Below are 130787 nucleotides of genomic sequence, written 5' to 3'. Positions count from 1 at the left end.
AATCATGAGAAACACTGGGCTGGAAGAAGCACAAGCTGGAATCAAGATTGCTGGGAGAAATATCAATCACCTCAGATATGCATATGACACCACCCTTATGGCAGAAAGTGACGAGGAACTAAAAAGCCTCTTGATCAAAGTGAAAGAGGAGAGTGAAAAAGTTGGCTTAAAGCTCAACATTCAGACAACTAAGATCATAGCATCTGGTCCCATCACTTCATGGGAAATAGATGGGGAAACAGTTGTAACAGTGTCAGACTTTATTTTTTGTGGCTCCAAAATCACTGCAGATGGTAACTGCAGCCATGAAATTAAAAGAGGCTTACTCCTTGGAAGAAAAGTTATGACCAACCTAGATATCATATTCAAAAGCAGAGACATTACTTTGCCAACAAAGGTCCATCTAGTCAAGGCTATGGTTTTTCCAGTGGTCATATATGGATGTGAGAGTTGGACTGTGAAGAAAGCTGAGCACCGAAGAATTGATGCTTTTGAACTGTGGTGTTGGAGAAGATTTTAAAGGAGATCAGTTCTGGGTGTTCATTGGAAGGACTGATGCTAAAGCTGAAACTTCAGTACTTTGGCCACCTGATGCGAAGAGCTGACTCGTTGGGAAAGACCTTGATGCTGGGAGGGATTAGGGGCAGGAGGAAAAGGGGACGACAGAGGATGAGATGGCTGGATGGCATCACTGACTCAATGGACATGAGTTTGAGTGAACTCCGGGAGTTGGTGATGGACAGGGAGGCCTAGTGTGCTGCGATTCATGGGGTCACAAAGGGTTGGACACAACTGAGCAACTGAACTGAACTGAAATTGCTCACAGAATTTTGCTGTTTTCTGTCAAACCTCAACATGAATCAGCCATAGGTATACATAAATCCCCTCCCTTTTGAAGCTCCCTCCCACGCCTACCTGATTTTTTAAAAGTTAATTTCTTTGGCCACCTCCAGTCTTGGTTTCAGCATGAGGACTCTAATAGTGGTGTGAGGACTTAGTTGCTCTGCAGCATGTGGGCTCTTAATTCCCTGACTGGGGACTGAACCCACATCCCTTGCATTGGAAAGGCAGGTTCTTAACCACTGAACCAGAAGGGAAGTTCCTGGAATTACCTGATTGTTTTAATTTGCTTTCTCCTGACTGCTAGTGAAGTTGAGCAATTTTCGTACAGGTTTATTGGCCATTTTCATGTATTCTCTGAATTTCCTATTCATATCCTTTAGTTATTTTTCTTTCAAGATATTTATCTTATGATTTTTTTAAGTTCTTTATACATTCTGGATAGTAAACACTTTGCCAATTAAATATGCCATAGGTATTTTCAGTGATTCTGTTACTTCTTTTTCTAAAACTTACCTTTCATTGTACGGAAGCCTTTAATTCTTATGAAATTTTTTATTGCTCTTGTCCTCAGGCTTTTAAGTTTTGTGTCATTTTTTGGAATGCCTTTGTTTCCCACTTTAAAATGAGAAAATGTTCTTTTCTGTTTTCTTTTAATACTTAGGTTTTTGTTTTGTTTTATTTACAAAAGCTCTTTAATACATCTGGATTTTATAGTGTCAGGTAACAGTCTAACTTTTTTTCCAAATGGAAATTGTCCCAGGGCCATTGACTGAGTAGGCCATTCTTTTTCCACTAATTTGAAATGAGATGTGAACTTTTTCATGGATTTGAGTACCTAGTAGAAGACAGTTTTCTTCAGAAAAATGGACTAGTTTAGACACATTGATAGCAGCAGTGTGTATCTATCTCAGTTTTACTGCAGCCTTCTGAGAACTGGTATGACCGTTTTATTGACTGTGAGCTAACTTAAATTTTGTTTATATTGGTATGCAGTTATTTTCATTTCTCAGTGACATAAATGATGGTATTAAAGGACTTACTTGAATACAATCAATACCAAAATACCTGGTACTGTAGGAAGCCTACAGAAATGAATAGATGTCTAAAGATGGATACCTCCCAGAATTTTCTTAACATCTCCTCCCCTGTGCCTCTCATAGGATCTTCTGCAGGAGAGCTGGTCCTCATAACGGCCAGGGTGACCACAGAAAGGACCCCAGGAACCTGCCTGTATTTTAGTGCTACTCCAGAAATCCTGCCCTCCAGCCAGCCACCGATACCCTGCTCAGAGGAGGGAGCAGGAAATGCCACCCTGAGCCCTAGAATGGCTGAGGAGTGTGTCAGTGTCTGGAGCCACGAAGGTCTTGTGCTCACCAAGTTACTCACCTCGGTAAGAGCCTCAGTAAACTGTTGGGCTTTCATAAACTGTCATGCTGACTGCTGTGTCGTGAAGGCCCCTGGAGGTAGCTTTACCAAGGAGGAAAAGCACAGGCTTTATAATCTTGCCACAGAGGCTGTGTGACCTTGAACAAGCATGTGGACCTTTGAGAACCTCAGCTTCTTCATCTATAAAATAGAAAGCATGATACTATCTCCTAGTACTAACAAATAAGGATAAATGAGAATGAATGTAAAGTGCCTAGTACAATGTCTGGTACATAATAGATTGGATAAATGTTAGCTATTACTATTAACAATTGTCTTTAGATACAATAAAACATGATCTTCACCTCAAAGGAGTTCAGAAGCTATAATAAAAGGCAGAATGGACTAACTGCTATGGGAGAGATGTGAGCAAAGTGTTATTCCAACAGGATGAGGACCAATTAACTCTTAACTTGCACATTTATGGGGAGTGCTTCACCAAGAAGCTGGCATTTAAAAAAGGGGATTGTTTACAGTAGTTTATAATGTACAGAGTGTTTTCAGGTTCATTATCTTATTTGATCTTAAAATAGCTTTTTGAGGTAGCTGTTATTATCCCATTTTACAGATGAGGAAACAGAGAGGGAGTGAATTGCCCCAGGCCATACAACTGGTTAAGTTGGCAGAGCCAGGATTGCAACCTGCAGTGTCTGACTTCCAAGTCTTCTGCCCTGTCAGGGTGATCCTTGGAGAATGAGGAAGACTTGGGCCAGGAATGCCATAGAGGGGGCTCGGGAGAGGGGAGACACATTCCAGGCAAAGGGATTAGCGTGAGCAGAGGCCTAGGGATTGAAAGGTGTTCAGTGTTCAGTGTTCGGGGGCACTCCATGATGAGGGCTTAGGAATGACTTAGAGGAAGAGGCAAAGAGATGGAGGGGCCAGGTCATGACGCACCGTGATGCCTGGCTAAGATGCTATGATTTGATAACTGCAGGTCACAGGGTTCCTTGGTGCTGGGTGGACAAGACTGGCTAAGTGGAGGAGAGAGACAGTTAGGAGGCTGCTGCATACACTTCCCTCAGATTTGTAAAGACCCTGGTGAGGAACATAACCTGGGAGCTTGGAATCCAGAGATCCTGGTTTCCAGACCTGGCCCTGCTTGCACATTTCAAAACATAGACAGTAGTAAACTTCCCTGTCTCTTGGCATCATTACAGTGTTCAATTTAACGTTTGAGCAAGAAAGTAGACAAGTGTTAAATTGTACAAAAATAGAGGGCTTTCCTGGTGGCTCATTGGTGAAGAATCCACCTGCCAATGCAGGAGACACGGGTTTGATCCCTGGTCCGGGAGGACTGCACATGCCATGGAGCAGCTCACCGCCTGTGCCACAACTACTGAGCCCACGTGCTGCAACTGTTGAAGCCCTCAAGCCCAAGAGCCCATGCTCTACAGCAGGAGAAGCCACCTCAATGAAAAGCCCTCACACTGCAACTAGAGTAGCCCCCACTCTATGCAACTAGAGAAAAGCCCATGCAGTCACAAAGACCTAGCACAGCCAAAAGTAAATAAAAATAACATTTTCCCTTTAGTTGTTCCCTGGATATGGAGAGCCTTTTCCCCCATGAAGGCTCTCTCTGTAGCCCTTGGGCTGGGGGTGTCTAAGATGTCTTCTTCCCCAGGGAAGATCCTCCACAGACCCTCTCCATCATTCCTCCTCCCCTCCCCATCCCCACCCCTAGGAGGAGCTGACTCTGTGTGGCTCTCGGCTGCTGGTTTTGGGCTTCTTCCTGATTCTGTTCTGTGGCCTCTGCTGTCTCACTGCTGCGTGCTTCCATCCACGCCGGGAGTCCCACTGGTCTAGAACCCGGCTCTGAGGGCCCTGGCCTAGTTCCTGTCTTGTTCTCAGGTAAGGTTCTTTACTTAGTCCTGTAGGAATAGGGGATGAGGTGGGGGTGGCAGTTCTGAGACAGAGCCATTCCTGAACAATACGGTTTGGTTTTACTTATTTCTGTACTCTATACAGATGGAATGATGCACGTCCTTCGGTGACTGACTTCTTTCAGTTAATACTCTGACTTTACGATTCATAGCTGTAGTTCATGTCCAAGCTTTTTGGCAACAGTGGTGAATTAAGAGGGTTGAAATTTGATGATATGCCCTGGATATAAATCCTATTTGTCTTGCTTTTTTTGTGAAATTCTGATGCCTGTTTTATGATATAAATTTTGTGAAATTCATCTTGAGCTGCTCAAAAGGATTGATGATGCCCGTTTACTAGACACATACTGTGTGCCAGTGTTCTTCACATGCACCTTCTCTTTTACATTAGTCATCATTGCATTTAGAAAAAGTTCTGCTAACAGGATCTTTGGAGGGACACAGCCTCCAAAGTGAAGGTGGGACATATTAGCTGGCTAGTTAGTGTGCTCGCTCATTAAGGTAAAAAATTCTGTAAAAACTCATCTTTTCAGGTGAGTCTCGTATATAATTTGAGAGTCATTTTATTGTGTACTCAGCTCTTAAACTATTTTCAGCTTTGGCTGGCTGCTGTGCCCTAGGAAGTCCCCATGGGAGAAGAGGAAACAGCCTAGGCCCAGGGAAGAGCACTAACCAGAGGATCTGGACCTTTATGATCAACTTTGCTTATCTTGCTTAGGGCTAGGCCTGACTACTGCAACCACCTACTTGGGTTGGGAAAAGGTGAAACCCTCTCAGCCTTTCTTAGATCTGAGAAGACTGGAAAAGGAAGGCTTTCTGGCTCCTGGCAGGTTCTGGGGTCCTGAGGCCACCTCACTTGGAATAAGTGCCTGTGCTTATCCCTAGTTGTCACTTCCTCTGCTCCTTCCTCAATTTCTGCAACCATCCCAGAGCTTCCTCCAAGGGCCCTCTGACCTGCCCTGTGTTTTTTCTTTCTTTCCAGGTGTGGATCAACTTCTTGGGCCTTGATTCTGAGTTGGAAGAGATGTTACAAAAAGTGGAGAGCTGGAATGTGGGAGGAAATAAAAGGCTTTTTTGCTCAGTGTTTTCCGGGGTGTTGACTGGGGGTTGGATTGAGGTGGGAATTTTAGGGTAAGAAAGCTAGGGAGGTTTGGGGGATTTTTCCTTGTTGACTCTTTAGGTTAGGGAACAGGTTTAAGGCATAGATGACTGCAGTTCTTGAGTTGTGGTCGTGGAAATGGATTGACATAAATGCAGTGTGACCTTGTGCAGGTCATGGTGCTGTGAAGGGCCTCAGTCTTCTGATGGGATTTGACAGACTTGAGTTTTCCGAGCAAAGATTCCTCGAACTTGGGAGCCCACGCCCAGGCTGGACAGTTACTAACCAGGACAGTCCGTTTTCCCGCCTTTCCCGCGCCCAGCGGCAGTCTTCCCTTACCCCTCCCAACCTCTACCCTGCACGCAGGCGCAGATCACGGCTTCTCATTTCCTTCCACCCGTGCCCCCTCAAAGCTTCCCCTAGCAACAAGCTCGGGTTCCGCGCAAAGGCGGGGCGAACGCATGCGCCGCATCCCTTTCCACCACCAGTTGTCGGACAGCGCTTTGGGCTCCTCCCTCTAAGACTAACCCTTCTCCCCGCCTCCTCCCACCCAGGGTCCGCGTGGCGGGGCGCGCGCGCACTCTGGCTGGGCTGCTGCCCAGCTCTCTGGCAGCAGCAGCGAGGGGAGAGGGGCGGGGCTGTTTCCTTTGGGGCCCCGCCCCCTTGGCCCGGCGTCCTTACCGCGCTTGCGCGCTCCCGCCCGGTCTCCATCTTGGAATTGGGAGGAAGAGGGAGAGGGAGACCGGGACGAGACCAGGGCTGTGGTGCGGAGAGAGGCTGAGACTGAGAAGAAGAGAGGGAGAGAGGGCACGAGGACCGCCCTTCGCTACAATCTTTCAGCTATCCTCGGGAGAGAGAAGGGGAAAGGGAGGGGGCTGGGGCGGGAGTGGGGGCTGTCACCCTCGGACCCCGGCGTGAGAGGGGCCGTGCGGTCGGACGTCCTCGGGTAGGCCCCCTGTCGGTGGCCGAAGACCTGGGGCTCAGTCCCCTGGTCCCGAATTTCCGGGCTTGACCCCACGCTTCTCAGATATCCGGGTATCAGCCCCTGAGATTCCAGATATCTGGGACTCGGGTCCCAACCTCTCTAAACCTGGGGCTCTGTTTCATAGGATTTCAAAAATCTGGGGTTCAGCACCCCGTGCACACCAGTGTCCGGGGTTCATTCCCCAAGAATTCAAATATCAGATTCAGCCTCCCCCCGTTCACATATCTGGGGTTCAGACCCCACAATCAGAAATCCGGGATTCAGCAACTGTCGCCCTCGAGGAGGAGGAGGACTGGACCGCGAGGTCAGCCCAGGTTGTCACCCCCTCCCCTCCAGGGGAGGCTTCCCGGGCCCGCCCCTCAGGAAGAGCGAAAGCCGAGGAAGAGGTGGCGAGGGGAAAGGTCTCCTTGCCCCTCTCCCTGCTTGGCAGAGCCGCTGGAGGACCCCAGGAGGAAGCGGAAGCGCTGGGGCATCACAGTGACCCCTACCAGGTGAGACACGGGGTGCAGGGGCGCGGGTCCCTGTGTCTAGCTTGAGAAGAAAGGTTGCTTTCTGGAAAGCTGGGCCTGGGTAGACTTTCTGCTCAGGATGGGGAAGCCAGCTGAGCCAGTGGTCAGCCTCTGGCTAGTCTTGCCTTCTGCTGCCACCTTCTTCCCCTTCCTCTTCCCCTCCTTATATCTAGTTGATGGAGGACCTCAGATGACGGGGTCTGTCATGTCACCTGGGGTCACGCCCTACAGTCCTTGAGCTAATCAGAAGGATTTGCACCCTTCTGGTCATCTCCCCGTTCACTTTGCCCCTCACAGTTACTCCTTCGTGATTGTAACTCTCTTTCCTTTGAGGTGTTAATTCCCAGACCTCCGCTCCCCGTGGTCGGCCTGCTTATCTGTTCTTCAGGCTTGGTCTGGTTGGGTTTCTTGTCCTTTCGAGGAAGTGTATGTGTACATTTGTGTTTGGGGGTTCTTGGCAGTATTTCCCCTCACCTATTGTTACCTTCCAACCCCTTGCTATGATGGTGTAAGTAATCTCATTTGTCAGAAGATTTATCGTTTACAAAGTGCTTTAGGTCCATGCTGTCATGTGATCTCTCCTCCCATTCATGTGGTGGGGGGCTGTTTTATTGCTGTCTTCCCATTTTACAGTTGAGCATACTGAGGCCCAGAGAGGTTGCCCAAGGTCACACAGTGGCAGAATCAGAATTTGAACTCAGGTCCTTGATCAAGTCTTGCCCCTGTTCCATACCTGTCTCTTGTCATCTCTTTTCTTCTATTCCTAGGTTTAGCCAGGGGTCCAGAGTAGAATGGGTTGGGGTGAGATTGAAGAATGGGAGGGAGGAGAGCTTCCTTTTTAGGAGGGATGTTCTCAGAACCTTTCCTGATGGGAGGCTCTGGCTCCTGCCTTCTGCCTCATGGATTTCTGTCTCTACTGTGACCTTCATCTTTACCCTGATCCCCGTCTTTGGCCTGGGTTCCTAAGAGGGCTGTGTCTTCCGACAAATGATAGTGATGTCTCTTAACAGTTAAAGCCAAGCTGCCAGGGGGCAGAATGATCCCCAAAGTATTTAAGCCTTGTGGTGATGACTCTGGAGGCAGGGAAGGAAAAATCCATATGCTGAGTGTCTGCATAATGTTCCTAAGTATGAGATCTCATTTAAAATTTCACAACAGCTCTACACTAATCCATTTTACTGAAGAGAAGACCAAGTGTTAAGGAACTTACTCAAAGCCCTGTTGCTGTCCACTGTGGATGAAATGCATTGGTAGTGTAGCTTAGGGTGGACAGGCTTGGGTTTCCTTGTCTATAGCGTGGAGGTAACATTGTCCATTTTAGAAGGTAGTTATGATTTAGCACAGACCTTGGTAATCACTCAGATGTTTGTAATTTGAGGAAGAGGCCCCTTGTGGTGTTTGTTGGCATTTCTTATATGTGACCTGGGGTCCTCGGTTGGCATTCTTGGCTGGGTGCTGGTAAAGAGGTCAGGAACATTCCTTTGGCAAGTTGTGAGCACCTGCCTTTGTGTGTGGGTGTGTGGTGGGGGTGAGGGGTGCTTGGCAGGGTTGCTGGCAGGAGAATGGAGAACAGGGCCTGGGAGCTGCTTGGGGCTGGGCTGAGGGCAGTCAATCAATCTCCCAGGCTATTCTGAGCCCTCTGCACCCTGGGGGCCCACCAGAGAGGCGCGCTTACTTCTTGCCCTCCAGCTTCCAGTTGGGCTGAGGAGACAAAATGAACAACACAACAGGAAACAATGCTCAACAGGATATAATTGCATGTTCGATTGTTAGGAGCTTTCAAGGAGCTAGGACTCTGCCCTGGGAGCCCAGTGCCACTGAAAACTCCTTTGTCCCTAAATTCCAACAAGTGCTTATCCAGGCACCTGGCCTGGAATCCCCTGGGGGGTGGGGGGTCTTGACTGATGTGTATTGCTGGAGTTTTCAATATTTTTCTGACTGTGGGCTCTAGAAGCTCTCCCCAAGAGCTGAGGTAGTCAGGGGAGGCTTCCTGCAGGAGGGAGCTGAGCTTGGGGTGAGTTTTTGACTGGAGAGGAGAAGAGCCTGTTGGCTGGCCTTGGAGAAGTCCTTCCTTTCTGTGCCTCAGCAATCTCATCTGTGAAATGGTGATAACGATCCTTCCCTTCTTGTTGTATAGGGCTGTTAAAGTAGATAGGGGTAATAGTAACACCTCATAAGGTTGTGGTGAGGATTGAATGACATAATGCACAGAAGGTGCTTACTACACATGCTCAGTACATGTTCTTTGTGCCACCAGTGTCCTGTACATGTGTGATGGGTATGCCATTGGACTGGACAAGTAAGGCAATCTAGATTGCAAGCCCACAGAGCCAGATGCCATTTCTCTCTGTCCTCCCATTCTGGATCTCCTGCCTGCCACAGCATCCCTGGCCCTTTTTGAGAGCAAGCCTCCTGGCCCCTCTGGGCCAGTACCCACTTGTAACAATGGCCGGATTTCCACTGCCTCCGGCCTGGCTGTTTCCTGCTCTCTTCCAGAGTGTGAGAGGTTGAGGGAGGAGGGGGCCTCCACGCCAAGGGGAATGGGAAGGTGCCTGGAAATATTTGGGGCATGGGACTTGTGGGACAGGACGCTTTGGGGACATGGGGCTCTAGCTGGGAGGCAGAATCTTTATTCTTGAGGGGAGATTTAGGAGTTATGGGGAAATGAAACTTGTTGAGGGCTGAGGGTGTTGGTGAGGATGCTGAACTCCCAGTCTTCCTTCAGTTTTAGGGACTCCAGGGACCCAGCCCCCCGTACTCTGGTTGCCAGGGCAACTTCATTATTTTATTTTATTTTTTTTTGGAGCTTTGATGTTGTTCCTAATCTCCCCCTCCCTTCCTTAGTAGTGCCTCCCCCTTGTCGGAACTAGGGGAGAAAACAGAAACTTGAAGGGCTGGCTCCTTTCTCTCTCTGAGGGCCCGGTCTTTGTTCTAAGGGTCCCTTCTCTTCACCAGGTCAAGCCCCACTCTCAGGGCCCCCAGGGGCCACCATGCCAGCTGGGGGCCGGGCCGGAAGCCTGAAGGACCCCGATGTGGCTGAGCTTTTCTTCAAGGATGACCCAGAAAAGCTCTTTTCTGACCTCCGCGAGATTGGCCATGGCAGTTTTGGAGCTGTGTACTTTGTGAGTTAAAGCTTGGGAGGGTGGGGTAGGGACTGTCTCCCCACTGTGGACCTCCAGACAGCCCTGTATGCTCCTCTCCTCCACCACACCAGCCTTTCCTGCCCTCTCCTACTGGGCCAGCAAGTCTTCTTGCTGCCCAGTGCTTTCTGGGGACCTTCACTACCTTCTGGTCTGGTCCTCAGGCCCGGGATGTCCGGAATAGTGAGGTGGTGGCCATCAAGAAGATGTCCTACAGTGGAAAGCAGTCAAATGAGGTAGGTTGAGCTTGACAGACTGGGTAGGATGCCGAGGACCCCAGTCTTAAGATACAGACTAAGTAAACCCCTCCTCCCCTTTCTTACCTTCTCTCAGAAATGGCAGGACATCATCAAGGAGGTGCGGTTCCTACAGAAGCTTCGGCATCCCAATACCATTCAGTACCGGGGCTGTTACCTGAGGGAGCACACAGCTTGGGTGAGCTAGCCCCCAACTCTGCCCTCATCATCTTTGCCAGTACTCAGCCCCCGACTCTGCCCTCATCATCTTTGCCAGTACTCAGGCCTGTCCTTATTCTGGTCTAGTCTCCGAGGTGGACCCTGTTCAGGGTGTTGTCATGCAGATCTTGGGAGGGAGGAAATTTCTCCCAACCTTTTTAGTCCTCAAACAAACTCATAAGTCATATTGTGCATCCAGAAAGAGAGGCTGAAGAGTGACGTAGCCTGTTAGCAGTTGAAGTGGGGCACACGGGCTGGAGGAGCAGGAGATTGAATGCTGGGATTCAGCTGCTGCTGGTAGTGACCTCTTGGGCTCTTTCTAAAGGAGGTCCTAACTCCAGGGACTTCCCCCACCTTTTTGTTTTCTCAGTTGTCCTTTCTCCCTGTTATTACCCCGGGGGGGCATTGCTTGAGTAGTGGCTAGGCAAGGAACCCCTCTGTTTTGGATCTCTCCCCGAGCGAGCTAGGCCAGGGGTGGCCAGGTCTGCTGATTTCTGACCCTTGACCCTTCCATAGCTGGTGATGGAGTATTGCCTGGGTTCAGCTTCTGACCTTCTGGAAGGTAAGTGATTCTTTGGCCAACAAGTGGGAAAAGGGAGAAGAGCAGAGAAGCTGTAGGGGATGGGTAAAGGGGAAGTAGTTTCAGCCCCACCCTGGACTCCCTCCTTTGATGGTTTTCCCTTACTCCCCAGTGCACAAGAAGCCCCTTCAGGAGGTGGAGATTGCAGCTGTGACCCACGGGGCCCTTCAGGGCCTGGCTTATCTGCACTCCCACAACATGATTCATAGGTACAAGCAGCACTGGTGATGGCTGGGAGGGAGCTAGTGTTCTGCGTACCACCCCTCCTTGTGCTGGGCTGTAGTCTTCTTGGCCAAAGCCCCTGCCCAGCCTTCCTGAGATGCATGTCTTACCCCTTTGCTTTCCCTTTGGCAGGGATGTGAAGGCTGGAAACATCCTGCTGTCAGAGCCAGGCTTGGTGAAACTGGGGGACTTCGGCTCTGCATCCATCATGGCACCTGCCAACTCCTTCGTGGGCACCCCGTACTGGTGAGTGGGAGTGGTGGTGAATGGAGAGAGCTCCCGGGATGTTGGGAGCAAGAGTTGGCAGGGTCTGGGCGGGTGATTAGCCTCTCTCTCCTGACCATTCTCCCAGGATGGCTCCAGAAGTGATCCTGGCGATGGATGAGGGACAATACGATGGCAAGGTGGATGTCTGGTCCTTAGGCATAACCTGCATCGAGCTGGGTAAGGACATTCGTCTCTCTGCTCCTTTATCCTCTTTTCTCTCCACTCCTTTCTCTTTTTCTTACTTTATCCCTATACTGTCCCATCCTCTGAGGCTTTCAGGCACCTGTCCATTTTGAGGACCCTTGATTCCCAGTACAAGCAGCTGTCAAACCCTGCCATTTCTTAGGCCAAAAGATTTCATAGCATTCATCTTTTCCTGTCCACTACTCTAGTTCTAAATCTTTTTTTTTTGAGTGCTCACTAAGTACCATGCACTGTGCTAGTAGGTTCTGAGGGTATAGCAGTGAATGAGGTTCCTGCTTTCTTGGAACTTACATTCAAGTGGGGTAAGTAGGCATTTTTTCTCTATGTGAAAAAAGCTGAATGGAAATGATATAGGAACAGTACAACCAGAAAACAAGGGACTTGACCTAGTTAGAGGCTGAGGAAGGTCTTCTTGTAGCAGAGATGTCTAAACAGAACCATACAACAAATAATAGGTAACTGTTGGAAGGCTTGTAGAGAAAAGCATTATAGACAGAGAATGAGGAGCAGGCCTGTGGAGCTGAGACTAGCTTTAGTTGGTAGCAAAGAGCAGTGAGTGATAAGGCCAAAGAGTTCGGTTCAGTGAGTTCATGAGGTCTTGAAGCCATGTTGAGGTTCTCTTTTCTGCCAGCCAGTGCTGTTGGAACAACTGTACCAGGCACAAAATAGGTGCCCAAGAAAGAGATGCTTTTAGTTACTCTTACCAAGAACTTCCTGTCGTGATCTTTCCCACTGCCAGTCTCTTCTTCCTTCCATTCTCTTTTACATCAGAGATGTGCTGTTGTTTTCTCTCCTCAGAGCCTCCCTGTTGCCTTCCAAGACTGAAGCCATCCCCGTTCTTACTTACACCAAGCTTAAGGCTCTTGCTCCCTAAAGGCTGGGTTTCCCCTTTATAAGCTCCACCCCTAAGTGTGCTGTGAATATTTCCTGTTAATTACCTTTGTACCCTGTCCTTGGCCTGAGGTTGGAGATTTGGGCTTGCCTTTCCCTCTGTCTACACACTTACCATTTAAGGCTGTGAACAGATAGGCGATGGAAGTATGTGAAGCAAGCCAGTATAAGAAAAATCCAGAGCTATCCATTTTATTGCTAGTTTTTGGTACAGAAATGTGCACAGAAAACTGTTTCTCTATTATAGAAAAAAAACATCAATCTTGATTGTAAGTGGCAACTGATACTCAGTTGGTGTCAGAGAAGCAGTATGGAGGAGACTAATGCAAACTGGAGGTTGCTGTTCCCAGGAGAACAGGCAGCTATTGTTTAGCTCCAGCCCATTGTTATGCAGGAATGTAGGCTTCATTTCACCAGATCTAATTTTTTAAAAAAGAAACTGGAAATTTAGGTTATTTCGTTGCTAGTGTCAGAATTTAAAGATCATTGTCAAGGCCCAAACCAAAACAACACAAAACATTTGTCTGGGCCGCAAGGGGCTTCTGGCTTGCAACTTCTGAACTAAGGCCTCCCTCCATTATTCCTTTTTCCAAACAAGCTTCCCTGAAACTACTGCAAATGGGCCAACTTAAAGGCCTGGCTTCCCAGCCATTTACTGTTTTGTTCTTAGGCCAGTTACTAGCACTTTGAACTTGATGTTATTTGTTGAGTCTCATTTAACCTTCTCTGTTAGACTGGAGATTCCTTGAAGACAAGGCCTGTCTGTTTATCTTTTCCAGTACCTAAGCAAGTTTTTTGCTCTCATTGGGCACCTGGTAAATATTAGCTGGGCTGGCAAGTGAATGTGCTTCCCTCTGCCTTTGTTGGTGCTTTTGCATGTGTTGTTTTCTCTGATACCTGTTCTACCCATGTGCAGCAGAAAGACTGGATATTGTATCTTAAGAGAGGAAGGAATTGATGGAGGTTATGGGAATTGCTTAGGGTCGGGGAGCGGGGGTGTGGACCAGAGTCTTCTGATTTTAATTTCAGTCTCCTCTGCCCACCTTCCAGCTCTCACCTTCTCCCCCTTGACCTTTCTCTGTAGCGGAACGGAAACCACCGCTGTTTAACATGAATGCGATGAGTGCCTTATACCACATTGCACAGAACGAGTCCCCCGTGCTCCAGTCAGGACACTGGTGAGGACTGGGGTTTCTGGGCCCAGGGCTTAGGCCATAGGGGTCAGGCTGCCTGACTCATGTCCTCTTCACCCCATTCTTACCCTCCTATGACTTCTAGGTCTGAGTACTTCCGGAATTTTGTCGACTCCTGCCTTCAGAAAATCCCTCAAGACAGACCAACCTCAGAGGTTCTTCTGAAGGTGAGGGCTCACTGACCTAGCATTCTCCTAGAACTGAAGTTTGTTGGAATCACAGAAACCCCTCAGTGAAAGTAGTGATTCCTGATTCTTCCTCTACCAAGAACTTCATTTATGAATTCCCACACATATCCCCAGTGCCCAGTGGACTCTGTTTTGCAAGAGCTTGTCTAGGAGACTGCCTTTATTAAGTAATAATTTGTTTTCACATCTTTCATTAATCCAAGACTTATAATTGCAAGTCAGAGCTTCTGGTCAGCGTACGATAACCAGGGTTACCACACTGATCTAATGTAATTCAAGCCAAAAGCCTATGTAACCTTGTTGTGGGTGAATGTAGGATTTCCCTAGGTGTTTTTCAAGTTATCAAAAGTAGAGGGGCCCACATTCCTTCAGAGATCCATGGGGGCCCTAGGACCCCTAGTTGGGAACTGTCTAGTTTGATCCACTTATTTTATAACTGTGGGATGCCTTGTGAGGCCCAAAGAAGCCTCATGACATGTTCAGGGGCACAGAACACTTTGAAAACCTGGACTAGAATCCAGGTCTCTGGCTATTCTTGCCTGTCAGCCATGCCTGGAGGAACAAGAGTGTCTGGGGAGTAGAGATTGGGTGGTAAAAATTAATGTGGGAGGAGGGCTTGGGACAAGGCCAGCATCAGGCTGTGGTGGGCACGGGCCCCAGGGGAGTGCCTCAGGCCGGAGGGAATGCCGGGATCCGTGGGATGGTGGGGTGCGGGGGTGCCGGGCAGCAGGCCTCAGTGTTCTCTTCCCCAGCACCGCTTTGTGCTCCGTGAGCGGCCACCCACAGTCATCATGGACCTTATCCAGAGGACCAAGGATGCTGTTCGGGAGCTGGACAACCTGCAGTACCGCAAGATGAAGAAGATCCTGTTCCAGGAGGCGCCCAATGGCCCTGGCGCGGAGGCCCCAGAGGAGGAGGAGGTGACCCAGGGTGCCCTGCTGCCATCTTCACCACCATGTTGTACTTGCCTCTGAGCAGCTGCTTGGTCCCGCTCCCCGACCCCTCTTCATACCCTCTGTCTCCGTGTGCTACCTCCACGTGCACTTGCCTTGCCCTTCACCTTCCCTGCCCAACAAGCCCATGTCCTGTCCACAGGAGGCAGAGCCCTACATGCACCGGGCCGGGACACTGACCAGTCTAGAGAGTAGCCATTCAGTGCCCAGCATGTCCATCAGCGCCTCCAGCCAGAGCAGCTCAGTCAACAGCCTGGCAGATGCCTCTGATAATGAGGAGGAAGAAGAAGAGGAGGAAGAGGAGGAGGAGGAGGAAGAAGGTCCTGAAGCCCGGGAGATGGCCATGATGCAGGAGGGAGAGCACACAGTCACCTCCCACAGCTCCATCATCCACCGGCTGCCGGTATGCAACTGTGCCTGAGTAGGCTTGACAGCCACAGGGCCCTACTCCAGGTCTGACTGGGTCTTCAGGGAATTCTCTCTGGACCCTCTGACCTCTGAGACTCGGGCATTCCTTCCACCTTCTCTTCCTCTAGGGCTCTGATAACCTCTATGATGACCCCTATCAGCCAGAGATGACCCCAGGGCCTCTCCAGCCACCTGCGGCCCCAGCTCCCTCCTCTACCACCTCTTCGGCCCGCCGACGGGCCTACTGCCGCAACAGGGACCACTTTGCCACCATCCGTACTGCCTCCCTGGTAAGCACAGCCATCCTAGGTCCCCAAGACTATTTAAGTTCAGAAATGGCTTTCTCCCTGTGGGGTGTGATTAAGTCCAGATTCCAGACTCTGTTGCTGTCACTTCCTTCTTACCTCGACTGTCTCACCTAAATGCTCCCCCCTCACCTCCCTTCTCTCAGTAGACTGTTTTGGTCATGTTGCCCAACTCTCACCCTGTCTTTGTGACTTGACTTAAATAGCATCTCCTAGTGTGTCTTCCCAGGCTCCTGGCCAGCCAGGTGCTTTGTGTTCTGTGCTTTGGTGCTCCTGAACAGCATTGTGACAGGTCTGCTGGATTCTGTGCCCCTGGAGAGCAGAGATGGTATATAGGTATCTGCCTGTACCAGTAATTGGCTTGCCGGCCCCCACACCTGCCTGTATTTAATCCTTCCAGCTTTTCTGGGAGGGTGAGGATATGATTCCATTTAAGAGATGACACAGTTGTGACTCAGAAGGGCTCCGTTTAGTAGTTCTCAAATTCTGTAACCAGTACCTTGGTCCTCGCCTAAAATAAAGGCATGGCGTTGGGGGGTTTTTTCCCCTCAGTTGATAGGAAAACTGTTTCCCTAAGATAGAATTTTTTGTCTATAATTTTAGTAGACTTTTAGATTACGTTCTTGTTTAGCTGTGTTGACAGTCCTCTTGGAGGCCATTGGTTGGTCTGTTGTGTTCTTTTAGCCTCTCCTTATGACTGGTTGTTCTGCTAGGATAACTCTAAAGACCCTCTGATGCTTGGTGCTTTGTGATACTGTGAGAGAGGTCTGGGACTTCTAGGGATTTGGCCACCTGAACTCGTTTGGGGCCATTGACATAGCCTTTGAACAATGGGATCTGAGTTCAAACTTCAGATGAGGGCATCCAGATCCAGTGTTCTTGTCATCCAGCATCCTATGGTCTGTATTCTGCCTCCATACCTGGGCTGTAAAGGGTCTTCAGTGTTTGTTGAAGGGGAAGGAACAATCACTTTCTAGTTCAGAGTATTCTGGACACTATTACATAGGTAGCGAACTTAATCTCCACAGCCCACTATGAGGAGGTGTTATTGTCTCTTGTGACAGAACTGAGGCTTAGCAGCATTAACTTTCTTGAAGTCACATGGTTAGGAAGTGGCAGAGCTGGGGATCTGGGCCCAGGTCTGTCTTGATTCTTTTACTCTTTTGGATCAATCTGAATTGTCCCATGTTCAATCCCTTTTCTTGTCTGATGCAGTCACACCAACCCATGAGGGAGATGATGTCTCCATTCTCCAGTGGAGGTGGCAGGCTCAGAAAGGTTAAGTGAGGAAGGTACCAAATGAGAATTAAACCCATGCATTGAAACCTCACGTTCTTGCCCATACAGCACAAAGACGGTGTGTGTGTTAATAACACGGGGCCAGAGGTGCGCCCCACTCCTCATCCTTTCTCCCTCCCCAGGTCAGCCGCCAGATTCAGGAGCATGAGCAGGACTCAGCCCTGCGGGAGCAGCTGAGTGGCTATAAGCGGATGCGACGACAGCACCAGAAACAGCTGCTGGCGTTGGAGTCACGGCTGAGGGGTGAGCGCGAGGAGCACAGTGCGCGGCTGCAGCGGGAGCTCGAGGCACAGCGGGCTGGCTTTGGGGCTGAGGCCGAAAAGCTGTCCCGGAGGCACCAGGCCATCGGGGAGAAGGAGGCGCGAGCCGCTCAGGCTGAGGAGCGGAAGTTCCAGCAGCACATCCTTGGGCAGCAGAAGAAGGAGCTGGCCGCCCTGCTGGAGGCGCAGAAGCGAACCTACAAACTGCGGAAGGAGCAGCTGAAGGAGGTGAGTTTGGACCGGAGCTGTGGGTGGGCTTGGTGGGGGGTGAGGCAGGCCTTGACCCCCTGGCTCTCCTACTGCCCTTTCCTAGGAACTCCAGGAGAACCCCAGCACCCCCAAGCGGGAGAAGGCTGAGTGGCTTTTGCGGCAGAAGGAGCAGCTACAGCAGTGCCAGGCAGAGGAGGAGGCTGGGCTGCTGCGGCGGCAGCGCCAGTACTTTGAGCTGCAATGTCGCCAGTACAAGCGCAAGATGCTGCTGGCGCGCCACAGCTTAGACCAGGACCTGCTGCGAGAGGTAGGCCTCCCCCTCCCCCTGTCGCCTCCCAGGTCCTAGGCTCCTGCCCTGTTTAATCTGCCTCACTTGGGACCATCTTTCCTCTCTGCCCTCATTCATGTTGTGGGCTGTCTTCTCTTTAGCATCTCTCTGACTTCTTGTGCCCACCAGACCACACTTGAGTTCCCAGCCTGCCAGGAGTTTGGCACCCTTTTCCCTTTCACCCATACCCCTCATCTCCCCACCGTCAGTTCCCTTGCCAAGAAGTCCTGGGGCTCTTATTTCCTTGACACTCACAAGGCGTCCTAACCGCTTTCTGGCCCCTGCCTCCCTTTTGCCTCAGGACTTGAACAAGAAACAGACACAGAAGGACTTGGAGTGTGCGTTGCTGCTGCGGCAGCATGAGGCCACGCGGGAGCTGGAGCTCCGGCAGCTACAGGCTGTGCAGCGCACTCGGGCTGAGCTCACCCGCCTGCAGCACCAGACGGAGCTGGGCAACCAGCTGGAGTACAATAAGCGGCGTGAGCAGGAGTTGCGGCAGAAGCACGCGGCCCAGGTTCGCCAGCAGCCCAAGAGCCTCAAAGTACGTGCAGGCCAGCGTCCCCCGGGCCTCCCGCTCCCCGTTCCTGGGGCTGTGGGACCACCTAACACAGGCGCCCCTAGAGAGGAGCAGCCCTGCTCACCTGGCCAGGAGGCAGTCCCGGACCAAAGGATGCTGGGAGAGGAGGAGGAAGCAGTTCCCGAGAGGAGGGTTCTGGGGAAGAGGGGGGCTGCCGTGGAGCCAGAGGAGCAGAGGATACTGGGGGAAGAGTCAGGGACCGCTAGCCCCAGTCCACAAAACCATGAGAGTTTAGTTGATGAGGTTTGGGGGCTACCTGAGGAGGAGACAGAGGAGCTCAGAGTGCCATCCCCAGCACTGCAGGAGAGGAGCATTGTGGGCCAGGAGGCATCGGTGGAATGGAGGTTGTGGGGGAAGGAGGATGGCAGCCTCTTGGGTGAGGAGTTTGAGCTTGACTGGGTCCAGGGTCCTGCACTGACCCCAGTCCCTGAGGAGGAAGAGGAAGAGGAGGAGGGGGCTCCATTTAGGACCCCAAGAGATCCTGGAGATGGCTGCCCCTCACCAGACATCCCCCCGGAACCCCCTCCAACACATTTGAGGCCAGGCACTACTAGCCAGCTCCCTGGACTCCTGTCCCATGGCCTCCTGGCTGGACTCTCCTTTGCAGTGGGGTCCTCCTCAGGCCTCTTGCCCCTACTACTTCTACTGCTGCTCCCATTGCTGGCGGCCCAGGGTGGGGGCGGCCTGCAGGCAGCCCTGCTGGCTCTTGAAGTGGGGCTGGTGGGCCTGGGGGCCTCCTACCTACTTCTTTGTACAGCTCTGCACCTGCCCCCCAGTCTGTTCCTACTCCTGGCTCAGGGTACTGCACTGGGGGCCGTCCTCAGTCTGAGCTGGCGCCGAGGCCTCCTGGGCGTCCCTCTGGGCCTTGGGGCTGCCTGGCTCCTCGCCTGGCCAGGCCTGGCTCTACCTCTGGCAGCTCTGGCGGCAGGGGGCAAATGGGTGCAACAGCAGGGCCCCCGGATGCGCCGGGGCATTTCTCGACTCTGGTTGCGGGCTCTGCTGCGCCTGTCACCCATGGTCTTCCGGGCCCTTCAGGGCTGCGGGGCCGTGGGGGACCGGGGCCTATTTGCACTGTACCCCAAGACCAACAAGGATGGCTTCCGCAGCCGTATTCCTGTCCCTGGGCCCCGACGGAGTAATCCTCGCACTGCCCGACACCCACTAGCCCTTTTGGCCAGGTTTTGGGCCCTGTGCAAGGGCTGGAACTGGCGCCTGGCCCGGGCCAGCCAAAGTTTAGCCACCCACCTGCCCCCCTGGGCTGTCCACACACTGGCCAGTTGGGGCCTGCTTCGGGGTGAGCGGCCCAGCCGTATCCCCCGGCTGCTTCCACGCAGCCAGCGCCGGCTGGGCCCTCCTGCCTCCCACCAGCCACCGCCAGGGATGCTCGCTGGGCGGAGATCCCGAGCCCGCCAGTCCCGGGCCCCACCTCCCTGGAGGTGACCAACTCCAGCTCCTCCCCAGCCCAAATCCAGAGCATTGAGCACTTTATCTCCCACTACTCAGTGAAGTTTCTCCATTCCCTGCCCTCTCCTCCCATTCACCCCACACCTCACCCCTCACCCCCCAGCCCTTCAGCCTCGAGACAGGCAGCCTCCTCTGCCATGGAGTCTGGAGACGATGCTTTGTGTTCTCCTGATGCTCCTCCCCACCCTAAATTATTGCTGTTCTCCCGCTGTGTGTGTGCTCATCCTCACCCTCATCGACTCAGGCCTGGGGCCAGGGGTGGCAATGGGTGGGAAGAGTCATGTTTTTTTTTTTCTCTCTCTTTGATTTTGTTTTTCTGTCTCCCTTCCAACCTGTCCCCTTTCCCCCACCAAAAAAAAAAAGAAAAAGACAAACACAAATAAAATATCTGAGCGGAACTGTACTTTTGGCCCAGGCTGCCTCTGTCTGCTTTGTCCTGCCGCCTAGCCTCCCCGGTATGCCCCCAGTCTGGACCCTTGGCCCCCAGTTCCATGACCTTTTCACCCCATCTACGTTATCTCAACCCCTTTCACTCCTCAGCCTCATCTTTTCTACCTTCATAGCTTCATTGCACCATGACCACTACCAGCTCGGCAGGGCTGGGCCCCTGTTGAGCTGCTTGGTCCCACGGTTCCCCTGTATGTGGATTCCTCCCAGAGAGTGCTCAGGTCCTGGGTCCTTTTCGTCCTCGTTCACTGCCTTTTCTCCCAACCCACTCCCTGTGTGGTTCCCTTCTGTCTGGGAGCTGAGTTTCTCTTCTGGCATCAGGGCTGGGGGATGGGACTGCAAACCATCCCCAGTAGGGGGTGGTGAGTTTGGGGGCCCAAAAGTGTGGGGGCCATGGAAATGGGATTGGTTGTGGGCTTGGAGTGGGAGCTGAGTGCACAAAGTCTGGGCTGGAGTGTGGAGGTCTGGTCAGGGTGGCAGCTGCTGGCCTGTTGAACTTGTCAGGCCCTTTCTGGCCACCGCCTTTGCCCCTTTCCCTTGTGTGACCCGAAATGGGGCCACCCTTTCTTACCCATTTCTTGGCTTGGTGCTTATCATTCTTCCCTCCCTCCCACCCTGAGCTGATGAACCTGGGACTTCCTCTGTCTCCTCAGCTTTGTTGCTGTCTTCCATGGGTCTGTTGAGTGACTTGGTTTTCTCACTCGTGTATATTCTGTATCTGCTCACAGGCATCTGTCCTAGGTCATATTTTCTTCCTCCTCTGCATGGTCAAAACTTCCTTGTGTGCACTCAGTACTTGAAAGATTCTCAGTTCCCTTTCATGAACTCTCCTGCTGTTTCTTGTGAGTTGTCCACCCAACTCTGAGCATGCTCTTGGAAGCTGTCTTGTTCTCTTTGCGCCTCTTGCCCACTGAGCATCTTCTTGATCTCTCCACACAACCCCATCTCTCCATGCCTGTCTGTATACAGCTCCCCCGCCCCCTCTGTCTAACATGTTTTCTGTTTCTCTCCCTCTCCCTGTCTCTGCTGCTGTCTCCTCTCCTCCTCTCTTTCTTCTCCCCCTCTCCCCGGTTGTTCCTCCTCCTTCCCCCTGCTCCCATCTCCCTTTGGTCCGTCCACTGCATAGTCTAAGGAGCTGCAGATCAAGAAGCAGTTCCAGGAGACGTGTAAGATCCAGACTCGGCAGTACAAGGCTCTGCGGGCCCATTTGCTGGAGACCACGCCCAAAGCTCAGCACAAGAGCCTCCTTAAGCGGCTCAAGGAAGAACAGACCCGCAAGCTGGCAATCCTAGCTGAGCAGTACGACCAGTCCATCTCAGAGATGCTCAGCTCACAGGCGGTGAGGCCTGGGGTCCAGGGAGGGAGCGTGGTGGAGGTTGGCCTTGATATTTCCAGCTTAGCTGTGAACGCTGGAAGTGGGAAGTGTAGAGAGAGGGGGCTTTTTGTTCTTGGGAATCTCAGATACTCTTCCCACTGTTGGGATTCTCTGCAACAGTTTTCTTATTTCCCTTTAAATATTTTCTCAAGGTCTTGACAAAGCCAGCCTGCCTACTCCACCGAGAACCACCAAGGAAAGAATGGCTGTACTTTTTTCCTGGGCCTGAGTTAGTTTAATGTGTGAATAGGGAGCAAATCAAAATGAGTGTGGCCTTCAGGCCAGTTGGAGGGTTTTGAAGGTTGATGTTAGTGATCACATGACACAGGAATGGGCCACTTAAAGTAAAACAGTATAAAAAGTGAAAGTGTCCTTATTCATTTGCCATTCCCTCACCTAATCCCACCTCTCAGAGGTAATTGTTAAAAATGAATTGTATTAGATTTTTTTTTCCTATGCATATTTGGAAATTATATTAAAGACTTAAACCAAAATGGAATCACTTTGCAAACTGTCCTCTTAACTTCTTTTTCCACCGAATATTTCCTGGACATCTTTCCATGTCAGTACATGTCTCATTTTTTTAAGAGCATAGAATTTCCCATGGTATGGATGTACCATGATTTATTTAACCCATCCCTTATTGGTGGACGTTTAGGTTGTTTCCAGTATTTTGCTATTACAACGCTTCAGTGAACATCTTCGAGCACATGTGCAAGTATACGTGGGGGATAAATTCCTGGAAGTGTAATTGCTGTGTCACAGGGTATGATGACCTTTCATTCTGATAGATATTGAGACTTGGTGCTTCTTGAAACCTTAGGGCCCAGGCCTACTGGGGCAGGGGAGGATTGTGGGGGTCGGGGAGAAGGCCCTTAAAATTTGTTCTTCCTGATCTCTAGCTGCGGCTTGATGAAACCCAGGAAGCAGAGTTCCAGGCCCTTCGGCAGCAGCTGCAACAAGAGCTGGAGCTGCTCAATGCTTACCAGAGCAAGATCAAGATCCGCACGGAGAGTCAGCATGAACGGGAGTTGCGGGAGCTGGAGCAGAGAGTAGCCCTGAGGCGGGCCCTGCTGGAGCAGCGGGTGAGAGGGCTGGGCTTCCAGGATGGGCTGGGGAGGGCAGCCCCCATCCTGGATCCTCTTAACCTCTCTTCTGGGTACCCCAGGTGGAAGAGGAGCTGCTGGCCCTGCAGACAGGGCGCTCTGAGCGAATCCGGAGTTTGCTTGAGCGGCAGGCCCGTGAGATTGAGGCTTTCGATGCAGAGAGCATGAGGCTGGGCTTCTCCAGTATGGCTCTCGGGGGCATCCCAGCTGAAGCTGCTGCCCAGGGCTATCCTGCTCCACCCCCTGCCCCCGCCTGGCCCTCCCGGCCGGTTCCTCGTTCAGGGGCACACTGGAGCCATGGCCCTCCTCCACCAGGCATGCCACCCCCGGCCTGGCGTCAGCCTGCTCTCTTGGCTCCCCCGGGTCCCCCAAACTGGCTGGGGCCCCCGGCACAGAGTGGCACACCCCGTGGTGGAGCCCTGCTGCTGCTAAGAAACAGCCCCCAGCCCCTGCGGCGAGCAGCCTCAGGGGGCAGTGGCAGTGACAGTGTGGGCCCACCTGCTGCTGCAGTGCCTGGGCCTCTGAGCCGCAGCACCAGTGTCGCTTCCCACATCCTCAATGGTTCCTCCCACTTCTATTCCTGAAGTACAAGGTGGATATGAGCAGATGAATGAGGCAGGGGTGGGTGGAGCCTGGTCCTGGAGGGCTGTAAGCCTGAGGTCCACCCAAGGGTGGGGGATAGGATGTTGGCTCCAGCTCCTCCCCTCAGACCTCATCTCATGAGCTTCTTGGGCTGGCCAGCGGCCCAAGGCCAGCTTGGGCATAGGTGCCTCAAGGCTGGCCGGGAGCCCTTGCCTCCCCACCATGGTGCCAGGGTTTCTCTCCATCACGGCCTCGGGAAAGGAGGGAGATATGTGTGTCAAATATTTATCTAGTCCCCTGGGGGAGGGGGAAGGGTGGGTCTAGATATATTATATAAAGAGAACTATACTACCCCCTGGAATGGGGCCATGGACTGGGGACGCCAGGCCCCCAGACTTTGGATGTGGCAGAGCAGGTCTGGGGCCTGGGAGGGAAGAACGGGAGGAAAAGGCCTTCCTGAAAGGAGATCAGGATGGGGTCTTGGGGTCAGGATGCCTGGGTCTCTCCATTCCCCCGTTGCTGTCTGACGTCCTGTGCCGTCTTGTCCTTTTATCTTTTTTTTTTTTTTTATTGAGATCAGAGCTGGGGCAAGTGAACAAGATAAAAACCTTGGAAGGGGCTGCTCCCAGGCCTGGGGGCAGTCATGAGAGCCCCTCCCAGCTATGGGGCTGGCACAGAGCCCTACAGCAAGCTTTTAATAAACTGTTGGTTATTCTGACAGATCCCAGAACTCTCACCTTTTCTGTCTTAATGTGTGTGAAGGAGTGTTCAGTGGCAGGTGATAGTGTTACTTGAACTCACTGGGCTGTGTAACTAAAAATTTCAGTGACTTCATTGACTTTGGACATGACTGAATCTAGATCTTCAGAGGAAGCCATCAGTCCCTGGACCTCTACTTCCCTTTGCTTTGGCTTCAGATTTTCAGAAAGTTCACCTCACCCACAAGCCCCTGGCAGCTCCAGGCTTACAGCTTACTAACAACCTCAACAGTAAGAATTCCAGCAGTCCTGAAGTGACTCCATTGGTTTGATCTGTAGCCAGAGGCCTTGAGTGCTCCAATTGGTCAGGTTTAGATCTTGTACCCACCCCTTTAAAGACTGGAAGAGTCAGCCCATGAACTAAGTGGCTGTTTCCAGGAGGGAGAAGAAAGACATAAACAACAGCTGTTCCCCAGTCCTTTCATTCTTGTTTCACATTCTTCTTAAGGCCAGTTATTCAGATCCTTCTCCCGGCAAGGCATTAGGTTATCAAGACAGCTAAAAAGCAGGGTGGTCAGAGGGGCCCACTGATCAGGCTGGAGGAAGGAGTCACACTCTCCTCGAGTCAAGATTTGATGGCAGGGTCTGGAGGCTGGGACTTCTTTCGGAAAATCAGAAAAAGGGAATCAGACCAAGGGGACAATGGCTGCTCCTCAGCTCCCTGGACAGGGGTTAAGAGTGGGGACCAGTTTTGACAAGGTGATTCAAACACTCCTTTATTGAGTCTTTTTAAAAATAAATCCCTGTAAACACCTTAAATTGAGAATGTGCAGCTGAGAAGTAGAATCCCAACAGGTTGTGTCCGTGGGGGCTGTGGGTCCTCTAAAGAAAGATGCTTCTGCTCTGTAGGCAGAGTTGGGGGCTGTGGTGAGAAGAATGCTGTATACACTTTCTACCAGAGGAAAGTCCCTCCTGGGGTTGGGGGAGCTCAGTTGCTCTCGCCATCACTGCTGATGATGCCCCGCAGACGTGACCAGTCTGGGGGCGGGGGGCGGGGCCGCTCTTCGTCTGAGTCCAGGGTCCTGCAGTATAGCTCCCCTGGTGGGGCTGCTTCTCCTGAAGGGTTCCAGGCTGTGCGTCTGCGTGGCCTGTCTACAGGGCAGGAGAAAGCAGCAGAGGAGTTGTTGGTCAAAGTCTGCGTCCCACCCGCTGCTGGGGAGTGGAAGGAAGCCCCTTACCTGAATTGCTGATAATGTTGTTAATGTCCAAAGAGGCCACCTCGGCTGCCTCTTCCCGCTGCTCCTTCAGAGCTCGACACTTCTCTAAGGAAGGGTTACCTGGAGCAGAAGCAGCTCATGATCCATCCTCCCCAGCAGCCAAGTCCCTCTCTCTGCAGCCCCCAGGGCACAGCCAGCCTCACCCTTCATGCCCAGGGCTTCCAGCTCCGCCCGGAGAACACTCAGGCGTTCCTTGTGTGAGCGGCAGGAACCCAGCAGCTTCTTGTAGTTTCGATGGGCGCCACAGGCCCGGATGTAGCGCTTGAGCCTCCTCACAGCGGGGTGGTCCTCACCAGAGCGACCAGAGCCAGCCTGGCAATGGAAGACAGCAGCTGAAGGCCAAGCCTTCTGGGCTGGAGTCAGGATCTCCCTCTTCCCTGAGGGTGGCCTCCCACTCCATCTTCAACCCTCACCTTCCTGCCTTTACGTTCTGGACTGCCATCCATGGAAGAGGAGGAGGAACTTCGTGTCCTGCCTTTCTTGGAGCTCTTCTTGGAAGAGCGGTTCTTCCTCTCCTTCTTGGGGCTCCCCTCTGCCTCGCTATTACTCACTTCCTTCTCCGAGTCGCTTGCCTCACCACTGATGCTGCCCTCTTTGGCTGTCTTGCCAGTAGTTCGTTTCACCTTCCTCGGGCTGTCTTCTCCATCCTCCTTGCTGCTTCCACTCTGCCTTTTCCCACCCTTTCCCTGGGTCCTGTCTTTGCGCTTCCTCTGTACTAGGGGCTCTTCATCTTCCTCACTGCTATCACCACTGCTTGCTGCGGCTTTTTCCTTCTGTTCCTCTCTCTCCCCCTGGTCTCCCAGCAGTCGTGCTGCCCTGCTTTTCTGCTTACAGCTCCTCTCCTCCCGAACTGATCTTTTCCCTCCACTGCTCTGGGCTGTGGGTTTCCAGTCCTCTTCTTCCTCTCTGTTCTCTTTCTTCTTGGTTAGGGTCTCCTCCTCACTCTCCTTTGCACTTTCCTGGTGGCTCTTAGCGCCTTTCTTTCCCGGCCCCTGGGCAGGTTCCTCCTCGCTGTCCTCACTCTCCTCCCTAGCCTGCTTCCTACTGCCTGAGGCCTTGCCTGGTGCCTGCTTGGTCTTTGTCCCAGGCTTCTTCCTAGTCCTGCCCTTGGACTCCTTTTCCTCCTCCTCACTGCTCTCTTCTTTCCAGACCTTTCTCTTTCTGGCAGAGCCCTCTTCCTCCTCCTCACTGCTCTCCTTCACCACCTCCTTCTCTAATCTGATCTTTGCATTCAGGTCCCTCTGCTGTTCCTCATCACTGCTCTCAGTTGCTTTCTTTGAGGCCTGATTTGGACTCTCATCCTTGGTTGGAGTGACATCTGCTGCCATCCCATTCTTTGCTGAGGGGCTGAGGCGGTCTGGACTGGGGGCTGCAGAGCTGGGCTCTGAAAAGTGGAGAAAAGAGAAGGTTGGGACGGTTCCTCCTGTCCCTTCCCTCTCCACTTGGGACAAGTTGCCTCGAACCCTGCTTTGACGGATGGACGAAAGGCCAGTAGGAAAAGGCTCTCGGTTTACCGTGTTTCTGGTTCTTGACTCCTGGGCCACGCGCCCTCATCTAAGTTCTTGGGACGAAAAAAAAAAAAAAAAGGCGCCAAGTCGTGTCCCACTCTCGGGACCTATGGACCTATGTAGCCTGCTATGCTCCTCTGTCCATGGGATTTTCCAAGCAAGAATACTGGAGTGGGTTGCCATTTCCTTCTCCAAGGGTTCTTCCCGACCCAGGAACTAAACCCAGGTCTCCAGCATTGCAGGCGGATTTTTTACTGACTGAGCTACGCGGGAAACATAACATGTCCAGTAAATACTTTTTTGAATGAACCAACTATGCAAAAGGCACTAACCTGACTCTGAATTGAAACGGAACCTTTTTCTCTCTGGGTAACGGCAAGGGGCGGAAGACCTCTTCGCCTTTTTGCCAACGCGGAGCCTCTCTTCTTTCGCACTCGCTTCATCCACCTGTGTGTGTGTCAAGAGAGCCAAACCTATACCAAGGAAGGGTTCTGCCGCACCCCTCTTAGGCCCCTCCTCCTTGGCCACCACCCCCGCCCGCGGTGGCCCAGGGTCACTCCCACACCTGCATCTTCAGCAGCTCCTCCTCCACCAGCCGCTTCAGTGCCTGCTTCTCCTCAGGTTCCAGGTGGTCGCGGCCCGCGTGAGCCAAGAATCGCCGCCGCACAATGGAGTGCGTAAGCGTGCTGCGGAAACACGTGTCAAGACGGAGTCCTTGTCCCGCCCCTGCCCTTTCCAACCCCAACTCCAACCTCCGGTGCACCTGAGGTCCGGGTGGCCTTGGAAGAAGCTACGGGTGAACTCCTGCATCTCATTCTCCCGCGCCATTTTGCTCCACCTGATATTGGCGGCTCCCGCCTTTTTTCTTCCCGGCATCCGTCCGTGCGTTTGACAGGAGGTTGCGCACGCGCAGTGCCGTGACGCCGAGAGGCAGGAGACAGTCGCGGGTCGGTGGCGCGCCGCTTGGGCCGAATTTGCCAGACAAAACTTGATTTTGCCGGGCAGTTGTAGGGTCTCGTGGCTCCTCCCTTTTCTTAGAAGGAATCGCTTTTTAAAGTTCTCGTTAGAAACCTATTCGGAGCTGGCTACACCTTTGAGTGTAACGCAATCAAATCGCGACGCTGCCTCCGTTCGTGGTCGCGGGCAACAACTAGGCCTCTGTGACTTTGAAAGGCAGACGGAAAAGGGCGTCCTCGCCTGAAGACTAGGAATCTCAGGGGGGAATGTCTTCTTGTCACTTCAAATCGCTAAGCACATTTCGAATCAGTTAAGGGCGCCCTCCAGCGTCCTCCATCTTTGTGACATCACGCTTCTCTTCGGCGCCATTTTTCGCGTATCCCCTGGAAGCAACGTTCCTTTCCCGGTATTGCTACGGAGAGCAGGTCGTGTGGTTAAGATCCCTGAGCGCGGGGCACGCCGGGAGTTGTAGTGCCAGCGGAGCCAGCCCTGCCGAGGCCCCGGAAGTTGAGGCGGGAGAGGCCGGGCTGAACCGGCTCGGCGTAGCGGGACTTAGGACTACAGCTGAGGCGCTTCTCCCGGAGCGGGTCATGAACGGACCGGCGGACGGTGAAGTGGACTACAAGAAGAAATACCGGAATCTGAAGCGAAAACTCAAATTCCTCATCTACGTGAGTGCCGGGATGGGAAGGTGGTGGGGGATGAGGCCTGGCGCCGGTAGGTCGTCAGTTTACCTGTGTGTAAAGGGAGCAGGGTGAGTTGTGGTCGGCTTCCAGCCCCAATTTACGACGGCCGTTGGCTCAGCGAGCATCTTGCCCGTGGTACAGGAACACGAGTGCTTCCAGGAGGAACTGAGGAAGGCGCAGAGGAAATTGCTGAAGGTGTCCCGGGACAAGAGGTGAGACACGTTGAGGGAAGGAGGGAAGCCAGAGGGTGATGTGGCTCCTGTTGCTCTGCATTCGGACCCCATCCTGGAATGGGCCACAAATGCATGAGGCCGGCTAGATGAGGCGAGGGCCCAGAGGACACTGCAGAGATGGGAATAACCACTCTTGTTCTCCTGGTCTCTTCCCTCAGTTTCCTCCTAGACCGACTTCTGCAGTACGAGAACGTGGATGAAGACTCTTCTGGTGAGCAAGGTCATGAAAAATTGGTGGAGGACATGCTCCTGGCACTCGAGCAAGTTTCCTGGGCCCTCCCTTTAGGCCTTGGAGGCCAGGGCAGCCTAGTTGCTGGCCCTCCTCCTTTGCTCTTCTTTCGCTGAAGTATTACTGAGTATCTACTGTGTTTCAGACACTGAGCTTTGCGCATGGGATGCAGTGATAACCAAGATAGATGAAACCTCTTGGAGTTTGTATTGTAGTTGCCAGGAATAAATAAGCAGAGAAATAAATTAGAATTTTAGATTGGGAGGAAATAAAATCAGGATTAAGTGGTAGTCATTGGAATAGAGTGGGGGTTGATAAGCTTTTTCTGTGAAGGTCCAAGTAATAAGTATTTTAGGCTTTGCAGAACGTACCATTTTTATTGCACCTGCTCAGCTTTGCGGTGGTAGTTCCGAAACAGCTGTAGATGTTGTATAAATAAGTGAACATGGCTATGTTTCAATAAAACTTTATTTATAAGCACTGAAATTTGAATTTCATAAAATTTTCACATCATGAGATATCTTTCTTTGGATTTGTCTTTTTCCCTAACCAACAAGTTAAAAATGTAAAAGCCATGCTTAGTTTATAGAGCATACAAAAGCAGATGGCAGGAAACATTTCAAGAGAGGGTCTTTTCAGGAAGTCATGTTTGCGCTGGGACCTAGATAGGAAGAAACCTATCTTGTGAAGATGAGTGAGAGATTTCCTAGCAGAGAGAGTCACAAATGCAGATTCTCTGAGGTAAGACTGTACCAGATGGTTTGAAGAGCTGAAGTCTTAAAAAGCTGTGTTCTTAAACTTTTTGAGCACTGTTGGCAATTAGTAATATGTTTTACATCATGACGGACCCTCACATACTTCCTTACTTAAAAGACAGAATAAAACAACAGTAAGATTACCATATGCAGTTCTGATACTTTTTAGACTGATTTTTTTTTTTCCCTCAAAAATGTTGTTTGTGATCCAGTATTAGGTATGATACCCGCAGTTTGAGAAAGCCCTAAGATTGGCCTTTGTGGCCCTGTTTTTGTCATTAGCCAAGTCACATGCGGTCACCTTTCCATGGTGTCTAGAGCAGGGATCAGCAAACAGCCAGGTTACTTGTTTTTGTAAATAACATCTTGCTAAAACATGCAGCACTCATTCATTTACATAATTTAGGAGAACAGTAGATGAGGTCAGAGACGTAGACTCGGGCCAGCCCATGTACCTCATGGCAAAACATTTAGCTTTTATTCTAGTTTCTCATTGCCTTCCTGTTCCTTCCTGGAGGTCTTTGAGTTAACATCCTGTCGAGGGAGACTTCAGGATAGGTAGCATGAGGGAACCCAGCATGTTCGTGGTCAGAGTGGGATATATCTGAGAAGCAAGAGCCAGAGATGTAAGCCACCTTTATACCTCAGAGAAGCCCACAGTGTGGTGAGGGAGGCACCCTCACCTGACACTGCCTGGTACAGCAAGAAGAAGCCTGACTGTTGAGAATAGAGTTATGGAAGAATCAGCCATCAGCTGGGCGTGAGGGATTCTGGGAGACTTCTTAGAGAGGTAGCATTTAATCTGCTGCTTAAAGGATATCTGAACAGAGCAAGTGGGAACAGTATATTTCACCTGTAAGTAGTTACTTGTTAAGTGAACCATGGGCCTTCTTGATAGAGACCCAACCTGGGGAATGACTTTTGGCTTTGAGAAAACAAGTTGGTGTGATGTGAATACAGTGTGGTTGGGAGACCAGAAAGGTAGGTTGAAGCCATAAGAAGCATTTCAGATGCTGGCAGAGCTCAGTAAGGATGTGATCAGTTTTACATTTGGGGTCACGCTGGGGTTGGGGAGGACAGACTGGCAGGAGTGGTGAGAGTCCTGAGCAGGCGGCCTTGACATAGTGGCGGCCTGGCCTGGTGCCAGTCGGAATGGGGAGCAGTAGGTGAAGGTAAGATTTAAGGTGCACGTTCCCAGGAGCCTGGGTGTGGGGAGTGGAGTAGAGGTAAGTGCTAGACAGCTCAGAGGCAACTAAGAGCATAAAATGATTAGGAGCTGGAGGCCTGGGTACAAGCTCCAGACCCACACCTTCATTTCCAAGCCTCAGGGACTGCATCTGGAAAGCAGAGGTGCCGCTCCCTTCTTCCTCCTGGAATACTTCTGAAGACAATGAGAGGTAGCAGATGTCAAGCACCTGTCCAGAACCTGGCACATGGGAAATGCTTGACACATGTTTTAGCATGGAGGTGCCCAGCCAGGAATTAGGGTGTAAAGGGCATTTTAAGAAGCTGGGGAAGCTGTGGGCCCCTCCACAATTGCACCTGTGTGCCCTTCAGGTTCACCAGAGCCCTTCTGTAGAGTTGAGATTACACCCCTCTGGGGTAGATAGGGAACCCTCCAACCTCCCTACTGACCAGCCCTTCCCCTCAACAGACTCTGATGCCACTGCATCTTCAGACAACAGCGAGACAGAGGGGACACCCAAGTTGTCAGACACACCTGCCCCTAAGAGGTGAGACAAGTCGTCATTCTTCTCTCGAGGAGGTGGGAGGTGGGGAGGGTACAGGCCACCTCTCTGCCTCTGACCCCCTCCCCTGTCCTTTCTCCAGGAAGAGAAGCCCTCCGCTGGGGGGCGCTCCCTCCCCTTCCAGCCTCTCCCTGCCTCCTTCAACAGGGTTTCCCCTTCAGGCCTCGAGGGCCCCCTCCCCATACCTGAGCTCGGTGAGTTGGGGGTCAAGGGTGGGAAATGGTCCGATGCCTGGGAAAAGGTGGGCATCATTTGGGCAGAGGGGCTGGTCCTCAGGGTGAAGCCAGCCCAGCACCAAGGACATCAGTCTGGGGGTGGCCAGCAGGCGTCCCTCAGAGGGGTGTGAGTCGGGGCTGCCCGCTCCTCTGTGGTGTAGGAATGGGGGACAGGCGTGACTGAGGAGAGCAGACTCCAGGACATAGTCCTGCTGCTGTCCCCTCCCGTCTGTTCTCAGGAGCCACACTCATCACCATCTCTTGTTTTTCCATTCTTCCTCCTGTTTGCATTTCTTCCCTCCACCCCCACCCCATCCACTCCATTTCCCATCTCCATCCCCTCACTCCTGCCTGCAGCTGGCTTCCCCCACCTACCCCCCATTCCCTTCTGACTACCTGGCCCTGCAGCTGCCCGAGCCCAGCCCCCTGAGGCCCAAGCGGGAGAAACGGCCCCGCCTGCCCCGGAAACTCAAGGTACCCTGTTTGGGGGACATTAGGGAGGGGCCAGAACGGCAGGACAGCCATCTGAGGGAGGCTCAAGATGGCTCTAGGCTGGGGGCCTGGCCTAGAACTATGAAGGACTTATGTGGGACTGCTCCCAAGGGCCCAGCCCAGGGCTGGGTGCTGAGGGTTGGGTCCCAAAAGTCCTGGCTCCTGCAACACCAGTCCAGTCAAGCCCAGCCTCGGGGGATGCAGAGTAAAGACTGCTGGGGCCAAGCTCCTTTTCACAGGTGTTCTGTTATCCCAGGGAGCCACCGAGGAGGGATGGAGTTGTGGAATCTAGAATGAAGTCAAGGCTGCACCACTTAAAAACCACGTGACCTTGACCCTCTAGGTGTCAGAATGTGTGTGTATGAAGGGAGTGATCAGACCACATGTAATCAGCAAGAACTGTGGAGGGCCTCCTGTGTACCAAGCACTATTCTAGGTGCTGCAGATACAGTAGTGAACACAACAAAAATCCCTACCTTCTCAGAGCCCACGTTCTTGAAGGGATAGGTGGAAAATAAGCAAGATACTTAGGTCACAGTGTAGAAAACTGGATTCAGCTGAAGAATCCATCTTACAGTTGGGTGGTCAGAAATTTAAAAGGGAATGAGCAGCAGCCCTTTGGCTGTCTGGGAAGTGTTTCATTTAGGAAGGAAGCCAGTGTGGTCAGAGGAAAGTGAGAAAGAGTGACCAGAGTGCCAGTCAGAGCAGTATCTGAGGGGCAAGGACGTGACTCCAGGCGGTTTGGCCTGAGCAGCTGAAGAAGTGGAGTGGCCCTTCTGAGTCAGGGAGGACTGTGGGAGGAGCAGGTTTGGGAGGGAAGGTGAGTTTGACTTTGGACATGTTGAGATGCTGTCTGGAAATGTGGACAGGACAACTGGGTAGTGTGAGCCTGGGCCACATGGGGCACATATTTGGAAGTCATGGGCAGGGAGGTAGATGGAGAGAAGAGGCTGGCACCCTGAGTGCCAGGAGAAATGAGGACACGGAAGGCACAGGGCCCTTCCAGCTCTGAGCCAAAGTGATATAGGGACTGGTCTGATGACTCTCCATTGGGTAGACTGTAAACTCGAGGCTCTGGAGCCAGAAGTGAAATGAGAGCCATGCCTGTGGTAGTCAGGAGTGTGGGTTCTGGAGTTTGAACCCCAGCCCTGCCACTCGCTTCTGTATGACCTTGGCCTTTGAGCCTGGAAAATGAGTGACTGCCCAGCTTCTGTTTCACTCTCCTCAGCAGGGTTTTTGCTTCTGGCATGTGGGGCGTGCTGGTGGAGAGGGCTCAAGCCACCGAAACCTGGAGCAGAGGGTGGAGGCGTGGTGTAGACTTGGCAGGTTGAGGCTCTGAGGTTCTGTGTCCTGAAGCAGACGTGTGTCAGGAAGCTACATTCTAGACATGCAGGGCAGAGGGGCCCAGATGGATCACTGTGCATGGGGGAGAGAGTGTATCAGGGAAGGCCTCAAAGAACAGGTAACATCTGAGTCCAGGGTGAGTGAGATTTGGGTATTCAGGCTGAGGCAATGGTGAAAAGGCGGCAGGGGCCTGGTGAAAGTGTTGTTTGGGCTGAAGCATGAGTGGTGAGAGGGAAGAACATCGGAAAGAAGATGGAGGGGTGGGTCATAGACAGCCAGATATTCTGCAAGGAGAGTGAAGGGTCACTGAAGTTTCTGGGTGGGTGGTGTGAGGAGACAGGAGGGGCAGGTCTGAGGAGGAGAGGGAATGCTGTGAAGACTGAAGCAGGTCAGTCAGGAGCCTGGGCCTCATCCACACATGCGCTGTGTGACTTGGGTAGATTGTTTGACTCTGGGAACCTCTGCTTGCTTCTCTGTCCAGTGGGGCCCCTGTGAGGATAAAATGAGTCAACAGAGAGAAGCCACTTAGCCCAGTGCCTGGCAGGCCACTGATAAACATTTGCTGCTGTGGGCCACGCTGAGGAGGCCATGGAGTGAATCCAAGCAGAGGGGACTTAGGTAGGGACTCGAGAGGCTGTGGCTAGAGGAGGGGCCAGCCATGCTGCTGGCTTTCTCGGTCCCGTGTGCGCACATGGGTGCCTGGTACTGTGTGCGAGGGCACTGTGCAGAGCTGGCCTCCTGCCTGTCATCGGTCCTGGCAGACTCCTGTCCCCTGAGGTACAAACCCTCTCTGGCCCTCCATGCCACCCCAGGAACAGCAGTGAGTAGGGGGGAGATGCCTTGAGAAGCAGAGAGTAGGCCCCTGGGGCCCGAATGAGTTAAAGCAATCAGAAGGGCCACCATGAAGACCACTGCCCCGCCCCCACCCTGGGGCCAGACTGGACACTGCCCGGTGGGAACCTGGGAGGCCCGTGCCTTCAGACCTCCACTCCAAGCCTCCATCTCCTGTGGCCAATGACCTCTCCTCCCTTCCAGGGTGGTCGGAATGGTCAGAGGTCATTAGTGGAAGTCACCTGTCACATAGTAGGTGTTCAGTTTGTGCCCACGGGCAGAGCATGAGGTCCCCAGAGCTCTGGGGAGGATTCAGAAGGTCCTGGGGCAGGGGGGCAGCTGGAGGGTTGAACTGGACAGAGGCTACTTCCCAGCCTCAGCACAAAGCTGGACTTCTGACCCATAGAAAAGGACACTCCAGGTGGAGGGACCAGCCTGTTCTCAGGCGCTGCCTGTCCGCCATGGCCCTCAAGTGGAGGAGTGACACGCTCAGGTCTGTGTTTTAGAGAGCTCACTCTGGCTGCAGTGCGGAGGAGGAGCTGGAGCTGGGAGAGGCTGAAGGCAGGGATTCCAGTTAGGAGGCTGGTCCCATAGCCCAGGTGAGCTGAGAGGAGGGCCTGGCCCAGGGGATCCCAAAGAGGGGCCCGTCCCAGACATAAGAGGTAGAAGCCTCATGTGGCGGGGGGGTGAAGACCTTGGACACCCTGCACCGCACCAGAGAGCCCCTCAAGAGGAGGAGGGAGAGGAGGCAGTGGAGGCCAGCAATAACTCAGGTGCCCAGAGGCGGGCAGGCAGGCTCTTGTCTGGCTCTGACTGCTACTACAGGGGCAGCCACAGTGCCTTACTGGCCAGGGCCAGGCCCAGGCTTTCCTTCCTGGTTTCCTGTGAGACCCCCTCCACCACCACCCTCATCACCACCTCCATCACCACCCCTCACCCCCAGGCACTTGCTGATTTGAGGCTCTGAAGGGGCTGAGGTGGGGCAGGTTCCCTGACTCCAGCCTTGGCTGGCCTGGTTTGTCCATTGCCCCTTGAATGGACTTTTGCCCTCTTCCCTGGCCCTTAGAACTGTCTTAAGGGGCAGTGCCAGCCCCCTGGAGCTTCCAGTGCCTCCCTGATAAGCCCTCCCTGTGTTTCTCCCCCTGCTGCAGATGGCGGTGGGACCCCCCGACTGCCCTGTGGGAGGGGCGCTGACCTTCCCAGGCCGGGGCTCTGGGGCTGGGGTGGGGGCAGCCTTGGCCCCCCTACCCCCACCCAAGATGCCCCCCCCCACGATCCTGAGCGCCGTCCCTCGGCAGATGTTCAGCGACGCGGGCAGCGGGGACGACGCCCTGGACGGGGACGATGACCTGGTGATCGACATCCCGGAGTGAGCCCCTCTGCCCAACCCCCTGCCTAGCCCCCTCGGAGCCAGCACACACGAGCCCCCAGCTTCCTCAGAGAAGTTTATTGACGCCCAGTTGCCATGCTGCGGCCACGGACACAATCAGAAAAGGCGTAAACATGCACGAACGTCCCCCAGAAGGTGGGCCCTCTCCAGGGAGGGCAGGGGTCCTGCCCTCACATCCCAGCCCGATCCAGAGGACAGTTATTTAAAGGAGTGGCCAGGGCCATCTGTCACCTCTCAGAGAGGCAGAGACCCTGCGGTGGCCCCCCGCTTAAAAGGGCAGCTGTACAGGGCTGGGGGTGTGTGTGTGTGTGTGTGTGTGTGTGTGTGTGTGTGTGTGTGTGTGTGTGTGTGTGTGTTGTTTTTTAAATGAAGATTGTGTATTAAAGAAGTGGCTCTTTGTTTTTTGTCCTTTTCTTTTTTTGGAAACGTTCTCCTCCAAACCCCGCCTAATCCGACCTCCTCCTATAGGGGAGGGGAACGGGCAGCCTGGAGAGGCAGGAGAGAGAAGCAGCAGCAGCCGGGGCCCGGGGCTCTGTTGGACCCCCCCGCAGGTGTGCTTAGGATGGGTGGCTTGCATATTTGCAGGTTGTAGCGAGTCAGGCAGAAGGAAGTTTGCATATGTGAATATAGATCTCCACAGTCCCTCACAAGAAGACAGACCCACAGTCACGGAGACTCTCACGAAATAAGACAGGTAGTGCAGGGTGAGGCATCCACCCTGTGTAAACGTGCAACACACTCGTGCGAAGGTTGGGTACTAGACCTGGCCCCAATGGAGCCGCTCAGGCTGAGGGCAGAGCCCCAGCCGCGGGGGGCAGCTGGCTGGTCAAAGTGTGCCAGCGCTCCAGGGCTGTGTCCGGCTGCTGCAGACAGTCGCTCCAGTGCTTCCGGGCCTCTCCCCGGGCGCCTGGCCCCAGGGACACACCACCTGGGGAGCAGCAGAGGCAGGTAAGATCAGGGCCTGGCTGGCTGCTAGGCTGCCCTCCATCGGGCACCACCCGGCAGGCTCCTCCCTCACCGATGAAGTCGTTGGATTTGCCGATGTCATAGTCCCAGACTGTGACTTCCAGAGTCTTGGTGGCCAGAGTGGAGAGCTCCATATCGTAGAAGAACTCCTGGGACAGGGCAGGTCACACCTTCCATGAGGCACTGCCCCCAGCCCCAGCCCCCCACCTCAATTTCCGGTCTCGGTCCCATTCACCTCATTAAATTCTGGGTTGAGAGTCTTCTTCTTCACGCATGTTTTATGCTTGGATTTCTTATCCACATCCGGCCTCAGGTACCTGCCAAGGAGCGGAGAGGGGAATGGGAGTTGGGGGATGGGGGGCAGGTAGGTCAGGGACAGGCCAGACCCCAGAGGAAGATGGGGCTGGGGGCAGTTCCCTGGGGAGGGGAGGACAGGACTCAGAACAGGGCAGGAGCTCACGTCTTGACATAGGGGTCGGAGTAGCCATTGACGTCCATGGCAGCCAGGTGGGCGCAGCGCACGATGCCCACCAGCAGCCCGTGGCGCCGAGAGCTGTAGCTGAGGCTCAGCAGGATGCGCCCACGCTCTTCCAGCAGCCCCGGCCCCTGCTCCACCTGCTCCAGCTGCGGGCAGACACGGGGGTCAGCGGCACCCCTACCACCTCCCACCAGAAGCAGTCCCCACGGGTGGCTCACCTCCTTCAGGTAACAGGAGATGCCCCTCAGCGCCGCAGACATGGAAGAGGGTGAGGCCAGCTGAGGGGGCGGAGAGAAAGTTCTGGAAACCTGGTCTCCCCTGAGCCCCCTTGCTGTAGTACCCCACCGCCCCACACAGACCGGAACCTGGCGCTCCAGGCAGATGTTAAAATGCTTCTTCTGTGAAGGCTTGAGGCGGCGGAGGGGTACTCGGATCTCCCCGATGAACTCATTGTGGCTCAGCTTGTCTTCATCACAGACAGAGATCCTGGTGGGGAACTGCAGGGTCAAGGCCCCCTGGAGTACCTGAGCCCCACTCCAAGGTGGGAGAAAGGTCCCCAACTGAATTCTGAGCACCCGAGACTGGTCCCAGCTCTGCCTCAATACTCTGTTGTTAGTTGCTCAGTTGTGTCCTACTCTTTGCGACCCCATGGACTGTAGCCCTCCAGGCTTCTCTGTCCATGGGATTACCCAGGCAAGGATACTGGAGTGGGTTGCCATTTCCTCTGGGGGATCTTGCCAACCCAAGGGTTGAACCCGGGTCTCCTGCATTACAGGCAGATCCTTTATTGTCTGAGTCACCAAACCCCTCACTTGTAAAACAGCTGTCTCCAGCACCAGGCCTGGAGCTTGAGGAGGATGCTTTGATTTGCCTGTACCTCAGCCCTTCCCTTTCCAGCTGCTCAGCCTGTCCCTGCCCATCAGGACCTGCTCAGCTTGCTGAGAAATCCCTCACAAATCTTGGGAACATTGCCCCCTCCCCTCTACACACACGTAACTGCCTCCATTCAGGGCCTGGAGACCAACTGAAGGCGCACAGGGTGTACACTGGTGAATATGGGTCACGAGACCAGGACGTCAGAGCCAGAAAGGCCTGAAGGAGTCTCGCGCAGTTGACCAGGAGCCCACCCCTCCCCCGCCAGAGCCCTTGTCCTTTACTCTGTGGAGCAGGAGCCAGCCTAGGAGATACTCATGAGCCCAGGAATTAAAAGATACTGCTTTGGGGCTTCTCTGGTAGTCCGGTGGCTAAGACTCCATGCTCCCAATGCAGGGGGCCTGGGTTCCATCCCTGGTCAGGGAACTGGATTCCACATGCTGCAACTAAGGTCACCTGAGACCTGACAGAACCAAATAACTTAAGAAAATACTGCTTTTACTTCCATCCATCCCCCTCCGCACCCCCGCCCTGTCTTCAGCTGTGATGCTTTTGAGCAGCTCTGTCCTGTAGGGATGTTCAGTTCCCAGCTCTGCCACATAGCTACGGCATGACCTTGAGCAAGTCACTTAACCTCCCTGAACCTCATTCCCATTCCTGTCCCTTGAGACCTCATTCCTTAGAGATGTCAGGGAGACATGGGCAACAACGGGCTGCGTAGGTCTGACTTGAGTCAGGGACTCTGAGAAGGCATCCCAGTGTCCAGGGAAAGACTACAAGAGGAGGCAGAGCCTTGGATGACGAGTGGGGTTCAGGCCGGCAGAGAGAGGAGTCAGGAAGAGGCACAGCAGACAAAGGTCAGGAGTGAAGAACCCTTATAAGAGGGCAGTCCTTGGAGGAGCAGTAGGAGCTATTTGGGGGAGAGGGGGTGGCAGGAAAGTCAGGGGAACATTTTGGCCTGCTCCTGAAGAGGGTGGGGAGCCAGTGATGGTTCTGGAATATCTGAGGGCTTAAGGGGAGGTGGGTCAACCAACCAAAGGTTCCAATGACAGCTGTCCCCAAGGAGGTGCTGAGCTGGAATGCTTGGGACCGGGGAGGATGGACTCCTCACCTGAGCACCTTGTGCGTGATGTCATCAACCGTGATCCCGCTATACGTCAGGTCCTCGTTCCACACAGGATTCAGCGTGTTCCTCTGAGTCTTAGTTTTTAGTTTATTGGCCTTAGGTGAGGGGATGAAGGATTCACATTATGTGTCCTCCAGACCCACAGAGGCTGCAGAAGGTTGGGAATCCACAAGCTGGGGGGACTAGGGGAGGGGAGAGACCAGCCAGTACCTTGCAGGCTCCAGGCAGCAGGTGCAGCTTGACATAGGGGTCGGCCAGGCCATTGAAATCCATGGGCTTGAGGCCCTGGGGAGGACCAGAGGGAAGACAGCTGTGAGCTCCAGGCCTGCCAACCCACCTAACCTCTCCCTGTCTGTCTGTCTACAGTGTGGACACTTAGGGGCTGGAGAGAAGGAGAAGAAACTAGGCCTGGGGAAGGGGAGGGAGTGGAGAAGGGAAAGGCTACTCCAGTATTCTGACCTGGAGAATTCCATAGACTTTAGAGTCCATGGGGTGCAAAGAGTCCAGTGGAGAGAAGGGAGAATGGAAACCCACCCCTCTCAGGATAGAAGGCCAGCAGGGGGAGGCAGGGAGCACCCACCTTAGCCCTGAGGATACTACAGTGCAGAGTGCAGGAAGCCTGGTCGTAGAGAAGGTCAAACTCCAGGGAGCCCAGGGCAGCTGGAGGAAGAGAAGGAAGAGCTCACCTGAGTGAGCGCACAAAGACAAGGTGTGTGTGAGGCGGGCGGGCGGCCCCGCTGTGTGCCAGCTGTGAAGTTGTGTGCGTATCTGCGGCTGTCAGCCCGCGAGCCTGTGCACGTCTGGGTCCCTGGCTGGGCTGCAACTGGGGCTGTGTGGGTGGTTGAGTGTCTCAGCAGAAATATTGAATATTGAGCCTCGCTGAAGCTGTAATCTCCACTCCGACTGCAGCTGTGGCAGCAGTGCCCGCCGCCTCCCCACCCTCAGCAGAGCCCAGGCCCTTCCCACCAGCCTGGAGGCCCCCAGGAGTGCCCTGGACCCTTCAAGCCCCCAGACTCACTGGTATCATCCGAGTCGTAGCTGTCCACCTCGGCTCCCTCCTCAGGCGTGGTGGCCCCAAGGAGGGCCGCCGGGGGGGCCAGGGCCAGGGGGGCCAGATGAGCAGGGGCCTCTCCAAAGCCCCCGCCACCCACTTCGAGGCCAGGTCCCCGGCGGGGGAAGTAGTCGGAGATCTGGCGGATGGGCCGGATGGGCCCAGGGCACACGTTGATGGCCATGTGCTCCTGGATGTTGATGGCCATGCGGTCGCCCCTGCGGCCCCTCATGAAGCACCCCTAGCTTGGGGAGGGAGAGAGCGTCAGCCCTGGGCTGGATGAGTCCTCAAACCTCCCGTCTGCTGGCTGAGGGCCAGGCGGCAACCACCGGGGTCTGAGGGCCCTCACTGGCCTCCCTTCCTGGGCACTGAGGGAGAAGGCAGCCTGTGCCAGCCCAGGGGCAGGCAGGAGGCCTGGGCCCTCCAGACCATGAGCTGTGCTCGCCCCGGGGCCAGTCTGGCAGCCACTCCCTGAAGAGAGGTCCTGGCTCCAGCACAGCCTTGCCCACCTACCTCTAGACTGTCCCCTTTCTCGTCCCAGCTCCTGCCCCTCATTCTGGGCTTCTGTCTGCTCTGGGCCCTGCCGACCCCTCAAGCGGCCCTCGTAGGGCCCCTCCTCTCCCTCTCTGAGGCTCTGGCCATCCTTCTGCACCAGGCGCTGGTCTGGTCTGGGTGTCACCCGCCCCTTAGGTTCCCACTTCCCACAGTCCCTTCATTCAACCTCAGGGTCTGCCTGCTGGCTGGTCCTCCACCCCCTGCGGCCCAAGGTGGGGACCCCCACCTCAGATGCTTCCTCCTGAGATCGGATCTCCAGCGGAGCCAGGAATTGCAGCCTCCGGAGAGCCGAACACCCCTCGGAGGCACACACAGGCTGACACACACACGCTCACCCTCACCCTCTCTTCCCCGGGAAACCAGCCCCCAGCACCTATCTGTGCGCCTCCAACAGGTGCCCAAGCACTGGGGGGCCAGCGGGTGCGGGCTGGGCGGTGGCGGCCGGCGATTCCCAGGGCGGCCGGCGAGAAGAGCGCCGAGTCCGGCAGTCTGAGCCGAGCGGGAGGGAGAGCCGGAGAAAGTGCGGGGAGGAGGGGGTGAGCGAGGTGGAGGCTAGGAGGCAGCCGGCGCGGGCGGCGGGCGGCGGGGAGGGGCGGCCGGAGGCTGGGGAGGGGGCGGGACTCTCCCGCCGGGGCCCGCCCCGGCACACTTAAGGAACGCACCCGGGTGCACACACATTCACGGGCAGGCTGGCACACGCATCTTGCACGGACACTCCCGCGCACACGCCTGTGCCCACGTGCGCACGCTCACAGTCGTGCATAAACCCAGACACGCGCTGGCACAATTACCCCGGAGAACTTAGCAGACACACGCTTGCAAACACACGGACAACCTGCGCCACCAGGAACCCTCAGCGAGAATAGCCCGGTGTTCCCCAACTCCTCCCTGGAGACTCGAGCCCCCGCTCCCAGCCCGCGGAGCCTCGCTCCGCCGCTCACTGCTGGCTTCTGTCCTGGGTCTCCAGGGCAGACCACCGGCCTAGTTGCCATGGCGACGCCGGATCGTCCTACCCACCCCCCCACCACCGCACCTCTCCAGTCCTCACGCCCCTCCCCTGCGGAGGAGGAGGGAGGGTGTCTAGCCTCCCCTATCAATATCCGTAGGGGCGGGGCCTGTGGGGCGGGGCTTAGAGAACCGCAATGACCCAGGAGCGGGCTGGGGAAGGGGATCTGATCTGCCTGCGGTCACTGGTTTGCGATCTCGCGTCCCGGCCCCCGGCTGAGAAACCTCAGAGTTTGAGGCCCGAGGCTGTGGCTCCTCACGCTTCCATCCTTTGACTGGTCAGGCTTCTTTCCTTGGACCCAACCCAGCTCCCGAGGATCCATGTCCGCTTCTTAGGGCTGGCGTCTCCTTTGGGAATCCACTTCCTCTCACCTTCCCACTTGCAGTCGGACCCTCAGGTGCAACGGAGCACAGGGCTTCGTTCTAAATGCCCCAGAGCCCTGGGGGCCTTCCTTCTCCTCTCCTCTCGCCTGAGCCCAGCACCCACCTGTCAGTCTAACTCCAGTCTTTGATCTTGGCTCTCTTCTTTCCCAAACTTGCCAGCCCCCAATGACAAAGTCCCCACAGTGACCTTCAAGGCTCTTCAGCCTAAGACTGTGACTTCTCCCATCTCATCCCCCTTACTCATCTTGCTGGCTTTCAGGAACATTACTTGCAGTTCCTAGAACATACCTGGGTCTCTCAGTCAGGCAGAACTTTGTTCACCCAAGTTCCTCAGCCTGGAAGATCTTTCCTTTTTTCAGAGGGCACCTTGGACCCCCTCTTCCTAAGACACATCCCCCACACCCCCAGCTCAGCCCCCAGCTTCCTGAGCTCTTACAGCCTCAGCTGTGGTGATGCTGGCATGTCATGCCTGTTTACATTTCTGTCTCCACCACCACTGAGAAACAGAGGCTGTCCCAAGCTGGGCCTGGCACTAGGTTGTCAACATTAACTATTGTGATTTTAGATTGTGTAGCAATGTGAACATATTTAGTATTGCTGAATCTGGTGCTTGAAAATGGCTAAGATTTTGAATTGGCCATAAAGTTCATCTTTTTTCTGTAACATTTTAAGGAAAAACTTGAATGAACTTTTTGGTTTGGCCAACCCAGCATAACTATTCATATATGGATTTTTACCACCCTCCCTTTTTTTTTTTTTTTTTTTTTGCTGCACTGTGTGGCATGCAGGACCTTAGTTGCCCAACCAAACTCGTGCCCTCTGCAGTGGGACCATGGAGCCTTACCACTGGACTTCCAGGGAAGTCCCTACCCCATTTTTTTTTTTTTTAAGTAAGGAAATGTTAAACCAAACTACACTGAGACACCACTTGTCACTAATCACATGGTAAACATCAAAGCAAATGTTAACACATAATGTTGATGAGGCTGTGGATAAATGGGTACCATCTCTGTAACCACTGTTTGACTCTTTGATCCAGAAATTCCGCTTTTAGGATTTGGCCCATGAGCAAAATAATAGAAGTTCAAGATTATTAACTGCACCATATCTGCCATGGCAAAAGATTGGAAGCAACTTAAATGTCCGTCTGATTCAATCAGTTCTGTCACAGTTTCACACAATGAAGTAGCATGCAGCCACAACAAGGAGGCTTTTTATGTACTTATACAGAATCATCTTCACAATCTCATGGTAACTGAAAAAAGTAAGCTACAGAGGAGCATGAATGGAATACTGCCATTGAGTGAAAAAAGAGAGAGAACTTATATATGTTTGTTTATTTGTGCATACATTTATGGAAGGCTGCACAGGAAAATGGTAGCTATGGTGACCTCTGAGGAGGCTGTCATGAGACAGGTGAGGGCAGGAATAGGAAATGTTTATTTTGTACCATGTGCATATGTTACCTACTCAAAAGAATACACTAAAATAGCATCTTTTCAAAAATAATTTAATTTATTTATTTTGGTTGTGCTGGGTCTTCACAGCTGCCTGGACTTTTCTCTAGTTTCAAAGAGCAGCGGCTACTCTCTAGTTGTGGTGCTCAGGCTTCTCCTTGCGGTGGCTTCTCTTGCTGTGGAACACAGGCTCTAGGGCGCCTGGGTTTTAGTAGTTGAGGTGTGGGCTCAGTAGTTGTGGTTCCTGGGCTCTAGAGCACAGGCTCAGTAGTCGTGGTGCACGGGCATAGTGGCTCCACGGCATATGGGATCTTCCCAGATTGGGGATCAAACCTGTGTCTCCTGCATTGGCAGAAAAATTACTACTGAGCCACCAGGGAAACCCTGAAATAATGTCTTTTTAAAATAAAAGCAGCCATAAGGCTTCCTTTGAGTTTCTCCAGGATAAGAAAGGAGGCAGGACTAAGGGAGATGCTATCCATGATCAGAGCTGGTGAGTTTGAGGAAAGGCAGACCTAGGTCTGCAGTGAGAGGAGGGGCAAGCTGGGCGAGAAGCCCACACCTGCTTCCTCCGCTGCTTTCTTCTCATGGGGCTTAGTGCAGACCCATCATGGGGCATCCAGAAAGCCTTGTTGCAGGAAGGTGAGGATGAGGCTGGAGTTCTGGCTGGTTGCAGGGGGCATGCAGACAGTGCTGAGCCCTGGTATGTCTAGAGGTGGAAAGGCTTTTCATCATCCATTAAGCCAATAAATATTTATTGAATACCTACTCTATATTGTGGTGCTACGGCTATGACCAAGATCAATGATCTCTAGCTTCACAGGCTTGTAGGGGAAATAGACAAATGCACAGACAACTCCAGTGCAGTGAGACTGACGTGGTGATGGGGGGTATTCAGAAAATTCAAGTTCACTTCCCAGGGGAAGTGTTGTCTCAGCTGAGACTTAGGAGATGAGGAAGAATTTCTGGGTCAAGTAGGGGGCAAGAGAGTGGGAGGCAGAGGTGTATCAAAGGCTGGGGTATGCTAAGGAAGGGAAGCTGGGAAAGAACTGAAGTGGGTAGGTAGACAAGAGACTCACAGATCAAGGTAACCGTTCAAGGGAAGCCACTGGAGGGTTTTAAGTAGTGGATCTGTATGTTCTGGTTTGTTCTCAATAGGAGAAGAGCAAATAGAGATCACGCAGTCCACAAAACGTTGCAATAAGCCAGATGAGACATGGGGTTGGCAAATAGAGATCACACAGTCCACAAAACGTTGCAATAAGCCGGATGAGACATGGGGTTGGCTTGAATGAGAAGAGGGAAGTAGATGAACTTGAGATTTAGATTGGAAATTGAGCCAACAGTTCTTTTTAAAATATATATATTTTACTTACTTATTTGGCTGTGCTGGGTCTTAGCTGAGGCATGCTTGATTTTTTTTTTTTTTTTAGTTGCTGCATGGAAACTCTTAGTTCTAGCACACAAGATGTAGTTCCCTGACCAGGGATCAGACCCAGGCTGCCTGCACTGGCAACGCAGAGTCTTAGCCACCAGACCACCAGGGAAGTCCTGAAGCAACAGGCCTTGATTATGGGTTTATCAGGAGAGAAACACGGAGGGGTTTGAGGCAATTCCTAAGTTTTTATGTTGAGCAAAACATCTAGAGCAACAGCGAGCTTGTTTGCTGCAATGGGAAGAAGGTTTGGGATAGGAGAATTGAGAGCTGTACTTGGGATCTACTGAGTTTGAGATGTTTTTGGACAGAGCCATGAAGCAGGAAGTTGGGTAGGGGAGTCTGGAGCTCAGAGGGGAGGGCCGGGCTGGAAATATACATCTGTGAGTCACCAGCATATAGATAGTATTTAAAGCCATGCGACTGGATGAGATCACCTAGAGAGAGAGGGTATAGATAGAAAAGAGAAGGTCCAAGCCTGAGCAGCTTAGAGGGGGAGGAGTCAAGAAAATCGGTGAGTGCCTAGAGGCAGGAGTATGCGCACTCTGCTGAGAGTCAGAACCAACAGAGAAGTAAGGGTTAGATTTGGCAAGTTATGGGGTCCTTGGTGCACCCCACGGAAAGTGACTTCAGCGGAGTGGTGGGGACGAAGCCAGTTGTGAAGAGTTTGAAAGATACGTTAAAGCTGAGTGAGCAATGACAGCAAGTGTAGACAGCCTCTTAGGGTTAGTGTGTTTACACTCAAACAATGTGCATCCCTGAGTTCTCTTTCCTCTGTGGTCCCCCAGGGCATAGACCATGCCCTGGTGATTTCTATCTAAGCCATAAATGGAGTCCAGCACATAACAGGAGCTCGATACATTTATTTAATGGTTGGATGAATAAATGAATGGATAATTCACTGCTTGTGTCCAAAGGGCCTTTTCTGGCAAAGAGGGCAGCTGTGTTCCTTTGAGGCAACTCATGAAACTGTCAAATCCACTCCAAAGACTAAATAAAGAGTCTGGACCCCTTTTCCCAGGACCCCTTCTCCCAGCTAAGCCCTGGAGGGCAACTGCCTACAGGCCTGCAGAGGGAGCCCTGGGCCAGAGCTAGGAATCAGGCTGAGTCCCTGCTGTCCCTCACGTGACACTGGACAAATCACTTCCTTTTTCTGAGAAGAGATACATATAGGGTGCAATCCTTGGGTCAGGAAGGTGCCTTGAGAAGGAAATGGCCACAAATCCCAGTACTTTTGCCTGGAAAATCCCATGGACAGAGAAGCCTGTTAGGCTGCAGTCCATGCGGTCACAAAGAGTGGGACATGACTGAGCACACACACAGAGCCAGTCCCCCAGAAGGCCCCATAGATGTTAGTCTGTCTCCTCCTTTCCCCTCTTTTTTCTCTCTGGGCCTTTTCCTTGTTTAGGAAGTAGAAGCTGACCCTGACAAGTACCTCCCAGGGTTGCTGTGAGGAGAATAGGTGGGTAGTCCCTGAGGGTCGGAAAGATGACAGTGGGGACCCAGTGGAGGAAGGAGCCTCCTTCCACAGGACAGAGGACCTTACTCACCACAGACACGTGTCTGACGTGGGGCATGTCACAGAACTTGTCAGAGAATGTTGAACAGGCAATTGTGTAGCAAAACCAGGAAGACCCTGAAGTCTCCTTGGGCTCGGATGGGGCGGGACAGATGTTTGACAGACAGGCCTACTTGCCAATCGAAGGGGAGCTAACTATTGTCCTCTGAGGGAAGCCTACAAGAGTGAAAGTGACTGTTGGAAAGCGGCAAATAAGGGAAAAGAAGAAACCAGAAAGGGAAAACAGAATGGACCATGGGGGAGCCTACCCAGAGATGGGGAGTCTGTGAAGCCTCTAGGCATGACCAGACACCTGCCCCGAGATGGGTCAGGGGACTTCCTCTGACCACCCCCATTCCTGCCGTTCCCGAGGCCACTTGATGGGATGAGGGAGCCGTGTCTTCCTTAGGTACGGAGAGAGAAACAGGCAGACACTGCTGCCACCTAGTGGAGATGCTTGTTTCTCTAGGTGGCTCACCCCAGCGCTGTCCTCAGCGGAGCACCAAGAGATGGAGTTTGGGTCATGGGGGAGATCCCTGGGCCCCTGCATTTGAGGACACAAGGCAAAGAGGGGGGCCAGGGAAAAATACAGGTGCCCTTTGGAAGTGTGTGTTGCCTACCTCACCTCTGTCTTGGCTCCCTCCTCTGTAAGATGAGGACATAGTACCTACCTTAGAGGATGTTATAATGGTTAAATGAGTCAGTCCATGAAAAGTACTTGGCATCGTGGCAAGTGCTCAATAAATGCTATCTGCGGTCGATCCAAGGGGGTAACTGGAGATGTTTAGCCTTGTCCTCCATCCCCCCAACCAATCCACTGTGCCTGCTATACAAATGCTGCTTTCCTCAGTTCTGGCTTTCAGCAAATTGTCCCACCAAGCTCCTCATTTGTAAATCCTGGGGCTTCCACTCTTACTGTTCTATCAACAGCATCAACCCAAAGGCTCTATGAGCCCCAACCTCTCCCCTCTGAATCCAGGGGCTTGTGGGGGAGGGTCCTGGATCCTAGCACTTCCTCTCTCCCCTCACCCTAGAGTGTGTAATCAGAATGGCTCTGGGCTGTGACATCACAGAACTCTCACCTCATCACAGGAGTGGAGGGGTGATGTGGCCAGGGCAGTGGGTGCGGGTGTGGATGTGGCTGCTCAGGCTGGGGCCCCTAGAATCAGGTGAGAAGCTGGGAAGAGTGGGGAGGAGGAAGGCTGGGGATTGGGGTCAATGCCGCGACCAATCCCGCCCCCGCCCCCGCCCCCAGAGGCTGGGAGGCCACAACTGGGCTCTTCTCTTTGTTCTCCACACTTCTCTCCCATCCTCCCTGCCCAGCGTAGGCCTTCTCCTGGAGGGCTCAGCCAACCCCTAAGAAGTTCTGGGAACAAAATCAAGGCCCTCCATAGCTACACGAAGGCTGTGTGGCCTGGCAGGGCCCTGGGTTTGTCTCAGACTCGGGTGGGGTTCAGGGCTCTGCTTGGCTCTTTCATAGACTTCGCTCTGTGTCCCCAGCACCCAGTCTGGAGAGTGCCAAGGCCTCGGGCCGGGGAGCAGAATCTCCGCTCTTCCTAGACAGACCTGACTTCTTTGATTACCCAGACTCAGACCAAGCCAGGCTCCTGGCCGTGGCCCAGTTCATTGGAGAGAAACCAGTCATCTTTGCTAACTCAGGTATGACCCAGCTTGAGAAGGGACTGTCCTCCTGGCCAGGGCCTGGAGGATGTCTGCCCTTGGCCCTTTAGTTGGAGTCAAGCCCAGGGTCCCCTGTCTGCCCTTCATTGTTGAGCAGATTCTGACTCCAGGCTCTTCCATCACATCCTGGTGGGTGCTCTGCTGGTGGCCTTCTTCTTCCTGCTTTTCCAGTTCTGCACTCACATGTAAGGCCTGTTCCTCACCCCCTCACCCCCCGCCCACCGGAGCCTTGCAGGGAAGAGGCTGAGGGACCCAAAGCCCAGGGAGGCAGTGTGACCTCCAACCTCTGATCTCCACACCCCACAGGAGCTGTGAGAAAGGGGCCTAAAAAGCCAGAGGAGAGCCCTGGATTCTGCCCTGGGCACCCATGCCTGCTCTCCTCTCCTGCTGATGAATAAGAGTCCTTGCTTCTTTCTCCCTGACTGCTCAGCTTGGGGGGCCTGCCCTGTCCCACAGTCAACCTGTTATGGCGCTGTCTGCCCCAGACGCTTGATCCCTCCCCAACCCCAAAGAACTGGGTGACAGGGCCTTGGTGGCGTTCACACTGATGTCTTTATTAGCGGTCTGTAAAGCACCTCCCAGGGTCCCCCGTCCCCAGACTGGAGGAAGCCTCGAGAAGTCTGTAGCACCAGGGACATGCCAGGGCCCAGGGGCAAGATGTCAGCCTAACAGGGAAGGGGCTGGGTGCTCCCCCACTTGCCCCCCGGGGTTGCTCAGCACTGGGAAGGCTGGGGGGTAGCAGCCACCTCCCTCCCCCCACCCCAACACATTTGAATAAATAAATAAAATAAATAAGATTCCTCAGGCTGGCCTCCCCTGGAGAGAAGCTGTGGAGATAACCAGACCAGAGACATTAGAGGGGGTGTCGCCTCCCTCCCAGAGGAGTTTGCAGCAGGGGGGCTGGGATGGCGTTGGCAGCAGGGCCTCCCCCACAGTTCTTTGAGTCCTGGTCCACTCAGGCTCCCCACAGCCTCAAAAGCCCTAAGCGGATGGGAAGGGGTGCGCCTTCTTCCTCTTCGCTTCTCCAGGGCCCAGGGGACATGATGGAGAAAGGGGTATGCAGGAGGGGGTCGACCCCTCGGCTCAGGCACTGTGGGGAGAGGTCCCCTCTTCCTGCCTTCTGTCTCCCCTGGTCCCGGCCCCCAGCCCCTGAAGGGACGTGACCCCACCCTGTCGGAGTCCATCGGTCAGTGTCCAGGGGGCTGTCAGGGCCAGAGGCCCCTGGCTCCCACTCCTAGCCCAGCGGCCCCAGAGCCCTGTTCCCACGCGGTGGGGAGGGGGGTGGGGTGGGGAGGGTCCCCCGCCCTCGGCCCCACCCTCAGTCCTGGGTCTGACAGGGAGAGGGCGGCCGGGAGCCCCGGGGCCGGAAGAGGCGGCAGGCCCCGCGGCAGATGAGGAAGAACCAGTAGAGCTGCGGGGCGAGGAGCAGCGCGGCGCCCAAGTTGACGTGGACCGGGAGGGCGAGGGGCACGGCGAGCAAGGGCAGGCCCGCGTGCCGCCCGTAGGCCCAGTACAGGTAGGGGAAGAGCAGCACCCGGCAGCAAAGGAAGCTGAGCAGCATCAGGGCCCCGTTCACCTTGTGCAGCAGGGTGTGCTGCTGTTTGTACTGCGGGAGGGGCGGGCGGACAGGGGCAGGGAAGGCACACGGGGGCGGGGCGGGCTGTCAGGGGCGGGGCAGGCGCCTCTGGCCACGCCCCCGACTCAGCCCCCTGGGCCACCTCTCCCTCCGCCCACCTCCCGGCCTTCCCTCCTTGGGACAGGGGCCAGGTTAGGGGCCCCAGGACCCGCCCCCTCTCCCCCTCCCCCTCTGCCCTGACAGCTCCCCTATACCCTACCTGATAGCCTCTCCCAGACCTGACTCCACCTGTCCTTTAAAAAATCCCAGTTGTTTTTAGTTGCTAAGTCGTGTCCCACTCTTTTGGGACCTCATGGACTGTGGCCCGCCAGGCTCTTCTGTCCATGGAATTCTCCAGGCAAGAATACTGGAGTGGGTTGCCTTTTCCTCCTCCAGGGGATCTTCCCAACAGGTGGATTCTTTATCATTGAGCCACCAGGGGATAATCCCGGATTGGTTCCGAAAAGTGCCCAACCCTTCCCTTGTCCTCCCTTCAAGCTTGCAAACCCTCAGCGCCCGCTCACCTGGATGAGAATCTTGCCAAGGCAGACGAAGGGGGTGCTGACCTCTGCCATCAGCAAGCAGCCTAGAAAGAAGTCTCCCTTGCCTTGACGCCACACCTGAGAGGGGAAGAAGGAAACAGCCTGGCCTGAGCCTGGATTCCTGGCAGCACTGTTCTCCCGAGCTGTCTCTTCTCTGTCCCTTTTGGAGATGCTTCACTCTGAAAGTCTGAGCACAGGTGAACAGTAGCAAATCTGGGAGCACTAACCCCCCGTATCCCTCCAAACTTCCTGCAGGTGAGATGATATCCATGATACTACAGATGAGGATACTGAGTCTCAGAGGTGTGTGTATATGCTCAGTTATTCAGTTGTGTCCAACTTTTTGTGACCCCATGGGCTGTAGCCCACCAGTCTTCTCTGTCTATGGAATTTTCCAGGTAAGAATACTGGAGTGGGTTGCCATTTTCTCCTCCAGAGGCTCTGCCCAACCCAGGGATCAAACCCACATCTCTTGTGTCTCCTGCATTGGCAGGCAGATTCTTTATCACTGTACCACCTGGAAAGCCCTGAGTCTCAGAGGCAGTGGTGTGTGTACATGTGTGTGAAAGTCACTCAGTCATGTTCAACACTTTCGACCCCATGGACTGAAGCCTGCGAGATTTCTCTGTCCATGCAATTCTCCAGGCAAGAATACTGGAGTGAGTTGCCATTCCCTTCTTCCAGGGGATCTTCCCAACCCAGGGATCAAACCTATGTCTCCCACATTGCAGGCGGATTCTTTACCATCTGAGCCACCAGGGAAGCCTGCAGCGGTGTGTGGTGGTGGTGGTGGTTTAGTTGCTAAGTCGTGTCCAACTCTCGCAACCCCATGGACTGTAGCCTGCCAGGCCCCTCTGTTCATGGGATTCTCTAGGCAAGAATACTGGAATGGGTTGCCATTTCCTTCTCCAGGAGATCTTCCTGACCCAGGAATTGAACCTGGGTCTCCTGCATTGCAGGCAGATTCTTTACCAACTGAGCTACCAGCTCCAAAACATCACAGCTGGGCGTGATCCAACCTCTTGCTATTTGGGGCTGGGCTGGAGCTCAGGAAACCCTCCCTGGGGCACTTCATCCTGCTGGGACCTGGACCCAGGGCTTCGTAGGCTCCTTCAGTACCAGCATGAGCGGGACACAGGGCCCTAGTTCCCACAGACCCCACTCACCACCGACAGCGGGAAGCACACGAGCACCATGACAGCGTGGTGGAGCACCATGAGGAACTCCTTGTGCAGGTAACCACGTGCCACCGCCCAGGTGCTGCCCGGGGCTCTCGTGCTGCCTTCGTCCCCTCCGTGCCCCTTGACCTGGTGCTTGTGCCAGTGACACAGGAACATGGCATAGATGTCATAGATGAAGTAGGGCACTGCAAACTGTGTGTAGGCGGAGGAGAGCCAGTGTCTGTCGGGCAGAGAGAGGGGTGGGGTCAGTGAGGGAAGGAGATGGACAGGGCAGCTGCCAAGTGCTGAGGGCTATGTTGGATGCATCACAGGAGTCAAATCTCCAGTGATGCTTGTAAGAACCATGAGACAGAAGTAGACTCTCAAATTACATGATGGAATCCCAAGGTGGAGGGCAAGAAACTTGCTCAAGTGATCACAGGATCACTCAGCTGGTAAGCAATAGGGCTGGGGTTCAAACCCAGACTGAGCTCAGAACGCACACATTTTTCTTTCTTTCTTTTTGGCCACGCCATGTGGCAAGTGGGACCTTAGTTCCCTGACCAGGGATTGAACCCATGCCCCCTGCAGTGGAAGCAAGCAGTCTTAACCACTGGACTGCCAGGGAAGTCTCTCACTCATTTTTCATATTAATTCACTCATATTCTGTCTCTCGGCAATGTGCTAGGAGGAAAAAGGAAGACAGACCAACAGACAGTCATAGCACTGAGGGCTGAGACAGAGTGAGAAACAGGCCAGACCAGCTCTTAGAGACAGCGGAGATCAGGACAAATTACAGCAGACGTGGTAGGAGTGGTGGGGAGAGATCATACTGGCTGACACTAAAAGCGAAAGCGTTAGTGGCTCAGTCATGTGTCCGACTCTTTGCAACCCCATGGACTATAGTCTGCCAGGCTCCTCTGTCCATGGAATTCTACTGGAGTGGGTTGCCATTTCCTCCTCCAGGGGATCTTACTGACCCAGGGATCAAATCTGCGTCTCCTACATTGCAGGCGGATTCTTTACTGTCAGAGTCACCAGGGAAGCCTTGACTGACATTAATTGACTACTTATTACATGAGGGCCCTATTCCACTACTCTAAATCTTTTACAAGCACAAATTTATTTACTTCCCACAAAAAGCCATGAAAAGTAAGTATGACTATCACCCCATTTTACAGGTGAGAGAGGCTAGGTTACCGGACCAAGGGACGAACATGAGAAGTCTGGCTCCATAGCCCTCACTCTCAGCCCTACTGTCCTCTAGAAGATTCGGGATGGGAATTGGTGATGCTGTCAGTGCTGCTGGTTCTGCCCAAAGGTGGCCCCACATCTTGTTTTTTCAGGTACAGCTAAGCATTAAGAAGAAAACGCTGAGCAAAAGGAGCCAAGAGCAGAGAAAGTTCCGTGTGCTTTGAGAGTAAACAAAAATGAAAAGTGCATGAATATGCAACATTGCATTTTTCTTCTTGAGTCAGCACATGGAGTACGTTCTCAGAAGTCCGTAGTCCTGTGACAGGTTCGAGGTGGGGGCGGGAGGTCTAAGAGGCAAACCCAGCAGTACTCCCCAGGCTTAGTAGAGAGATGAAAACAAAGTCAGCTGGAAGGCACACAAATATGAGGACCAAATAAGAGGGGCTGCTGAAGGGAGAAGTGGAGTGAGACCTGGGGGTGGGCCAGCTAAGGACCAGGGGTGACATGGAAGGAGAAGGTGAACCCTGGGGAAGGCTGGCCTGGAAGGGATGATTTCTGGGGAAAAAGAAGCAGAGAGCCATGCTGGAGTGTGTCACCGGGAGGGAGCGGGAGAGAGAGGAGAGGAAGTGGCAGCCCATGTTAGAGACGAAGGGCAGGAAGGTGGAAAGGGGTCCAACTGGCCTGAGAAAAGTCAGAGCAGAGAGTGGCCTAGGGAGTCAGCCACAGCAGACATGGTGACACCACTGGCTTGTGGGGGTCCAGACCCTGGGCTCTGGTGTGAAGGGTTAAACCCATCCCCACCCTCTTCAGCAATTAGGTGCTCAGAGGTAGGAGCAGCTGTTGCCCCTGGATTAACCCTGATCCTCCCACCTACCTGAGGATTAAGGGGGGAGGGACAAGAACAGACTGGGGGGACGGGGAGGAGAACATGTAAGAGCTGGAAGGTGACCTCTGTGAGAAGGTGAGAGAAGGGAATGTGGGGGTGGGGGAGGATCCAGGCTCCTCTTGGACTCAGGAGGGGAAATGGGGGGAAAGGGCAGGAGGAAGCCAAGTCCCTGGGGTGGGGTCTGAAGAAGGAGTTTAGCATCCACTCTGTATGGCCAGGACTGCTGTAGGCATCTGACACAAAGTCAGTTCCTCCTTGCAGCAGCCCTCCCAGATAGGGGTGGACCTCACTCCGCAGATGAAGGAATTAAAGGGAAAGAGGAGACACCTCTAGGTCGGGTCATCCAGACCATGTCCCCAGGGCTCAGCAGCCACCAGAGAGGAGGAACAGGATCAGAAGTTAAGCATGGGGCATCATCAGCACCCTCCCAGGCAACTAGCAGCAATGACAGCCTGGGTCCCCTTGAGCTGACGTGTCAGCACCACGGACAGGGCCCCTTTCCTCCCTCCTCCTGCCCCACGTCTCCGGCCTGGGCTCTTTTGGCAGCACCAGCCACTGCAGCAGCTCCCACTGCCAAAATTTGGCCTCTTCACCCTTCACTCCCCACCCCACTGTCTAACCATTGGTGGCCTTGTTTTGTGTCATCTGTCCCTCTCACACATGGAGCTGGGACTGGACACCTGGATTCTGGGAGGAGATGAAGGGTGAGCCTGGCACGAGTGAGTAGGGAAGCACCCCAGTTGGGTACTGGTTGGAAATGGGGTCTGAGGGGGTGAAAGAGTGGGCAGAGGGCGGGGAGGAAACGACACTCAGAACCTACTATGATCCAAGAGGCTGGGAAACCGAGGAGCTGCCTTGAGAATCCTTTTTGCTCCCCGCTTCTCCTCCTCCTGGTGTTGACCTTTAAGGACAGGATGTGGATAAATTTGTCTCGGGGTGTTGAGTTGCAGCTATTGTAGTTAGCTTGTTCAAGCCCAAGTTAAGGGCTTGGGGTTCACTGAGGGAGTCCCCCGGATGATCTGTGCCCCACTCACGGGTCACATGCACATAGGCTGCTGGAATGGGGGGAAGCTGTGGTCTCATGGAACTTACTGGTCATCTATGATGTGCTTGCAGGAGGTGGAGACGATGTAGCCAGCAGTGGAGGCCATTACAGCTTGCACAGAGGACACTAGCCTAGGAGGAAGAGGAAGTAGCTGTAAAGGAGGGAGATGCGCCTCTTGGTTCCTCCTCTTTACTGTCCAGCTTCTGTGCTTCTCGGGTGCTTGCTGCCCATCTTTTCTCCAGGCTGCCTCGCCTGGGACTCAGCCCCACCACTTCAGCCTCCAGGACTGCTACGGAGTCGCCTTCCTCTCAGGAGGACACCCGGGAGGTCATCGTGAGGTGAGCTGATGCGGAGAACCAGTGGCAGATAACGAGGTCCCTTCCAGGGAAGGGACGGGGTCAGGGGTGGGGGGGTGGCAGCACAGGATGGCAGGGGGAAGCCCTGGGCCTGTTCTTATACCTCTCAGCTGCCTAGTCATCGTGGGTCATCCCCGGCCCCTCGGTTGCCCCTGATTCCCCTCCCAGCTACTTTCCCGCTCTCTGCTTGCTAGCCACCACACTCCCCTCCCCAACTCTGGCCCGCATTCCAGGACTTTGCAGAGTTCTACCATTCACTTATCTGTCCCTCATTCCCCCAGACACAGCCCCCACCCCTAATGATACATGGCCCCTTGCCGTGTTCCCTAGTATCCTATAGGAATGTTTTGGTCACATGCCAGCCCTGTTTTGGAGGGTGGGAGGCTGAATGGGAAAGGGAAGCAGAGCAGACTGAATCCTAGTAGACCAGATGGCTGGGTTTGGATGAGGTCTCCTGGGACAGTGAGTAAGGCAGCGCGGAGAGAAGGAAGCTGGAGGTAGAGCCCACTGACCACTTCAGGAGCCCCTAGTCCCTATCCGGCCAAGGGTCCCTTCCATCCCCATGCAGCCTGGGAAGGGGAGGGGGCAGAGGGAAGGCAGGCAGTTTACCTGGCTGAGACAATGACCGCGTCGGCCTCCTCCCAGCGCAGCTGGGGCAGCCGCTGGAGCGTGTTCTTGGAGAGGAGGAAGAGTCCGGGGAACACCACCCCCCCGGCCACCATGGGGGTCAGCATGGTGGCTCAGGCCTCTGGCAGGGAGCCTGAGAGCAGCCGGGAAAGGGCTGGGAGGCCGAGCTGAAGGGAGTTATGGGGGTGGAGAAGAGACGCCAGGCCGGGGAAGGAGAGAGAAGAAGAGAAAGGGGCACAAAGGGGACAGGCAGGGTGGGGAGGGGATGGGACTGGAGAGCCCGACCCCCCCCCCCTCCCAGGACCGGAGAAAGGGAGTTAGATGGAGATTGGGGAGATGGGAGAGACTGGGGGAAAGGGAGGATCCGAGCAAGGGAGCCGGAGAGAGCCAGCCAGAGGGTTGGGAGCAAGACTGGGTGAGAGGACAGAGCGAGAGGGGACAGGACGAGGAGGCTGCGGGTGGGGGAGGGGAGGGAGCGAGGCAGGTGGGGGGGCTTACGTGGAGAGGCTGGGAGGGCCCGAGGGGGCGGGGTGGGGGGTGGGGGTGGGACTGTGGTGCCAGCTCTGAAGGGGAGGGAGGGCGGGGAGGGAGACCGAGGAGCGGCCGGGCAGGCGGTCAGCGGTCAGCACCGCTCTCCCGCCTCTCGCTGCCACCAGAGTGCCCGCGGCCGGGCCCATAGGCAGCCCCAGGGCATTATGGAGAGTTCGGGCCCAACCCCCTGCCCCCTCGGCGGGGAGGGGGCGGGGGGAGGGGAAATCACCGGCTTGGGGAGGGCGGGGGGAGGAGGAGGGAGTTGATGGCACCGACCAGACACCCAGAAACCGGACCTGCAGCGGCGTCTCCCCATGCAGCTCTGAGCCACAGCAGTGGCTGCGACAGAGATGGGGGGAGCAGAGAAAGAGGGAGGGGGAGGCCCTTAAAGAGACAGACGCTGCGGCAGGCTCAGGGGGCTGCTGAGGATAAGGGCCGAGGGCGGGACTGCTCTCCTCTGGGGCTCCCTGGCCGGCTAGGGTGGGGGCCCTGGGCCCCCAGATGGGCCTGAGCCCGTTTCCCACCAGCAGTTTGCAAATGCCTGCCATCTCCTCCTCCACCAAGGCCTCTCAATACTTATTCCTCAGCTGCCTTGGGGTCCCAGCTTAGAGGCACCCATTCCCACAGAGAGTAAGAGGATTCCCTGGGTAGGGACCAGAAGTTAGTGCAGCTCACTGTCTCAGAAGGTTGAGTTTAGGGAATGGATGGGAATAAAAATACACCTTAACACAGTATCAGATTCAGAGACCTCCCAAACTCTGAGGTATAAAACCCTGATGGCTCAGATGGTAAAGAACACACCTACCAATGCAGGAGACACTGATTTGATCCCTGGGTTGGGAAGATCCCCTGGAGGAGGAAGTGACAACCCACTCCGGTATTCTTGCCTGGAGAATCCCCATGGATGGAGGAGCTTGGTGGGGCTACCGCCCATGGGGTCTCAGAGTTAGACATGACTTAGTGACTAAAAACAAAACAACACATACTTTTACATAAGGTGCCTCTGGGTCCCAACTCCACTGCAAGACTGTCCCATGACCACCTCTAACTATTGTAACAGCACTGAGATAACTGCATGTATCCCCTTTTTACAGGTCAAGCAATAGTCCCTAGGCTTTCAGTGACTCTCCCTAAGACCAGGTAGCTAAGAAGACAGGAGCCCTCTCATACTGTGTGGCAGGCTTTGAAGAGGAAGCACAGTGTCTCTGAAAACTCACTTCAAGCCCGAGGATGCCCCTGCCTGTGTCCTTCAGGTTGCCTGGCCTCCTCAAGGCCCTGGTCACTCTCTTCATCAGGTTTATGATGGTCCCAGCTCCCCTTCCTCTGCAACTTCACAGCCCAGTCTCCATGGGGGAAAGGCCCCTGATTTGAGCCCCTCAGTCCACTGCAAGGAAACCGAGGCCCAGTGACTTGGCCAGGATCTCAGTGCAGGTCAGAGACTCAGCCAGAACTACACCGGCCTCTGAGCAGCTTCTCACACTTTCACGCCGCCTCCCTAGAATTCGGCCTTCTCATCCTGAACTAAACCTCCCCGTAGACTTCTGCATGACGTGGGGTCCTGCTACCAAAACCATACTTTGGTTTCCAAGTCTGCCCTAAGATATGCTTCCATAGCAACTGTACGATTTGCTTCTCACTGTCCAAAGCCTACCCAAAGGACTGAGATTTGCTATTTTGTGTTGCCCTCTAGTGGCGTGCTGTGGAAACAGACCCTGGGAGGTCTCTGGCCTTAGGCAGCAGGAGTTCAGAGGCAACAGTGGACCTAGCTTCCTGGCTTCAGCGCTTCACTTAAAGGAAAAAGGGACCCAACTTCCTGAGTGTTTACTACGTACTGGGCATGGGGTGAAGTGGTTTATGTTTATTCTTATTTAACCTTCTCAGATTATAGCATCTTTGTCTATATTATAAACAAGAAACTGAGGTTTAGACATTTAAGAAAAAAAAAGGAAGATGACAAAAAAGTTGCCCAAGATAATACAGCTATGAGAATTGGCAAAGCTGGCTTTCAAACCCATGTTTGCATAGGGCCAGAGCCAAAGGATGGGCAAAGCTTCAGGATGGTGCTGCGTTGGGACGAGGACGGGTGACAGCAAGCCACTCTGACTACTGGGTCGAGGAGCACAGACCTGGTGAAGGGGCTGTGGCTTCACTTTGGATAGCAGAGATTAAAACAGGTAGGGATTCTTTTTTTTTTTTTAATCTTTCAGACACCTAGGCATTTATAAGTTATGCCTTCTGTCAGCTCCTCCTCCTCCCTAAGGTTTGGGGATAGTTTGCCAGTGTTTTACTAATCTTTGTCAGATAGACCATAAATTTGCAGTGCGCATGCGTGCTAGGTCACTTCAATCATGCCCAACTCTTTGGACCCTATGGACTGTAGCCTGCCAGGCACCTCTGTCCATGGGATTCTCCAGGGAAGAATAGTGGAGTAAGTTGCTATGCCATCCTCCAGGGGATCTTCCTGACCCAGGAATAATCATAAAATTACAAAATTAAGATTTCACATAAAAGTTCAACTTTTAAGAAAAAATGAGAAGATCAGACAACACTGGGGCCACCCTTTAATTCCATGATGCTTGGCTGGAGCTGAGCAGTTGCTGCCCCCGTTGGGATAAACGTAGTCCTCTGACTCAAGCAGTCCGCACAGAGCCTATATCTCTTGTGTCACTTGAAGGAGTTTGCAACAACTATTTTTATTTTATTTTGGCCATGTAGGGCTTCCCAGGTGGCTCAGCTTATGAGATCCCAGTTCCCTGATTGGGGATGGAACCCAGGCCCCTGGCAATGAGAGCACTGAAGCCTAATCACTGGACTCCCTAGCCCTATTCTATAGATGTGAATTCACCTTACCCTCACACAACATTCCATGAGGAATGGCAGGTGAGTATTCTTGTTAAATCCATTTACTAATGGGGACTCTGAAGTTCAGAGAAGTTAAGTGGCTTGCAAGAGATCCCATTGTTGTTGCTATTTAGTGGATAAGTTGTGTCAGACTCCTTGGTGACCCCATGGACTGTAGCCCACCAGGCTCCTCTGTCCATGGGATTATCCTGGCAAGAATACTGGAGTGGGATGCTATTCCCTTCTCCAGGAGACTTCCTGACCCAAGGTTGGAACCCTAGTCTCCTGCATCTCCTGAATTGGCAGGCGGATTCTTTACCACTGAACCACCTGGGAAACCAGAGATCCCATAGAGAGTGTCTTTTGATTCTATACCCCCACCCAGCCACCCTCACATACACACACAGTCTGCTAATGCTCTCATCACTAACTCTTCCTGGAAGTAGGAGACCAGCTTCTTCAGCCCTGGCCCCAGGAAGGATGTCCTCACCCTGCCCTCTTACTTGGATGCCACCAAAACAGCCTCTTGTTTCTCCATCCGCAGGTTGGAATGGTTCTGCAGACCCCAGCAGAGGACAGCAAAGCTCAGCGGGAAGAAGACACAGCCCAGTACAAAGAGCAGAGGCATGCCTGTCTGGGGGTAGAGAAGGTAAGATGACTGGGAGAACACCTCAGCACATTGTCCCTTAGACTCACAGACCACGCTCCCGCCAATCCCTATAATTCAATGGTGTATAGGATGCATTTTTCTGTAACCATCAAACTCCATCAGGCATAGCTCTTTCCTGATCTGAGATCCTTATTGCACTTTAAATATGCCTCATCCTTGAACAACTGGACATCCTAAGTTTGTCTTATCAATCCAGTTCCATTAATTTATGTTCCTTGTGATCAAAGAAGCTGGTTTATACCTCCCAGTCCATTTCACACCTTAAAATTCCTTCTTTCCCTTTCAATTCTAAGTGCCTGCCTGCGATTTCTTAATTCACCCCATCCAAGCTCTATCCTCCCACCCTAACCTCTTTGTGTCTCCTCTCCCCTCTCCTAGGTCCTCACCTGGGAGGGGCAAGGTGGAGGCTAGAGAGGGAGACTAGTGACTCTCATCTGCACTCAGAAATCAGAAAAAAACAAAAAAAAATGAGGAGGCGAGTGTTTAAACTGTAAAGATAACTGAAATTAGAAAAAAAAATAGTTCTTTTAAAAGGAAAACTCCAAGTATTATCCCATTTAAAAAGAAAACAAACAATAGGAAAACCTTTGAATACATTCACATATATGTTATTTTTGTCTGGAAAAGCCTCTCCTCCCATCCACTCTAGGGAAGGGAGGGGTGGGAAAGGCCCAGGAGGGATGAGGAGAGTTAAGGGCCTGCCATCCTGCACCCCTTAAGCAGCTTTGAGGGGACCCTTTCAGGATACAAGGAAGGCGTCAAACTGCAAGGGCACGAGGTGGAGGCAGTTCTACAGAGGCAGTTGGAGAGGGAGGGAACATCACCTTCCTATTGGTGGACTGGTGGACGGTTTGGAAAATGCCATCTTCCTATTGGCCCACTTCTTGACACGTGTGCCCTATCGTATGCTTCATGGCAGAGGGGCCTGCTTAGGGGCGGGGCAGAGGGGGGGAAGCCGTCCAACAGAGAACAGATGAATTAGAATTCGTTGATGGCTTGAAGGACAGCTAGGATTCAGGGGTAGAGCTGAACGAGGAGACGGGAAGAGGAGGTGGGGGAAATGAGAGCAGCCCAAACAGTCAGTGCTTTAAAGGTGGTATAGGATAACAGTTAAGACGGCAGGTCCTAGGGTGGGACTATCTGAATTTCAAATTCAGAGTCCATGGATAATGGATAATAAAAGAAACATACTGTTTGGCTCCATTTGGACAAAGTTGCAAACGGGCAAATAACTTCCGTGAAAAATCTGAACAGCGTTTAACTTGGTGGGAGGTACTGAGAGGAGACCTCAGGGAGCCTTCTGAGGGGTTGGGAATGCCCTTATATAGATCGTGGGCATTTACACATAAACCTCCTATGTGCATTTTAAGGCCAACTGGATTTTTTTTTTTTAATGGTGCCCAGAGACATGTGGAATCTTAGTTTCCTACCAGGGATGGAACCCTTACCCCTTGCAATGGAAGAACGGAGTCTTAACCACTGGACTGCCTGGGAAATTCCTAGAATTTTTAAAACGTTGAACAAATTTAGGCTCTTCCATTCCCTGAGTGATGGTTGGCTAACTCTGTGGGCCTCAATTTTTTCATCTGTGAAGTTAGGATAATAACAATGCCAGCTCATTAAATGCTAATTATACAGACACTGATCTGAGTGTTTAGCAATATTAAGTCATTTTTTCAAAACAACGTTGCAGATGGGGAGTATTATTGTACCCATTTTACAGGTGAGGAAACAGAGGCATGGAGAGAATTGGTGCCTTTTCCAAGGTTATGCAATACGGTTTTTTCCAACCATATTTTCTGAATGTATTGATCTCTCTCATGTTAAATGGATATAGAAAACTCATAAACTCATTTTCCTAAAGAAACTGAAAGGTTAAGAGAAAAAGGGAACAAAATATCACTGAATACAATTTAGACATATCATCCACATTTTCAGAGCGTATCTCTGCTAACAGTTCTTACTTGTTTACTCCATATTTTCTCTTCTGGATGGGCCTTTGAAAATTACAGGTTAAATCAAGAGCGAGATAAAACTGTTTAAGATGAGACTCTGGTTGCATAACCGGTATCCATCTTTAACATCTTATTTTGCTGGAGACTGAAGTGTGCTTATTTAAAAGACTATATTTCCCAGCTGGCCAATGTAATAATGTAAACTGAAATCATTATGTGGGGTTATGAGGAAAGCACCTTTTTAAAAAGGGACACACTGCAGTCACAAAGAAAGAACTATGTGAAAAGATACAGAACTGAGGTTTGAAACCAGATAGCCTGACGCAAGTCTGCCCTGTCACCTTCTCTGTTCCTGTGTAAGCTCATTTCAAGGATTAAATAGAGATAACATGGATAACCTGGGTTCAGAGCCTGTCAGCTACATGGGCACTCACTGAACACAAGGCACTAAAATACTAATATGCTTTATCCCATTTAAGCATCACTGCAGTCTTTTGAATAATTTCCCCCATTTTATAGCTGAGAGGACTGAGGCTCAGAGAAGTTAGATGATTGTTCTGGGATTGCACAGTAAATGGCAGCTCTGGGACTCAGACCCTGGTCAACAGGACTGCTACCCTCCAAGGTGGGAGCAGAAAGGAAAGAAGGCAAGGGAGGCAGAGGGAGGAATATTAGGGGAGGCAGTGAAGAGAAAGCCATTTTCCCCTCTGGTGCGGAGGGCCAGTCATTGCTCTCTGCAGCCATGGGCTTACTCTGAAATAGACTGAGGAAGGGGAGAGTCCATGAGCTGGTAAAGGTCGGGCCCTAGTTTCACTGGAATCTGGGCATTCTCTTCCACATTTCTTTCCTTATCAGGTTCTTCCTGTTCAGAGTAAAACAGTCCAAGGCTGCATGGGCTTGCCTGAGAGAGATAAGTAAGGAGGGGAGAAAAAGAAAAACCGTGGTTTAGAGCAATGGCTTTCACCATTTTTTTTACAGAGAGACACATTTCATGACTCAGCACATACACACACATGCCACACTTTCTCACAATACTTTCAGATTCTGATTATGTGCAGGGCACACTGTATTGTATCATTTTCCCTTTTTATCATTTTTTATCTCCCCAAATACTTATCATGACCCATTAAGCCTATTTCACAACCCACTTATGAGTAGCAACTCGAGTTGCTGGTTAAGGGCAATATTTCTCAACTTCTTTTCACTATTGCTCCCCTATCCTTTTTTAGACATTCTGTTTCATAATGACCATTTTTCATGAACTTCTGATAACATGGATATACTCTATTTGTTGTTGTTCCATCCAGCCATCTCATCCTTTGTCATCCCTTTGTCATCCTTTGTTGTCCTGCCTTCAATCTTTCCCAGCATCAGGGTCTTTTCCAATGAGTCAGTTCTTCTCATCAGGTGACCAAAGTATTGGAGCTTCAGCTTCAGCATCGGTCCTTCTGGTGAATATTCAGGACTGATTTCCTTTAAGGTTGACTAGTTTGATCTCCTTGCGGTCCAAGGGACTCTCAAGGAGATAATCATAGCAACTCATTTTCTGAACCAACTGTACACACAGCATCCCAACATCCAGTGAGATTGTACTAGTCCCCCTCTGCCCATGAATAAGCTGAGGCTGCAAGATGATATTAATTATTGAAGATTGAGATGGCTGGTAAATGGGTTGGGAATCCAGAGACCAACCCAGATCCTTGCTCAGCTGCTTAATCATCTTCTCCAAGGCTTCACTTCCTCAGGTGGAAAATGGTGGAATTTCCAAAGAAGTGTTCATTAAACCTCAGGTCCTCCCCCACATATAAGCTAATAATAACAAACATTTATACTGGCTACCTACTCCAGTATTGTTGCCTGGGGAATTACATGGACAGAGGAGCCTGGTGGGCTATAGTCCATGGGGTTGCAAAGAGTTGGACACGACTGAGTGACTAACACACACACAGAGTATATACCAGATGTCAGGCACTAATCTATGCCCTTCGCATATTTTAACTAATATAATCCTTACAATAACCCAAGAAGGAGATACTATTTTTTTTATTTTTTATATGGAATATTTTTAAGTGTTTATTGAATTTGTGACAATGTTGTTTCTGTCTTATGTTTTGCTTTTTTTTGGCCACAAGACATGGAATCTTAGCTCCCCGACCAGGGATCCGACCCTCACCCCCTGCATTGGAAGGTGAAGTCTTAACCACTAGACCACCAGGGAAGTCCCATGGGAGATGTCATTATTAATTTCCTTTTCCAGATGAGGGAATCGAGGCACAGAGAGGTTGTGTGTCCTGCTCAAGGTCACACAGGTCAGAAGTGGCAATGCTGGATTTGAACCAAAAGTCTGGGTTCCAGAATACCTACTTTTTTAACCATGTCTGTTGAAAGGAAATATTTTATCAGTACTGAAAAAACTGAAAACCAATATCACTTGTTGTAAATAAGGTCAACAAAATAAAATGAAAAAACTTGTTCTTACATTCTCGCTAGATATCATCCCACGCTCAGAATTGTGAGCCGGAGGCCTTCTCTCTCTTTGTTAAAGACAAGACAAGACAAGCAAGGATAGAGAGGTGTTAAAGGGCTTCTGGCAGCAAAAGGAGACTTTGTCCTGAAATAATCAGATGTGTTGAAAGAGAACTGGAAAGAGAATGGCTTTCAGGTGAGTGTGTGTGTGTGTGTGTGCCTGTGCACACATGCTTTCTTTCTGACGGGTGTACCATCTAAAACAGCAGTCCCCAAACTTTTTGGCATCAGGGGCCGGTTTGGCCGAAGACAATTATTCCAATGACAAGGGGGTTGGGGGTGGGGTGGGGAGGGTGGGTTGCGGGGGGTGGATAGGGTGGGTTAGAGGGGTGCGGGGTGGTTTCAGGATGATTCAAGCTCATTATATGTTTGTGCACAATATTTCTAATCTAATGCCATCATTGATTTGACAGGAAGTACCTAGTCGGTGGCCCAGGGGTTGGGGACCCTTGATCTAAAATAAACCCAAGATGGGATGCATTCCACACACCCTGATCCCCTGTCTGGGCGTTTCAGGAGTGTCTGAACATACCCAGGAGGAAGGCCGACACACCAGCCAGTCCAGGCTGGGGGTGCAGTCCCAAGCTACCAGTGCCTCTGGAGGGAAGCTGGCAGTGCCCGCAGGGAGAAGGGCAGCGAGGGGTGGCACTGCCACCGTGCCCATCAAGGCTCCGACGACTTTGGCCGCAGCTTTCCTGCCCCAGCCTGGCCCCTCAGGTGAGTCTCTCACCCCCCAAGGGGACCTCACACACTTGTCACACAATTCACCCTGGACCTGGAGTTTACCGTTTGCCCGCTCTCTCAGCCTCCTTTAAGTCCAGATGCTGACTTGCACATCTTCTTTGCCTGGGTGCTGTGCCGCCTCGGCCCTGCGGAGGTGTGCAGGTGTGATTATCATCAAAGCCTGTGAATAAGTAAACGATAAGCGGCCAGAAGTGGCTTGTTTCCCACATGATACCCAGGAAAGGGTTCAATTCCCCCTCCTGTGCTCTGGGGTGCGTCCTGGCCAGCATGCCAGATCATTTATTATTTAGTGCTTTTTTTGGGTATCTGTCCCAAGTTAGTTTCAGGCAAGTTCAGTCCCAGTCTTCATCTGTCTAATAGAAAAGGGCACAACAGATGAGGTGAAGTGAGAAAATCAAGCCTCCAGACCCTTTTTCCCTCTCATGAAGTTGGCTGTGTGACCTTCATCAAGTGTCAGAACCTCTCTGAGCTTCAGTTGAATACCCAGAGTCCCATTGCCTGGGCTCAAATCTTAGTTCTGTCACTCACTAACCAGGAGAACTTATGTGAGTGATTGAACTCCTCTGAGCCTCAGGCTTCTTATCTGTAAAATGAGGACAAGAGCAGAACTCTACACAGGGCTCTGGGATGACTGAATGAGATGTGTGTAAACACAGTCCAGTGTGGCACTGTAAATATTCACCATGGCAGTCATTAATGGTTCTGTTGTTCACTTATTTATGTATTTATGCACACACCTTGCAGCATGCAGGATCTTAGTTCCCTGACCAGGTATCGAACTTGTGCCTCTAGCAGTGGAAGTGTGGAGTCTTAACTGCTGGATCGCCAGGGGAGTCCCCCTGTTCTGTTTTGGGTTTTTTTTGAGCCCTCTTCTGTAGCAGTTGCTCTACATACTTGTCTTCTAATCATCACAATGAACCCTGTCAGTTTCTTACATAATCCCTATTTGCCAGGGGAAGACTGAGGTTTGGGGAAGTCAACTTTAACTCTCCCAAGGTCACACAGACACATGGAGGCATAACTAGAATTCAAACCTATATCTTGCCTGGTTCTAAAATTTCTTTTCAAGTGAGTCCTAATTTGTTTCTATCTGTAACATTAGAAACTTTGGAAATGATAGTTTCTTCCACTTTCATTTTACTGTTAGGATGAAAGAAGACCAAGTCTGTGAAGAGGCCTCTATTGATGTTCTAATTCAGCTCAGCTTCTTATTCCCTCAGTGATAAGAAGTAATTAAGCATAGATCTTTCATTTTCGTAATGAGAAGGTTGATGAACCCCTTATTCATCTCTGGGAAGCAATATTATCTGATGTCCAGAGGAGGGAGTTGAAAGTATTAGATAAAAATCGGAACTGCCAGGTTCCCTTCCCACATCCAAGCCCAGGTCTGCAGAGGTGTCTTTCTTCGTCTGGGTTTTCTCTGCATCTGGGGGTCCCCCACCCACCCTACGGTGAATGGAAGGACACAATCTTTTACTCTTTCCCAGGGCCCGTGTAAAACTACAGGTGAGACTATCTGACATTGCCAGCTTTGAGCTTTAGGTAAAGGGAGGTCTTATGGCTATTTGGCTATTGTGAAGTCAGTTTCTCCCTGCCTCCAGTGAATGGTGTGATGTGGGTAGAAGTGGGGCCCTGGCAAACGGGTGCATTCATCCTCCTCCTCCTGGCTTGCCTTGCAAAGAGCAGACCTGGTGCCCTGTGCACCCTCCTGCATCATGTATGCGCCCGTGGTAGGAACAGAATACCATCCATGGCGAGTTTGGCCACTGCAGCCCATGGATGCGTCCAGAGGTCTTGCCAAGGCTGACGTCTCTCTGTTGGCAGGAGTGAAGGAAGGGCAGGGCCCTGTGTCACCTGAAGCCCTTTCCTGGTCTGAGGTGGGACCTGGTTTCATCTTGGGTCTCAGGATTCTGCAAAGATAGGGGCAGACGAGAAGACAGCCCTAAGCAGGCAGTCTGACCCAGACTTAGATTCAACAGAAGTGACACTGGGAACAGCTAGACTCGGGTTTTCCGGGCTTGAAGCTCCCTCTGAGTGGGCTGGGGTGGCAGAGCCAGTGGGACCTTCTCAGTGTGGTCGAGGGGTAAGGGGAGGCCTGGGAACCAGGGATGCAGACCCTGGTGATTTCACACACACCCTGTATTGGAAGGCAAAGTCCCAGCCGCTGGACTGCCAGGGAAGCCTCTCTCTTTTTAAAATATTTATTTATTTGGCTGCTGGGTCTTAGTTGTGGCATGAGAGATCTTTAGTTTATAGCATGTGGAATCTAGTTCCCTGAGCTGGGATCAAACCCAGCCCCCTGCATTGGGAGCTTGGAGTCTTAGCCACTAGGCCACCAGGGAGGTCTCTACCCTGGCAATTTCCTTTTCTTTCTTTTCTTTCTTTTTTTTTTTTCAAAATTTTTGGATGTGGGTCATTTTTTAAAAAGTCATTATTGAATATGTTGCAATATTGTTTTTCTGTCTTATGTTTTGGCACTTTGACCAACAGGCAGGTGGGATCTTAGTGCCCTAACTAAGCACTGAACCTGTGTACTCTGCATTGGAAGGCAAAGTCCCAATCGCTGGACTGCCAGGGAAGTTCCTTTAAAAACTATATTTATTTATTTGGCTGCACCAGGTCTCAGATGTGGCATGTGGGATCTTCAATCTTAGTTGCAGCATTCAGGATCTTTAGTTGTGATATATGAACTCTTCCTTGCTGCATGTGGGATCTAGTTCCCTGACCAGGGATCAAACCCAGACTCCCTGCATTGGGAGCTCAGAGTCTTAGCCATTGGACCACTAGGGAAGTCCCGGCCCTGGCCATTTCTGCGGCTGCCTCCTGGTACAGGGAGCTCCTCAGGCAGCAGTCACGATGAGGTATACCGGGGCAGAGACTGTGCGCAGAAGTAGGCTTACTGTGTTGCTTTCAGGGGAACGTGCCAGGATGTAGTAACCAAAGGTGAGCTCTGAGGCCTCTTTGAGGGAGGTGTGCTTACATGAGTGTGCGTGTGTGTGTGCATATGCACAGCATATGTGTGGAGAATCAAAAAGGTCAGCAAGAAAGTGGGAGGTCAAAGTGCCTGAAGAGCCAAGGGAACAGGGCATCTGGAAAACATTACCTGATTGGTTGGATCCTATTCATTCACAGAATCAGTAAGTACTCAGTGGGGGCCCCCCCCCCAGAGCCAAACTAAATGCTAGGCTTGGGATATGAAGGTGAATCAGACCCAGGCACTTGCAGTCTTAACTGAGGATCCAGGCAGTAAAATGAATTTCAATACCTTGTGATAAGTGCTAGAACAGCCGTGTCTGTATATGGTACCCAAAGCAGTCACCTTTGCCTAAGGCAGGCAGGAAGCCCACCCTGAGGCAAAACTGAGCAGGGGTTCAAAGGATGAGGGTGTTAGTAGTTGGTGATAGGGGAATTGGGTGGGGGAGACAAGGGAAGGGTGTTCTATGCAGAGGGAATAGCGGCTGTGAAACCCTATACACCGGTTCAGGAACCTTGAGCAGGCCTTATGATGGAAACATGAATGAGCTGATGGGACACAAAACAATTTTGTTTACAAAGATCTGATCAGTGGAAATAAGCAACACCAGGGCTGGAAATTTGTCTGCCTTAGTCTCTGCTAGGGTCCCAAAGCCTAGAGCAGTGCTTGGGACCCTGTTGGATACATCATGAATGAATAAACCAAGGTGGCTCAGTGGTAAAGAATCCACCTGCCAAGCAGGAGAGGCTGGTTAGATCCCTGAGTCAGGAAGATCCCCTAGAGAAGGAAATGGCGATGCACTCCAGTATTCTTGTCTAGAAAATCCCATGGAGAGGAGCCTGGTGAGCTACAGTCCATGGGGTGGCAAAAGAGTTGGCTACAACTTAGGGACTAGACAATAACAACAGGGGCCTTCTCTGGCGGTCTGGTGGCTAAGACTCCTGTACTCCCAATACAGGGGGCCCAGGTTCCATCCCTGGTCAGGGAACTAGATCTCACATGCAGCTGTCCAACTAAGACCTCGTGGAACCAAATAAATAAGTAAATAAACCGAAGATAGGCGGTACCTAGAGTGGATGGTGTGGACAGTGGGCTAAAGCGTTTGGGCTTTACCCTGGAGTCAGTGGGAAACCCTTTGGGGGGTTAAAAATTCAAAAGGCACAAGATCTGACCTGGATGGGAGGAAATCACCCTGATGGTGATATGAAGGGTGAAGAGATCAGATGATGAATCTTAAATTTGGGCACTGTCAATAAAGATCGGGGGTCGGGTTGAAAAAATATTGAGGATAATTCTATGCCATTAAGAGGTAGCTATGATTTTAACAATACCCCTGGGAGGCAGGCGTTTCCTTGTTATACAGAGAAGAAAATGGACTCAGCGAGGCGCGGTGACTTGGCCGAAGTCACACAGCCAGTCGGCGGCATAGCCCGGGGGTTCAGTCTGGCCTTTGTGGCGCCGCAGGACCCAGCACACGATGTGGATCTGAGCCAGGCGGGTAGCGGCGGGAACTCGCCCCTTCTACTCAGTAAGTGAGGGAAAGCCCAGCGGATCGCTACTAAAAAGAACTGGTGCCCACAGACAGGAAGAGGGAAGCGAGGCGCGGAGAAGGAATGTTGGGTCTGGGCGGCCGCCGTAGGAGCGGTGCTCTCATCTCCATGGCAACAGCGAGAAGCGGCGGGAGGCCTCTGGGCGGTGCAGCCGCCGCGGCGGATTGGAGCGGGAAAAACGCGGAATCCGTGAACTGCCTGTGGCCCCAAGGGCGCAGGTGATGGGGTTAGGTCGGTGGAGGGAGCCCGGAGTTTAGGGAAAAACGGAGGGTCGGGCTGGGGCCTTCGAAGAAGGCGCTGCCCCGTACCCCCCGATCCTCACTGTTTGGGCCAGAGACCATCGTTGGGCCTCAGTTTCCCCAAACGGGAAATGGGAGGAGGAGAACGGGCACCCGAGCCCAATGGCCCCTCTCAGTCACTGAGGCCCAAGACTTTCTCTCCTCTGCAGCTGCTGGACTGACCGGCGGTGTCCTGCCCCATGGACGTGAGTCTTAGGCCCCGTACCCTTCTCTGGCGCGGCCCCCTCGGCACCCCTAACTTACCTTGACTTTGCCTTCCTTGGCGCCAGGATTGGAGCTCTTTACCCAACATAGACCCTTCCAGCTCAGGACAAGAGCTGTGAGACAGAAAGAGAGTGCAGGGGTGGCCTTGCCAAGGCAGGGCACGCCACACTCTGACAAGATGAGTTAGGAAATCAAGGAGGAAAAGCATCCCAGGAAGAAGGAACAGCATGGGCAGAGACGTGGATGTGAAAGAGAGGCCAGGGAATTGTCAGGACTGCAGTATGGCTGGAGTATAATGGGGGACAGAGGGAGAGGCAGGCAAGGCTAGACTAGAGCCTTTGTCGCGGAGATAAGAAGTTTGGACCGAGTCAGTGGGAGCCACTGATGGACTATCAGGGAGGGAGGGATACTCAAGGACAGCTGATATGGAAAGGGGCACAACTTCAGAGTGCAAGACAGAGGCCAGTACTGTGGGCTGAGGGGTGGTAGAGTAGTCCAAGGGAAACAGAGACAAGAGGTCTGTTTGGAGAGGCATTCTGAAAGGAAGAGCGATAAGTCTTGGAAAAGTCTAGAATGACCAACAGGTCTCTGATAGTGCTGAAATGGGGATGACAAGAGACAAGGCAGGATTGGGGACAAGACGAAGATGAAGATGTTAGTTGCTATCGTGTCTGACTCTTTGCAACCCCATGAATTGTAGCCCGCCAGGCCCCTCTGTCCATAGGATTTCCCAGGCAAGAATATTGGAGCGGGTTGCTATGTCCTTCTCCAGGGGCTCTTCCCGACCCAGACAGTGTAGCCCTATTACTCTCTCCCCACCACATGGTGGCTGTTCCTTCCCGCTTCCCAGCTACCTCCTGTGTCCCTCCTGGTGTTTCTGTGTCCCCACAGCCCCTCCACATCTCCACGTCACCCTTTCTTCCTGTGCTGTCCAGGCCTCCTCTAGCCTGTGGAATCCAACCCCGGCTCCCGTCAGCGGCCCCTCCCTGCTGCTCCCCATCCCGGCCATCGTCGTGCTCTCCGTGGGCATCTATCTGTTGCTGTTGGGTCTTGTGCTGCTGACCAGGCACTGCCTGCTGGTGAGGGGCCTGGTGGGGGCTGGAGTTTGGGCCCTGACAGGGGAAGAGGTCAGCTTGTCCCCCTATTTGCAGGCCCTTACCCTGAGACACCTTTGCCATTTATACTCCATATCGGCCCCTCACCTGGGCCAGGAGACCCTCTTCTCCTGTCCCCAGCTGAAACTTCTCCGGCCCTTCTCTCCAAAACCGAGACTCAGCTGTCCCTCCCAACCTGCCACCAGGCCCGGATCCTGAGCGCTGCCCTCTCCTAGGCCCAGGGCTGCTGCACAGACTGCAGCTCCCCCTGCAGGAAGCAAGGCGCCTCCAGGCCCCAAGACTGTTGCCAGACCTGCGCCGAAGCCTGTGACTTCCCCCTGCCCAGCCCAGCCCGCTACTTGGATGCCTGCTGCCCCCAGCCCGCCGAAGCTGTGAGTTCTCGTCCTGGCTCCTGGCCCCTGGCCCCTGAGTCCTGATCCCGGTATTCTCAATGCATTCACTTTTTTTTTCGGTTCAACAAAATTTATTACGGAGCAACTATTCTAGGCCAGGCCTAGTTCCAGGTTCTGGGTCAGGTGGAGACAGGCGAAAACAACATCAACAACATATCAGATATTTTCTGGTAATGAAAGCTTCTTGGAGAAAGAGGAGGGCAGTAGCTGGAGAAAGGTGACCTATACCATGCAGGGCATACTTCGACCTCTGAAAATGGTAGTTAAAGCAGACAGAGCTCCTTCTGTTCTTGGAGTGAGTACAATGTTCTAGACACTGTGCGACTTCATTAACAACCTCCAGAGCTGGGTATTTTTTAAACCCTATGTACATTGGGTTTTTGACCCTATGTTTTTTGACTACAAAGTATACATGTAGGAATACACAGAAAGTACAAGTTACTTTATAAGCCAGCCCTGTAACCAAGGTTACTATGTTTGGTGTATGTCCCTGATATAGTAATACACATACAGTGTTATCACTGTTGCATTTCACTGTTGGTAAAAATGTATGCCACAGGGACTTCCTTGGTGGTCCAGTGGCTAAGACTGCACTCCCAATGCAGGGGGCCCGGGTTCGATCCCTGGTCAGAGAACTAGATCTCACATGCCACAGCTAAGACCTGGTGCAACCAAATAAATATTTTTTACAAAATGTATGCCACACCTACTATTTCCTCCCAGCTGCCACTTTCCCTTTTTAACCTGACATCACACCTTGGCTACCCGTCCACGCTTTTATCCTCCTTTTGCAGGGGGCATAACTTGGCGCAGGACGTTTAGTTGCTTCTCCAGTGTTCCACAGTACAGTCTTGCAGAGCAAATTGCTCCATCGTGTGTAGAAACAGAACCTTCAGGGAGAAGCCTGGGTCACAGCGGACAGGCTGTTTTTGCATTTGTGGCTTTAAAGATGTTAAGTGTCATTGACCACCTTCCTAGGCCATGCTTATTTTGGGCTCAGAGATTTAGACAGCAAAGCTCCTGCCCTTGAAATGGGGACCTTCCCTAGGGAGGTAAGAGTGAGGGGAAAAGACCAAGCAGAACTTGGGCAGACTGCAGTTGCAAATCCCTGCAAGAAGTTTTGAGTTTCAAAATCAATTGCAGGGCAAGGAGTTCTCCTCTTTCAGATATAATCTGCTGATTTCTCAGGAGCAGCGCAGAGATGAGGCCCAGGGCTTGGGCTCCAGGGATTAAGGGGAAAAAGGAGAAGACCCTAGGTCCTCCAACCTCCTATTTTACAGGAAATTCAAAATGATTTCTTGTTCTCTGCCCTGGGGACCCCACTCCCTTCACCTTCTGTCTGTAGGAAGGGAGTGGTCAGGGGCTTCTCCTCCTCCCTGAGAATGAGGTGTGCTGTCAGGAGGGACTGACTCCTCCCATTGCCCCCTCCAGGGCTGCAGGGCATCCAAGCCAGGAGACCTGCAGGGCCTGATCCTACCCAGCTTCTGCCAGAGCCAGGACAGGCTCTAGAATGGTGAATGGTGGGGTGGGGTCATTCCATCCTTGGGCTGTCTTTCCACAAAGCACAGTAAGGCCTCTGTATTCTTCAGTTTCCTTATAGGAACAAAAGCAACTGCAAATATTCCAAAGCCCTTGCCTCTTCCACAGCTGTAGATATTGGGGCACACACAGGCCTCAAGCCTGGGCCGAGACACAAACCCAGGTTTCTCTTTCTCTCTCTGGGAGAAACTCACCTGTGCTACATCTTTCACAGGTGTGTCATGAGGGCCTAATTCATTCATTCATTTATTTATCCACTTACCAGAGTTGAGGCTTCCCTAGTGGCTCAGACAATAAAGAATCCACCTGCAATGAAGGAGACCCAGGTTCAATCTCTGGGTTGGGAAGATCCCCTGGAGAAAGGGAATGGCTACCCACTTCAGTATTCTTGCCTGGAGAATTCCACAGGCAGAGGAGCCTGGCAGGCTACAGTCCACCGGGTCACAAAGAGTCGGACATAACTGAGAGACTGACACTTCACACTACCAAAGACTTTGAAGTTACTGTTGAGGAACTGTGCTGGGCCCTGGGGGTGTGGTGGAAACAAGGTAGATGTGCCCCAAACGTCATGGGGCTTACATTCCTGCAAAGGACAGGGAGAAATATGTAGGCAGTTAACATTCGAGTGTGAGAAATGATGCAATCTGGGACAGCTCTGGTTCTTAAGCGCCGGGTGTGATCAGAAGCAGGGGTGAGGCTTAAACAGAAAGCCAGGCATCTGGGCCCCATGCCCAGTAGATTTGGAATGAGTTGGAATTTGCGAATCTTTAGCAAGTTCTTAGATGGCAGACAAATACACCAGGGTTAGAGTGCAGGGTTAGAGTGCAACATATGTACTCATCATACTGCTCAAGGGTGAGAGCTGTGACCCGAAGAGCTCCCCTTGGTGAGAACTCACTGTGTGCCAGGCACCATGCTTCAGGCCTTCCACTGATTCCCCAAGTGACCCTGTGAAGGAGGTGTTCTACTTCCTAAATCCATTTCAGAGATGAGAAAAGTGTGTGTGTGTGTGAGAATTGCTCAGAGTGTCTGACTCTTTGTGACCCCATGGACTGTAGCCTGCCAGGTTCTTCTGTCCATGGAATTCTCCAGACAAGAATACTGGAGTGGGTTGCCATTCCCTTCTCCAAGAGATGAGAAAAATGAGGCTCAAATCACCAATCGGCCAAGCGTGGGGCTGAATTAGATTCAAACCCCGAGCTCCAAACAGTAATGATGGCTGGCCCTTACAACCTCAGAGTGAAAGAAATCAGAGTGAAAAACGAGATAAATACGAGGGTTAACGGTCATGCAGAGCCCTTGTTTAAAAAGGGCTTGAAAAGCAGGTTCCTTACAGAAGCCACAGGGCTGCCGGCGAGAGTCAAAATATCCATTAGCTAGTTCTTAATGACTAGAGCCAAACCCTGCCAGGGGGGCAGAGCCAAGAAATGCTTTTAATACCCTCTTTTCTGAGGTGAGGGCAGTGTGGCCTCTCTCAGCCCCCAGTTCTGCACACAGAATGATGGTGCAGTCCTCCAAAAATCCATAGAGCTGACTTCAGCCTAGAGCAGGACTCCCCAGAGACGCCCCCAAACCACACCCCCATCACACACAAGGAAGCCGCTTTGCTCTCTCCCCTCCGCCATGATATACTTTTGCTTCCTCCTAGAGAATTCTTTTGGCAGGGACCAATGCACCCTCCCCTCACCGGAGCCCCTAGTGATATCTGATCTCACCAGTCATCTGACACCGCACCCCAAAACCTCAGCTCTTCTAAAGGTCATTCCCCTATTCCTGGCTTGGCCTGGAGTCTGATTGAGCTGTGCAACTGTGACTGTCACTAGCTCTGCCTCAGGCCTCAAGGAGCCAATCTTCTGTCACCCATCCTGGGTGTGACCCACTCCAGCCATTTGGCCGGACTCCAGTCCATGCCTGGAGCAGTGGCAGATCATCTGTGTCCCACGGCAGGAGCAGAGTGGATTGGAGCAGACCGGTTCTCCCTTCCTGTCTCTAAGGACATGCTGTTCCTATCCCATGAGAGGCAGACTTTCTGCCTCCCCTCTTCTTCTCTGCCTAGAGAGAAAATTTATATGCTTTGATTGAATCACCCATTCAACGTTCATTTGTATCTCAGGCACCTGCTGAGCCTGAGTCCCCTGGTAGCTCAGTGGAGATAGGAGGTGAACTGTCCCTGTCTTAGCAATCTTGAAAGAAGTTAGTATTCATGGCCCTGGGAAGCAGTGGGATCAAAGCAGGATCGCAGGGCTGGAAGCAGGCAGGCCTGGCCTCATCCCAGCCCCCTTCCCTAGTTGTATTCCTTCGCATGATCACTCCCTCTCTGAACCTTCATTTCCTCTTTTGTAAGGAGGCCCTCTACTCAAGGTTCTGATAAAGAAATGTGACTCCTTTTAAATAGTAAAAAAAAAAAAAATTAAATAGGAAAATTACCATTTTTAAGGAAAACTAAAAAGACTTTTAAAAATCATTCATGGACACAGTCTGTGCCTGGCACAGAGTAGGTGCTCAGAAATGGAAGGTGAATGACAGCCAGCTTGGTCTCAGGCCAAGAAAGAAATCCACAAAACCAGCAGGTGGTTTTCATCATAGAGTGTGTGTGCTTTCCCTGTCTTAATGACTTGCAATTGTATGGGGTCATAAGGGTATAGTGGAACCATCTCTGAGCTGAACACTGGGGCGTAAGTGTGGGGCCAGGGCTAACTGATCTCTGGCCCTCAGTCTCCTCATCTATAAGATGGGAAGAAAGAAGGGATGTGCATGCATGCTAAGTTGCTTTAGTCGGGTCTGACTCTCTGCTTCCCCATGGACTATAGCCTGCCAGGCTCCTCTGTCCATGGGATTCTCCAGGCAAGAATACTGGAGTGGGTTGCCATGCCCCCCTCCAGGGGCTCTTCTCAACCCAGGGATCGAACTCAAGTCTCTGGAGTCTCCTGCACTGGGAGGCGGATTCTTTACCACTAGTGCCAACCGGGAAGCCTAAAAGAAATGACCTCCCCCCCAAATGACTTCTTCCAGCTCCTTCCAGTTGTTAGGAACATTGCCTCCCGGCTGATTTCTCAACATCACAAGGAGCTGATTTCTTCCCAGGAGTGGTGGATGGTACCCTCTGATCCACTGGGCAAGTGGGACTTTCCAGGCCTCTCTGTTCCCTTCTCCCTTGAAAAGGAAACAGCTCCAGGCTTTGGTGCCCTTCCCTCGCCCACCTCCCTCACCCCACCTCCTCTCCCGCAGGACTGGGCCCCTCGCTGCCCTCGCTGCTGCCCGCTCTGCGACTGTGCCTGTGCGTGCCAACTTCCTGACTGCCAGAGCCTCAACTGCCTCTGCTTTGAGATCAAGCTCCGATGACGATCCAGGGTCCCTGCTCTTTGGGGAGCGGCCAGCCCCCAGGGGCCACAGGCCCTGTTCCCTGAGGGGACTCAGGACACCTTTCTCCAGGCCATTGGAACCACAAATGGCCTGCCCAGCTCACCGACCTGGGAACCAGCAGTGGAGAGCCTGGCTCCCTGAAGAGCGGGACTCACAGAGCCCTTGGCCAACAGGACGGCAGCCCCTTGGCAGGGCCAGAAGAGAGAGGGGCTGGTGCTCCAGCAGGTCCCCCTGCCCTTGACTCCCCTTCCCCAAGTAACTGATCATATTTGAAGGTGAGGTTGGGGGACACTGCTCACCATCCAGAGCATGGGACAAACTTGACCCTTGACTATCTGTAGGGTTACCCCAGGCACACCCTGTCCATGGACTCTTGGTTATTTTGAGGTGTGACTGTAGTGCCTGCCTGTGTGCTCTGCCTCTGAAGAATCAGGACAGCCCTGTGAGGCCCAGAGTCAGGGGATGGGGGGTCTGAGGAGGAGGCAGGGAAGGCCACAGGTCTGCATCCCCTTACCCGTCCTTCCTTCCTCACAGATTGCTGTCCAGAGATTTACTTCTCTTGACAGCCTGTTGAGGGCCTCAGTCTGGATGTCCAAGGAAGAAATCTCTGAAGTACCGGTGAGTGGGCAGGGGGCCCTCCCCGCTACCCCCAAAATAGGCAGGCCCACAAGCTTCTTCCCCATCCTTCACTTTAGGCCCCACGCTGGCGTGAATGTCAGGGGCTTCAGGTTTCCCTAAATATAGGTCCCTGCCAGGGGATCTGTGGTGAGCAAAGGGCAGGGGTCACCGGAGAAGGTCGGTTGGGGGGAGGGCGGGAGCTGCCTTATAACCTAGTCCGGGCGGGGCCTGGCTCACTCGCTGCTGACCAGGCTCGCCAGCGCCTTTGGCTTCCTCCTCACAGGTGGGCGCCAGTCGGACAGAGCGGGGTTGGGGTTGGCCTGAAGGCTCCGAGATTTAGGAGGGGGAGACCCGGCCGGTAGGATGGGGAGGCTCGGAAAGAATGTGGGAGCCAGACAGCCAGGGGGCGGATTTGATTTTGGAGAGGGAAGTCGGCGCCAGGGAGAAGTTTTGCAAGCACTCTGGCCCCATATCCCCAGACTTGCTCGGGCCGACTGGCGGCCCGAGCGGGTTCCCGCCGGGTCCGGCTTCCCGCGGCGGGCGCGTGCGCACTCGCGGGCCACGTTGGCTCTCCCGGTCCCGGGAGCCGGACCTGCCGGGATGTAGCGCGGACGCGGCGGGGATACCCGCCGGGCGGGATACCCGGAACCGCTGCCGGCTCGCGCTCCGGGAGCCTGCCCGCGCCGCCCTCTCCTGCGCCCGGGCGGGCAGTCCCCGGGCCCCTAGATTCGGTTACAATGTGACACTCGCTGCCTCAGTGCCTCCGGAAGCTGGGGCTGCCCCAGATCGCCCGATGGGCCTGCGGGAGGGAAGCTGAGCCTCGCTGTTTTCGGGCTCTGCCACCCGCTTTTCCTCCGAACCCACCCCATTCCCATCTCCTCTGGGGCCCCAAATTCGGCTGAGTCACGGCGCCCCGAAGCACGCCAGGCGGAGGGGAGGGGGGTCGGGGGAGGAGAGGAGTGGGGGAGGGCCCCGGCGACCCGCGGGATGTGGCCCGAGTCACGTCCGAGGGGTAACGAGGGGGAAGGGCTCGGGTTCTCGCCGGACAGTCCCCGCCCAAGCGCCGCCTCCCGGCTTCGCCCTTCGGGGGCGGCCTTTCGCACATTTCCTCGCCTGCCATTGGACGCCGGGGCGCCTCCGGCCCCCTGCAAAGGGAAAAACCCGGCGCGGGGCGGAGCGGTGCCTTTATAAGGCCCGGCACCACCTCCTGCCCGCCCGCCCCCGCGCCCCGCCTCAGGAGTAGAATAGGCTGCGTTCCTCTTGGAACGCGCCGCCGAACCGGAGTCCTGGTGACGAGTGCCGCGTTCCCTCCCTCAGTCCACTCCGCCAGCCCTCCACCGCTGCGCCCCGCCAGCCTGCCCCTCTCCTGTGCCAGGTGAGCGCTCCCCGCCACGTGCGAAGGTCAGGGAGGGGGTCGTGGCGAAGGATCCCGGGGGCAGACGCGGTCGGGGGTCCGCACGGAGCCCCCCAACCCGGCCCCAGCATCTTCCTCCTCCGCCACCACCCACACGTTTGCTCCTAGCCCGGCCTCCCCGACTCTTCCAGCCTGAGCTCCCTGGGTTTGCTGCGCAACGCAGCAACCGCTCCGCGCGCTGAGTCACAGCGGGGAGGAAGGAAGCCAGGCGAGATGAAGGGCCGTTCCCCGCTCCCCTTTTCTTGTTAGGACTCCGGGTGCAAAAATGACGGCCCCTTTGCCTCTGCAGGGATCCTAGGAGGCATCGAGAGGTGGGAGCCAGCTCATTTACTGCCTCAGGGTTCCCAAAAGCGGGTGGTTGGTCCCTATCCTGGGAGACCGGTGCCCCTGGCCAGGAGGGGAAACCTCTTGGCAGCGCATGAAGCCCCATTAACACTTTCCCTATCCTTCCTTATCGGGTGACCTTGATTCTGAGCCTGGAACAGCTGCAGCCGCGGAGCAGACAGGAGCATTTTCAGGGGAAGGGGTGGGGCGCTTGCCTCTCCTCCACGTTGTCTTACCCTGCATGAGCAGTGAGGCCAACCCTCACTCCTTTCCTACGCGCCCCCCGCCCCCCCGGGCTAGGTTTCCTCCGCCGCCCTTTTCTGGGCTTCCGAGGACCACCCCACACCGCCACCTTTTTCCTAACACCCCCCCCCCCGCCTTGGGGGAGCAGCCTGACCTTGGGGTGTCCTTGAGGCAATGGAACCTGGGCCAGCCCTGGGATCTCAGGTGGATTGGAAGGAACACTCGTATCACAGCGAGAGATCTGAGTTCTAATCTCAGATCAGGCCCTTGGGTTGCTGTGTGGCTTGATACACAGCTTTTTTCCCTTCTCTGGCTTCTTTCAGATGAGAAGGTTGGGCCTGCTGCCTTCCGCACAACTTCTAATTCCAAAATACTCCGGTTTGGTTTTGCTTCAGGGCAAGGTGACCCCCATGGCACAGCGCAAGCCAGAAGGGTCCGGCTTCCACATGACCTGCCTGTCCATGGCTCTGGCGTATTCCTTTAGGCCAGATGCCAATATACAGCCCCACCCTCAGCTGGGTAACACCCAGAAACAAACAGAGTTAGGAAAGGTACAGGAGGCAGGCCTACTATAGGGAAGTTGGGTGTAAGGGAGAGCCTGGGGCAGGAAGTGCCCCGAGACCTGCCGGGAGTGGGGCAGGGGAGGTAGGAAGCCTTTCCCCTGACCTCCAGGCAAGGGGCCCTGCTGGTTGGGAGACCAGGGGAAGACTCCACTAACTAGCCCTCCCCCATGTGTCTCCTCGCCCAGGAACTGACAGGCACCATGCCCCACCAATACCCAGCACTCACCCCGGAGCAGAAGAAGGAGCTCTGTGACATCGCTCACCGGATTGTGGCTCCGGGCAAGGGCATCCTGGCTGCAGATGAGTCCACCGGTGCGGGCAGGGCACAGGGGGAGGAGGGCCCAGGGGGTGGGGTTGAGCGGCTGACCCCTTTAATTCCCATGTGATGCTTTCCTCCAGGGAGCATTGCCAAGCGACTGCAGTCCATTGGCACTGAGAACACTGAGGAGAACCGGCGCTTCTACCGCCAACTGCTGCTGACCGCCGACGACCGCGTGAATCCCTGCATCGGGGGCGTCATCCTCTTCCACGAGACGCTCTACCAGAAGGCTGATGATGGGCGTCCCTTCCCCCAAGTTATCAAAGCCAAGGGCGGCGTCGTGGGCATCAAGGTGAGGGGGCTAGGCCTTGGGGTGGGAGATGTGAGATGAATGCGCGTGTGCTAAGTCGCTTCAGTCATATCCGACTCTTTGCAGTCCTATGGACCATAGCCCACAGCTTCCTTTGTCCATGGGATTCTCCAGGCGAGAATATTGGAGTGGGTTATCATGTCCTCCAGGTGATCTTTCCCACCCAGGGATCGAACCTGCTGTCTCTTATGTCTCCTGCATTGGCAGGCGGGTTCTTTACCACTAGCACCACCTGGGAAGCCCAGTGAGATGGATGAGGGGCAAGGAAATCCAGGATAACAGGCAGGGGTCGGGGTGGGGATGAACTGGGTGGGGAGACTTGGGTGGAGTCTGCCCCGATCACCTCCAAATTGTGTGTAAGAAGCCAGTAACTTATGGGACTTGCTTGGCATTTTAATCCTTGTGATTTTAAAAGCCACAGGTTATGTTTATATCATTGAAAAACCAGAAGCTCAAGGCCATGAAGTGTTTTGCTCACACTTAGTAAATGGTAGAATTCAAGCTCTCTGTGTGTGCCTCTTGGGACCAGATACCATGGCTAAGTGAAACACTGGCAAACCAGAAGGATACTTGAGAGATGAAGTAAAGCTGGGACAGGGTGGGGCTACAGAGGAGAAAAAGGCTGTAGAGCAAGAGTTTTTGTTGTTGTTTTTTAAATACTATTTATCTGCTGTGCTTGGTCTTCGTTGCAACACCCAGAATCTTCGATCCTCGTTGCAGAACACGGGTTCTTTAGTTGCGGTGTGTGAGATCTAGTTCCCTGATCAAAGATTGAAAAAAGGGCACCAGAGACCACTTCCCATCCTATCTTGTTGCCCTCCACCCCAACAGGTAGACAAAGGTGTGGTACCCCTGGCAGGAACAAATGGCGAGACAACCACCCAAGGTGAGAACCGCTTAGTTCCTGGCCCTACCAACCAGCCCACCCTGGTCGGTACCCCCCTGGGTGCCCAGGCCAGGTGGGAGCCACCTGCCCCCTCCGCTGGCCAGCTCTGACCCCTCTGTCCCCTCTTCAGGGCTGGATGGGCTTTCGGAGCGCTGTGCCCAGTATAAGAAGGACGGAGCTGACTTTGCCAAGTGGCGTTGCGTGCTGAAGATCGGGGAACACACCCCTTCTTCCCTCGCCATCATGGAAAACGCCAATGTCCTGGCCCGTTATGCCAGCATCTGCCAGCAGGTGGGCCTGTAGGTCCCCAGCAGGCCACGACCCACCTGATTCCATTCCAGTGTGTCAGCTGGCCTGCCACCCATCTGCCAGCTTATCCCAAGGCTCCGAATCCTCACCAAGCTCCAGGCTTGGGTCCATGAAGGGCTCTGCAGGCAGAAGGGCAGAATAGGGATTATGTGGGTGGATCTGAGGAGACAGCTAATCTCCTCCAATCTGTTTTGAATTGGGGAGGGCTGTGTAGCCAGGAGTCCTGGAGATAAGATCTTGGTGAATAGCTGTGGAGGGCTGGAGGTGGGGCTCTGGGTTAGGAGGCCTCACTGCTACCCTGTTCCTCACCCCACAGAATGGGATTGTACCCATTGTGGAGCCCGAGATCCTCCCTGATGGGGACCATGACTTGAAACGCTGTCAGTATGTAACCGAGAAGGTAGGTGGCCTGCCAGCCTGGGCAGTGAGGTGGGCTAGGGAGGTGGGCCGGGGCCCCTGGGGTGACCCTCGTCCCCCCAACTCCACCTCACCCCACTTCGGTCCCACCCTGCTGTAGGTGCTGGCTGCTGTCTACAAGGCTCTGAGTGACCACCACATCTACCTGGAAGGCACCTTGCTGAAGCCCAATATGGTAACCCCAGGCCACGCCTGCACCCAGAAATATTCTCACGAGGAGATTGCCATGGCAACTGTCACGGCACTGCGCCGCACAGTGCCCCCCGCTGTCCCTGGTGAGACCCATTCCTCATCTTGACCTCTGGGAGGTAGATGGACTTACCCGTGATCCTTGTGCCCATATGGTCTTGATTTCCAGGTCAGCTTCTAGGGCCTTCTTCCAGTCCCCTGGGTTGCTTGACTACAACCCCTCCCCCCATGTCACCCCCTCATTCTACAGGTATCACCTTCCTATCCGGAGGCCAGAGTGAGGAGGAGGCATCCATCAACCTCAACGCCATCAACAAGTGCCCCCTGCTGAAGCCGTGGGCCCTGACCTTCTCTTATGGCCGAGCCCTGCAGGCCTCTGCCCTGAAGGCCTGGGGTGGAAAGAAGGAGAACCTGAAGGCTGCCCAGGAAGAATACGTCAAGCGAGCCTTGGTAAGGATGGAGCAGGAGGCGGGCAGGGTCCTGGGGTGGACCGGATTCTAAGAAGGGACCTTCTCACTGTGGCTCCTCTCCCTTCTTAGGCCAACAGCCTTGCCTGCCAAGGAAAGTACACCCCAAGTGGTAAGGCAGGGGCTGCAGCCAGCGAATCCCTCTTCATCTCTAACCACGCCTACTAAGCCAACGTGTTCTAAGGCTGCCCCCTCAACACTCCAGGCCCCGTCCCCTCCCACACTCACTCTTGAAGAGAGGGGCTTCATCTGGGACTCCAGGCTGCTCTTTCCCGTCACTCTTGCCTCCTTGTGACATTGGTGCCTGGTGTTGTCTGTGTACGCTAACTCCACTGTTTCCAGCCTACTGCCAATAAACAGCTATTTAAGGGGGAATCTGGTGTGCATGTCTGTGATCTCTAGGGCAGGGGAGGCCTGGGGGAGGTGGCAGAGCCCAGAGAAGAAAGAGCCCTTGCTTTATTTCTTTCTGAAGCAGAAAAGTAGGTGAAGGAGATGGACTCCTTTAGTACTCTGTTTGATGCTTACCCGGGGCTTCATGAGAAAAGCTTGTGGATTTTCTTCCAACCAGCCAGTGCTCTGCTCCTTCTACCAGCAGCATCTGATAAGGCCTTTACAGTTAGGAAGTGTGTGTGCAGCCTCCTTAGGAGGCTGCAGCCTCAGCCTCAGTTTTAGGCCCAGAACTCACAGGTATAGAAGGCCCCTGTGACATACATACAAAAAATAGCCACTGACAAAAAGTAAGCTGTCCTGAATCTGTAAACTGGGCAACATAAGTATTCTATGCTATGCTATGCTAAGTCACTTCAGTCAAGGACCCAAAGATGAGTGTTTCTTGAAGAGATGAACGCGATTACTGTTGCTGCTAAGTCGCTTCAGTCGTGTCCGACTCTGTGCGACCCCATAGATGGCAGCCCACCAGGCTCCCCCGTCCCTGGGATTCTCCAGGCAAGAACACTGGAGTGGGTTGCCATTTCCTTCTCCGATGCATGAAAGTGAAAGAGGGAAGTCGCTAAGTTGTATCCGACTCTTAGCGACCCCATGGACTGCAGCCTACCAGGCTCCTTGGTCCATGGGATTTTCCAGACAAGAGTACTGGAGTGGGGTGCCATTGCCTTCTCCAAAGTATTCTATAGGAGTATGCTATTACCAATTCGTCCTTAAGACATCTTGCTGGGAAATGTATTGATTGAAACAAGATTATGAATGCATATCCTTAATACGGTTGAGCTCATCAGTCTTCCCATCTTTAAAAGGAGAAGGGCTGACTTCTGAGCTGTGGAACCCCTTGAAGAACCTGGGATCCTAACACCCACATCAACAACAGACTGACAAATGTGTACCAACAGAACTGTGGCGCTCAGGTTCCAGGTTAAGAATTGAACCTCTGTGGCTTCTGCACTCAATGCAGCCAGAATGAGGGTCCTGCACTTACCCTATGTCATGCCTGGAACCCTTCCCCATTCACCCAGGCTGTGGAGTATACTAACGACACCAGATCTTTTCAGGTATTAAAGATTCTAGTCATAGCCAGGGACTGCATTAGTCCTGCCACTGCCCAAATTTCCTGATGTGAACTCTTTCCTGTCTGAGTGCCACTCTAGAGGAAGAAAAAAAATTTTTCATCTTTCTGATCTCTGCACCTTCTGAAGTCCTACAGTCATCTGCATAGAAACCTAGCACCTCCTGGGAGTTGTTTGTCCTTTCCCTTTCTCTGCACATTTGCATTTGTTGCCTACATCCAAAACCGAGCTGTATCTAGTGTCCCTTCAAATCGGCCAGCCTCACTACTGTACCTAGCCTCACTCAGCTCTCTGTGAAACAGTCTGAAGTAAAGCAAATAAAAATTGAGGGTCCATAGAAGATAGCAAAATGGACATTCCAAAAGGCCTCTGGCACCAAGAAATTTGTTGAAAGACCAGTCACTTCCTCTGCCTGCAGCAAGAAACTAGGGAAGCAGAGGACTTCAAATGCCAGTTTAGGGTGTTTTTATAAAGTTTATAACAACAAAGTGAACACCAGAAAGAGTAAGTGGCAGAAGGAGAAGAAATTAGAACTTAGGACACAGCTTCCTGGGTTCAAATCAACTTTGATTCAAATCCAAAGCTCTTAGCTATGCAACTGTGAACAAGTTACTTCACCTCTTTTAGCCAGTTTCCCTCTCAGAAAAACCAACACAACTGTAGACAATAAGCAGCTGAGTTCAAGGGATCATTCTGGAATCAGGGAGGTCATGTTGATTGAGGTATACGCTTGGTGTGGGGAAGGTGGAGTCCTTTTGGCTTCTAATTTCAGAGGTCCCCAGGGCAGATTTCTCTGGGGCTCTGGAAAGAGACTAGAATTCCTTCACCCACTGAACAAATACTTATGTATGCCAACTGGGTCCAGCCTTGTTCAAAGTAAGCCCTGGGCTGCAAGTGTGAACAGGACCAAGTTCCATCTCTCACGGATTGTAATGGGGGAAAGTGAAAGTGTTAATAGCTCAGTCGTGTCCAACTCTGCGACCCCATGCACTAGCCCACCAGGCTCCTCCATAAGATTTCCCAGGCAAGAATACTGGAGTGGGGTTGCCATTCCCTTCCCCAGGGGCTCTTGCCAACCCAGGGATCCAACCAAGGTCTCCTGCATTGCAAGCAGATTCTTTATCACTTAGCCACTAGGGATCAGTACTAGGGGAGGTCCATTAAAACAGGTAAACAAAAACTTGTAACCTAAAGCTACAAGGCGGTGGCCCGGCTTACTGAGTTTGAGGTCCCTATCAGCCTTCCCGGTGCCAATCAGCTTAGCCTACCACCACTTCCGCCCGCTCCTTGCCGATATCCGGTTCCTCCGGCTTATTGCCCTTCTTAGGCTTGAGGGGGTGGGGTAAGGGCGCGGCGCGGGAGTGGGAGTGCGTGTATGACGCCACATCCGGCTCGGGGCGGAACTGATCTCCCGCTGCTTCCGCGGCGGGGCCGGAAGTAGAAGCGGTGGTGGCGGCGGCCCAAAGCGAAGGGAAGGAGGAAGAGAGGGAGCCCGAGAGCCAGAGCCGGAGTCGCCGCGGCGGTAATCGTCGGAGAACCCTCTAGGCCACCGTCCCCAGCGCGGGCCCGCGGAGTTCGACGGGAGTTAGCGGGGGGCGGCCCGGGCTGCGGGACGCTGGGGGCCCCAGGGCCGATGTGAGGGGAGGCGGGAGTTCGAGGGGGTGCCGGGCCAGCTCCAGAATCGAGTTGCCCCCGCTGACCCGGCGCCCCCTAGGGACACTCTGATCCGCGGGTTCATCTTCGCTTTTACCAGGAGACCCCTGTGCGGTGCGGAGGGGGCGGCAGCCCCGGCTCTGACCCGCGCCGGGGGGTGGGCCATGGCGGAGATCAGCGACCTGGACCGGCAGATCGAGCAGCTACGGCGCTGCGAGCTCATCAAGGAGAGTGAAGTCAAAGCCCTGTGCGCTAAAGCCAGGTGAGCCCGGTGGCTCCGGGGAAGAGAGGTTTGGGGTTTCGGCCTGGGGTAAACCCAGCTGAAAACTTTGGGTCTGGCTCATCCTGGAAGCTTTCCAAAGAGGAGCAGAATAGGGCCTCTTCCCTCGAGAAGCTACCAGCCTGTTGGGTGAAGACAGGCCTGGAGAAAGGTACTTGAAGTATTAAATGATGTGCTTTCAGTGGAGTTAAGTCTAGAAAATACTTAGGAAGCTCAGGGGAACAACCTTGTCTGGGGGGCAATAGAGAATGTCTCTTGGAGGAACTGAACTTTGGGATAGACCTCGAAGAATAAGATGATAAAAGGAGGTGTCAGCAAGAACAGGAGTTCAAGGCAGGAAAGCTAAAGCCTCTGTGGTTTATAGTATTCTTTTAATTCCAGTAACAGCCCTAAGAGGTGGGTGGAATTGATCCCATCTTAACCAGTGAGGACTCTCATATTCAACAGTTGAAGGATGGGTCCTAAAGCCAGTTTTCCCTGTCCTGTCCCTTTTTGGGCCATAATGCAAGAAAGTGGAATTGGATTACTCATATTGATTGTGGGAGCGTAAGAAATAGTAGTAAATAAGCCAGAGGAGAAATAAGCAAGGTGTGAAGGGAGGCCCAACTAAGGGTTCTGTGGGAAGTAGGATGAGGTAGTGGTTAAGAGCCAGGCTTTGGAAGGTGACGGCACTGGGATGGAATCAGCTTTACCACCTCCTAGCCATGTTGGTGATCTTGAGGTCTCTGAGACTGTTTCTTCTTCTGGAGATAATAAAGCAAGATAATAGTACTTACTAAGATGATTGTGAAGAGTAAGTTGGTGCTTGGAATGTGCTTAGACTTTGGTTAAATGTCAGTGTTAAACAAACATTAGGTGTTATTGTTCATACTTTGTGGGAAGAGGGTAGTGCTGATAAGGACAGAACTTACTAGAAAAGGTGGCCTTGAAAGCCGAAAATAATTTGGAGGGCTGATGGGGGCAGGCCCACTGAGGAAGGGCATTCACAGCAGGAGGAGAACAGGGATAGAAGTCTACAGGGTGTGGGCAGCTGTGAGGAGACCAGTTACCTGCCTCCTGAGGAACTGTCTGTGGCTTCTACACACTGGAGAACTGTGTGGAAATGGTCAGCAGAATTACCTCACTTTTTTTTTGAACAACAGAGCCGCTGTTCACCTCGCCTTATACTGGCAAAGACCTTATGTCCATTTCCTTCCCATAGCAGTCCTACAAAGTTGGAATAATTTTCCCCATTTACAGAATAGGAAGCTGTGATTCCTTGAAGCCTGGTGACTTGACCGAGGCCACCGATAAAGTGGCCATTGGGCTGTTTGTTGGGTTTTGTCTCACGAAGACCTGTCATGGCCAGGCAGGGCCTGTGTGGGTTTGGTGAACACACAGAGCCCTCTTTTAAATGCCCTCTGTGATCCTTCATGTTTTGCCAGCTCAAGATTTCCCTGACCAGAGTAGCCCCAAGATGTTTTCAGATATCCCTGCTCCCTCAGTCTTCATTGGCATTTTTTAAGGAACTTAAACCCATTGCTGCCTGGCACTATTCTTCTTCTTGTAAGTTTCATGCCCCTCACAAGGCCTGGGTCAGTGTGGTGGTGATAATAGCTAATGCTTGGATAGCGTGGGATTTTCAGAACAACAGAAATTATGTGTTCAGTCTTCATTGTTCTTTGCAGCCCTGTGCAGTGGGCAGGGCAGAGGTGAGTATTCCACAAAAGAGGAAACTGAGCCTCTTACCCCTGGTCTCACAGCTGATTGGAGGAGAAGCTGGTTTTGGATCCAGGTCTTTGACTGTCCTCCGCGCTCACTGACAGCCCGGCAGACATTTAGGCTCTGTGAATGGCAGCAGGGTGCTGCTGAGGAGTGGGAGGGCCCTGTCCAGCTCATGAGATGGAGCTGGGATGAACTCGGCTCGGGCCCGCGGTGGCCACAGTTATCCCAGGCCCAGTCGGGAAGAGGCCCATCTCAAGCATCTGGCCGTGGCCTCCTGGGGACCCACCAGGGCCCCAGGCTGAGACTGGTGGTGTCAAGAACTTTCATTTGCCCAGTGGATACCGAGACTCAAGGCCTTGAAACTGCAAAGGCCTGGGAGCTGCATTTGCTCCTATGAAAAACATCAGCAGTTGAGAACAGCAGAGGGTTTTGAATGAGGTGGTCTTCAGGATGAAGTATAGCTTTGTCACCTGTAAATGGTATGACCCTGGTCCAGTCATTCTTATGTCTCCAAGTCTGAAATTCTTGCAGAGCTCAGATGAGATTCTGCATATCCAGAGACAGCATCTCATTCTTTGGTCAATGGTCAGCAGTGAAAGTGAGCAAGTGTGAGCCCTGAGAGGGCTGATGCCGCGGCCTGGTTCCCACATTGCGCTGAGGCCTTGCCGGCACGGAGGCAGGTTTTGACCGAGTCTGTGGAAAGGGCTGGTGTAAAGTCTCAGGAGATCTGTTCTCTGAGTTCCAGCCACCCTCCAGCTTTGTGACCTGGATCCTGCCCCTTTTCTCTCTAAACCTCAGTTTCTTTGTCTGATGAGGATGGGAAGAACCTCCCAAGTCAGTTGGAAAAGTATTGTAAGCAGTGGTGTGAGGATGTTTGGTACAAGATGCAGGACAGGCGGGAGAGCCTGGTTGCTCTCTGGCCCCTTGTATCACCGCCAGTGGCTCTTCCCATTCCTGGAAACCAGGGCACACCTCCCTGGAGCTGCCTTAGTTATGCAGTGCACCCTGAGCCCAGGGAGCTCCTGGTCTGGTGGGAAGGGACTGGCCGAGAGAGTGATGGCTGAGCAGGTGCCTCCCACATCAGACTCGCTTAATAAGAGCCAGACCCCAGAGTAGGCCGCCTTGGTTCAGTTCCTGTCTGTGTGGCCACAGCCGCTTTCTTCATCTGAGCCGTGGGAATCATTATAGCACCTGCCTTTGAGGGTGGTGGTTTGAGTGCCCGCATCATCCATGCAGAACTTTTTTAACGACTGACCTGGCACGTGGTGCAAACTGCTGCGTCCTTGGCTCCTCTGATCGTCAAGGACGAAATCTGGAAGCACAGCGCTACTTAACATTGGGTGTCCATAATGGGCAGTGATTTACATGTCAAGCTCGTTCAGGTAGAAGTAGATCACACTGCAAGGAAAGAGGGAGCACAGAGTCCTCGCTTCCTCTGAACGATAGAAGAGTGGCAACAGCATATCGCCTTGAAGGTGGATCTGATGGCTGGCCTGCCCAGGGCACCACCCTTATGCCCAAGAACATTCCAGGGGAAGAAGGCCCCTGGGGTGGGGAGAGAGGGGCTGTAAGAGCCCAGCCAAGGCACTGTGTGGACAGGAGGAGGAGCTCTTGTCTTCTGGGAGTCGTTGCCAGATGTGTGAAAGGGAGCAGCCAGGAGGGTCAAGGTCAGGAAAGTCCTAGACTCCTTGGGAAGGCCTTGGATGCTGAACAAGAGCTGGGGCTTTGGCCTGTCAACTGTGGGGAACCACAGAAGGGTCTCGAACTTGGGGGCTGTGATTAGCCTTGCCTGGGGGAATTGTACACCTCCGACATGCCCTATGGAGGTTCACGCCTCATCCTCTCTTCCCCTGCAGAAAAGGTCAGAAATTGGGTTGGGCTGGCCCGGCTCTGGTAACTTTGGTCTTCTGTCTCCAGAGAGATCTTGGTGGAGGAGAGCAACGTGCAGAGGGTGGACTCTCCAGTCACAGTGAGTTCCCGCCGTCCCCCCACAGCCTAGCTCGGTCTGTTAGGCCTGTGGGCGTCCTCCTTAGTCTTGTGGGCTCCAGGGTCTACCCCTCATCCCTGGGAGCCCCATCTTCAAGAGAGCCTTGCTAGAAGAAATGGTGGTTGTGGGCATGGTCTTTGGAGTCACTGGAGGGATGCTCTTGGCCTGGGCAGAAGGACTCTTAATTTGGTGAGTGAGTGAACTCCCATGTGTTCCTGTGTGTTACTAGTGACTTTATTCTGGGTGTCTGGAGGGGAGTAGGGAGAGGAGGAGGCCAGGTTCTCTGGGAGCTGCAAGTCTAGCTGGAAAGAATTTGCTCTAGCTCTTGCCCACAGAATAGTTGGCACTCAGAGTGGGATGGGGGGATTGGGGTGGGAGAGGAGATTCTCGACTCTGGGAAGTAGAAGCTTTCAATCCAGGGAAGATCTCCTAGAAGAGGAAATGGTAACAGCTCCATATTCTTACCTGGAAGATTCCACAGACAGGAGCCTGGTGGGCTACAGTCGATGGGGTTGCACAGAGTTGGGCATGCCTGAGCATGTGCGCACACCTGCACGCACGCACACACGCTCTCTTGGCTTGGCCGAGACGGATAAGGACCTTCTAAAGCAGGGACTTCCAGGTGGCTCTTGCCCTCTGAGAGGCCCCACATTCTGTCTGTGGAGTGTGTTTCTCTAAATAAATCCATTTCTTACCCGTAAATAAATGAAGCCAGGACTTCCCTGGTGGTCCAGCAGTTAAGACTCTGTGCTTCCACTGCAGGAGTTGTGGGCTTGTGGGTTTAATCCCTGGTGGGAACTAAGATCCCATGTGCCATGCAGTGAGGCCAGAATTTTTAAAAAAAATAAAGCAGTAGGGTGTTTTTGAAGGACAGCCCCTGGCAGAAAGGCTTTCAGACTCTGAGTTCTGACCTGCCTCCTCACTTCCAGGTATGTGGTGACATCCATGGACAATTCTATGACCTCAAGGAGCTGTTCAGAGTGAGTGTGGGGAATGCCAGGAAAGGTGACCCAGGGGATGACTGCAAGACCCCTTTAGTTGAGAGTGGAGACTTTGGTGATGGGGTTGGGGGTCAGAGGCCTCTAGTTAGGTAGGCCCATTGTGGAAGAAGGGCCTCGACTTGACTGGAAATGGGCCGGTGCAGTGGGTTGGGGCGAGTTTAGGACCAAGCTGAACCTTCTTCCTCCCTCCCCAGGTGGGTGGCGATGTCCCTGAGACTAACTACCTCTTCATGGGGGACTTTGTGGATCGTGGTTTCTACAGTGTCGAAACGTTTCTCCTGCTGCTGGCACTTAAGGTGGGAACCCCCTGGCTTCTGGAGCCAAGACCTGGTCTGACTTGCCTGCATCCTTTCTGCCCTCATTTCCTGCGCCATCTGCCCCCAAGTCTTGAGCTGTGCTGCTGGTGATAGACCATTGCTGCTTGGGTGGTCAGGCAGCTTTCCTTGACTTGGGGGCATCTGATGAGGTCGAGGTGGGGGCGGCATCATAGCGGGAAGGAAGAGAGGCTCACCCTGTTCAGAAAGTGGCCCGAGTGGAGTTCAGCTGGATACAGTATCCATTGGTAGGAGAGAGGTCGTAAGAGGCCAGATAACAAGGTGCTCTAAATGTCTTGCTAAGGGCTTGGTCCGTACCTGGTGGATGAAGGAGGGACGGTTAGGTTTGTAGTTGAAGTGGGGGGTGGGAGGGAGTGAGAGGATTTGGCTTTGGATCCTCTGGAGGTGGGTCGGGGTGCCTGTGAGGTGAGTGTGGCACGATTCGGGCAGAGATGACCGGAATCTGGACTGGGGCGGTGGTGACGAGGGTGGAGCAGGGCTGGCAGACACGAGGACGTCGAGGAGGGAGGGACAGGCCCTGCATGGTGACTGCCTGCAGGTTCGCTATCCTGACCGCATCACCCTGATCCGGGGCAACCACGAGAGCCGTCAGATCACCCAGGTCTACGGCTTCTACGACGAGTGTCTGCGCAAGTACGGCTCAGTGACCGTGTGGCGCTACTGCACTGAGATCTTTGACTACCTCAGCCTGTCGGCCATCATCGATGGCAAGGTAGGCCCGCCGTGCAGCTCCCTGGGGACGGGAGGGCCGGCGGGGCTACAAGAGGCGCCGGGCCCCAGCTGGTCTTGCTCTCCTCGTAGATCTTCTGTGTGCACGGGGGGCTCTCCCCCTCCATCCAGACGCTGGACCAGATCCGGACAATTGACCGGAAGCAAGAGGTGCCCCACGACGGGCCCATGTGTGACCTGCTCTGGTCCGACCCTGAAGGTGAGGGCAAGAGCTCTGCTCTTAGCTTGGTGAGTGACCGAGGGGATCCTGTGGTTAGAGCAGGTGCCTGGAAGGGGTGGCCCTGGGCAGGTGAGTTTGGGGCAGAGTGGGGCTGGTCTTCACTGGCATTGGTGCTTGATGACCAGTGGGCTGGCATCCTCTATGAGGAGTGGGGATGAGGGTAGCTGGGTGCTTTGAGCTAGGGGGTTGGGGGGCATGTACGTCATACCTCAGGGGCTTGTTGAATGTGAATCATCAGCTTCCTGAATGTGAAGGGGCTGCTGCAAGGATCAGGCTCCCAGAATGATTGCCCCCAGAACCCACCTGCCAGTGCAGGAGATGTAAGAGATGCGGGTTCAATCCCTGGGTCGGGAAGATCCCCAGGAGGAGGGCATGGCAACCCACTCCAGTATTCTTGCCTGGAGAATCCCAAGGACAGGAGCCTGGTGGGCTACAGTCCATAGGGTCACAAAGTCAGACATAACTGAAGTCACTTAGCACGTACACACAAGGCGCCCTCATGTTGTGGGTGTTAGCTAGTATGGAGCATCGCCGAGATGAGAATTAAACCTCCCAGTACCAGTCTGGGCCTCTTGTGCTGTGACACCAACCTCCGCTCCCTCTCTGCCCTGTCCCTCCCTCAGAGCCCTGTCTCTGCCAGCTGGGCTGCCCTGAGTCATGGGTGCTGTCCCAGGTGCTTACTGTCAGCACCTCCTTTCACTCTTGCATGTACCTGTTTGGACAGTAAATTAGATGGTTGCTCTGATAATCAGGCAGCTCCAACCATCAGGAAATTCATTCTTCTTTGGAGCGTATCCGCTTCAGCATTTGCTGTCCTATCCCGAGGCTCCCTCAGAATACCTCTGGGCCCTGTGCTCTTGCCGCACAGGCCTCACTGGGGAGGGAGGCAGGCTATTCTGCGGAGGGCAGCGGGCAGCCCTGAGGACGCGCTCTCACCATCCTGTCCCTCGCTTGCCTCAGACACAACAGGCTGGGGTGTGAGCCCCCGTGGGGCTGGCTACCTGTTTGGCAGTGATGTGGTGGCCCAGTTCAACGCAGCTAATGACATTGACATGATCTGCCGTGCCCACCAACTGGTGATGGAAGGTTACAAGTGGCACTTCAACGAGACTGTACTCACTGTGTGGTCGGCACCCAACTACTGCTACCGGTGAGCTGCCTGGGCTGGGGAGGTTGAGGTAGGGATCCAGGCTGAGCCACGCTGTTAACACTGCTGCCCCCGCCTTCCCCCCGACTTCCAGCTGTGGGAATGTGGCAGCCATCTTGGAGCTGGATGAGCATCTCCAGAAAGATTTCATCATCTTCGAGGCCGCTCCCCAAGAGACACGGGGCATCCCCTCCAAAAAGCCTGTGGCCGACTACTTCCTGTGACCCCTTCGGCCCTGCCCCCCTCCGGCCCCCGGACCACTGTGACTCTGCCCTCTTCAGACGGAGGCTGGGCATGGGGGGAGCTGTCCCCGGCTTTGCTCTCCCTGCAACAGAGGGCACTTCGAGGGTGAGGACTTTTCTGGAGAGGCTGGGAGCCTCAGTTCCATGCTCCTCCTCCCGTCTCCCCACTTGAACCATGAAGTTTCCAATAATTTTGGTTTTCTTTTTTTCCTTCTTTTTTTTTTTTGGTTTTTAGATAAAAATTTTGAGAAAACAAAAAAAAAAGAAAAAAATTCTAATAAAAGAAGAAAAATGGTCTTTCGGTTGGTGTTGACTGGGTATGAGCAGTGGTACCGGCCTGGGACCTGGGATTTATATCAGGACTTTGATGCCCCAGAACCCTAATCCTGCCAGCAAGGTGAGGCTCAGGCCGGTTAGCTTGCCCAGAGCCTCCTGGTCCCCATCCAGTGACAGTGATCACTGCTGGGGGTTTCCTGAGTGCCAGGGAGAGGGCTGGGTTCTTGGGCAGCCCCGTTTAATTCTCAGAATGTCATGTCAAGACAGATTCCTCCATCTTCCTGAAGAGGAAGCAGACCCTGAGCATTGACTCAGATTCACAAGGTCAAGCAGCTGGAAATGACAAGTCTTGATTGGGGCCTGCGTCTCCTCACAAAACCTCTGCTCAACCAGCCCCACTCAGGGCCAAAGACCATAGTGTTTCCAGAGCACTGACGTCTTTCGAGTTTTATTAACAAAAATACTCTGGACCTGAGAACAGACCCGTGTGGCTCGCCCTGGGGAGGGGGTAGGACTTGTAGAGCCCAAGGGTGAGGCTGGGGGTGGGAGTGCTGGTCCCAGGCCCCATTTGGCCAGGCAGAGCCCCTCCATTCACACCGAGGTGAGAGCCTGGAAGGGGAAGCTGGCCCCAGCTGGACTCCCAGCGGCTTAGCCAGAGCTTTGAAGCCAGAGGGGGTGGGAGCGAAATCAAAGTGTGAAGTGGGGTGGGGGAGGCCCAAGGCAGCCATTTGGTGTGGGGGAGGGGGTAGTGGAAGTGAGGGGGCAACAGGCCTGGGGGAAGGGAACTGGAAGATGGGGAGGGAGGCAGGGGGCTTAGCAAAGGCTCAGTACATTGGTTTGGAGCCCACATCCAGGTAAGCCCCAGGCCCAGGGTAGGGCAGTGGGAAGGGGCCCCCTTGGAGGAAGTGTGAGGCAAAGGATGCTGAGGGTGCTGCTGCTGGGTATCCTGAGCCTGCTGGCCCGGGCTGCAGCTCCAGGAAGGCAGCTGAGTAGGGGGCTGGGCGCCCAGAGTCTGGAGCCTCCGGGAAGCTGGGATTCCTGAAGAGCGGAGAGGTATCAGGACAGGGGAGAGGGGACCACCCCCTCGTCTCAGCCTGGAACAGCCCAGCCCTGTGCCCCTGACCCACTCACCTGATTGGAAGGTGACTGGGGGCCCCGTGGAAAGCGGCAGGGTGCAGCAGGTAGGCCTCAGCACTGGGGCCACTGCAGGGAGGAGCTGGGGCAGGGGCAGCTTCCCCAGGCACTGGGGCCTGCTCTGGATCTGACTCCCGAACATCCCCACCCAGTGTGGAATCACAGGGACCACCTGGAGCATCTGGGGAGACAGAAGGGCCAGAGCGGGTTAAGGAGGATCGGCATCTCAGGCCTGGTCCCATCACCTCTGGAATGACATTCACCTCCACTCCCATAGCCTGCTGTGGCTGCCGGCTCTGGGCCCCGCAGTTTCCTCTTCACACGGGCGTCTCGCTCCCTGGGGGACAGTGATGATGATGGTGATGATGATAATGGTGATGATGATGGTAATAATGGCACTTACCAGGTGCCAGGCACTTCACCCAGGGACCCTATCAGGTAGGTGCCATTATTATACCCATTTTACAGAAGAAGGAATAGAAGGACAGAATTAAATGACTGGAAAACAGTAGTTGCTTAGTTGCTAAGTCGTATTGGACTCTCTTGTGACCCCATGGATTGTAGCCCGCCAGGCTCCTCTGTCCATGGGATTGCCCGGGCAAGAATACTGAAGTGTGTTGCCATGTCCTTCTCCAGGGGATCTTCCTGATCCAGGGATCAAATTCACATCTGCATTGGCAGGCAGGTTCTTTCCACTGGGCTACCCTGATAACTTGTCAAGAGCGATACTGTTACATTTATCATATTCATCAGGGTGATCCTTAAGTTAATATCTCTCTCTTCTGCCTGATTCTAAGTGTCTTGAGGGCAAGGGCCAGCTCTGAGGGGTTAGGGTTAGTTAGAAGAAGCTAATGTCCTAACCAAAACTTTACAGCCCACCATAATCTGGCTCCCTATTACCTCTCACTCCACACCAGCCATACGGTAGCATGCTCCTACCCCAGGCCCCTGGCATGTTCCCAGATACTCACATGGTTCCCTTCCATACTTCCTCCGAGTCTTCTCAAATGTCCTCTTTAGTGAGGCCTTTCCAGGACTCATCTCTCCAGTCCTGATCTTTTTGCTTTCTTTTCTCTATAGAACTTATCCCACATATCCCTAACGTATTTACTTCTCTTGTTTACTTGTCTGCTCTGCCCACTTGAGTCAGTTCCACGAGGGCAGGGGCTTTGGTTTGTTCTGCACCTTCACTGCCTAGAACTGTGCCCGGCACATAAGCAGGTGCTAAATAAGTATTTGTCACAGCAGTGAGTGACAACATGTGTTTACTTACATTGGGTTCCAGGAGTCCGGCACAGTGCCCGGCACACAGTCAGTAAACATTTGATGACAACGACTGAATGAGTGAATGATGCCCACCTCTTACAGTTTCGGCCGTTCTCCCGGAAGCCCTTGGCAAAGGGATTGGCTGCAATCTTCAGTTGCGTGATCTGGGGGCAGGGTCGGGGGGCACCACACACCCAGAGTCAAGACTCCTGCAGCCAGGGCAGGGTGATGCCACCCGCTCCAGCAGGGTCACTCACCCGTGGGTTCTGGTAGGCTGTCACGGAGATGAACGTGGTCTCTGGGAAGCGGAAGGAGGCAACGCCCCCCCAGTGTTGGCTGCAGAGCTGGGCAGCCCGCACCAAGTGTATGCGGGGCTGATACTTATGCATGGAGTGCAAGATCAGCTGAGAGGGAAGAAAGAGGTGTGACTCCCTACCCTGGTCCCACCCCAACCCTCATCGGGGGGTCCCAGCCTGGGCCTCACGTGGCCATGGGGGTCCAGTGTGCTGTTGGTGAGCTTGACACGGTGGAAAGACACAGGCTGCCGCATCCAGTGGGCTCCAGTGGCAGGGGAGTCCGGGTGAATGTAAACACGGTCAGGCAGGCGGGGCTCTGCCTTGCCGCTGGGCTCCCAGCGCCGGCCCTGCCAGCGGTAGCGAGCCGCATCCACTGGGACCACGTCCAGAAGAAACAGGTAGCGGGCCTCGGGGTCCAGGCCAGTGACTGATACTCGGCAAGCAGGGAACATGCGCCTGGGATGGGGGAAGGGACCAAAGAGTCCTGGAGCTACCCACGAGTCGGGGCTGAGCACAGCACCAGCAAGGCGGCATAGTCACTGGCTCATCCAGGTCTGTCACAGAGACTTGAGGAATGTGGAATCAGAACTCAGAAGGCAGGATCTTAGAGCTGTAAGCCTGTCTCATTCCATTTTACAGATGAGAAACAGGACAGACAGGTCAGGTGATGTGACCAGAGGCACACAGCAGGATAGGAGCAGAGTCTGGACCCCTAACCCCTCAAACTCCACTTGGAGAAGCAGAAGTGACACACTTTCCCCCCCAAAATCTTGCCAGGAGCCTTCTGCTCCCCACCCTGGTCTCCTTGCTTCATCTTTAGCACCAGAATCTACAGCTGCTGGACAAACTTGCTTCAGAGAAAATAAAAAGAGGACTCACATGCTAATGCCTGAGCTCCTGGGCTAGAGAAAGATCCACTGACCATACTGACCATATCCCTGCCTCCAAGGTGACCCCAGAACTAGTCACATACTGACCCCTGATCCTGGCCAGATTTCTCTGATGCTGGTCAGTGGCTGGTCCTTGACCCCTGTTATAGTCTGAATCCTGAATCTAGGTGCAGACTGACCCCTCATCTAGGCCACATACTAACTTAAAGCCCAGCTGGACTTCCTGTCCCTAGCCCAGAAAGATCCAGGACCCTTGTCATAGGTTAGTCCCTAAACCAGCCAGACCACAGACTGACCCTTGACCCTTGCCACAGAATGACCCCTGATCCAGGCCACAGTCACACTCTTAACTCAGGCAGAGCTCTAGCCCCCTTAGAAATCCCACACCAGCCCCATCACCAGGAACTCTGCTCTTCCCACAACAGGAACACACTGGGTTCTCTAACCCTGGCCCAGCCCCCTCACCTCCCAGCTTTGGTGATGATCATCTCTGTTCCCACGGAGTTGAACTCTTTCCACAGCTCCTGGTTCTCCAGGCTCAGGCTGACTCCAGGGAGTGAATGAAGGCCCTCTGGGGCTGAAGCGGGTGGCGGCTCAGTGCCCAGGGATGGGGGTAGTGGGGGTAGAGGTGGGGGAGCAGCCAGAGTTCGGGGAGCAGCCTCAATCCCAGAGAGGAAGCAGTCCAGTTTGGGAGTGTCCAGATCTGGAGATGGGAGGAGAATGAGGGGCCAGCTGAGGGCCACAGCCCCCACCCCAATTCCTACACCGAGCTCAATTCTCTGCTCACCAGGGTAGCGGTAGCCCTCTGCCAGGGCAGGCGGGAAGCTGGAATCTGCCCCAGGCTGGGGGGGCCCAAGGCGGTAGCCAGTCCCCAGGGAGGGGTACAACTCTCGTGGGTGGTACATGGAGTAGTCCTGTCTGGCCTCGGGACACGCTGCCTACAGTGCCCCAGTGCTGAGAGATGCCCCCTTTATAGCTCACAGCTCAGCCCCTTCCAGATCCAGGATCACAGCCCCTCCCCTCTTTGGGGCCCTGGAGTTAGGCTGGGGTGGAGACCCCTGGGGCCTGGAAGGGGTCCAAGAGGGGGCCGGATACCTGGGTACCCTCCCCTCCTCCCCTTCCCCCCAGGCTTCATTAGCCCCGACCCCCTGCCCCCTCATTACATAATTAACTCCTCGGCCTGATTGATCCCCGGGGCTCGACAGGGACGCAGTTTGGCGCTTCCGGCCAGCTGGTCCCCGTTCCCACGGGGGGAGCCCCGGCTAGGGATAATCTACTGAGGGGCGGGGCCTGGACCCTGGGATGGAGCCTGGAATCCTGGGGCAGACCTTGGCGCCCCAGACTTTTCTGGCAGGTGACCCCCCCGCCCCCCTTCACTTGGAGGACGAGACTTTGAGGGAGGAAGCATGACTGGAGGGAAGGAGCAGGGCTGGAGGGACGCGGCCTAAGCTTATTGATACGCGGGGCACTGGAGACCCCGAGGAGTCAGCAGCCGAGGCCTGAACGCTGGAGTCCTTCCCAGCTCCCATTCTCTAAAACCTCCAGCCTCGGCCAAGTCTCAAAAGTTTAGAGACGTTCACAGCTCGACGGTCTCCGACCGCTGACGCCCGGGTTTCCCAGAAGGTCCCGCGCTGGGGAACCCTCGGAACTACACTTCCCAGCAGGCCTAGCGCCGACGTTCGGCGCGAAGGGGACAGGCGGATGCCGCTGGGGCCGCTGGAAGCTGTAGTTGAGACGAGGTGGGCGGTGAAACCCTCCGCGCGGTTGCCTCCCGGGAGAGCTGCCTCTAGGCGGCGTCAAAACGCTTAGGCTGAGAAGATGCCGATCAGCTGAGGTCAAGGCCTAACGAGCTAGAAAGGGCGCCGGGATCTCTGCCGGCAGTGAGATCTGCCGCGGGTGCTAGAGAAGACAGCTGAGTCTCAGGAGCGAAGGCTCCCAGCTTTGACCGCCGTGCCTACCCCATGCCTCGGGGACTCAAAGGGGAACAGGTCTATAGAGGCAGGAATTCGCATCTGAGTACCCCCTTCCCGGATTCCACATGAGCCTGGGGCTGTCTCCACTCCATTGTTTTATTATGTACAAACGCTACAGAACAAGGGGAGCAGACACGCGTGGGGTAAGAGGGGCCCGGTGGGAGGAGAACGTCACGGGGCAGATGGTGCACTGGGGCCAAGAGAGCAGCACACAGGCCATATCTAGAGGGCAGGCGGGGTAGGAAGGGGTTTAAAAACGAGATCCAAGCCAGCCAGATCGCAGGGAAGTGCGGGGGTGTCGTCCACTTTGTCCACCTTCCGATCTCCCCCCAAGGTCACAGTGCATGCAAATAAAATATATGTACAGGAGCTGGATCCTTCCTCTGTAGGGGGCCTGAGGGTCCAGAGCTCCGTTGGGTGAAGGGAAGCCAGTGGCGCCCCCTGGCGGCCAGGCCGGGCTGGCGCCACATGCGTCAGGAGCAGGGGTCAGTCCCAGCCGTTGTCTTTGATCATGTGGTTGAGTTCAATGATGTACTTCCCCTCTTTGTACTTCTGGCTGCTCTCGAAGGCCTGTTCCTGAAAGGAGGGAAGAGGCTGTTATGCTTGGAGGTAAGGCAGGGCCTAACCAAAAGGGTAGGGGTTGGGGAGTGGATATGATGAGCCCCATTTTACATATGAGGAAACTATCACCCAAGAAACCAAGCCACCTCCCCACAGACACAGAGCTGGTAAATGGCAGGGCCAGGTATCTCACTAATAGGGGATAGACAGAACTCTCTGAGTGACAGGTACTTTTCAAGTATTAATACTAATGTTGGCTCCAATAGAGAGGATATGGAAGCTTCTCAAAAGTTCCAGGGAATACAAACTGGTAGCCTCAGGACCAATTTTGGCCTATGCATATGTTTTGTTCAACCAACAGAGTTTAATAAAAATAGCTTTCAAATACTAAAACATGGGGAAGGCCGTGCTCATTCCATTTGACCAGAATGTCCCCCTCTGGAGACCTACATTGCCCCTTTTGCAGATCCACAGAATCTGCTTGGCCCTGCAAGCACTTGAATTTTTGACCTCTGGATTAGGCCACTTCTTTATTTTACAGAGGTCCAGAGGGGGCAAACCACCTGTCCAGGAACACAGAGCAAATCTGTGGCAGGACCAGGGACTAACTCAGGGCAGGGTTCTGTCTCTGCCTAGGGCATTCACCTCCCAGAGGCACTACAGCCCCAGGAGATGCCCGAGGATTCCTGTCCCTTGCAATTTCCCAAGAGCATCTCCTTTTGCTGCATCTAATCTGATCCCCATAACAACCCTGGGTGTCAGGGGGGTCCCTTTATCTTCCACTACGGATAAGGAAATGAGAGGATAGTGAAATCAGACACTGAACAACCGCAGTGGCAATGAGGGCAGTGGAAAAGGAGGCTCATGGACCCAAACTCTATGTTGCTGTTGGGTTTTGGGCAACTTCTCTGATCCTCTGAATGGCAATAGGAAGCTGGGGGTCAAGGGTTTGAAGTTTAAAAAAGAGAGAGAGAAAAAAATGAGGATTCTGATCCCTGTTCTGTTACTTACCAGCTGTGTGACCTTGGGGAAGTTACCTAACATCTCTGGGCCTTCCTTTCTTCTTCTATAAAGTGGAGATAATATCAGACTACCTACAGGATTGCTGTAATGAGTGAATGAGATAAGATATGCCAAGCATATAACAGTGGCTGGCACATAAGTATTCAATAAACAGTCATTCTGATTATATCCTCATCTCAAAAATGGGAATGCTTGTGGCTGCGAGGAGAAGGATGAGTTAAGAGAAAAACCTTAAAAGCCCTTGTAGGATGTGAGAGGAGAGAACATTGTCAAGGAGTGAAAAGATAAGTTTGACTTGGGTGATTTGGACCTGTACACCCTGAAAGATTACCAGATGACTGCTTGTGAGGAGGAGGTGATGTGAGGTCAGGTCAAAGGCTAGCCTGAGGTCAGAGGTCACTGACTCACATATTTCCAGCCCAAAGTGGTCTTGCAGTTTTCACAATGGATGTCAGCGACAGCATGGAGGCCTGTCAGCAGCACCCGCTCCTCGGCTGGCCCGCAGCCCACGTTCACCCTGTGGGGACACAGGAGCAGTCCCAGGGAGGGTCCCTCCATCACAAAGCCCCCCTCTAGCTTGGATCCAACTGTATCTGTCCTTAGCACTCAAGAGAAGGGGAAGCACAGCTTCCTACCCAAACCAGGAGACTCTTGAGAGTGTCAGTATGATGGCAGGGGTCACAACTCACAACAGAGGTCAGAGAAAAGAAGATGGGAGAGTGGATACTCACACAGAGTTGAAGAGGTAGGCTCGCCCCTGACTGCCCTGGAAGGACTAAAGAGTGGGAGGGAGAGAGGGAAGGGGTGTCAGGGCTACTGGTGGGGAGCTGCCAGGCAGCCCCTCTAGTCTCCCATTCCAGCCCCAGCTGTGACCTGGTTACCTTGGAGATGAGGTCGTCGTGGTTGGCCAGGTGAGCGCGGCAGTGGGCACAGCTATACCTCCGGTGACAATCATCCAGGTAGGCCTGAAACGTCTTGGGCTTTGAAATCCGCACCATGGCGGGGGCCGGGGGCAGTGGCCCCACGCGGGGAGCGGCCCACGGGGAGCAGAGGGAGCCCAGTGCCTGCAGGGGACGGAGTGGGCTGTCAGGACCCCGGCTACACACAGGCAGGCACGCCCTGGGCCACGGGGACTCTCTCTGTCACACTTGGCTGCTGTCTTCTCTCCCCAGAGCCAGCAGCCTCTCCAGGGGCCAGAGCTCTCAGTTTTGACTCACGGAGGAGGCCTCAAGTTGCATCAACGGGGAAACTGAGGCTAGGAGGAGCCCCAAATGAGTCACCCACCTGCTTTCGGCCTCACCCCTGCTGACCTAGCAATTGAAACTGGAGGAAGGGGCTCCAGAATAGATGACTGTCAGTTCTCCGTTTAGGGGGAGCTTGCAAGGGGTTGGGGATTGTATGGTCCTTACGACCTCATCTGAACTGCAGGGGTTGGGGGCGACTTCCGTTGAGGTCCAGAGAGTTCACCTGGGGAAAGGATCCCTCACCTGGAGAAGGCAGGAGGCCTCACTGAGGGTGGAGGGTCATCTAGGAGGGGAGGGGCTCTTACCCGGGGGCGCTGAGGCCTTGCCTATGCCAAGGGGATCTTACCTCTATCGCGGAGCCTTACCTGAGACCCCGGGGCTCACCTGGGGAGCAGGGGTGGGGGGCGGGCGCCGAGGGAAGGGGCAGTCCTCGCCGCCGGGGCGGGGGCGCGGGGCGACGCGCAGCCCTGACGATGCGGTCCTCACCTCGCCTGGGCGCGCGGGGGTCCGGTCCGCCGGGGTGGCCTGGCCTGGGAGAGGGGGGCGCTCCTGGTGGGCGCCGTCCCCCCCGGCCCGGGTTCGCAGCCGCCGCGACTTGTTTACACCGAGACCAGCTGCTGCCGCCGCTGCGGCGGGAGGGGGAGGGGGCCGGCCTCTGGTCCCGGCGGCCGCCGTGACCAATCGGCGTGCAGTATGCAAATCAGGGGGCGCGTCACACAGTGGCCAGCGCAGGCCTGGGCTGCCCTTCCCCCTGCTCCCGGCCCAGGCCGGCCCGGAAATGCGGCTGCGGCCCGAAACCCAGCCGGCCTGCCCCACGGCCCGGGCCTGGTCGCCCACCTGGCCTACCGCGGTCCTCGAAGGGGTGAGGATCTGAGATACCTGACCTGACCTAGCATTAGGAGGAAGATGGTGTCTGGAGTGGACGCACGGCCCCGGGAAACAATAGTCATAATTATCTGCAAACGTTTACCCACTGCTCGTGCATACTCCCTTAAACCCCACAGCAATCGGAGGAGGTAGCTTCTGCTATTGTTTCCATTTTCCCCGGGAGCTGAGGTCCACAGAGGTCCAACAGCTCTCCAAAGCTTATCCAGCTGATAAAGAGGTGAAGTTGAGATTCTCACTTTGGTCCATGGTTCTTGCTATAGCACTAGGGACAGACTCTTGGATGGGAAGAGCTAAAGGTATCCATCCGTGTTAGAACCCCGGAAGCCAGAGCCTCAGAACAAGACCATTCCTACTGTTGTGCATCCCCTCTTCCAGGCAGCCTCCTCTGATGCCCTGCAGGGTTATCAGGCTGGGTTAGCTGTCTTCCCCTTTCTCACCTCGGAACTGGGTTTAAAATGAAAATGTTTAAGCATGTCTGCCATATTAGACTTGTCTTGTTCCTTGCCTTGGTCCCAGTACCCAGCCTGGCTTATAGTTGATAATCTTTGTGAAATATGTGATTCATTAAATGAATAGGGTAGTAGGGCTCCAGGGGGTGGAGGAATTGGAGAAGCTTCTGGAGTGGGAGACCTGGGAATGGAACACTGGAATGGCTAAGGTAGCAGATGGGCAGCCATGCCCATCCTCTGCAACCAGGTGAGGTAGGCTCGTTGGGGCAAGTCAGGGCCTTTGCTGTGTGCTTGGGGCTCTTAATGTCCTCAGGAGAATGGACCCATTGTCTGTGGCTCTGAAGGTGCAGGGGGCCTTGCAAGGGACATTCCTGAGTATAGTGGAGGCCAGGTTGGTACAGGGTGTGGCATTACTCTCAAACTGGAATGTCGTGGAACCAGTGGCTCAGGGTGGTTGAGGGCCTCAGATTGTGGCCCTCAGCTGGCCTCTTCCGTCACAAGCTGCCATCTTTGTAGTCTTCTAGAATCTACCCACCCCCACCCCCGTCCCCTCAAGCACAAAAACGTGACTGAGAATATATTTATTGGGGAAGAGAAACAGAGGAGAGGGTGAGGAACCTCTAGGTTAGGAGGCTAGGGCAGGTGGTCCACGGCTGTCCAGGTAGCACCTCAGGGCTGTTGGGTAATCAGTTATGACGCCAGTGGCCCCCAGGTTGAAGGCTGCTTCGAAGTCTGACTCTTCATTAAGGCACCAAAATACCACCTGGGGGGAAGGAGGAGCTTGAAGTTTCCCAGCAACTACCGGGCACTCCCCCTTGTATCCAGACGCTGGAGCTGATCCTTACATTTTCAGGAATTTTGCAAACTGGTTATTAAACATAGCCTCCTTTTTTTTTGGCAGGGCGTGGGGGCATCTCCAGTTCCTCAACCAGGGATTGAACCCACACCCCTGCAGTGGAAATGCTGAGTCTCAACCACTGGACCACCAGGGAAGTCTAAACTCAGTCATTATTAAGTATTATATAAACTTACAATTCAATAGATTATATTCAAAACAAAGGTAATAAACACTCAAAACTCATCACTTCCTGATTACTACATTTGATTCCATGTTCTGGAAGTCACCTACCTCTATCGAATGTGTAAAATGGAAATGCTATATAATGTATCATGCTACCACATGATATATCTCTTCCCAACTCCGTTCACTGAATTCATGTTGGTAGCCTGAAATCCGCCAAGGTGGGAGTATATACAGCAAGGAAATTACCTAATGTTCAAATCAAGGCTTCCCTCCCCCCACATCTCCAAGTTAGTAGTGGAACACTTACCAGCCTGCCCATATCTCCCAACGTGCCCCTATCTGCTGCTGCTCAGATTGTATCTTCCCTGCCTCCTGAGTCCTCTCCTGTGGGCCCTGAAGCAGGTGGAGACGGTATCTGTAGCCTGGGCTAAGTCACTGGCTGGACCTCTCAGTTTCTTATTTTGACAAATCAGAGTGACAGTCCAACTGTCCAGAGTTACAGTAAAGATGGCAGAGCAGGCAGCCTAATCTGAAAGAGCTATGTCATCCCCAGGCCTCACTTACCCCCACATCCAATCAGTGGCCGAGTCTGGGCCTGTCTGTGACTTAACCCTTCCATCCATCCTCGCTGCTGCCACCTAAGCCCCAGTCCCGTCAGTGGCAGCATCAGCTACCCCGTGACTGCCTCCACACTGGCCCTCACAATCCCTCCTCCACGTGGTGGCTGGCTGGAGTGACCCTCACTCGACAAGGCTCCATTCAATCAGGTCTCTCCCCTACTTACAGCCCTCAAAAACATCCCTTCCCTTTGGGTTGAAGTCTGAGTTCCTCGCTGAAGTTCCCGGGCTACCTTCTCCAGGTCCCTGGTGCCACTTTCTCCAGACTGCAGGCTGGTGGGACCCCTCAGTTCCTCTGCAGGCCTCTTGCTTCTCCTGACCTTCCCACACACTAAGCCTCCTGCCAAGACACTCTCCCCTTCCTCTCCCTGCGAGTCGGCTCCTCGTTTCTTCTAGAAGCTCTTCTCTGGCCCCACAGATGACAGCACTCTGTCCCCTTTCTGCCCACCGGCTGCCCCTGTAATGCCTGCTTTTCCTCTCCTGCCCCTGATGGTACACTCTCTGCTCCTTCCCCAGGACCACAGTGCCTGCGGTCTGAACACAGTCAGTTCTCAACCAAGGCTTGCTACTTAAATGACCTGGTCAGAGCTGATGCTCGGGGATAGGAACGGGTGGGCTGATCTGATCTTTCCCTGGACCCCCTGGTCTCTTCCCAGCCCCCTTTATCAGGGATCAGGACAGTTCCATACACCATCACCATCACAATGACTAGCCTTTACCAAGCACTTACTAGGTATCGCCTACATAGCCACAGGAGTTTAAAACATCATTACCCCCATTTTACAGTTGAAGAAACCGAGACTCAGTGACCTGCCAAGTGACCCAGCCAGTCAGAAGCAGAGCCAGCAGGCCCACGCTATGAACAACCACTCGCTCACCTGCACCCCTCGCTGCTGCAGGTGTTGGATCAGACTCTTCCTCATGATGAGCCTGGAGGGGAGCAGGGTCACAAAGGTCATGATGAGAGGGGACTGAGTGGAAGGGCGGTGACGGGTCTCTGCGGGGACACCCCACCCAGCCTTCTCGCCCACCTCACCATTTGGCAACCACGGCCGCCAGCTGATTCAGCCCTGAGCGGGAGAACGGGAAGTAGGTCCTGTGGAGAAGCGGTGGTGTGGTCAGCCCCCGGGGTCTCTCTCTGTCCAGGGGTGGGGTGGGGTGGGGTGGTAGTGACCCTTCGAGCAGTCTCACCCCACTCCTTCTGGAAGAACCTCTGTGGTTGCGCAGAGGAATAAGTCACCCACTGCTCGGTGGCTTTGAGGGTATGCCTCTGCCCTCACTGTTTTACAGAACAGACACTTAAGAGAACGAAAGTGACCTGCCTGACGTCACACAGCCCATCCATGGTGGGGCTGGGGCCACGACCCACCAAGAGTCCCAAACTGGACAGGCGGTCTGGAGTTCCTCATGGTTAGGGCTGACCAATTTCAAGCACTTCGCAGGTCAGCTATTGGTCCCTGATTGCCCCACTCTGACTTTAGAGGCTGTGACAGTGCTCCGGAGCAGGGTCTGTGTGCTGTGTGACCTTGGGCAAATTACAGAACCTCTCTGAGCCTCAGATCCTCCATGGGTCCTGTGGGGTCATGATTCCTGTATCTCCTGGGGGTGATAAGAGGTAAGGCTCAAATAAACTAAAGGATGTGGAAACACCTTGCAAACCCTGGATAAAACGTGATACACACCAAGTTCTGCAGTCAAATGATCTCTTTGTGGGATGGGGGGTGGGGGTGGAGGGGTTGGCTGGGAGCTTCCCTGAAGACAACAGAGGAGAGTAGAAAGCACTGGGACAGCTACAGAGAGGGCTCAGAAGGCAAAGGAAGGGTCCCAGAGGGAGAGCTGGCAAAGTATCCAAATTCCTGCTACTTTGTTCAGCTGTTACTTTGTTAATCCTTATCTCCAAGCAGGAAAATGCCTTTCTGTTTGAGAATCAGAGAGTGATGCTATAATTAATAACTATCTCCCCAAGCAGACTGTAAGCGAGAATCAGAGAGTGATGCTATAATTAATAACTATCGCCCCAAGCAGACTGTAAGCTCGTGGAGGGCCCTACCCCACTCACATTGGTCTTATTTACTAGTGCAAGTGCACGTGAAACAGAGTAGGCATTCAAAATATTTGTTGGATGAATGGATGAATAAATGCACCCTTGTCCTAAAACTCCATCCACATTATCACATATTTACATAGAAGTTTTTTGGAGGGTTTGGTATTCATGAATGCTTGGTAAGAACCATTATCTTCAAAAGCCCCTGTGGGTGATCCTTGAGGGTAATCAGGGATCTGGGGACATTGGGATCTCCTGCTTTACATGGGGCCCTGCACAATCAGGTTTGAGGTGGGGGATATTTCTCTTTTTTTGAAACTTAATTTTATATCACAGTAGAGTTGATTAGCAATGTGTTAATTTTAGGTTTCTGGGGCCAGAAGCCTGGGGGAGGATTTGGAAGATAGATGGGGACCTAGTAGATACCTGTTGATGATGGTCGGCAGGAAGCAGATGAGGAACTTCTCGGGGATGGAGATGAAGGGCAGCAGCCCCAGGTAATAAAACAGCAGCACCCAGAACCCTCGGCTCAGTGTGAAGGAGGTGGGCATCTCAGGGTTCTAGGAGGCAAGAGGAAGTAAGGAGGGGGATCAATCTGCTCCAGGGGGAGCAGAGAGGAGGCTTGGGCTGCGGGGGAAACAATTTTTGACATTCAGGAAACCCTACCACCTGCAGGAGCAAAGCCACATCTGGGCCCAGCGTTCCAAGCCCTGTACCTCTGGAATGACTCTGTTCACACACTTCCCCTGCCTCCCCCAGCCCTATCCCTGGAGACCCTGCTCAGGGCTCCTCCAGTACCCCCAGACTCCCCTGGCCTAGGCTGCCTGGGGGGGCACAGAGGTGCAGAGAGGGATGGGGACTCACAGCAGCCTTGCATTTCTTCATGATGGAGCTCTTCTCCGAGGCCCAGATGGTGATTTCGTTGCGGTCATAGTGCCTCACCAGGCCTGCTATCTGGGAGGAGGACGGGGAGGGGAGGGGGAGTCAGGCCTCCGTCCAGCCCTGGGCCTGCGCCCAGCCCTGCCTGCACCACCACCTTGTAAATGAGCTCTTCATTTCGCTCTTTGACTTCCACACTCATGGGCGTCCGCGGGAACCTCCGGAACAAGTCCTCCAGACGCACCATGTGCCGGTCGGCCCCGCGTGCAAAGTGGCCTGGGGGTGGTGGGGAGAAGGATGGGAGGATAATTGCTGGGGTGGGGACGAGAGCCCAGGGGCAGGGGATGGGTTCCAGAGGAGAAGAGGAGGCAGGAGGTTGAGGCGGGGACCCCACTCCAGTAGGGGCAGCCCAGCGCTCACAGCCCACGCTCTTACCTGGCGAGAAGTAGACCTCTAGCTCTTCCTTTAAGAGGGGCAGGTCCTAGGGAGAGCAGGGAGCAAGTCACCAGGAGGGGCGTGGAGGGGGGTTGGTTCTCTGGGCACAGTGAGGGGCTGCGGCAAAGCCCACCTCAAAGTTCAGGCTGCCCACGTCCCTGTTCACACCTGTCTGGCGGAACAGGTTTTTGTCGTGTGACACCACCACCACGCCGTCCCGAGTCAGGTGGCAGTCGAGCTCCAGGAGGTCCGCTCGCTGGGCCATGGAGCTACGAGAGCGAAGGTCAGTAAGTGGCTGGGGGACAGGGATGAGCCAGATGGCAGGGTGGTGGGGAGGCTGAGGGGAACATCAGGTCTGGCCAGATATGCAGGCAGTGCACTGCGCAACTCCCGGGGGCTCCAGTCACCCAGATCAGGAAGTGGATGGCACCCCTTAGCATCATGCCTCACACAGCTGGCACAACCTTACCCAGCAGCATGGCTGGGCAGGTGGACTCACTTCTCCATGGCCTCCATGGTATTCTCCAGGCGCTCTCCAGACCCTGTGTGGGGCAGCTGGCGTGGGTTCCTGGGGCCTGGCCTCCCTCCCCCCACACCCCCTGCCCCTTGCCTCATCACTTCAGTCAGGACAGGTTGAACGGCTCCTTTTTCCCTATTCAATCTCTTGCCCTGCCATCCTTATCTCCGCCTACCTTGAACTCTGCCCTCCCTTTAACATCCTGCCCTTGGGACCTAGCCCTCTCTGCTGCCCACCTGCCTCGCAGTCCTCACTCCATCCTCAGGAGTGGCCACCCCGTGCCTATCCCAGCCCAGCTCACCTCCGCGGTGGGCCCCCAGGCGGGGACGGAAGGCTGGAACCCACGGTGTGTGCAGCAGGCGAGGTCGGCGCAGGAAGAAGAAGGACAGCATGACATAGCTGCCCAGGGCGGGCAGGGCGTAGTAGAGCAGAGGGCTCATGGCCACGCCGCCTCTCCAGGCTCCGGCAGCCGTGGAGCTCAGCTTTTCCCGGTGGACTGTGCTGCTTCACTGACTGCCTGGCTGATGTAGGCTGACTCCACCACCGGCCGCCACCACACCCCTAGGGACCTGCTGAGCCTGCTGCTGGCTGGAGGCCAGAGTGCAGGGCTGAGCTGGGGATGGGGTAGAGGCAGGAGAAGAGACCAGGCAGCTCTGGGCCTCACACACTAGGCCCTTCGCACAGCCCAGCCTCCTTGTCTCTGTGGCCACACCAGGGAAATCAAGTCAACCCTCCCCCCAGCAGGTCCACTACCACACTCCACCTTCCCACTGGTGCCTGTTGCCAGAGTATATATACACCCCTTGCCGTTTCCAGAGAATCTGGGGGTGTGCAGGGTGTCCCTGAGTCACTCTAGAATCATCTCCAGCCAGTTAAACAGGAAACCATCACAGAGGGGACAGGACAATGAATAAGGGGGAACTGACCCCGACTCAACAGACATGAATTGGAGCAAACTCTGCAAGAGAGTGGAAGACAGAGGAGCCTGGCAGGCTGCAGTCCATGAGGTCGCAAGGAGCTGGACATGAATTAGTGACTGAACAAGACCCCACTCTGGCCAGGAGTCTAGATCCCACTCCCATCCTCAACCCTGGCCAGCGGGGGAGCCGAAGGCCACCATGCCGGGTAAAGCATCGGGCTGGAGAGTCAGCACTCAGGGCAGCAAGGGTGAGGGTCAGGGCGTCGGCGAACAGAGAGAGAGCCAGGGCCATCCATAGACACATCTCTATATTTATATATTAGATACAGGCACAGGGGTGGGCGGGGGCCCTGGGCGCTCCACAGGCCCCCACCTCCACTTCTGTTCACCCACACACGGAAGCAGCAGGGATGTTAGATGTGGCAGCTTTGTAGGGGAGGGGTTGAGACCTGGGCCCCCGCTCCTCAGGGATACTAGCCCTTGAGCCTTAGGAATGTTCCTTCAGGGAAAACAGGGTGGGGTTTTAACGAGGTGAGGGGCAGGGCTGACCCTGAGTCCCAGCTCACGTCCTCCTCGCCCCTCCCCCACCGCCCCTCAGTCGGTCCGGGGCAACCAGAGCCCTTGGATTCCAGAACTATCAGAGACTGGGAGAGCTGGGCAGACAGAGGCAGAGCAGCAGAGGGGAATTTGCTTTGGGGCCACCTGAGCCCCTCAGGTCCTGGGCGGGGGGTGGGGAGGTGGGCAGGAGGAGGAAAGGAAGGGCGTGTTGGCCTGCCTGAGGCAGGACGCCTGAGCGAAGCGAAGGGAGGTGGCCAGGCCCGCCCTCCACCCCGACCTGGGCTGTCGGGGGGGTCTGGGCTGGGTACACGGTCCATTTTCTAACAGTCCAGCAGGGGAGGGGCAGGCAGGAGGCAGGGCCTAGACAAAAAGGTAGGCAGGAAAGGAACCATTAGCCCGGTGGCTGACCTGCCTGAGCCCCACCCTCACTTCCCTCCTATCACCTTGCGGCTGGGTGGCATGCAGCTGGCTTTCCTTATCTGTCAGTGCGGGTAATATTAATACCCATTTCAAGGTACTGCTATTGGGACTAAGTGAACTGATACAAGCAAACGTCTTGCAGGAATTTCATTATCAGGCTGTCTCCAGGAGACTGAGGCGCGGCAAGGTGAGGTGTCTTGCACAATATCACACAGCCCTTATGAAGTAGCAGAGCCGGGCTTTGAACCCGGGTGTGTCTGCCTTACTGTTATCAGGCTACAGCTGGCCAAAGACAGACAGGAAATGAGAGGAGGGCCGCACAGCAGTGTGGGTGTAGCCCCAGCCAGGTTCCCGCAGGTGTGTGAACTGCTGACCTGGACACCAGGTGAGAAAAAGCCTGGCATGTGGCTCAGGCTGGGTGCTGCTGGCTCCTCCCAAAGCAATTACTGCTCCCCCTGCCTCTCTGCCTGCCCTGGGGGAGCCAAACCCTGGCTCCGTTTCCTCAGGTGGATGAGGGGGGCCCTTCGTGACCTGGGGCTGGAGTCTGCAAGATGTTGACATGGGGGAGACATACGGGGCTGGGGACCACAGGTCTGTGGCCAAGGCAGGCTGTAGCCCTTCTGTTGCCACCAAACCCGTGGCTCGTGGATGTGAGCAGGCTTGTGACCGTATGGAGGCATGCTGGGCATTCTCGTCGCAGGGTGAATCTGTGCAGGGGTGGGGGAGGCACTCACCAGGCCCCAGGAGCAGAGGCAGCCAGCCAGGTTAGGAGGCCTCCAGCACCCCAGGCTGGAAGCGGGCTGTCTCCTGGAAGATGAGCTCCTTCAGTCGTTCCTTGGGTAGATCATCCAGCTCCATGTCGAAGGTGAAAGGTTCCTCGGCCACTGGCTGGGGTGGCAAAGAAGTGGGGTGGCTCAGGGCAGGGACCGAGGGAAGACCCCCGTCCACCTGTCAGCCCTGCCACTAGTGGCTGGCCCACCTCATCCGTTGGGTCATAGTACTGCTCCAGGTAGGGGTGAGCCAGCGCTTCTTCCACTGTGATCCGTTTGTTGGGGTTAAAGGTCAACATCCGGTCCAGCAGGTCAAGAGCTAGGAAGTGCAGGGGTCAGAGGTCAAAGGGAAGGTCAGAGAAGCTCTCAGAAGCACTACTTGGCTTCTCTGTGTTCAGAGGCTTGTTGGTCCAGAGGCCTCTGTGTCCCAGAAAACCGCTGGGCTCTTGTACCTTCCTCTACACCCAGTTTTTATTATACAAGTTCCCAAGTCTCTCTCACCTTTGGGGTCTGACTTAGGAAAAAGCTTGGCCCAGGCCACCTTGGTCTTGGAGGGCAGAGACTGCAGGTAGTTTCGGGCTTTCATGTTGATGATACAGTTCAGGTCCTCCTGGGATGGGGAGCCCAGAATACCTGTGGGTAGGGCAGGTGACTTGGTGAGCAATCTCTCCCTTCTGGGAACAGAAGGAGCCAAGAATAAGAGCCCTCCGCCAACCTGCTCCAGGCCAACCATTATCTCCCAGCCAATACTATGGGGGTGAAGAGCCGGGGGTCTGGATCGGGCAGCCCCAGGTTTAAATCCTGGCCCGAGCACTTCCTAAGTGTGGGGTGTATGGAGCCTTGCTTTTCCCATCTATCAAATGGGGACAGTATCTGTAACTCAGTTAAACACTGTGAATGCTGTAGGGGCTCCTGGACCACACATGGTGGTCCCCCTGACCTGACTCCTGCGGACACACTGACCCTGAAGTGAAGTCGCTCAGTTGTGTCCAACTCTTTGCGATCCCATGGACTATATATAGCCTGCCAGGCTCCTCCGTCCATGGGATTTTCCAGGCAAGAATACCATTTGGGTTGCTATTTCCTTCTCCAGAGGATCTTCCTGACCCAGGGATGGGTCCCGGGTCTCCTGCACTGCAGGCACACTCTTTACCTTCTGAGCCACCTGGGAACTTTGACCCTAAAGAAATCTCACCTCCAGTAAGCAAGTTTCCCTCCCACTCAGCTGGCCAATACCCCCTACCCAGAATGTGGTTGAGCTGGTCCAGGTAGTGCTTGCCGGGGAAGATGGGCCGGTTGGAGAGCATCTCAGCCAGAATGCAGCCCACAGACCAGATGTCGATGGACTTGGTGTAGCCCTGGGGAGGAGGAGAAAAGTGGTGGACTCCTGGGCCAAGCCGGCACCCCTGACCCTAGGGTCAACACCAGCCAGGGAGGCAGAGCGAAGAAGCCTGGGGAGTGAATCCTCAGTTTCTTTCCATAGCCCAAGGACCAGAATAATGTGACAAGGCCCAGAAGGGACACTTCCTGCATCATGAGGGTCAGTGCTGGACTCAGAGGTGGCTCCAGGGCTTTCTGGGATCCGGTCTCTTCCCTTCACGGGTGGGTGGGCCCCCTACCTTGGAGTTAAGCATGATCTCTGGGGCCCGGTACCAGCGGGTGGCCACGTATTCCGTCAAGAAGCCAGTGTGGTCATGCTCGGGATCAGCAATCCGGGCAAGACCGAAATCACAGATCTAGAATGCAAACCAGGCTGCTGAGCTCAGTGCTCAAGGCCTCCTGGGCCCAACCAATCCTATCACCCATGTCTCTCCTACCCATGGCAGGAAGGGGACTACTGGTCACCCTGAAGCCTGAGACCCCAGGGGCAGAAGGAGACAGGCACGCAACCCTCAGACCTTAAGGTCGCAGGTGGTGTTGATGAGCAGGTTGGAGGGCTTTAAATCCCGGTGGAGCACGTTGGCGGAGTGGATATACTTCAGGCCCCGCAGGATCTGGTACAGGAAGTAGCATACATGGTCGTTGCTCAGCTGCTGGCTTTTGAGCAATTTGTACAGGTCTGTCTCCATCAGATCCTGCACGATGTAGCTGAGGTGGGTGCCAGAGGCCCCCCAGGTGGGGGCAGTGGGAGGCAGTTGGTTAAGAAGAACAGACTCTGCTGACCAGGTTTCACATCCCTCCAGCTGATGCCCCTGGGACTCAACAGATCTGCCAGCTCATATCATGAGCTGGGCAAGGCCCACACTTAGCAGGTGAACTCAAGGCCTCTGCTGGATCTCAGCTGGTGACCCTGAGCAAAGCGTCGCAGTTCTGTAGCCTCAGTCTCCCTATTGAGAAAATGGGGATAATAAACTGGGAAGCAGGAGAACGTCCCAGCTAAGAGCAGTAACTCTGGAGTTCACCTGCCACTGTCAATCATTCCTGCACTGGTCATTCATTCACTTTAGGAACTCAAGCCCTGTCTGCGCCTCTCTTCCTCATCTGTAAAGGGGAAAAAAAATCCTTTTTAGAGAGTGGTGGTAAAGATTAGTTGAGAGATGACCCAGGCAGTGCAGCCAGCTTGGTGCCTGGCACGTTGTAAATGTTCGGCAAATGTGAACTAGTATTGCTGTTATAAAAGACTGAGCCACATGGCTGTTGAGAAGGTTAAATGAGATTATGTATGAACACCATCTGGCAGGCAATAAATGTTTGCTTAAAAATAAATGCCTGCCTTATGGGGATGGTTTGTGCAAGACGAATGAGGAGAAACTTCCCAGCGGCACGCTCCTACTCCGGGGGCTTGGCCCTACACCCGAAGACAGAGGAGTAAATGTCCTTTTATACTCTAAGATAAAAAAAGAATTAAACATAAGCAAACAAATAAACGTCATGTGGGTTGTTTCTGGAAGACTCAGTTATGGCTGTCTTTCAGAGTCAGCCTCAAAAGGGCCTTCCGAGAACACCTGGACCAACCCTGCTATTTTAAAGATGAAGAGGCCCGGCATGCTGCAGTGACTTGGTTAAGGTCACACGACAAGCTGAGGGTGAGTGTGGAAGTTTCCTGCCCACAGTTTGTGGTGGGGGCTGCAAACAGTGCAGTACAGATCACCACTCTTGGGGGAAGGACTGGGATGGTGGGGGTGGGTGGGGTAGGGGAGAGGTGATGGGTGTAAAAGCTCCTAACAGAGCCAGGCAGGAAGTGGACCCACAAACTAGGAAAGCAATGTGTGTGTGTGGGTCGGGGGGGCCACAAAGGCAGGTCTGTTCCTCCCTGGGCAAGGTACGAGTCCACAGGTGACTGGGGTGGGACTCTGAGCAGGAAGTCCCAGAGAGGGGACAGGTTCTTGTCTGGGGGAGGGGAAGAGGCAGCCACAGAAGCACTTGATTTTATTTCAGTTTTCTGAGCCTCAGTTTCCTCATCTTTGAAATGGAGCTGCTGAGACCCATCTCCTAGGGCAGTTGGGAGTTAGAATAGGAAATGTCAAAGCACTCGGCTTCAGCTGCACCAGACTCACAGTAGGCCCTCAAAACAGGGCAGTGTTCTTCCCGCCTGCCTTCCTGCCAGTCTGAGGACCCAGAGAAACAAGAACTGCCATCAGTTAAACAGAAGAGCTGACTGTGGGCAGAGGCTGGATCTCCTCACAGAATTGCCGATGTCAGAGGACAAAGCTTCCACAGGGCTCATCTTGCCCAGCCCCCTACGAAGCCAAGATCAAGAGAACAGACTTGCCCAAGGCCACACTGCCTGGCCGCAGCAGGCCAGGATTCATCTGAGGCCTCTCTGCCTTCTTACACTGTGGCCTCTTGACCGCTGGAAAGTTTCCTTTAGTGGGTTTGTTTGGAGGGAGGTTGGGAAGAAGGGAAGAGAAAACAAGCCCCTGTTCTCCCAGCCCGGCTCTGAGGCTGGGCCTGGCCAGCCGTCTGGCCCAGGTGAAGGATACACATCCCTCATGGCTTCCAGGGTGGGTGCTCGCAGAATGTCTCGGATGCCAATGACATTCTCATGGTGGAAGCGCAGCAGAATCTGAATCTCTCGCAACGTGCGCTGGCAGTAGGTCTGATGCTCAAAGGGGCTGATCTTCTTGATGGCCACTCGAGTCTTGCGCACGTGGTCGTAAGCTGAGCTGAGAGGGCCAGAGAGATGTTGGTGTCCAGGCCCGGTGGCCCCACCCAGGCCTTGGCAGGGCGGGGAGGGAGCAGGAGAGGGCTCTGGCCAGTCATAAACAATGCTAGTTCCTTCCTGCTGTGAAGGCCTGGGATCTCCAGGGAGAAAGCTGGGGACCAGCCAGCCAGCCCTTCGGTGACTTCACAAACAGAGGAAGAGACTGACCGCTCACTGACTTCCCCTCTCCTCAACCCTTTCCATTCGAGCTGCCCTGACCCCTCATCCTCCCCTTCCCACGATGGGCTCTCTCAAGCCAAGACGGGTCCAGGGGGTGGGAGATGTGGAGGACTGGACAATGAGGCAAATACAGTGAGAAGGAGGGAGTCGGAGGAGGGACTGGAGAGAAGGGAGAGGCAGGGCCGGGGCGGGTGTCAGGGGGAGGTTCCTGGGCAGCAGAGCTATGTCCAGCTGAACAAAGGCCCAGAGCACCCAGTGCAGATAGGAGAACTCACAGACCCCTCCTAAAAGTTGCAGGAAGGTGTTCCTGGACCCCTCATGGCTCACTGGGTCCCTGGCCCCAGGCCCAAAGCCCCACCCCACCCCACCCAGCCCTGAGCTTTGCTCTTTTTTCCCAAACTCCTTGGCAAGCCTCACTGGGGGGTGATCCAAGACATCCTCTCCCCAGTGAAGGGACCCTCTCTCCTTCTTCACTAAGGATATCACCTCCCCAAGAAGACTAATTCTCTTCTCCTCACCCCGTGATTATGGGGTCCCCAAGGTCCCCAGAGCTCCCCCACATACACTCAGATGCCCTACCCTTCATTATTGAATAGTCAGTTCAAAGCTCCCAAACCTCCTCTCCTGAGACCTTACGCAGTGACCCCCTCCCCCAGAAAGCACTCAAAGGCCCTCCGCCTGGGACGCTCCCCCAGCCTCCTGAAGCCCCAGCTTCTTCAGGATGCTCAGAGTCCGCAAGGCCCAGAGAGCTCTCAGCACCCCTCTCCGCCCCCTCCCCAGAGACGCCCCCTCCCCCAGAACGCCCCTCACCTGACCATGCCGTACGCGCCCTCGCCGATGTACTGCAGCTGCGTGTAGCGCGGGCCCACGTCGAACGGCTGCCCCTTTACTATCTCCACCTCCCCCGGGACCCCCGGGCCGACCCCATCAGTTCCCCGGGGCTCCCCGCCCCCGCCCCCCTGAGCCGCCGCCGCCGCCGCCATCTCCACTCCTCCCCTCCCGCCCGCCCGCCTCCCCCCGGCGGCCCCGCCCGAGGCCCCGCCCCTTCCCGCCCGCCCTCTCACCCGCGGAGCCGCGCGCGCCAGGCCCCGCCCCCGTCCGCCCCCGCGGCGTCACGTGACTCTCCCCGCCGCGCGCGCGCCGTTTTCCCGCTGCTGGGGCTGTGGTCCCTGGCACCTGTCGGCCTCGTCTGCTCCAGTCAACGTAGAAGCTCCCCAGGGCAGTCTCGAGACTGTCCAGACCCTCCCCCCCCACCCCCGCCACCGAATGCTGACCGGTAGGGCGGCCCGGTGACCTCACCCAGAGCCACCTAGCAAATGAGTGCTGGAGCTGGGACCCAGACCGGGCCACGTGGCCCCGCTGTGCCCACTCAGCCCGAGGAGTGGCCCGGGGCTCGAGGTGGAACCTCCTGGAGCCAGGCCCGATGCTGAGTGATATGATGCTTATTTCATAGTAGCCGTGACAGGTGGCTTCCTCACACATGGGGCCTCTTTCACAGATGTGGAAACTGAAGGTGACTGGGCAAGGTAACTTGATTGCTGGAAAGCCCAGGCATCTTGACTCCCTGCCTAATGGTTTTCGGATGGAGACCTGTCAAAGTGGGCTAGGGACCGGACCTCAGCAACCTGGCAGTACCTGTATCCTGAGGACAGATAATCCCAGCCTACCTTTACATGGAGGCGTAGGGAAGAGGTGAGGGCTGCGTGGACTGGGTTTGGTGAAAAATACACTCAGGCTTTACTCAGAAACAGCAGGATAGCTAACATTTTTGTTGTCCTTGGATTTGACAAAAATTGGAACCGAGATCATCATCTTTTGCTCCTGTGCTAGACTTCATAGTTTACACAGCATTTGGTCCACTTCAATTTCTTCATTAGAACCACCCCACAGTGTAGGTGTCATCTGGTTTTCTGAGCTGGATGAGCAGAGGGCCATGTCTGTCTTGTTCATTGCTGTAGCCCCCACCCACCCCCATCCCTACAGTCAAATGTAGACACTCAAAAATTTTGGAATAGGTGAATCAAAGTTTTACAGAATGGGAAATCTGAGAGTTGAGGAGCTGAGACTAACATGTATCTTCTGACACACAGGCAGAAGTTCTTTTTAATTGCATTCTGTCTCCCAGACTGTTAAACTGAAGAGACCATCCAATCCATCTCCACTTCACAGTGAAGATGTGAGCTGGGAGCTTCACAAAACACATCTCCTAGGCTTCAGGAAGTAATCACGTTGTTTTTGTCTTCCTTGGAAGCTGGGAGTATGTCCTTGTATGCATTAAAGATCAAGAGACAAAATGGAACAGAAATTATGATTCTGAAATTGCTCATAATTAGATCTATGGTCAGGCATTCTAATTCAGATTAGTAACACTGAGAGTTGCTAGTTCCCAGGAACCCACAAGTCAATGAAGGTTCAAGATGTGCTAATTAGATCAATGGTTTTTTTTGTTGGTGGTGTTATTCATTTGATAAGCTATTGACTGGCACTGTGTGCAAAGCTCTGAGCTAGGAACTAGGGCTGATGAAAGATTACTGGATAGTGTGAATTAGTAGTTAAGAGCAAGAGCTCTCTGGAATCAGGTTGCCTGGATTAGAATCCCATTTAGGCCACTTGTCATGTTATCCTGGGCACATTACCCCACTGGCCTTTCTACTTATGGAGTTTCTCTTCCACTGAAGATGCACAAACAGAAATCACTGTAATCCAGAATGGATGGGTGTAATATGTAGGGTACGCTCAGGGGTGGGCAAGATCACTCTAGGGATCTCCCGCAACTGTTAGGAATCGGGTTGCGCAGCAGGAGTGAGTGGCAGGCTAGCAAGGAGCAAAGCTTCATTTGTATTTCCAGCGACTCCCCATGGCTCATGTTACTGCCTGAGCTCCACCTCCTGTCACACCAGGGGTAACATTAGATTCTGATTGGAGCGTGAACCCTACTATGACCTATGCATGCAAGGAATCTAGGTTGCACATTCCTTATGAGAATTATCATGAAACCATTCCCTACCCTTGGTTCATGGAAGAACTGTCTTCCATGGAACTGGTCCCTGGTCCCAAAGAGGTTGGGGACTGCTGCTCTACAGAAGTGAGGAGGGGATAACCGAGCAGGTAGCATTGCATCGCTAAAAAGAAGCAGAGTTTCAGGTCAGGATAGAGCAAAGGCTTCAAGAAGAAGGAGCAGGGTGAACCATGGCGCGGAGGCAGGAGCACGAATTGTCCAGTATGTCTGCACTATGAAGGGTTAAGGGGAGTTTAGGCTGGAGAGGTAGGTTGGGGCCACATTGAGGAAGGCCTCCGATTCTGGCAAGGAGTTTGGATGTTACTCAGTAAGCAGCAAAAAGCCTTTCAGGGACTTTTGCCAGATCATTTTGCAACTACAGGAGAATATAGTGACTCAGAGAAAACACCATGGAGTTCAGCATGGAGCCAGGTTTCCTGAGTAGGAGTGAGTTTCCCGGCATGGGAAAGGCTGGTGTATCCGGAGGGGTGCCTGCCACCTCAGTGGTATGAGTCCTTTCGAGCTGTGTGACTGAGATTGCCCTCTAGTGGCCGAGGTTGGTACTTTCTTGGAGATTGTATTGGGATTTCCCAGTCTATTCCATAGTTTCGTACTCAACTAATAGAGACTGAACCACTATTCTGTGCTAGACACTTTTTAATAGTTGGAGACGTCAGTATTGTACTTTTCCCCATTTTCTGGCTGTTCTCGGCAGCTTTCAAGATGTTAGTTCCCTGACTAGGGATCAAACCTGGGCTCCTGCAGTGAAAGCGCTGAGTCCTACCCATTGGACTCAGGAAGTTCCGGGTGCCAGGCACTTGTTTTTTAATTAATTTTTTTTGGCTGCGCTGGATCTCTGCTGCTACCTGAGGGCTTTTCTCTACTTGGGGTACAGGGGCTTCTCATTGCGGTGGCTTGTCCTGGTTGCAGAGCACAGGCTCTAGAGCACGCGAGCCCAGTACTTGTGGCACACAAGCTTAGTTGCTCCACAGCATGTAGGATCTTCCAGGACCAGGGATCGAACTCCTGTCCCCTGCATTGCAAGGGGATTCTTAGCCATTGGACCACCAGGGAAGCCTGTGCCAGGCACTATTATGTACTTTATCTCTGACCGTCCTTCTAGAAGTAGATACTATAAACATTTAACAGGAAAAAAAAAAAAAAGCAGCAGCTCACTGAACTATGGAGTTGGAAGGAGCTTTAGAATCATTTCCTCCAGCTCACCGCATTGTTAAAGTTTTTCTAATGGCTGCTCTAGCTCTGGATCTAGCCAGACTAAGTCTTATTTTATTTTTTGGTAGTGCGGCACATGGGATCTTAGTTCTCCAGCCAGGGATCAAACCTGTGCCACCTGCATTGGAAGCACAGAGTGTTAACCACTGGACCGCCAGGAAAGTCCCTAGACTAAATCTTAAACCAGCTCTCATCTCTTTGTGATGTGAAGGTCACAGGAGAGGCCAGCTGGTAATTTGCCCAGAGTAACAAGAACACAAATGAACAGTCCCATTTCAACTAACTCAGCTCTGCAGCACAAACTGAGAAGGGAGGACATGTTTAGAAATAGGCATCACAACACAGTGAATAATTTATTAAGATTTAAGTACTAATCTCTTTTTTTAAATCCAAGAAACCTCATACTAATTTTCTTGTAGCACTTCTTCATGTGTTAGAAATTGCGTGTGTTCATGAAGTCACTTCAGTTGTGTCTGACTCTTTGAGACCCTGTGGATGGTAATCTAGCCAAAAAAAAAAAGAAAAAAGAGGACTCCTTTCCATTTCCAGGATTAGTTCAAACACCACCCTTTTATGAAGTGTTTCCTGGTATGCTCCTGCTATACATGCTGCATCTGCAGCTCTTATGTCTTAGAGCAAATGTGTATGATATTTATGTATCGGCTCGTCTTGCTCTTCCTGCTAGATGGTAAAATTTCTTGACATCTGTGAATGTTAGTGTCTTTACTTTTCAACCCTCTCCAGTACCAAGAGGTGTTTTGCATTCAATAAATATTTGTTAAAAGAGAGAATTGAGTATTCTGGAATGGCCTCCACACCCTTCGTCAGCTGGGATGCGCTTTTCTGTATGAGCTCAGGGTAGACTGTGTTCCTGTTAAAAAGGCAGCACCTAAAATAGAACACCATTTTCTATATGTAGCCTGACCAGTGGGAGTACAAAGGAGTATTGGTTCCTTTGTATTGGTCCAATATTTTATTCTCTTCCACACAGAGCCTCTCCCCGAACCTCTAATCTAAAATATACACCGTTCATATGCCTCCCTCCTGGTGTCCTTTTTCTTTCATGAGACTTATCGCAGTTTGTCAGAGATTCATTTGTGAAGTGATAGAACACTGTAATTAGAAGTGCGGGGGCTGCAAGTTCCCTTCTCTTTCTGCCTCTGTGAATTCACTTTCCAGAACTGCGGAGAAATGAGGTATACTCCTATTAACTGCAGAAGTTTTGGTTATATTATTTCAACACATGCTGAGTACCTTAGGGCCAGGCTGCTTGTTGTTGTTCCATCGCTAAGTCGTGTCCAACTCTTTGCATGCCAGGCTTCTCTGTCCTCCACTGTCTCCCAGAGTTTGTTCAGATGCATTTCCATTGAGTTGGTGATGCTGTCTAACCATCTCATCCTCTGTCTCCCCCTTCTCCTCCTGTCCTCAATCTTGCCCAGCATCAGTGTCTCTTCCAATGAGTCAGTTCTTTGCATCAGGGGGCCAAAGTATTGGAGTTTCAGCTTCAGCGTCAGTCCTTCCAATGAATATTCAGGACTGATTTCCTTTGGATTGACTGGTTTGATCAACTTGCTGCCCAAGAGACTCTCAAGAGTATTCTCCAGCACCACAGTTCAAAAGCATCAGGTTTTCGGTTCTCAGCCTTCTTTATAGTCCAACTCTCACATCCATATGTGACTACTGGGAAAACCATCAGTTCCGTTCAGCTCAGTCGCTCAGTCACGTTCGACTCTTTGCGACCCCATGGACTAGCATGCCAGGCCTCCCTGTCCATCACCAACTCCCAGAGTTTACTCAAACTCATGTCCATTGAGTCAGTGATGCCATCCAACCATCTCATCCTCTGTCATCCCCTTTTCCTCCCGCCTTCAATCTTTCCCAGCATCAGGGTCTTTTCCAATGAGTCAGCTCATCAGGTGGCAGAGTATTGGAGTTTCAGCTTCAGCATCAGTCCTTCCAATGAATATTCAGGACTGATTTCCTTTAGGATGGACTGGTTGGATCTCCTTGCAGTCCAAGGGACTCTCAAGAGTTTTCTCCTACACCACAGTTCAAAAGCATCAATTTTTTGGTGCTCAGCTTTCTTTATAGTCCAACTCTCACATCCATACATGACTACTGGAAAAACCATAGCTTTGACTAGACAGACCTTTGTCAGCAAAGTGATGTCTCTGCTTTTTAATACACTGTCTAGGTAGGCAAGGGCTAAATTGAAGGGGAAAACTGAGTGCCTCCCAAGTGCTAGATTTTGGAGGCTGGGTGATCCTTTCTGATTTTGACACAAGCCTTGTGAAACCAGTGACATCAATATTATCTTTTCACACCTGGGAAGCTGGGGCGGAAAGCGTGGGCGAGACCCTTGCGATCACACATGTGATAAGTGTCAGGCCTAGGACAGCCTTGTCTATCTGATTCTTCACTGGAGGCTGAAAACAGGTGGTCCAAGGTCATATTCAGCCTGCAGATGTATGTTACTAGACCTGTGTCATTTTGCTTTCCTTTAATTAAAAAATAAAAGCAGAACAAAAATTTAGGTTCTGGAATCAAACTCCTGGAGAGTGAATCCTGTTGTCGATTATCAGTTGCTTAACTTCTTCCTCAGTTTTCTCATGTGCAAAAGAGGGTATACTGCTTACTATGTAGGCATGTGGAGATTTAAATGTTTTTATATGTGAACTTGGGTGGGTGGCATAACTTTTCTAAACTTTATTTTCATCAAATGCAAATTTGGGATCATAAACGGATTCTGTTTACTTCACAAAGTGAGATATAGTAAAGTCTGGGAGATTTTTTAATCTGCAGGCTTTAAACTGAAAAAAAGTATATAGATGTTGCATCTGTGCTAAGTTGCTTCAGTTGTGCCTGAGTCTTTGTGGCCCTAGGGACCATAGCCCACCAGGCTCCTCTGTCCACGGGCTTCTCCAGGCAGTAATACTGCAATGGGTTGCCGTTCACTCCTCTAATACGGATGTTAGATGTCTTTTATTATAAGAGGTAACTCCCTAATCTGACATCAAATTTTTTAAATTAATATTACAATCAATATATTAATACATTATAATTATAAAAATTAATTATAATTACATTCAATAAAGTCCACCCATTTTAAGTATACAGAGACTTCCCTGGTGGTCTAGTGGCTAAGATTCCGAGTTCCCAATACAGGGGGCCCAGGTTCAATTCCTGTTCAGGGAACTAGATCCCACAGGCTACAACTAAGACCTGGGGGCAACCAAATAAATAAATTAATTAATTAAATATTTTAAAAACTTAAAATATATGGCCTTGATGGAGTCTAGTAATTGAATACAATTACATAACAGTCACCTCGTCGGGATATATAACAATTTCTTCAACCTAAAAAGCCCCCTTCTAGTGATTCTTTCCTCCAGGCAATGTTCTGTCTACTTTATGTCACTATAGTTTGGCTTTTTCTAGATTTCACATAAATGGAATCACAAAGTAGTGTTTATGTTTGACTTCTTAAGCCTAGTATGTTTTTAGATTAAATTACATTCTTATGCATATTAACTCTCAACTTTTAAATTGAAATATAACATATACCATAAAATTCATCATTTTAAAGTGTATGATGCAGTGATTTTCAGTGTGTTTACAAGGTTGTGTCACTGCCCGTCTCCCCATCCCTACAGCCCCTGGCAACAACTGATCCCGTCTGTTTCTATGGATTTGCCTCTTCTGAACATTTCATACGCACAGAACCATATACTATGTGGCCTTTATGCAGCTGGCTTCTTTTCCTTAGCATGTTCTCAAGAGTCACCCAGGCTTTAGCCTATGTCAGACTTCATTCTTATTTTATGACTTAATGATATTTCATTGCATGGGGATGCCACATTTATATAACTATAACTGATAGTTATATAACTGGTTATATATTCATCAGTTGGTGGACATTTGAGTTGTTCCCTCTTTAATTTAAAAAATATCTATTTATTGATTTATGACTGTGCTGGGCCTTTGTTGCTTCGCGTGGGCTTTCTCTAGTTGTGGCGAACAGGGGCTACTCTGTTGCAGCGCATGGGCTTCCCATTGCAGTGGCTTCTCTGGTTGTGGAGCACAGGCTCAGTAGTTGTGGCACGTGGGCTTAGTTGCTTCATGGCATGTGGAATCCTCCTGGACCAGGAATCGAACCTGTGTCCCGGGCATGGCAGATGGACTCCTATCCACTGCACCACCAGGGAAGTCCTGTTCCCACTTTAGATTATTATACATAACGCTGCTGTGAACTTTTGTGTGCAAGTTTTTATGTGAATGTCTGTCTTCTAGTCTCTTGGGTATATACTGGCACGACTGAGTGACTTTGCTTTCAGTTACTCCAGTATTCTTGCCTGGAGAATCCCAGGGACAGAGGAGCCTAGTGGGCTGCCATTTATGGGATTGCACAGAGTCGGACATGACTGAAGCGACTTAGCAGCAGCAGCAGCAACCCTCTTACATGTGATAAACCATTTTTTTCTTCCTTGTTGTTTCCAAGATTTTCTCTTTATCTTTCAGCACTTTAACTGTGGTATGTCTGGGTGTTGATCTCTTTGTGTTTATCCTACTTAGGATTTGTTGAGTTTCATGGAGATGTAGATTTACATTTTCCAGCAAATTGGGTAAGTCTTTAAGTTTTCTTCAGATGTTTTTTTCTTTCTCCTCTCTCTTTCTCCTTCCCTCTGGTACCCCTATTACAAATATGTTGGTGTGTTTAAAAGTGTCCCTATTTTTCTGAGGCTGTGTTTACTTTTCTTCATTTCATTGTCTCTCTGTTCTTTCGATTCCATAAGCTCTATACATTTATCTTCAAGGTTGCTGATTCTGTTTTTCTACCGGTTCAAATCAACATTTGAGCCCTTATAATGAGTTTTTCCTTTTGGTTAATGTACATTTCAACTCCAGAATTTCAACTGGTTATTTAAAAAAATTTTCCATCCCTTTTTTGATAGTCTCTATTTAATGATACATCATCATACCTTCTTGATTTAAGCATACTTTGTTTACTTCTTTGAACATATTTATAATAGCTACCTTGAAGCCTGTTTAATCTGACATTTAGTCCCTCTCATGGGCAGGTTCTGTTGCCTGCTCTTTTTTTTTTTCTTCTTTTTTTCCTATGTGTAGGTCACACTTTTTCCTTACATGTCTCACAATTTTTGTTGAAAACTGGACATTTTAGGTACTATAGCAATTCTGAATACTGATGCCTTCTCCCCGCCCCTCCCAGGGGTTGTTTTTGTTGTTGTTCCCTGTTTGTTTTGTGACTTGACTTGGCTATTTTAGTTAGTTTTCCCTCAGTGTGAAAGCTTTGGTCCTGCTCCTTGGAGGGCACAACTTTGGACTCTGCCTTTCTGTTTCAGCTCTTGTCATCTTGGGATGACAAGAGTTATAGCAAGTTCTCTTTGTCACGTTCTTTATTTCTCTGGTAAGCTGTCTGATTCATTGGATAATACACACTGCCAGTTAGCCTCCACTGATTACTGGCTGATTGCTCTATTGTTTTCGACAATGCCCAGGGCATATATTACACGCTGAGCTACTGAACTGAAACTGAGGGTACATATTGGGCTTCCCTGGTGGCTCAGCTGATAATGAATCCACCTGCAACGTGGGAGACCTGGGTTCGATCCCTGGGTTGGGAAGATCCCCAGGAGAAGGGAAAGGCTACCCACTCCAGTATTCTGGCCTGGAGAATTCCATGGGCTGTACAGTCCATGCGGTCGCAAAAAGTCAGACACGACTGAGCAACTTTTACTTCACTTCAAGGCATATATTGCTCAGCAGTCTGATTCTGTTAAATTTGGGCAGGGATAGGTTTTAAGACTGGCCTTTGCGGTCTGTTCTGACCCCAGGAGGGCTCTTTTTAGCTGTCTCTTTCCCTGGTTCTGTCTTGTGAATTAAGTGGCCTTGTGGTTCTTAAGAAGGTTTTTTTGTTTGTTTCATAGTGTTCTTACAGTTGAGTTTTCCTGTACTAAGTTTCAGATAAAGTCAGTTCCTTTGGCGAGAATCTCAAGTCTCTTTTTTTCTATGGGCTGTCTCTCCCTGGGCAAAGTCTTTCAGCTACTACCTTGGGTACTAGCTGCTGTAGCTTCTGGTCTTCTTGGCTTGTATCTCCCAGTACTGGATCTCTGTTCTACAGGCAAGTTGGGATAAGGGCAATTGGGGCCCCGGCATCCTTGGACCATCACACCAGGGACAGAGCCTCCATCCTATGAGTAGGGGTTGCATGGGGAAAGGGAACACCCTACTTCTCTGCCACACTCACCAGAAACTTAGCCTCTTCAGCTTGGAGCTAGAGGGGTTAACAAATGCTGGCACCCTGTCCCTCATGGTGAGATACTGTAAGGTTTGATAGGGAGCTGAGGGGAAAGGGAGCCCTGTCTTTTTGGCCACACCAACCTGGGTCAGAATTTCCTTAAGGTGAGCTGGGGGAAGGTGGGAGGGAGGGAATTCAGTTCAGTTCACTTCAGTCGCTCAATCGCATTCGACTCTTTGTGACCCCATGGACTGCAGCATGCCAGGCTTTCCTGTCCATCACCAACTCCCAGACTTTACTCAGACTCATGTCCATTGAGTCAGTGATGCCATCCAACCATCTCATCCTCTGTTGTCCCCTGCTCCTCCCACCTTCAGTCTTTCCCAGCATCAGGGTCTTTTCCAGTGAGTCATCTCTTCGCATCAGGGGGTCAAAGTATCGGAGTTTCAGCTTCAGCATCAGTCCTTCCAATGAATATTCAGGACTGATTTCCTTTAGGGTGGACTGGTTGGATCTCCTTGCTGCCAAGGGACTCTCAAGAGTCTTCTGCAACACCACAGTTCAGAAGCATCAATTCTTTGGTGCTCAGCTTTCTTCACAGTCCAACTCTCACATCCATACATGACTACTGGAAAAACCATAGCTTTGACTAGGTGGACCTTCGTTGACAAAGTAATGTCTCTGCTTTTTAATATGCTGTCTAGGTTGGTTATAACTTTCCTTCCAAGAAGCAAGCATCTTTTAATATAATGGCTGCAGTCACATCTGCAGTGATTTTGGAGCACCCCCCCCCCCCGTAAATAGTCTGTCACTGTTTCCATTGTTTCCCCATCTATTTGCCATGAAGGCATGGGACCAGATGCCATGAGCTTAGTTTTCTGAATATTGGGTTTTAAGACAATTTTTTCACTCTCCTCTTTCACTTTCATCAAGAGGTTCTTTAGTTCTCCACTTTCTGCCATAAGTGTGGTGTCATCTGCATATCTGAGGTTATTGATATATCTCCTGGCAATCTTGATTCCAGTTTGTGCTTCATCCAGGCCAGCGTTTCTCATGGTGTACTCTGCATGTAAGTTAAATAAGCAGGGTGACAGTATACAGCCTCGACATACTCCTTTCCTGATTTGGAACCTGTCTGTTGTTTCATGTCCAGTTCTAACTGCTGCTTCTTGACCTGCATACAGATTTCTCAGGAGACAGGTCAGGTGATCTGGTATTCCCATCTCTTTAAGAATTTCCCACAGTTTGTAGTGATCCACACAGTCAGAAGCTTTGGCATAGTCAATAAGCAGAAGGAGATGTTTTTCTGGTACTCTCCCACTTTTTTGATAATCCAGTGGATACTGGCAATTTGATCTGTGGTTCCTCTGCATTTTCTAAATCTACCTTGAACATCTGGAAGTTCACGGTTCACATACTGCTGAAGCCTGACTTGGATAATTTTGAACATTACTTTGCTAGCGTGTGAGATGAGTGCAATTGTGCGGTAGTTTGAGGGAATTAGTTAGGCCCAAATGCTGCAGACTCTTCCTAGTTTTACCAACTTTTAGTAGATTTTCTTGAATAAATGTTTCTTCATTGGCTATGTGCCATTAGGACAATTTCCAGAAACTACATTTTAAAAAAATAATTTTCCTCCATTTTGCTTGTTATTCTGGGGAATGGGCATATAAGAACTCCTCACACCATCATCTCAGAGGGTTTGATCTCCCCTAGCATTTCCTCTAAAGCTTTTTGGTTAGTCTGTTGTTTGCCCTAACAGCTACCTACTACCTTAGGTGGCTGCAAAGTTAAAACACTTGCCTTTAAGTGTTTTTGACAAATGTCCCCTGAGAAGAGGATTTTTCACACTGAGCAAGCTCCTGTTGCTGCTGCTAAGTCACTTCAGTCGTGTCCAACTCTGTGCGACCCCATAGACGGCAGCCCATCAGGCTCCCCTGTCCCTGGGATTCTCCAGGCAAGAACACTGGCGTGGGTTGCCATTTCCTCCTCCAGTGCATGAAAGTGAAAAGCCAAAGTGAAGTCGCTCAGTCGTGTCTGAGTCTTCGCGACCCCATGGGCTGCAGCCTACCAGGCTCTTCTGTCCATGGGATTTTCCAGGCAAGAGTACTGGAGTGGGGTGCCATTGCCTTCTCCGGAGCAAGCTCCAAGTGAGGTCAAATACAGATAGCCTTGTAAGTTGGGTCTCCCAGGGAACCACAAGACAATGCTAGTGATGACAATTCTTTGGAAATACGACTTGGAAAGAACTTTGATAAATAATAATGGAAAAGAATATTAAAAAGAATATGTATATAATGGAGTCATTCTGCTGTATAGCAGTAAACAATATTGTAATTCAACTGTTACTTTGATTAAAATAAATTAAAAACTTGGCAAGACCTCCAGCTCCTTTCTATTCCCTCCAGTGTCTGCCAGGTTGCACTGGAAATGTGAGTTACTTTATAAGACAGCAACAGAGCTGGAGGATAGGGGGCAGGACTCGAGCAAAATAAAATGTCACAGAGCTCACTGTTTCCACCAAGATTCTGCCATTTTTTCTTAACTCAGCATTCTTCAAGCTGCTGTTAACCTTCAGTTCATTTACAGAGTTTTAAAAAAGTTGATTCTGACAATTTTTGCTGGGTTCTTTATTGCTTTTATGTAGGAGTGAATTTTCATAGGTCCTTTTTCTGAAATCACCAAAATAAACATTTGATTAGATTAGCATTCAATCTACTACAGACTCACCAGATTCCTGAACTTGTGCCCAGGTTCCTTTCTATGATCTGCAGGGGTGTCCTGAAACACTGTGCTTCTTCCTTGAAATCAAGGTAGAGAGCAATTCAGTTGCTAAAGGGTCCCCCTGTCTCACAGTGTGGTAACCCTATCATAACCCTATGAAAAAGGGAAATGAGCTTTGTTTAACATGAGAAGTTCTCACTGTTCCCACTACTCGGTGCTCACAAATTGTCTGAAGAATATAGAATCTAGAACCTGGTCCAGGAGATTAGTACCAAAGTCACTGGTGAATAATTTTAAAAATCACTTTTTAAAACTTCTTGAAAGTGTTTGCCTATCTCCAGTACTTTTCTTATTTCCTAAAATTTCTCAAGGTTTGTCTACAATAGTTCCAAAACCGTTATCTCCAGTATCTTTAAGCACCCTGAGGATGCCTGCATGCCGAGCTGGAGTCTTGAACATTTTAATCTAATTAGTGTTCTCTTATCATTATCCTTTACTTTGGGGGCTTCAGTTTCCTCTGAACCACAACCTTAAACCATTTAAAAATCTTAAGCATCATATTCTTTATAGAAGGCATACCGAATGAAAGTCGAGAGGTTCTGCTTTCTCTTGGTCATCTGTTAATATTACACCATCTACCCTAGGCAATGGGCCTATCTCTTCCTTCTTCTTATTCCAGATAAAGCTTTCAAAGCCCTTTTTGTTGTCTGTAGCATGCTTCACAATCTCAGCCATTCTGACAATATTCTTAAAGGTTTATACCAGTCTTGCGTATTTATCCCTGAGTAGGTAGCTCTTCTATCTTCTCTGGTAGAATTTCCTTTACAGTTTAGTTCCTTTCAATGTTCTCCCATTGCATCATCATCAGAATCCAAAGGGGATGAAGGAATGACTTTTTTTTTGTTTTTGCTTGGATATTCTTGATAGTTAAAATTATACATATCAGTTATGTGTTGGAACATAAAGAGAAAATTATTTAGTACATGCAATGAAATAAGTATTCATTAATTTAGCACTCAGTGATTAGTTTATGCCTTGTAATGGTTGTAGGCATTGTCTTCTTCATGTTGAGCATATTAATACATAATTATGTGCTGCTATGGTCACTAGCTTTTATTTCATTTATCAACCACTCTGTGACAAACCAGTCCAATATTTAGAAGTATAAAACATTTTAAAAAAATGTTCATTGATTCTGTGGGTCAGTAATTTGGAAAAGGCATATATTACACTCCGTTTCATGATGGCTGAGTCTCAGCTTGGATGACCTGAACAGCTGGGGATGACTCTAATGACTGGGGTTAGAACAGCTGGGACTGGAGCTGTCAAAAAATTTTTTTGTCTCACTGCAAAACACGTGGGATCTTGATTCCCTGACCAGAGGTGGAACCCACGCTCCTTGAACTGGAAGCTCAGTCTTAACGACTGGACTGCCAGGAAAGTCCCCATGGTGGCTCCTTTACTCTCATGACTGTGGCCTGGGCTGGGCTGGCTGAAGGACAGGCTCTACCACAGTGCCTATGGGTGTCCTTACCAGCATGATTGAAACAGGGTAACTGGACTTCTTATCTGGAAGCTCCAAACTCCAGAAACAAGTATTCCACTGAGCAAGGTGAAAACTGCATGACCTTTAATGGCCTGTCTTTGGAAGTCACCTAGCATCACTTCCACCACACTATTTGTTGAAGTGGTCACAGCCAGTTCTGATTAAGGGAAGGAAACAAGACCCCCTCCTTTTCTTTTTTTTTCCTCATTGCATGACTTGTGGGATCTCAGTTCCCTGACCAGGGACTGAACACGGGCCATGGCAGTGAAAGCCTGGAATCCTAACCACCAGGCCACAGGGAACTTCCCTCGACCCCACCTCTTGATGGGAGGAAAGTCAGAGAGTTTATGGCTCAGAACTGTTCCACTACCCACAGAATTGTAATCTCA

General features: G+C 52.9%; 14 protein-coding genes and 1 long non-coding RNA gene across 37 annotated transcripts in view; 8 read left to right on the top strand and 7 right to left on the bottom strand.

Annotated features, from left to right (window-relative positions):
• The window catches only part of TMEM219 (transmembrane protein 219), a 16591-nt gene extending 11359 nt beyond the window's left edge, over positions 1 to 5232 (top strand). For all 5 annotated transcript variants that reach the window (XM_069570005.1, XM_069570006.1, XM_069570007.1 and 2 more), the window contains 3 exons: positions 2004 to 2233; positions 3950 to 4116; positions 5131 to 5232. In XM_069570005.1, coding sequence (XP_069426106.1) covers positions 2004 to 2233; positions 3950 to 4084 — 365 coding nt within the window. In that variant the 3' untranslated portion in view covers positions 4085 to 4116; positions 5131 to 5232. The remainder of the gene's footprint in view (positions 1 to 2003; positions 2234 to 3949; positions 4117 to 5130) is intronic.
• A 707-nt stretch (positions 5233 to 5939) lies between these two features.
• TAOK2 (TAO kinase 2) lies at positions 5940 to 23917 on the top strand. 4 transcript variants are annotated; one of them, XR_011252643.1, is made up of 20 exons: positions 5957 to 6723; positions 9697 to 9863; positions 10046 to 10117; positions 10215 to 10316; positions 10853 to 10898; positions 11029 to 11125; positions 11271 to 11384; positions 11491 to 11582; positions 13585 to 13678; positions 13779 to 13860; positions 14634 to 14801; positions 14977 to 15237; positions 15371 to 15532; positions 16969 to 17334; positions 17420 to 17623; positions 17946 to 18185; positions 21259 to 21471; positions 22166 to 22273; positions 22410 to 22592; positions 22676 to 23917. XR_011252643.1 is itself a non-coding variant. In XM_069569996.1 (19 exons), exons 2-19 carry the CDS (start codon positions 9732 to 9734, stop codon positions 23195 to 23197), a joined length of 3150 nt encoding a protein of 1049 aa, XP_069426097.1. In that variant the 5' UTR covers positions 5946 to 6723; positions 9697 to 9731; the 3' UTR covers positions 23198 to 23917. The 4 variants fall into 4 exon arrangements, 2 of the variants coding, with proteins under 2 accessions (XP_069426096.1, XP_069426097.1); XM_069569996.1 differs by lacking the exon at positions 22166 to 22273 and having other exon boundaries at positions 5946 to 6723; XR_011252642.1 differs by having other exon boundaries at positions 22166 to 22592.
• Positions 23918 to 24642: 725 nt separating this feature from the next.
• On the bottom strand, positions 24643 to 28907 carry HIRIP3 (HIRA interacting protein 3). The gene is made up of 7 exons (XM_069569997.1): positions 27442 to 28907; positions 27244 to 27364; positions 27011 to 27125; positions 25584 to 26554; positions 25314 to 25482; positions 25132 to 25230; positions 24643 to 25045 (listed from the first exon to the last, which is right to left on the bottom strand). Exons 1-7 carry the CDS (start codon positions 27552 to 27554, stop codon positions 24882 to 24884), a joined length of 1752 nt encoding a protein of 583 aa, XP_069426098.1. The 5' UTR covers positions 27555 to 28907; the 3' UTR covers positions 24643 to 24881.
• Positions 27120 to 35956, top strand: INO80E (INO80 complex subunit E). Of its 4 annotated transcripts, XM_069570002.1 has the most exons (8): positions 27214 to 28306; positions 28463 to 28533; positions 28713 to 28765; positions 31193 to 31271; positions 31369 to 31480; positions 31859 to 31975; positions 34675 to 34767; positions 35320 to 35956. In XM_069570002.1, exons 1-7 carry the CDS (start codon positions 28226 to 28228, stop codon positions 34744 to 34746), a joined length of 585 nt encoding a protein of 194 aa, XP_069426103.1. In that variant the 5' UTR covers positions 27214 to 28225; the 3' UTR covers positions 34747 to 34767; positions 35320 to 35956. The 4 variants fall into 4 exon arrangements, with proteins under 4 accessions (XP_069426101.1, XP_069426103.1, XP_069426102.1 ...); XM_069570000.1 differs by lacking the exon at positions 34675 to 34767 and having other exon boundaries at positions 27120 to 28306; XM_069570001.1 differs by lacking the exons at positions 31859 to 31975; positions 34675 to 34767 and having other exon boundaries at positions 27229 to 28306.
• Positions 35604 to 40363, bottom strand: DOC2A (double C2 domain alpha). The gene is made up of 10 exons (XM_069569998.1): positions 40020 to 40363; positions 39582 to 39661; positions 39212 to 39286; positions 38987 to 39096; positions 37362 to 37488; positions 37221 to 37280; positions 36985 to 37148; positions 36760 to 36841; positions 36577 to 36673; positions 35604 to 36486 (listed from the first exon to the last, which is right to left on the bottom strand). The coding sequence occupies exons 1-10, from the start codon at positions 40282 to 40284 to the stop codon at positions 36341 to 36343; spliced, it is 1206 nt and encodes a 401-aa protein (XP_069426099.1). The 5' UTR covers positions 40285 to 40363; the 3' UTR covers positions 35604 to 36340.
• Positions 40364 to 47494: 7131 nt separating this feature from the next.
• C24H16orf92 (chromosome 24 C16orf92 homolog) lies at positions 47495 to 48315 on the top strand. Its single transcript, XM_069569798.1, has 3 exons — positions 47495 to 47615; positions 47947 to 48105; positions 48224 to 48315. Exons 1-3 carry the CDS (start codon positions 47495 to 47497, stop codon positions 48313 to 48315), a joined length of 372 nt encoding a protein of 123 aa, XP_069425899.1.
• Positions 48316 to 48659: 344 nt separating this feature from the next.
• TLCD3B (TLC domain containing 3B) lies at positions 48660 to 56563 on the bottom strand. The gene is made up of 5 exons (XM_069569923.1): positions 55534 to 56563; positions 54616 to 54699; positions 51450 to 51684; positions 50266 to 50361; positions 48660 to 49732 (listed from the first exon to the last, which is right to left on the bottom strand). Exons 1-5 carry the CDS (start codon positions 55656 to 55658, stop codon positions 49445 to 49447), a joined length of 828 nt encoding a protein of 275 aa, XP_069426024.1. The 5' UTR covers positions 55659 to 56563; the 3' UTR covers positions 48660 to 49444.
• Positions 56564 to 58051: 1488 nt separating this feature from the next.
• On the top strand, positions 58052 to 64562 carry LOC138428953 (uncharacterized). Its single transcript, XR_011252631.1, has 5 exons — positions 58052 to 58256; positions 58798 to 58962; positions 59468 to 59572; positions 64039 to 64210; positions 64488 to 64562. It is a non-coding gene; the product is annotated as an uncharacterized lncRNA (long non-coding RNA).
• Positions 64563 to 69463: 4901 nt separating this feature from the next.
• Positions 69464 to 76233, top strand: LOC138428951 (uncharacterized). Of its 4 annotated transcripts, none has more exons than XM_069569919.1 (5): positions 69464 to 69573; positions 69791 to 69826; positions 70781 to 70924; positions 71176 to 71331; positions 76120 to 76233. In XM_069569919.1, the coding sequence occupies exons 2-5, from the start codon at positions 69821 to 69823 to the stop codon at positions 76231 to 76233; spliced, it is 420 nt and encodes a 139-aa protein (XP_069426020.1). In that variant the 5' UTR covers positions 69464 to 69573; positions 69791 to 69820. The 4 variants fall into 4 exon arrangements, with proteins under 4 accessions (XP_069426020.1, XP_069426021.1, XP_069426023.1 ...); XM_069569920.1 differs by having other exon boundaries at positions 69473 to 69560; XM_069569922.1 differs by lacking the exon at positions 70781 to 70924 and having other exon boundaries at positions 69473 to 69560.
• A 561-nt stretch (positions 76234 to 76794) lies between these two features.
• On the top strand, positions 76795 to 82688 carry ALDOA (aldolase, fructose-bisphosphate A). Of its 5 annotated transcripts, none has more exons than XM_069569917.1 (10): positions 77103 to 77155; positions 78536 to 78597; positions 79602 to 79728; positions 79816 to 80027; positions 80877 to 80931; positions 81062 to 81222; positions 81557 to 81640; positions 81758 to 81932; positions 82097 to 82296; positions 82386 to 82688. In XM_069569917.1, the coding sequence occupies exons 3-10, from the start codon at positions 79617 to 79619 to the stop codon at positions 82479 to 82481; spliced, it is 1095 nt and encodes a 364-aa protein (XP_069426018.1). In that variant the 5' UTR covers positions 77103 to 77155; positions 78536 to 78597; positions 79602 to 79616; the 3' UTR covers positions 82482 to 82688. The 5 variants fall into 5 exon arrangements, with proteins under 5 accessions (XP_069426013.1, XP_069426015.1, XP_069426018.1 ...); XM_069569916.1 differs by lacking the exon at positions 77103 to 77155 and adding an exon at positions 78086 to 78247; XM_069569912.1 differs by lacking the exons at positions 77103 to 77155; positions 78536 to 78597 and adding an exon at positions 76795 to 76872.
• A 2484-nt stretch (positions 82689 to 85172) lies between these two features.
• Positions 85173 to 93428, top strand: PPP4C (protein phosphatase 4 catalytic subunit). Its single transcript, XM_069569918.1, has 9 exons — positions 85173 to 85355; positions 85587 to 85748; positions 89388 to 89439; positions 90387 to 90437; positions 90653 to 90754; positions 91332 to 91505; positions 91595 to 91721; positions 92703 to 92892; positions 92984 to 93428. Exons 2-9 carry the CDS (start codon positions 85651 to 85653, stop codon positions 93111 to 93113), a joined length of 924 nt encoding a protein of 307 aa, XP_069426019.1. The 5' UTR covers positions 85173 to 85355; positions 85587 to 85650; the 3' UTR covers positions 93114 to 93428.
• Positions 93429 to 93839: 411 nt separating this feature from the next.
• On the bottom strand, positions 93840 to 98643 carry TBX6 (T-box transcription factor 6). The gene is made up of 8 exons (XM_069569911.1): positions 97781 to 98643; positions 97459 to 97696; positions 96292 to 96559; positions 96065 to 96211; positions 95901 to 95971; positions 94805 to 94878; positions 94539 to 94722; positions 93840 to 94445 (listed from the first exon to the last, which is right to left on the bottom strand). Exons 1-8 carry the CDS (start codon positions 97896 to 97898, stop codon positions 94232 to 94234), a joined length of 1314 nt encoding a protein of 437 aa, XP_069426012.1. The 5' UTR covers positions 97899 to 98643; the 3' UTR covers positions 93840 to 94231.
• A 401-nt stretch (positions 98644 to 99044) lies between these two features.
• Positions 99045 to 103077, bottom strand: YPEL3 (yippee like 3). Of its 3 annotated transcripts, none has more exons than XM_069569993.1 (5): positions 102281 to 103077; positions 101432 to 101614; positions 101282 to 101325; positions 100959 to 101067; positions 99045 to 99542 (listed from the first exon to the last, which is right to left on the bottom strand). In XM_069569993.1, the coding sequence occupies exons 2-5, from the start codon at positions 101546 to 101548 to the stop codon at positions 99453 to 99455; spliced, it is 360 nt and encodes a 119-aa protein (XP_069426094.1). In that variant the 5' UTR covers positions 101549 to 101614; positions 102281 to 103077; the 3' UTR covers positions 99045 to 99452. The 3 variants fall into 3 exon arrangements, with proteins under 3 accessions (XP_069426094.1, XP_069426093.1, XP_069426095.1); XM_069569992.1 differs by having other exon boundaries at positions 102179 to 102446; XM_069569994.1 differs by having other exon boundaries at positions 102160 to 102435.
• A 620-nt stretch (positions 103078 to 103697) lies between these two features.
• GDPD3 (glycerophosphodiester phosphodiesterase domain containing 3) lies at positions 103698 to 109757 on the bottom strand. 4 transcript variants are annotated; one of them, XM_069569989.1, is made up of 11 exons: positions 108949 to 109014; positions 108600 to 108672; positions 108264 to 108399; positions 108131 to 108176; positions 107853 to 107971; positions 107681 to 107770; positions 107243 to 107376; positions 105809 to 105868; positions 105651 to 105702; positions 104463 to 104548; positions 103698 to 103894 (listed from the first exon to the last, which is right to left on the bottom strand). In XM_069569989.1, the coding sequence occupies exons 3-11, from the start codon at positions 108393 to 108395 to the stop codon at positions 103822 to 103824; spliced, it is 792 nt and encodes a 263-aa protein (XP_069426090.1). In that variant the 5' UTR covers positions 108396 to 108399; positions 108600 to 108672; positions 108949 to 109014; the 3' UTR covers positions 103698 to 103821. The 4 variants fall into 4 exon arrangements, with proteins under 4 accessions (XP_069426090.1, XP_069426091.1, XP_069426088.1 ...); XM_069569990.1 differs by lacking the exon at positions 104463 to 104548 and having other exon boundaries at positions 108949 to 109757; XM_069569987.1 differs by lacking the exon at positions 104463 to 104548 and having other exon boundaries at positions 108630 to 108672; positions 108949 to 109087.
• Positions 109758 to 109857: 100 nt separating this feature from the next.
• On the bottom strand, positions 109858 to 116660 carry MAPK3 (mitogen-activated protein kinase 3). The gene is made up of 9 exons (XM_069569986.1): positions 116449 to 116660; positions 115238 to 115420; positions 113213 to 113402; positions 112934 to 113050; positions 112558 to 112672; positions 111816 to 111947; positions 111524 to 111633; positions 111279 to 111432; positions 109858 to 110484 (listed from the first exon to the last, which is right to left on the bottom strand). Exons 1-8 carry the CDS (start codon positions 116619 to 116621, stop codon positions 111310 to 111312), a joined length of 1143 nt encoding a protein of 380 aa, XP_069426087.1. The 5' UTR covers positions 116622 to 116660; the 3' UTR covers positions 109858 to 110484; positions 111279 to 111309.
• Positions 116661 to 130787: the final 14127 nt, after the last annotated feature.

The sequence above is a fragment of the Ovis canadensis genome, chromosome 24 (assembly GCF_042477335.2).
Source record: "Ovis canadensis isolate MfBH-ARS-UI-01 breed Bighorn chromosome 24, ARS-UI_OviCan_v2, whole genome shotgun sequence".
NCBI classification, from domain to species: domain Eukaryota; kingdom Metazoa; phylum Chordata; class Mammalia; order Artiodactyla; family Bovidae; genus Ovis; species Ovis canadensis.
This window is presented reverse-complemented; position numbering and strand designations above follow the sequence as displayed.

What these genes read in the sequence shown, in the direction of transcription:
- GDPD3 (XM_069569987.1), bottom strand. Translation starts at nt 109,087, where the DNA reads ATGAGCCCTCTGCTCTACTACGCCCTGCCCGCCCTGGGCAGCTATGTC. An exon ending in GCGGCCGTGGTTGCCAAATG is followed by an intron (nt 105,703 to 105,808) that starts GTGAGGTGGGCG and finishes GCTCCCCTCCAG; the next exon opens with GCTCATCATGAGGAAGAGTC. An exon ending in TGCAGCAGCGAGGGGTGCAG is followed by an intron (nt 103,895 to 105,650) that starts GTGAGCGAGTGG and finishes CCTTCCCCCCAG; the next exon opens with GTGGTATTTTGGTGCCTTAA.
- ALDOA (XM_069569912.1), top strand. Translation starts at nt 76,843, where the DNA reads ATGTCCAAGGAAGAAATCTCTGAAGTACCG. An exon ending in GGCTGCAGATGAGTCCACCG is followed by an intron (nt 79,729 to 79,815) that starts GTGCGGGCAGGG and finishes GCTTTCCTCCAG; the next exon opens with GGAGCATTGCCAAGCGACTG. An exon ending in GCGGCGTCGTGGGCATCAAG is followed by an intron (nt 80,028 to 80,876) that starts GTGAGGGGGCTA and finishes CCACCCCAACAG; the next exon opens with GTAGACAAAGGTGTGGTACC.
- TAOK2 (XM_069569995.1), top strand. Translation starts at nt 9,732, where the DNA reads ATGCCAGCTGGGGGCCGGGCCGGAAGCCTGAAGGACCCCGATGTGGCT. An exon ending in CATAACCTGCATCGAGCTGG is followed by an intron (nt 11,583 to 13,584) that starts GTAAGGACATTC and finishes CTTTCTCTGTAG; the next exon opens with CGGAACGGAAACCACCGCTG. An exon ending in CCTCAGAGGTTCTTCTGAAG is followed by an intron (nt 13,861 to 14,633) that starts GTGAGGGCTCAC and finishes TCTCTTCCCCAG; the next exon opens with CACCGCTTTGTGCTCCGTGA.
- YPEL3 (XM_069569993.1), bottom strand. Translation starts at nt 101,548, where the DNA reads ATGGTGCGGATTTCAAAGCCCAAGACGTTTCAGGCCTACCTGGATGAT. An exon ending in ACGACGACCTCATCTCCAAG is followed by an intron (nt 101,326 to 101,431) that starts GTAACCAGGTCA and finishes CCCACTCTTTAG; the next exon opens with TCCTTCCAGGGCAGTCAGGG. An exon ending in CCACTTTGGGCTGGAAATAT is followed by an intron (nt 99,543 to 100,958) that starts GTGAGTCAGTGA and finishes CCCTCCTTTCAG; the next exon opens with GAACAGGCCTTCGAGAGCAG.
- C24H16orf92 (XM_069569798.1), top strand. Translation starts at nt 47,495, where the DNA reads ATGGCTCTGGGCTGTGACATCACAGAACTCTCACCTCATCACAGGAGT. An exon ending in GCTGGGGCCCCTAGAATCAG is followed by an intron (nt 47,616 to 47,946) that starts GTGAGAAGCTGG and finishes CTGTGTCCCCAG; the next exon opens with CACCCAGTCTGGAGAGTGCC. An exon ending in AGTCATCTTTGCTAACTCAG is followed by an intron (nt 48,106 to 48,223) that starts GTATGACCCAGC and finishes ATTGTTGAGCAG; the next exon opens with ATTCTGACTCCAGGCTCTTC.
- INO80E (XM_069569999.1), top strand. Translation starts at nt 28,226, where the DNA reads ATGAACGGACCGGCGGACGGTGAAGTGGACTACAAGAAGAAATACCGG. An exon ending in AAGGTGTCCCGGGACAAGAG is followed by an intron (nt 28,534 to 28,712) that starts GTGAGACACGTT and finishes CTCTTCCCTCAG; the next exon opens with TTTCCTCCTAGACCGACTTC. An exon ending in CCTCCCCATACCTGAGCTCG is followed by an intron (nt 31,481 to 31,858) that starts GTGAGTTGGGGG and finishes TCCTGCCTGCAG; the next exon opens with CTGGCTTCCCCCACCTACCC.
- LOC138428951 (XM_069569919.1), top strand. An exon ending in TGACCAGGCACTGCCTGCTG is followed by an intron (nt 70,925 to 71,175) that starts GTGAGGGGCCTG and finishes GCCCTCTCCTAG; the next exon opens with GCCCAGGGCTGCTGCACAGA. An exon ending in GCCCCCAGCCCGCCGAAGCT is followed by an intron (nt 71,332 to 76,119) that starts GTGAGTTCTCGT and finishes CCTCTCCCGCAG; the next exon opens with GACTGGGCCCCTCGCTGCCC.
- PPP4C (XM_069569918.1), top strand. Translation starts at nt 85,651, where the DNA reads ATGGCGGAGATCAGCGACCTGGACCGGCAGATCGAGCAGCTACGGCGC. An exon ending in GCCCTGTGCGCTAAAGCCAG is followed by an intron (nt 85,749 to 89,387) that starts GTGAGCCCGGTG and finishes TTCTGTCTCCAG; the next exon opens with AGAGATCTTGGTGGAGGAGA. An exon ending in CGGCCATCATCGATGGCAAG is followed by an intron (nt 91,506 to 91,594) that starts GTAGGCCCGCCG and finishes CTCTCCTCGTAG; the next exon opens with ATCTTCTGTGTGCACGGGGG.
- HIRIP3 (XM_069569997.1), bottom strand. Translation starts at nt 27,554, where the DNA reads ATGCCGGGAAGAAAAAAGGCGGGAGCCGCCAATATCAGGTGGAGCAAA. An exon ending in AGGAGCTGCTGAAGATGCAG is followed by an intron (nt 27,126 to 27,243) that starts GTGTGGGAGTGA and finishes ACACACACACAG; the next exon opens with GTGGATGAAGCGAGTGCGAA. An exon ending in GGAAGCCCTGGGCATGAAGG is followed by an intron (nt 25,231 to 25,313) that starts GTGAGGCTGGCT and finishes CTTCTGCTCCAG; the next exon opens with GTAACCCTTCCTTAGAGAAG.
- DOC2A (XM_069569998.1), bottom strand. Translation starts at nt 40,284, where the DNA reads ATGAGGGGCCGCAGGGGCGACCGCATGGCCATCAACATCCAGGAGCAC. An exon ending in CTACGACTCGGATGATACCA is followed by an intron (nt 39,662 to 40,019) that starts GTGAGTCTGGGG and finishes CTCTTCCTCCAG; the next exon opens with CTGCCCTGGGCTCCCTGGAG. An exon ending in ATCACGCACAAGGTGCTCAG is followed by an intron (nt 37,489 to 38,986) that starts GTGAGGAGTCCA and finishes GTTCCCCACCAG; the next exon opens with GATCTCTGTCTGTGATGAAG.
- MAPK3 (XM_069569986.1), bottom strand. Translation starts at nt 116,621, where the DNA reads ATGGCGGCGGCGGCGGCGGCTCAGGGGGGCGGGGGCGGGGAGCCCCGG. An exon ending in CCAGCTCAACCACATTCTGG is followed by an intron (nt 111,948 to 112,557) that starts GTAGGGGGTATT and finishes CCCTACCCACAG; the next exon opens with GTATTCTGGGCTCCCCATCC. An exon ending in TCCTAAGTCAGACCCCAAAG is followed by an intron (nt 111,634 to 111,815) that starts GTGAGAGAGACT and finishes TGCACTTCCTAG; the next exon opens with CTCTTGACCTGCTGGACCGG.
- TLCD3B (XM_069569923.1), bottom strand. Translation starts at nt 55,658, where the DNA reads ATGCTGACCCCCATGGTGGCCGGGGGGGTGGTGTTCCCCGGACTCTTC. An exon ending in GCGGTCATTGTCTCAGCCAG is followed by an intron (nt 54,700 to 55,533) that starts GTAAACTGCCTG and finishes TCTTCCTCCTAG; the next exon opens with GCTAGTGTCCTCTGTGCAAG. An exon ending in AAGCACATCATAGATGACCA is followed by an intron (nt 51,685 to 54,615) that starts GTAAGTTCCATG and finishes TCTGCCCGACAG; the next exon opens with ACACTGGCTCTCCTCCGCCT.
- TBX6 (XM_069569911.1), bottom strand. Translation starts at nt 97,898, where the DNA reads ATGTACCACCCACGAGAGTTGTACCCCTCCCTGGGGACTGGCTACCGC. An exon ending in ATCATCACCAAAGCTGGGAG is followed by an intron (nt 96,560 to 97,458) that starts GTGAGGGGGCTG and finishes CCCCCATCCCAG; the next exon opens with GCGCATGTTCCCTGCTTGCC. An exon ending in AACGGCCGAAACTGTAAGAG is followed by an intron (nt 94,879 to 95,900) that starts GTGGGCATCATT and finishes ACTGTCCCCCAG; the next exon opens with GGAGCGAGACGCCCGTGTGA.